We start from the raw sequence: 144179 nt of genomic DNA on the forward strand, positions 1-144179 counted from the left end.
CCTTAGATCACTGCCTGCATGGTTGCTAGATAACAATACCTGACATCACTGCCTGCACTGTTGCTAGGTAACAATACCTTACACACTGCCTGCACGGCTGCTAGGTAATAGTACCTCACACACTGCCTGCACGGTTGCTAGGTAATAGTACCTTACGCACTTCCTGCACTGTTGCTGAGTAACAATACCTTACACACTGCCTGCACTGTTGCTGGGTAACAATACCTTACACACTGCCTGCACTGTTGCTGGGTAACAATACATTTCATACTGCATGCACGGTTGCTAGGTAAAAATACCTGACATCTCTGCCTCCACTGTTGCTAGGTAACAGTACCTTACACACTGCCTGCACTGTTGCTGGGTAACAATACCTGACATTACTGCCTGCACAGTTGCTAGGTAACAATACTTACACACTGCCTGCATGGTTGCTAGGTAACAATACCTGACATTACTGCCTGCACAGTTGCTAGGTAACAATACCTTACACACTGCCTGCACTCTTGCTGGGTAACAATATATTTCATCACTGCATGCACGGTTGCTAGGTAAAAATACTTGGCATCACTGCCTGCACAGTTGCTAGGTAACATTACCTGACATCTCTGCCTGCACAGTTGCTAGGTAACAATACCTTACATACTGCCTGCACTGTTGCTGGGTAACAATACATTTCATACTGCATGCATGGTTGCTAGGTAAAAATACCTGACATCTCTGCCTGCACTGTTGCTAGGTAACAATATTAGACATCACTGCATGCACGATTGCTGGGTAAAAATACCTTACATCTCTGCCTTCACAGTTGATAGGTAACAATACCTTACATCACTGCCTGCACGGCTGCTGGGTAACAATACCATACATCCCTGCCTTCACAGTTGTTAGGTAACAATACCTTACCTCACTGCCTTCACAGTTGCTAGGTAACAATACATTACATCACTGCCTGCACGACTGCTGGGTAACAAAACCTTACATCCCTGCCTTTACAGTTGCTAGGTAACAATACCTTACATCCCTGCCTTCACAGTTGCTAGGTAACAATACCTTACATCACTGCCTGCACGGCTGCTAGGTAACAATACATTACATCCCTGCCTTCACAGTTGCTAGGTAACAATACCTTACATCACTGCCTTCACAGTTGCTAGGTAACAATACCTTACATCACTGCATTCACAGTTGCTAGGTAACAATACCTTTTTTCACTGCATTCACAGTTGCTAGGTAACAATACATTACATCCCTGCCTTCACAGTTGCTAGGTAACAATACCTTACATCACTGCATTCACAGTTGCTAGGTAACAATACATTACATCACTGCCTGCACGGTTGCTAGGTAACAATACCTTACATCACTGCATTCACAGTTGCTAGGTAACAATACCTTACATCACTGCCTGCACGGCTGCTGTGGAGCAATACCTTACATCACTGCCTTAACAGTTGCTAGGTAACAATACCTTACATCACTGCATTCACAGTTGCTAGGTAACAATACCTTTCATCACTGCATTCACAGTTGCTAGGTAACAATACCTTACATCCCTGCCTTCACAGTTGCTAGGTAACAATACCTTACATCACTCCATTCACAGTTGCTAGGTAACAATACCTTACATCACTGCATTCACGGTTGCTGGGTAACAATACCTCACATCACTGCATTCACAGTTGCTAGGTAACAATACCTTACATCACTGCATTCACAGTTGCTAGGTAACAATACCTTTCATCACTGCCTGCACGGCTGCTGTGGAGCAATACCTTACATCCCTGCCTTCACAGTTGCTAGGTAACAATACCTTACATCCCTGCCTTCACAGTTGCTAGGTAACAATACCTTACATCACTCCATTCACAGTTGCTAGGTAACAATACCTTACATCACTGCATTCACGGTTGCTGGGTAACAATACCTCACATCACTGCATTCACAGTTGCTAGGTAACAATACCTTACATCACTGCATTCACAGTTGCTAGGTAACAATACATTACATCACTGCCTGCACGGTTGCTAGGTAACAATACATTACATCATGCCTGCACGTTTGCTAGGTAACAATGCCTTACATCACTGCCTGCACGATTGCTTGGTAACAGTACCTTACATCACTGCCTTCGCAATTGCTAGGTAATAATACATTACATCACTCATTTTACCAAGTTATGTTATAGTCCCGATAAGACACATTTGTGTAAAAATTTACTAGATTATCATAAAACAAAATGGATTAACACAGACCTGTTTCTGTACGGACGAATGATTTCCCAAGTAACGTGTGAATAGGATAGATAACTTGAGACTATGGCGAATGTGCTTGTCGAGTCTGTGGTACGGATGGAATGTTTGTTTACATTAGGACGTCTTCTAGTCTTCTCCGAGCTGCTTGTGTTGTACTAGAAATGGGCAGAGCCGATTCCACATTCAATGTCTTGTTTTCAGTTCTGGGTATGTTGAGTATACCTAGAAAATATAAGAAACAGAATTTAGACAACCTGACATACCTATAAAAATGACGAATACATTGCTTGCAGTAACAAGAAACTCCTCCCAAAAGAGAAATCTAGCAACAAAACTAACAAAGTGTGGGAAAAATTTCCTCCAGAGAAGGACTAGGAAAGCACAATCCTCAGACCAGTATGCTATCTAAACAGTGCAGTCTACAATTTATTCTACGAAACTAGGAACCGTCAACAAATCCCACACGAAAAGTTCAGCAAATTCTTAATCTGCACCAGTCTCTCAATAACAGCTTGTGATGAATTATGTAGGTTCTGCACTGTGATGGCCAGCCCACTGCAGTAAGTTTAAATTATCATTATGCGAGCGTTCAGTATAATTATAATGAACATTTCATTTCTCGGCCAATTTTGGTTTTAAAAAATTGGAATGTTGTTTGGAACATCTTTGAGTATTCCCGCTTTATCTTTTAGAGTTTCATTAATTTCTGATAGGTGGCAGCACTATAACTAACCTTCAAATTGACGTCTGTGGCATTGGTGCACACCAAACAGAGAGTGGTTATTGAGTTTCTTTTGGCAGAAAATCAGGTCATCGCAGATATTCATACGCGCTGGCAGAATGTCTGCGGAGACCTGGCAGTGGACTAAAGCACGTTGAGCCTCCTCCACGACAACACAAGACCTCACACAAGTATGCACACCCGACAGCTCACAAAACTTCAGTGGACTGTTCTTCCTCACCCGCCCTTCAGTTCAGATCTCGCGCCTTCTGACTTTCGTCTGTATGGCCCAATGAAGGATGCACTCCGCAAGAAGCACTACGTGGGTCCAAGTTACACAACCACACAGCAATGTTGCAATGAGAACAGAGTGGTACACCAGGAAGTTTCGTCTTCACGGTCAGGTCTTTATTCATGAACACCTGCTGTGAGGGTCGTCCAAGTGTTGCATGGTCCGCACCAATTCTCTTCTCCACATCTTGCTCACAGTTACAGCGCACAGATAAAAAACAACCCTAGTATGAAATGTGGTTTACCTGATCCAGTGGAATATCCGAGGTGGAAATTTTGAAATGTGGAAGGGTTGTGCCAGGACCTGGATCTTTTTAATGTTAATGGTAAAACCAAAACAATCACATGCACCCTTGAAGCAGTTAACCGACTATTGCATTTTCTCTAATGTGAGTGTAGGGGATGCAGCATCATCTGCATACACAATTTTGGTTACCTTTGAAACTTAGGTGAGATTCTAGGAGAGACGATCTCAGTGCTTTTTATTTCAACAGAAATAAGATCACGATCAGTAACATGATAGGCTTTGAAATTTGGTTCATAGATATACTTGCGTGCCCCGTACCGACCATCCCATTGGTAAATTAAATGAATGTCGCGATGTTTGCGTACATTTTCAATGCTTTTTTCCGTAGATAGAATTATTCATCAGTTTGAAATACGTACTCTCAAATGTTGTTGTAGCACGTTGACGATGTTCAGTATTCAAATCCATGTACGGTTTAAGCCATGCTTCCTGCTTATACGCAACGATACGATGAATACACTCTAACAGTAAGCCGTATTCGAGACATTGAACAAGACATTTAATGTGGATAACAGGGCTTTTTCGGAAAAAGGGTGGCTAGCAGTTTAGTATGCTTTGATGTATCATTAGGTGGAATCATTTTTTCAACACAAAAAGGAAGGTCGGAATGTGAATCATGCAGATGAGAAGGGTATGCAAGAGAAGCTTGTAGCACGTAGCCGCGATTAAGACCTTCTGAATTATAATTGTCGAGGTAGGGATTATTCGCGATCGCATGCCTTTTGATAAGCGAAACCAGTCCGCCGCGAATGCCGCTTTCAAAAAGCAAAAGCATGTAGACATTGGTAAGATCAAGTTGAACACCGGTACACTTTGGCATCGCATCCCATGACAGACCGCGCGTTGTTTAGTAATAGCAAGGGTCTAATCCGTAAGTAGTTAAACACATTTTACGGAATTTTCAAACACATCACAGAGTAAAAGTGCATCTACCTTCAAATACAAGTCTGCGTATTCACCTAATGTTTGTAGATGATACCTGGCAGGCATGCAAATAGTCTTCATCAGAAATCGATACCGTATGCCTATCGTATGACGATGAGCTGGTTAACAGTGTGCTACATTAACATAACACACTTGTAAATGCAGACTGAGGAGGTAATTTTGTTTCTCCTAATGTTTGAAAGCTCTTAATATAGTCATAGGGGAAAATACCTTTGTTTATTCAAAGTTTAAATTGTTCAGGACCTGGGAAATACTCTCGAATGTATTTCAAGTCGTCGCTTGAAAGTCCATTTACAAGTGTAACTAGTGAAAAGTTCATAAATTTATACGAATCTAGGAAGCAAATGTTAATATCGCCTACACGATAACTGAATGAAATAAAGCGTTCATGATTTTGCGCAATTACAGTGAACTTTATACAATTTAATTGTGCAAACTCACGAACAATGAAGTGGCTGTCGTAGCATGACAAGTTATGGAAAAGCATGGAATAAATGTAGGTACTCGATATGAAAGGTTGCACGAATCATGTGTAGGTCCGTGACATTTCCCGGTGAAGTGGCAGTGATCTCTAACTTTAATCTGTGGCTGTTTACAGATATGACATTGATCGGTTTCATCATGCAAAATCATCTCACACAACGTCATTTGAATTGGCACTTGTTGCGAAATAAGACAATGAACGTGTTGTGATGACTCTTGTAATTCTTTTACCATCAATGCAGTACAGTTTTCTCCGCGATATATCTTAAAAAGAATAGAGATGCATCGTAGGAACAAACGACTTTGTAAGCTACTGAAAACGGAGTGTGCTTTTGCACGTAATCAGTGTAGGGTTCGCTTAAGTATGGTTGGCAATGATGAAAAGGTAAGTATAACATTCAAAACCTGCATAAACATCAAAGGGAAGAGGTTCTTGACGATAATTCTCGAACTTCGTTTCTACATTTTCTTTGTTAGGTAGAACAAGCTTTACGGTTGGTTGTGTTGCACTAGGCGTACTAGGTAAAGTAGTTTTCCGTACCGAACTAGAAATTGGTACTGCTAAGCCTACTAAAATGCATCCACTAACCAACCCTATAAGCATCACTTTTACACCAGCCACTGCCTGCATATTAATGTATGCATGTTTCATGATCAGCTCAATGGCATAGACATTACTGAAGAGGCGTACAAAGTAAATAAGGAGTAAGGGAGTTTCTTGTTGCTTTCTTCACCGAGCTAGAAGTTGTAGTCTGCTAAAATGCATGCACTAACTAACTCAATAAGCATCAGTTATACACCAGGCACTGTCTGCATATTATTGTACGTCTCTTCAGTAATCAGCTGGAAGGCTAGTTAGATCCTCAACAGCTCTGCTGTTAGCTGTTATAGATAGCGCCGGCATCACTAAAAAGGCGAACAGAGCGAGGTAGTTTTCTTTACCGAGCTAGAAGTTCCTACTGCTAAGCCTACTAAAATGCGATCAGCTCGAAGCTAGGCATTACTAAAGAAGCGTACTAGGTAAATGAGGAGTGAGGTAATTTTCTTCACCGAGCTAGAAATTGTAGCCCACTAAAATGCGATCAGCTCGAAGGCAGGCATCACTGAAGAGGCGTACTAGGTAAGATAGCTTTCCTCACCGAGCTAGAAGTTGTTACTGCTAAGCCTACTAAAATGCGTGTACTAAACAACCCTATAAGCATTAGTTTTGCACGATTTATAGCAGGCATTCAGCTCGAAGGTTAGTCGGATCCTCAACAGCTCTACTATTAGCTGTTACAGATAGCATAGGCATCACTAAAGGGATGTACAAAGTTAATTAGGAGTAAGGTAGTTTCCAGTTGCTTTCCTCACCGAGCTAGAAGTTTTAGTCTACTAAAATGCATGTACCAACCGACCTTATAAGCAACAGTTTTACACCAGACACTAGCTGCATAGCTCAAAGGCTAGTTAAATCCTCAGCAGCTCTGCTATCAGCTGTTATAGATAGCCTACGCATCACTAAAGAGGCGTACTGAGTGAGGTAGTTTTCTATTGCTTTTCGTACCAAGCTAGAAGTTGTAGCCTACTAAAATGCATGCATTGCACGACTTGTAGCAGGCCCTCAGCTCGAAAGTTAGTCGGATCCTTAACAGCTCCGCTATGAGCAGTTATAGATAGCCTAGGCATCACTGAAGAGGCGTACAAAGTAAATGAGGAGTAAGGTAGTTTCTTCATCCAGCTAAGAGTTGTAGTCTGCTAAAATGCATGCACCATCCGACCCTATAAGGAACAGTTTTACACCAGACAATAGCGCGAAAGCTGGTTAAATCCTCAACAGCTCCGCTAACAGCTGTTATAAGTAGATTAGACATGACTAAAGAGGCGTTCTGTGTGAAGTAGCTTCCCTTTGCCTTCCTCACCGAGCTAGAAGTTGTAGCCTGCTAAAATGCATGCACCAAACAACCCGATGAGCAACAGTATTTACACCATGGACTGGATGCATAATATTACTAGCTTCGCTTATAAGTTTGTCACTTAAAGCCAAGTATAAAACAGAGACAGATCAATAAACTTATCTTTTTTAGCAGATAGTACTCGGATGAGGTAGACCACAGATATCAATGACGACGACAGATTTTCTAAGAATAAAGAAAAAATCGTAAATACACAAAAATCAACAATAATAATAATTTTATTAATAATAATAATAAAATAATAATCAAAGAATTAAACTTACTTTTTTAGCACATAGCACTGGAATAATGTTGACGGTAGATGTTAATCACGATGATTTTCTAAAAAGAAAGAAAAAAGAAATCGAAAATACATATATTTATGATTTCTTTTTTATATATATACATATATACGGTTAATTTCTTTGTACAATTTTTTTAAAACAGCACTCATACCTACCTTAGTTCAAAGCAGCTTCGAACAAAATAAGAGAATACGGAAAATTGCGTATTCGTTTATATATACATAAATTAATATAGTCAACACATCACACCCACTAAACTGCGACTAGGTCTGAATTAATGCCGCGCGTCTGAACAGCACACAGAGAACACTTCTCGTGGTCTTGTCTTGTTGCTATGCGGACAGCAAAACGTTAGCATGCATAATGCATAATACGTAACAAAAGTTATCTCACTACATCATCCGACTTCTCTTGGAGGTACGAATCGAACTTACCTCTACTTATTTGGCCTTCTAAAGCTATAACTTGGGTTAGCTACTACGAGGCTTCTGACCTGAGTCTAGAATCAGACGAAAGCCCCATCTAACTGCAAGGAATTGTGCTGTTCTACCGAAGATTACAAACCGCAGCATTTACCCAGTGTAACACTAGAGGATTCGAACACACTATCTTGTAGAACGCTTACCAGTCTACGAAGCAACCGCTGCAGAGACAGCGAAGTGCCGGAATTTTGTCCTGCAAGTGTTTTTGACACAAAACTGACGTATTTAAAATACTATCGAACTGAGCTAGAATCGAACTTGTTAAGTCGAACCTGAAGTCTACGAAGCAACCGCTGCAGAGACGGCGAAGTGCCGGAATTTTGTCCTGCAATTGTCCTGTTTACACAAAGCTGACGTCAGTTGTAATCGAGCTAGCGAAGCGGGAGGTTGTATTGTTCAGTGAGTGCTGAGTGAGAAGAATAAATATTGCTGTAGAGCAATATCGCGCGGCCATAGGGCGATGGCAGGGGCGAGTGAAGTGTGTGTGTGTGTGTGTGTACGGCAAGTGGGAAGGTGCTCCTACGACAATCTGGGCTCGAGATAACTATGATGGTGGCAGCAGTAGTGGCAATTCTTCTGATAATAGGAGGGGTAAAAAGGAACCCTGGCCCAATGGAATCATTCAGCTGGGAGGAGATAGAAAAGATTAGGGAATTAGTCAGAGATGCTTGCCAGATTGAGCAAACGTGGGAGCTAATTCGCGAGTTGAGAAATGATATGACAGAAATGAAAGGCAGTATAAAAGATGAGATAAGAATTATGACAGAAAAGGTGGTGGAAAACTCTATGGAAATAGAATTATTGAAGTCGAAAATGAAGTTGATTGAAGGGGAAATGGAAAAATTAAAGTGGCGACAGAAAATGACTATCGACGACGCAAAGAGGAAAAATATTTTCATATACGGCATTCCGGAGAACGAAAAGGAGGATTTGAATGATTTAACGAGTAGAGTGTTGGATATTATAAATAATCATACAAAGATAAGTTGTAGAGAAGAAGATATTGATTAAATGTATAGGCTGGGGAGAGTCAAAGGGAAAAGACCTATTGAAGTTAAGTTGATTTCGGCTCTGAAGGCGAACAAAATTATCCTCAATGGGAGAAATTAAAAGGAGAAAGGATTTGGGTGAGAAGAGATATGGATAAAGAGACAGTCATGGAACAGAGAGTCTTGCGATTTCATCTAGTAGAAGCTAGGAACTATGGACTAAAAGCATACATAAGAGGCAAACGTCCTATAGTAGGTGACAGTAATTGGTCGCGTATTTGGTCAATTGCCGGGAAATAGATAGACAGTTGAGTTCATCGCACCGGGAAGTGCAGCTGTCTGTAGAGCAAGGAATGTGCCAGTCAGGTGCGTGTATCGGGGCTGATAACGTACAATCTGATGACAACAGCGACCTTCATACTCTACAGAAGAACAGAAGACTTCAGAGTGACGAACACATAGTAGATGAGGATGGACACCCAGCTGACTGTCGAGTCGGCACGAATCCAGGGAGCAGCGGCCCATCTGATAACAGAACCAAGACTTTGGCTGGGAAAGGTAAATCCTTGAGTGTAATAGACTTCTGAGTCATAAAGGGCAAAGGACAGAAAGATAATTTAGATAGAGAAATTATTAGTTCACCAGACGGTAGTATTCTAGAACTGGAGAAAAAGAGAGTATCTGGAAATAAGACAAGTAACTCGTCTGATGGTAAAAGTAAGAAATAGCTAGAATTGAATATTGGTATGGTCAACATTGAAGGTTTTTGAACAAATTAGGAAATGAACAGATGAAATTTGTATTGGTAGAAAAGCCTATCACTACCATTGTTGACAGTTGGATAGCACCGGGTTATGAAGTACATATTGAAGGTTTTAAAACGTATAGCAAGACAAGGGGCAGGATTGCTCGTAAAGGTAGATATCCCGGTGGTATACTAAACTTGATAAGGGAAGAAGTAAAGGAGAAAATTAAAATAATAGAATCAGATATAGAAGAAATACTTTGGGTGAAAACGAGGGTAAAACAGAAGAGGGATGTTAATCTATATCTCGGTTTTGTATACAATCCTCCCGAGGGCTCAACATTGGCAACCAAGGAATTCTTCACAGAGTTAGCATTAGAAGTAAACAGATTAAAGAAGATACATGAGGACATAAGTATTGCAATAATGGGATACTTCAATGCGAGGATTGCAGACTTAAAACCAGTTTATTATAAAGAGGCTGAGGAAATAATAATTGGAAAAAAGAACTAGTCAAGATAAAGTTTGCAATAACTGTGGCGAAAAACTATTAGAATTATGTGGAACTGAAAAACTCTATATTTTAAATAGGTGGTGGCCAGGAGATGAAATTGGTAATTTAACGTTTATAACAGAAACGGGTGGCAGCGCAACTGATCTAGTATTATGTTCTAAGGCGGCATTACTACTCATTAAGAGGATAAAAGTTAAAGGTTGGGGAGAATCGCATCACTTACCCATAATTATAAATATGGTAAGCACGGAGGAGAATAGTAGGGGGAATTATCAAAGTAATATTAAAGGGAGATCAGTGACAAAATTGTTATGGAGAATTAGCGCAGAATTCAAGGAATATTTTAAAGGGAGGTCCTTTGAAATTATTAAGATAGGAATTAAGACCACGATGGAGGACAATGAAATAGACGAGGCGATAAAGCTAGTAGAAAACACAATACTGATGGCAGGACATAAGATGCGGGCTAGGGAGATATGAATATAAAAAATTAGTGGGTGGTACAGTGAATAATGCAGACGAAAAAGAGCAGAAGTAATGAAAGCACTAGTCACATTCAGAAAAATAGGCGGGCATCAACCAAGAACTGCATTCTGTAGCAAAAGAAAAGAGTACAAAGAATTATTGGTAAGAACTAAATATTTGTGTCAGAAGAAACAGACTGACAACTTAAACAGAGATGTTCTGAATAATGATATTAATAAAGTATGGCACAGAATAAATGAAATTTGTAAAGATAGGAAAGATATAACTTAGGTAAATATGAGCCATAGAGAATGGATAGAATACTTTAGTAAACTATTAAGTGGTGAAGATAGTTTGAAACAGGATGTACAGCAGATGAGAGTCTCCAGAGAATTGGAGTGCACCCTGCCCGATTTAGATAAGGAAACTTCAGCAGGCGAAGTAAAGGAAATATTAATGAAAGGGAGGAAGGGGAAATCAGGAGCAATTTCAGGTATAAACAATGAATTCAGGAAGCAAGCAGGCAAAACAGCTTTATCCTAGCAAGTATGGTCAAAATATTTAACAAGATCTTCGAGATAACAAGATTCCCTAAATCACGGCAAGAAGGAATCATCTGTCCTGTATACAAGAAACGTGTAGAGAGATCTAACCCAAATAGTTATAGAGGGATTACGTTGCTGGATTCTTTAAGTAAGATATACACAGGGATATTGGCAAAACGATTAATGAATTGGGCGGAGAAATACTCGATCCTGTCGAGATTACAAGCAAGATTCAGAAAGGGAATGAGGACTAGTGACAATATAATGGTAGTTAAAACAATAAGAGGTAAATATATTAAGAAGAAAAGAGGCATGTTGTACATTACTGTAATCGATTTAGAAAAAGCATTCGATTCGGTGAGTAGAAGAGCTGTCGCCCACAAGGTGGGGCAGCTCGCAGTATCACCTAAAATTATAAGAGAAATTGGTAATATATATTGGGAATTTAAATGTACTGTCAACGTTAAAAATGGTTTAGTAGTGGGAGAGGTAACTTCTGAAGAGAGTCTTAAACAAGGGTGTAAACTGTCCCCCATATTATTTTTATTGTTCATTAACGATATTTTCCACTCGAAAGAATTTTAAAAAAGGAGCTAATCCACGTATCGAGTATCAAGATATTCCAGGCCTAATCTTTGCGGACGATATCATTCTACACGCATTAACACCCAGCAAGATGTAAAATAGTATTAATGAGGTAGAGAACTACTGTAAAGAGTGGAATTTAAAGGTTAACCCACAGAAAACCATAAGTTGTAAAAGGGGAGTAAAGCTTTCTAAGCATGAACAGTGGTGGATGGGTAAGATAAAGTTAGAAGTGGTCAAAAAATCGAATACTTAGGGACGATTATAAGTAGTAATGGTAGATGGTCCGACCAAATAAAACGAGCAAAAATGAGTGGAATAAGTGCCTTGGATAGTATCAAAATATTAGATAAAACGATGCCTGACATACAATACGAAGTTTAGGAAAACATATTTAATGCAGTAGTTAAAGCTAAGGTATTGTGTGGATCAGAAATTTGGGGAATAGGTCAGGGAATTGTAGCATTAGATGTAATCGTTGGCAAATTTGCCAAAATAATTATGGGACTGCCAAACCGTTCTGCAAACAGTGGAGTAAGAATTATGTGTGAAGGGGTGAGTATACGGGCTGATATTGCGGAACGAATAGTCAAGTATTGGTTGAGATTAAGGACGGGAAGAGGTGGTGAAATGATAGGCATAGCCTATCAGCAACAAATGAAACATCTAAACGAAGGCTACTGGGTGGATGGGGGTGAAGAAGCTCCTAGAGTACATAGGATTGGGATCATACTGGGTAAGTAATATGTCAAGGGACGACAGCAGATTGCATAAGACAGTAGTTCAAAGAGTGAAAGGTATAGAAAGACAAACAATAAGGGCAGAATGCAACAGCAAGAGAACAAAAATAGAATTTTGTAAAATACGTGACTATAAAGATTCAAAAGTTAACAAAAAGAGAAATGAGAGGAATACTCTGGTGGTTGATGGGAGTATATAAAAAATAAAGCTTTAAGAGAAAAAATGGCGTAATGAAATGTATTTTATGTAATTCAAATACGGAAGTGGCACATTTGATTAGGGACTGTAAAGAAACAAGAAACATTAGAGAGAAATACATAGAAAGGAAAGAGTTGGATAAAATTCTAAATGAACACGAACTTTACACATTTTTAAGGCTATTAAACAGAGAATGGAAGACACCGGGAAAAAAACACAAAGCTGACGTATTTAAAATACTATCGAACTGAGCTAGGATAGAACTTATCAATTCGAACCCGAAGCCTACGAAGCAACCGCCGCAGAGACGGCGAAGTGCCGGAATTTTGCCCTGCAAGTGTTCCTTTACACGAGGCTGGCGTATTTGAAACACTACCGCCCTGAACCGGGATCAACTTGCCGAGTTAAGTAAAAACGCCAGTGCCTCAACCTACTGAGCTACTCAGTCCAGCAAGTATAGTCTAGCCTCCTACTGTTGGTTCAAATCCCTCGCAGGCTATTCAGCTGAGCAGGCCACAGCCCTTTTAAAGGCGTCGCGTTTAGTACCGGTAGTCATAGATTTTTACGTACACTGTAGAGATAGTACAAAGTCTACTCAAGAGCTATTTAACAGCTCCGGTCTAAATTAAAGGTTTGTCATGTGAAACCTTATCATCTACAGGTTTTTTCAGGAATCACCAAGGAGCTGTCACAGCATCTTGCTATAAGGTGGTGGTATGTCGACAAAGGCAGCTTGCTTTATAAATAAGATAGTAGCAAGTTGAGAAGGGCGGCGTTAAAACATCCTAGCTATATCGCCACGGCGTAGCTAAGTCCCGTCAGGATGCCAGCATTAAAGTTAGCCATGTTTAAAGTCTATGCTCACGTAATTAAATCATGACAGCTGTCAAATAAGAACACGTGGAATTTCTAATTGCCCACCACCATGTCCATAAGGTAGCAGGCATGGAGTTTTAGCCCCGTCAAGATGCCAGCACTGAAGTTAGCGATAGTCTGTTGTTTAAAGATCTTGACAGCTGTCAAATAACACGTGACATTTCAAATTGCCCGCTACTATGTGCATAAGGTAGCAGCCATTAAGTTTAGTGCCGTTACGATGGCAGCACTGAAATTAGCGATGCTGTCTTGTTTAAATATGGCAGCTCTCAGCTTTACAGCTGACAGGAAAGCACGCGGCTTTGTTTACAAACAAAAGCACGCCGAATTCAAATTTCCCGCGCTGCTGAGTCAGCAGTCACGTGACCCGCTCCGCGGCCTGTGGCTGTCGGGGTTTTGGAACTATCACAGCCCTACTGCTCCTGACCTTTGATCAGCGACCATTTTCCAGACGGGAAGATGAACCAATAGCTTCTTTGAGCAGTTCAGAAATGAGTGTAATTCATCACATTGGTGGATGCGTTATTAAACATGCAAGCAAGGTGACGGACTCTGCAGCATGGCACGGTGAGTTTACGAGTCCTAAGTCGGCCAAAGCAGAGAAATTATTATTATTATTATTATTATTATTATTATTATTATTATTATTATTACATCTATTTAGGAAGGCTCGGTTTGTGCCGGTGAAATAATGGAATGACTCGGCCTAAGCAAGTACTCGCCCTCATGATTATGAAACTGTACAGATATCTACAAATATTAACAACAGAAGTAATTACACCATATATATAAATATACAATAAATGTGCACAGATGATGTCCCTAAACAACGTTTAATCTCCACGTTTTGGGAATCTGCCCTTCAGTATGACCGGAAGTGCGGCCTGGATCTTCATGCTGTTTGGTGCTACTCAGAGGAAAAGTCATTCCTAGAAACCTTCTCACAATGTGGCAGCTGCTCTGTACTTCAACGTAGTTCACCTAAACCGCAGTGGTACATATGAGTTAGCAAATTTGTTTAGAAGGGTTATAGGGAGGTACATTTAGGGACACGGGGTGGTCTAGGGAGCGGTGATAAGGGTAGAAGGATCTGGATGTCAAGTAGGGGTGACATAAAATAGTGCTGAACTGTAGAAAAATTGTAATGATAGGAATATAATTAATTTAATAGATGTATACGGTACTTACCAGATATTGTCACAGGAGTTGAATCATGGCTGAGAAATGATGCAGAAATATTCTCACGGAACTGCAGTGTGTGTCGTAGAGATAGGCTATGAATTTTAGGAGGGGGAGTATTCATTCTGATGAAAGAAGAATTTGTAAACTACGAAAAAGTTAAAGATGACAAACATGATCTCTGCACATGGTTATGAGAGTATTTAGATGTTGTAGTAAGGATATAAAGGAGAGGGCATATAAGTCTCTGGTAAGACCCCTAATAGAGTATGGTTCCAGTTTATGGGACCCTCACCAACATTACTTGATTCAAGATCTGGAAAAATCCAAAGAAAAACAGCTCGATTTGTTCTGGGTGATTTCCGACAAAAGTGTAACGTTACAAAAATGTTGCTTAATTTGGGCTGAGAAGATTTGGGAGAAAGGAGACGAGCTGCTCAACTAAGTGGTTTGTTCCTAGTGTCAGTGGAGAGATGGCGTGGAATAACAGCAGTAGACGAATAACTCTGAGTGGTGTCTTTAAAAGTAGGAAAGATCAAAATATGAAGGTGAAGCTGGAATTCAAGAGGACAAATTGGGCCAAATATTCGTTTATAGGAAGGAGAGTTAGGGATTGGAATAACTTACCAAGAGAGATGTTCAATAACTTTCCAATTTCTTCGCAATCATTTTAAAAATCCAGGAAAACAACAGATAGGGAATCTGCCACCTGGGCGACTATCATAAATGCAGATCATTAGTGACAGATTGATTGATTGATTGATTGATTGATTGATTGATTGATTGATTGATTGATTGATTGATTGATTGATTGATTGATTGATTGGGACCTTCTAAGCTGTGAATAAACCAGCCAAACCCATCAAAACAAACAAACCCGTGAGCCAAAACCTGCCATCTTCTCCACCACATCGCGATGAAATCAAACGCCACATAGAGAGACTGAACAATAACAAGGCTCCTGCTGATGATTCTATAATTGCGGAACTGTGGAAACATGCCCCGGAAGAAGCAATTGACATCCTACACCAAACCGTTGTAGATATGTGGGAAAAGGAACAACTACCAGAGGACTGGAAGCTAGCTTTGATCCATTCTTTGCAGAAGAAAGGAAATATAAGAGACGTGAACAATTACCGTGGTACCGATATTTCTCTTCTGTCAGTAGCCTACAAAATCCTGTCACTATCCATCCTTGGAAAATTAGAAGAGCAAGTTGAACACAAACTCGAAGAATACCAAGCAGGTTTTCGGAATGGCTGATCAAGGGTAGAACAAATACTTAATCTAGAAACCATAATAAGATAAAATATATGTAGACTTCAGGAAGTCATACGACTCCATCGACCGTTTATGTTAAGAAAGATCTTAAAGAACTGGGCCTACAAGCAGAAGATGCATAAGACCGAAATCGTTTCAGAGTACCGTAACCATCAAGACTTATGGGAATATCCGCGACGAAAAACGGGCAACTGGTGCTAAATGGACAGAAGAACGTCGTGCTAAACACAGTGAGCTAATGAAGACGATGTGGCTCAAGCGAAAAATGAACAAGTTCCAAAACGTACAGTGAGGCTTATCGTGGTCCCTAGTTGGCCGATTAGCGAAGTAGAATGAATTATTACACCGGGTAACATCATATTCGGGCCTTACATGAAAAAGGGTGTATTTAGATAACTTTTTAGAGCTGTTTACAAATATGGTATCAGATTTCCTGTAACACCTACAGTTTTTATGTAATCACGTAATTTTCCTCTTTTTTTAATTCGCGCGTAACAATGTGCACTGGTCGATAAAATATGTACATTAGAGTAATCGAAAACGATCAATTGCGGTAAAGTCGATAGTATGATGTCTATGTTTACAGAGGAACACTGCAACTGGTTTCGTTTCGTTTGGAAACGTGTTCTAAATAGCTATTTAATACATATCACAAGTGCAAATCAGTCTACAAACGGCGAGTTCTTCAAGACGGCAGTGTGTAAACAATCCCAACTACTTTTGTTTCATTTGCGGCTCATTGACTTTGAAATCGAGGAGAGAGGAGAACATAACCTCATTCCAAATGAAAGCTTACCAGACCTGTAGCTCAGATCCTTTCCAACAGAACAAAGATGGCCTAGGTCACCATAGCTCAATTGGTAGAGCAACCGACGCGAAATCGGGAGGTTGTGGGTTCGGATCCCACTGGTGTCTGGTTGGCCATTTTTGTTCTGTACTTAACATCTCTTCAACACGTACTAAATGTACGTAACACGACCTAATAGATTGAAAGTTGCTTTCGATTACAATGCAGTCGTAAAAATTCAATATCCATTGACTTGGCCCTCAACGGGCAAGTTAAACGCACTCCCCAGTGTGATGGTAGTAGTACCAGACCTGTAGCTCAGATCCTTTCCAACAGAACAAAGATAGCCTAGGCCACCATAGCTCAATTGGTAGAGCAACCGACGCGAAATCGGGAGGTTGTGGGTTCGGATCCCACTGGTGTCTGGTTGGCCATTTTTGTTCTGTACTTAACATCTCTTCAACACGTACTAAATGTACGTAACACGACCTAAGAGGTTGTAACAAGTTGATGACTACTGATAAATAAAATCATGAATAAAAATATATAAATAAAATTACTCAAAAACTTAATAAAATTAATAAGCATAATTAACCGAAATGTCCATAGTATGGGCGCCAGAGTTCACCAGAATGGATCCCTCGAATTTAGATAAGAGCATGATAAACTTTATATCCCAGGGCGTGTACATAATGCTGCGTACTGGTACATCTGCTGCAGGCCTTACCTAACCTCCTGAAAACGACTAATTAGGTAGGAACTGCACCTAGGTTCATCAATAACACTGATTCTAAAATAGCTAACTATATTCTGAACAAATTCCGTGCATGAGCACCTCATCAACATACAACATTATACATATAATACACACATAAAATATTGCTGGAAGACTCCATATTTACAACAACAACAATAATGAAAATCGTGGGAAAACGAAAGCGAGAACTAAGTTACCATTTGTAAATAGTCCGATGAACAATGTACATGTATGAAGATAAATACCCTTCACTGTCTCTATATCAATTCGACTTACCGATTCTCATAATCGGCAGTTATCACATCACACAGATACTGTACCTTGTACTACTGTGTTCACATATTTTAACACTTGTTGTAAAGATATATACACACGTCTGTCGATCCTCAACATAAATTTATGGGAAGTCTGAGGTAGCTTTCACCAACATATAATGCTAGGCCGCCACAAGTGCTACAATACTTAATGCGCAAGCACTCTCCACAATCAGCCACTTTCCGCGAACATAAGACTACGTTCTACGAACGTTTGAAGTCCAGTCCATTGCAGCCGTGTCACTCCAGTACCGTGTAACAGCACCACTTCCTTCCCGTACAGTGCCTCAGTTGTAGTTGTAGTTATCTTCCTTCTCGTTCCTTTACAATCACCTCTACAATCACCCTTACAATGTCTCTTACAATGTCCCTGACAATCTCACTGGTTGCCGCCGTATGATCAACCTTTATAGACATCAACATCCCCCTCCTCTCAGATGATACGTCTGGATTGGTGCTTGCCAGCCAATCATGGGTGGTCCTCTTCTCAAGACATGCCCTGAACTTCTCCTTTCTCCCAAGAGATAAACAAACACTCGGAAGTTTTACATGAATCACCAAACTTTCCTACTACAACAACAAGCTCATCTCATCAGGCTGGGATATATACATGACTCATGAATTTTCCGACACAAGTACATCACAACAAGCACTGGGGCAGCCATATGACTCATTCAAATTACCAGAGTTATTAAAGCAGTGTTTTCCCACTCATGCAAAACAAATTACTCATACCTACGTATGTGGATATCTTCCAGCTTACCAATATAAATGGCAAAGTATACAAATGAAATAATAATAATAATAATAATAATAATAATAATAATAATAATAAATCGAATACTGACAATAATATCTATAACTTCTACATATAATTCGGGGGTGTGATATATGTACTATCACAAGGTTGAAAGTCGCTTTCGATTACCTGGCATATTTCGGTGTCATGTTAGGCGACCAAGATATAAGGTTTGCGCCGCACAGCGTGTGTCATACGTATGTTACGAGATTAAGAAAATGGACTCAGGGGAAGCAGAAGTCGTTAACCTTTTGGAATTCCGATGGTGTTGAGAGAGCAAACAAATAACACCGATGATTGTTATTTTTGTATGGTAAAAGTTGAAGGCCATAACAAGAAAAGTATTAAAAGCATTGCATATCCAAACCTGAAATCAGCAATCAGACCTGCACCACATGGAAATGACATTCCTGTACGTAACCCACCAGCAACCCTGCAATCATCATCGTCTGGTTTTAGTGACAGCGATGAAATCTTGATAACCGCAGGAGAGCTACAACCAGAGTTGTTTACTCAATGTGAACTAGACGACTTGATAAGAGATCTGGGCCTCTCAAGGGAGTTGTCACAAATGCTGGGTTCTCGTTTAAAGGAAAAAAGACTGCTAGCTCCAGGGACAACATTTTCCTGGTACCGAACAAGAGAAGAAGAATTTCGTGAGTACTTCACTGAAGAGGGTCCTTTTGTTTACTGTAAGAACATTGAGGGAGTAGTATCAAAATACGGAATTACATACAACAAGAATGAATGGAGGTTATTTGTCGGTGGAACCGTAAACAATATCAAAGCTGTACTCTTACACATCTTATAATAAATAAAGTTGTTCGTGTCTGCTTGTCTGTTTGTTTGTTCCACCATCACGTCGAAACGGCTGGATTGATCTCAACCAAACTTCATATTTAGAGTATACTCACCCCGGGGAAGGTTTCGATATGCATATCATTTTAAAATCTTTGAAACCGAGCTCGATAGCTGCAGTCGCTTAAGTGCGGTCAGTATCCAGTAATCGGGAGATAGTGGGTTCGAACCCCACTGTCGGCAGCCCTGAAGATGGTTTTCCGTGGTTTCCCATTTTTACACCAGGCAAATGCTGGAGCTGTACCTTAATTAAGGCCACGGCCGCTTCCTTCCCATTCCTAGGCCTTTCCAATCCCACCATCGCCATAAGACATATCTGTGTCGGAGCGACGTAAAACAACTAGCAAAAAAATCTTTGAAAAGACGGGGTTTTATAGGAAAAATATAAAAATATTGGCTAATATAGGCAAAATATCGAATTTGTCGTATAAGGACGAGACAAAGCTCAATTTAATCCTCTTGACGCAAAGAACAAAACTCGGTAAGCCATACGGTCCCGAAAACCATGTTTTAAGGCCCTAAAACCAACCGTTACGGAGATATTGGCACCACACTACCCCTGCTCTAGGAATCGGATAAAGAAATGAACTGTCGTAACCAGGGATGGCGAACCTTTTCCAACTAGTGTGCCATTTTAACTCTGGTTTATTATTCTCATCTGTTGACTGTGCCACTTGTTGTTTTCCATTTCCATTACAGGATGTCTACAACCTACACCCCACCCCCCTCCCTCGCAACTTCCTTTCAATTTCCCGATTATGTTTCATAATACGTTATTTATCTATTCATTTATTGAGTCATTTATTTATTTATTTATTTATTTATTTATTATAAATAATTGCATAGCGGGCGCAATATATCTTGTAAATACTTCATCCATTAGCTTCATTGTCTTCCCAGGTTGTAGTTTGTACGCTCAACAATTAAACTAATTTCTCCCTCATCACATTTCCATAAGGAAATCTAAAAAAAAAAAAAAAAAAAAAAAAAAAAAACAGCTATCCTTGTTTGTAAGGTCACATTCATGCTTTCATCAAAACATACTGCACTATATGTGGGAGTTATCCAAATTAGCTTTCAACTGCTCCGAAACCTCTTCACTCATTTTTATTATTCTATCCTTGACAGCAGTTAGTTGTTTGTTAGGGAAGTTTTCAAATGATGTGTCGGACGTCAATAAGAAACTTTCTTTCAACAACTCACCGTCAGAAATCTGTTTCCCATGCATGCTGTACTATGCAGTGAGACAGATTAAACAGCCGCACTGATATTATTCCTTGGCCGGAAATATGATACAAAGGAACTAGTTTGTTTGTGTAATGTTCGATATTTTGTGAAACGAACTCTCTTCTTTCTTCATTTCATTTGAAATGGAACAAACATTTGAATGACCAGTCTCAAAATTGCGCTTTACATTAAATATGGGGGATACAACTGTTTTCGAGCACAGACAATACATCTTTTTAACAGTCCGAATTCCCTTGGCCAGAGTTCTTGAAAAATACGGTCCCCACCTTTGTTAAGTTTCTGTTTTTTTCGGCACCGAAAACATATTTGCGAAGTCCGTATACAAAACCACCAGAAAACGACACTATCTCACTTGACTTTCGGACCTATCAGTGTAGCAGTGTTGCCATATTACACGTACGAATGGAAATAGTATTTAGATTTTCAATATTTACTTTTTTACACGTGAAACACTGTAAGATATGCACTGTCTGTAGTAGGAGATATATATAAAATATTATGTTCATGAGGCGTGCCACCGAAATCGTGTCCGCGTGTCACCTAGTGACACGCGTGGCATAGGTTCGCCATCCCTGGTCGTAACCATGGCAACGTCAGCTCCAGGATTCTAGAGCAGTGAGATTATGTATGTACGTTTGGGCATAGCTGCCAACCAAAATTGGTACAAATAAGACTTAATATCTGGAAAAAATATACTGTTGTGTAAGGCACTCATAGGACTCCTTTGGGCGGGGATGGAAAGGGGGCGAAGTACGAGTATAAAAATCTTACTATATATAGAAATGGAAGTGTGTGTGTAAATGACACATATCCTCCTAAACCACTGGAGCAATTTCAACCAAACTTGGTACACGTATTACTTACTATCGGGAGACGATCACTGTGGGGGGTAAGCCATCCCTAGCGCCCTTAAGGGAGAGGGTCAAGATGGATAGTTACAATAATAATCGAGAATAGTGTCGAATTCATAGTTTTCGGGGTCACTGAGTTGAAAAGTAATACTCTAGAATTTTTTAAAGTCCAGCCACCCTTTAGGTGGGGAGCAAAGGGGGGTGAGATATAGAAATAATTAAAAACAGTTTCAAATCCATAGATTTCAGGGTCTCTGAGATGAATAGTATTACTCCGGATTTTTTGCAAGTCCAAGTGGGGAGCGAAGGGGGTGAGATATAAAATTAATCGAAATTCTTCTTCTTCTTCTTCTTCTTCTTCTTCTTCCTATATATAAAAATTGATGTATGTGTGTGCGTGGGTGTGTAAATGATACATCTCCTCCTAAATCACTGGAGCAATTTCACCAAACTTGGTACACTTATCAATTAGTATCAGGAGACAAACCGCGTGAGGGTAAGACACCCCTAGCACCCTTATGGGCAGGAGGCGAGGGGGGTGGTATCGAATCCATAGTTTTCGTGGTAGCTGAAATAATTAGTGACACTCCGAATGTTTTAAAATTCATGTTCAGCCCCCTTTGGGGCGTGGGTGAGTGAGATATAAAAATAATCGAAAACAGTGCCGAATCTACAGTTTTCTGAGTCACTGAGATGAATGGTGACAATCCAGATTTTATATCTCTTAGTGGTGGAGGGCGGGAGGGGGGAAGTCTCATTGACAGTTGAAATCCTGTACATCGTATCTATAGTACGACGGCTAAATACATATAGTTATCACTTATTAATTTTTGACAGGATCAAATACTTCCCAGTCGATTCGAACTTCCATAAGGACGAAGTTTTACTCGAAAATTAAATAATCTAAAACTTGAAATCAAACACATCTAAATAATTTTAAAACTACATAATAGATCATAACATATCAATCTGCAAGTCAAAAAGGAATTCTATACAAATTGGAACAAACAACCGGGGTATTACAGGGAGACCCGTTAAGTCCATTATTATTCATCATTGCGACAGCAGACATAATAGATTTGGTAAACCAGGAAGGCGTCAAACTATTAATGTACGCTGATGATATGGTCTTAACATCATCGTCAGAGAAGGAACTCCAGGAATCATTCAACCAAATCGTAGGCTGGATAAATAAAAATGAGCTCAAACTGAATGTAGAAAAAAACAGTTTCCATGACGTTTAGAAGAGGGGGGCCTCATGGAATCTTCTATTATGAAGACCAAGAACTTAAGTCCGTAAAGCATTTTAAATACTTGGGTGTAATTTTTCAAACCCAAGGTAATGTTTTCACCCTCCATCTCATGGACCGTCGAAATGCATCTATGAAAGCAATATCTGACATTAAGATCAGTCAGTGAAACTTGTCTTTAGAAACGGCCATAAAACTCTTTCATCTAAAAATCAGCCCTATAGCAACATATGGCTTGGAAAACATTTGGGAACATTTGAGTACGAAACAGTTAGATAAAATCGAGAAGTTGAAGGCAATCTACTTGAAACGGGCTCTGTGCGCCTCTAAATATTCTCCTTCCCGGCCCGTGTATGAACTATCCAGAGAGGGATTTTATGTGGAAGAGCTAAGGTTACAGTTGTTACTTCCAGCAACAACACCCTATATACATCTGCTTCGAGACCTACGATCGAAGAAGGCTGACATCTGGGAAGATTTCTACTCTACCGATGCCATGCTAAATCGCGAGTGGGTTCAAGGTGGATATGAACTGCGACACCTGCTGACAAGGTTCTCCGTTCATGGGTTCCATTATAAACTGTGTAATATAAAGCGTTATCATGAACCAGGTTTGAACTGTGTATGTGTAAGATGTGGTGCACACTGTACTAGGTACCATGTTTTAAATTGTAAACAGCGATCAGAATCACTGGTGAAATTTTGCAACGAAGATTAATGTTTTATATAGTAATTCTTTGCACATTGTGCGCGTTAAATAAATTATTGTAAAAATTCACATCACACATATCTAACTGGTAATGCAAATCTTAAAAGTAAATATTCAGAAACAATCCGGGCAACGCCGGGTACCACAGCTAGTCACCAATAAGTATGGTTCGATACCTGTAGCGTATTCTTACGTCTTGAAGGAAAACTATGAAGCCCTTGCAATGTTATTAACGGCAATTCAGTATTCGGAGCACGAATGGATTGTATGTGGTGATCTAAAAGTTATAGGAATGCTTCTTGGACAACAGTCAGGTTACACAAAGTATCCATGTTTCCCATGCCTGTGGGACAGGCACACTGGGTTAGAAAGGAATGCCCATCTAGAACAAAAATGGATCCAGGAGACAAGAATATAATAAGATCATGTTTAGTGAAACGAGAAGAAATCATTCTGCCACCTCTCCATTTTAAACTAGGGATCATGAAACAGTTCGTAAAGGGATTGAATATAGATTGTGACTGTTTTAAGTACATCTGTCAGAAATTCTCCTTCCTGTCTGGTGCGAAACTAAAAAAAGGAATCTTTGTGGGACCACAGATACGGAGCCTTACGACAGATGAACAATTTGAGGCGTTGATGACCTTTGAGGAAAGATTGGCTTGGATAGGTTACAAGAATGTGATAAACGGTTTTTTGGGGAACAGGAAGCACCCGGATTACAAAAAAATCGTAGAAGATATGTTGATGGCTATGAAAAATTTAGGTTTTAATATGAGTATCAAGCTACATTTCCTTCATAGTCACCTCGACTTTTTCCCTGAAAACTTATTTTAGTGAAGAGCATGATGAGCGGTTCCACCAGGACATGAAAGAGATAGAAACACGTTATCAGGGCAGGTGGAATGCTGTGATGTTAGCTGACTATTGCTGGTCTATGAAGAGGGACAATCCGGAGTTGCAACACGTCAGAAGATCACGAAGATCACACTTCCGCAGCAAAAGAAAGAGAGTTTAAGTCATAAAAATTGTATCCTGGACTTGCCATTTGTAGAATTTAATTTTATATGTTCACAAGCACGGTAAATAATAAATTGTTTTCTGCATTATTTTTATTTTAAGTTAGTTATAGTTACTTTACTGGTGTTTAATTCCCAAACTTCGCTGTAAGTGATATTATAGATTAAGTAAATACTTAATTTGAAATTCTGTAAAATCCTTACGTGATTCATAAAATTTGATTTCCGATTCATAAACAAGAGGCATAACTACATTACAATCACCCATCAAAACTAAAAGCCTTGAAAAAATTTCATTTTGTAACTCAGTGTTATTATTGTATGTCCGTAATTTTTCGACCAAATGAGAAATAATTCAATACATCTGCAGTGAAATGGCGTTAATGACAGAACAGGACTGCGATTTCAGCGACAAAAGTGGGGTCAGTTTTATCTGTCTCCTGTAAAGCTTTTGTATAATGTAGTAGCTACATTATGACGTGCCGGTTCCGTACTTCCTCCATGAACCTAGGTCTTGGCGAATGCGTCCGCTTTACACCGTGACCGTGTACTTAACCAGTTGTTAATTAGAACTTCAGGTACGGTAACCTAGAATATATTGGTAGTATTTCTTCACACTTGTCATTCGGTAAGCTGAAAATAAATACAGATTCTGTAATTATATTTCAATAAATATTCGAACAGTGTTAGCAGTGCGATATTGTAGAGGCTGCACTTGTGTAAAAGATTTTCAGCGCATGATGCATGCATTGTCATCAGTCTGTTCCTTATTATGTAGAATATTTATTTCTATTTGTTAACTGGTCTTTACACATTGTTTGTCGTGATTTATACTCCAATGATGCTTAATTTTGGTACTCAAATATCTGTTTTCTTTTAGCATTACCCAACTTCATACTGGGTATTATTACAACTTTAGGCGATTAGTACCGAGGGTATATATTGTATGGCCCAAGCGTACCTACCGTAATAGTTTTAAATTTCCAAATAAGACAATAATTTATTACCTATATCCGGTTCGGTTTCGAACTGGTAGCTTTGTTGTTTAATATTGAGTTTTTGGTAAGTATCGCCACATTTCATGCAGTTTTACTCCCATTAGTCTGTTTTTATGTAGGGTTCGTTTCTTTACGGAATTGTGGTGTTTTTTATTTCTTCTGCAACCTTTGACTGCAAACTTCAAACCTACTCCACTACCTTTTGCAGGAATTTTTATTTAGCTCTATTTTGGCTGCCTGAATGCTTCTTGCTTACAGATGCCGATATCATGAGGTAGTACGTTCAATTACTCGTCCACAGTGCAGCTAAAATGGCATGCAACTTCGATTTGAGCATGAAAAGTTGAGTGGCTTCGTGTAATCAGTCATGCAATTCTAAAAGTTACACATGCCACTCGAATTCTGCGCAACTTCCAAGTTGCGTGCAATGTCAAAAGCGGCATCGTGTACTCAGAGGAAGAGAGGATGTTGCGCCATCTGAAAGTGGCGTGAAAAGTTTAGATCATTTTTGTGTTGCAACTCTCTCGCTTGGTCGTCTGCTGTGACATTATACTGATGTTTGAAAGGTTCACACTCGGGAATAAACTAACGTAAGTACGTATGTGTATATTCTTTATTGTAAATTAAATATAACATGCCTCAAAATAGATACACATCTTAGTTAAAATTGCCTAATTTACGTAAGTTCATTTAGAGGTTACAATGTCTCAGAACACAAAATGGACAAGGGAGAAGCACCGAGTTAGTATATTATACACTATAGGTAGCATTGGCGCTGCAGTCGCGTGCGAACTTGAACGAGCGCCCTGTTTGGCAAAAGCTGGATTGTTTGGCACAGTCAGTACTGGAGTTTCCCGATAAATTAAAGTATATACTTCTCTGAAGGAAAATGCCAGTCTCCTGTGCAGCTCATGGCAGCATAGAGAGTTTCATAAGGGGCAGTGGCTTATGATATCACAGGTATGTTTCCTTGAAATTCATTTTCGTGTGTATAAAATAGTACTTTGCGTGACACCTATTGTCATGTGAATTGTCCTACTTGGACTGACTTCGCAACTGATTCCCCTGTCGGCGTGAATGAGAGTCTTTGGATTCTTTCTTTGAAGTCAGATATTATAGGAAATATGAGGGATGACATTTGCCTTTCACTGAATGGCCATGCCTTTGAAAGCGAATATGCAGAAAAATCATGTGCATGATGCCGAGCGAGTGGCTGCGGGCTTTACGTCACGTAGCTGACAGCTTGAACCTCACTGTCGGCAGCCCTGAAGATGGTTTCCAATTTTTACACCTTAACTAAGGCCACAGTCGTTTCCTTCCCACTCCTAGCCCTTGCCTATCCTATAGTCGCCGTAAGACCTATATGTGTCGGTGCGACGTAAAGCAAATTGGTACAAAAAAGAAAACAAGAAGATTTGTGCATGATAGCCTGGAATTGTGCTCCGTTTTTCAGTTTCTGTATGTATTCATAGTATTAAAAGCTAATGAATATATTTTCTCTATATACAGTATGTTGCTTTCCCTTCGTACAATACGTGTAGCAGTCCCCATTCTTACCTTACCAGACTTTAAAATTTAGAGCCTAAATGTGCAACACCGTGTGAACATCTGAGTCCTTTACATTCGTGAATATTATTCCCTTAAATGGCATATAGGACTATATACAATCATAATATGTAAAGTATTGACCGAGCGAGTTGGCAATGCGGTTAGGGCTACGCAGCTGTAAGCTTGTTTTCGGGAAATAGTGGGTTAAAACACCGCTGTCAGCAGCACTGAAGATGGTTTTCCGTGGTTTCCCATTTTCACAAGGCAAACGCTGGGGATGTACCTCATTGAAGCCCATGTGCACTTCCTTCCCACTCCTAGTCCTTTCCTATCCCGTCGTCGCCGAAAGGCCCATCTATGTCGGTGCGATGTAAAGCAAATTGTAGAAATTACTGTATTTTTTCAGTTCTCTTCAATCATATAATTTACCACTTTCCCTTTCCATTAACAGAAATCATTTTACAAGTTAAAATCTTAAAACAAATCATACATTTCAGGAAAAGCTAAATAAAAACTCCATAATAAGCTGAAACCACAAGCAAGTGTCATATTTCCACCTGTAATCGCATTTAGAAAACATCGATGATAATAATAATAATAATAATAATAATAATAATAATAATAATAATAATAATAATAATAATAATAATAATGAATTTCCGTCACACTATCTACTTACGTGGTTTTCAGAGAGGCTGAGGTGTTGGAATTTTTTCCTACGGGAGATTTTTCATGTGCCGGTAAATTTATCTACAAGAGGCTGACATATTTGAGCATTTTCAAGTATAACCGTACTGAGTCAGGCTCGAACCTTCCAACTTGGGCTCAGAAAGCCAGCGTCTAAACCGGCGATGACAATATTTTGCCTACTTTACCCCAAAATCTCGCCAACGCGTTTAGGCCTAAAAACTCTCATCCGCTTCGTACGAGAGAGGACATTTTCGGTCATTGGCCAGAATTGTAGCAAAGTCTTGGCCATTTACACAAAAGAAAGCGAAATATACGTGCCCTTCTTGTACACGCGAGATGTTAGAAGACTTAATATGGACAGCAAATTAATTTTGTATTACTTAACTGCAACTGAACACATGCACTATTTCACGTGTAATACCTGAAGTTTATGATGCTATTTACAGCGTGATGAAAGCTCTCTGTCATTTTTGTTCATTTCTATAGTCCGTTCCCTCAACCTCCCGTAAACATTCTTGTGTTTCAACTAAATACATCAGCTTTCTCGTCTTCCGCCGGCCCCGTGGTGTAGGGGTAGCTAAAGCACTAGGTAATAACACACACACACAGCATAACTTTACGAAGCAGATTTTAACAGCTACACGACATACTCTATGCAGGCAGCATGTAACTACGTGTCAGGCGAACGTGTTCTAGGGCCGCACGGGAGATGAAGCACGAAGAAAAGAAGATCAATCACTCTATTGATGAGTCCACGCCCAACATGCTTCCTCATCTTTTTCCCAGCACGTTTCTTCACCTTTTCCTTGTTTACTCTCTCCACAGCCATGATAAGTGTTTATAAGCGAAGACAACTCGTTAGTTTTAGGTCCGTGATACAGTTTAATTAGTTGACATGTACGGCACTGTCTCACAGAAGGTCTTCTACCTAAACTCACGTGTTCATGATGTAAACTACACGTTTGAAGCTCTGACAAAACAGGATCTTGAGTCCACTCACGAGGCACCTTATCCCAAATCTTCTTTACAGCATTCGCAGCTACATTAACCAAAAATGCCTTTGGTAATGCATTTAACTCTTCTTCAGTAAAAGTGTTTAGTTTCTTTTTGCATGCATAAAACTTTACGATCGCCTTTTCAACTGCGTCACACTTAGTATCTGTTAGAAATGACATGATGTCTTTACTCTACAAATGTTTCTTTTACACTAAGGTTATTTCGACATTGCAGTTTACATATGTTGTTCACTTCCCGGCATGCACTGCAACACAACCAATCAAAGAGCATGCATACATGTTGTAAAGACTGTTTACTTGTTTCTCTACTATGCTCTTTCGGAAGAGTCTTAAATGATGGGCACCCCAATTCATGCATGTCGATAACTTCACACGATGATGGTAGAAAATCACGCAACCATTCTTTCTTTTCACAACCCTTTAAAAGAACAAGATCTGCTCTTGACAAATGTGCATTCATCATTAAAGGTAGAAAACGATAAGGTATTCCTTTTTCTTCCCACTTCAAACCTAAATTGTTTTCAATCCACTGAGTCTGCTTTTTATCTTCATCTGTTTGCAAACAGTAAGGGAACGGTGGACTAAATACTAAACTAACAAGTTTTGGTGCCCACAACACACTGCAATCTAACACAGCCACCTCTTTAAACACAAATTTGTTTCCGTTTACTTTAAAGCCTTGCACATCAACTATTAATGTTTTCGTCATGTTTGCACTCCACTCTCTATCACTGTTTCTCGAAGACTAAAGCTTTTAGTCAACGAACGGGTTTAAACATGCACAATAACGTCATCACTGCAGCACATGCAAACTCATGTTTTTATGATGCATACTTATTGCATTCCTTTACACCGACTTACTCTTAAGAAAACGGACAAGTCTAAACATGCATGATGACGTCATCACTGCAGCACGTGCTTACTCTAGCTTCCCCGATGTATGATTAAACTTGTTCGAATTAACCGCCACCACATTTCAACTAAAGAGTGCAGCGCCGAGGTAAGCGATGTAAGATAGCGGTAACTGTGTTGAATAAAGATGGCTGTTTGTCAAAAAGAATTTTTTCAAATTATCCGCTACTACATACAGTGCGGCACTGCGCTCTCTTGTTTAAAGATGTCGGATGACAAAAAGCACGTGGGTTTGTAAAGCACGTGGAATTTACCACCACCACAAAGAGGGCAGCACGGTGCTCTCTAGATTAAAGATGGCGGATGACAACTGTTAAAAAAAAGCATCTAGATTTTAAATTGCTCGCTACTACGATAAAGATAGCAGCACGGTGCTCAAAGATGGGTGCTTGTCAAAAAAGATTTTATTCAAATTATCCGCTACCACATTTCAACTAAAGAGTGCAGCACTGAGGTTTGCGATGCAAGATGGTGGGTGACGGCTTGTCAAATAGATTTTTTTCTTTCAAATAGTCCGCCTCAAAGGTAAGTAGCTAAAGAGGGCAACACTACGGTTAGCAATGCAAGATGGTGGATGACAGCTGTGACGTAAAAATTACCCGCAAGATAGCAGCACGATGCTCTTTTCATTAAATATGACAGCTTGTCAAATATAATTTTTCAAATTAACCGCCTCAAAGGTAAGTAGCTAAGGAGGGCAGCACTGTTCTCTCTGGATTAAAGATGGCTGCCTGTCAAAAATAATTTTTCAAATTATCCGCCACCACAAAGAGGGCAGCGCGGTGCTCTCTTGATTAAAGATGGTGGATGACAGCTGAAGGGCACATAGAATTTGTTTCCAAACAAGAGTACGTGGAATTTGCCGCCACCACATTTCAACTGAAGAGTGCAGCATGGTGCTTTGTAGATTAAAGATGGCGTATGACAGCTGACGAAATTGCCCGTATGATAGCAGCACGGTGCTCTGTTGATTAAAGATGGCAGATGACACCTGTCAAAAAAGCACATGGCTTTATTTCCAAACAAGAGCACGTGGAATTTGCCGCCACCACATTTCAAAGGTATCTAACTAAAGAGGGCAGCACTATGCTCTGTTGATTAAAGGTGGCGGATGGTAGTTGTCAAAAAAGCACGTGAGTTTGTTTCCAAACAAGAGCACGTGAAATTTTTCAATTTGCCGCCACCACATTTCAAAGGTATCTAGCTAAAGATGGCGGCACGGTGCTCTCTTGATTAAAGATGGCGGATGATAGCTAACAGAACTTTTCAAATTGCCCGCTACTACGTGCTTAAGGTAGTAGCCATAAAGAGGGCAGCACGGTGTTCTGTGGATTAAAGATGGCGGATGACAGCTGACGAAATTGCCCGCATGATAGCAGCACGATGCTCTGTTGATTAAAGATGGCGGATGACAGCTGTCAGAAAAGCACATGGCTTTGTTTCCAAACAAGTGCACGTGGAATTTGCCGCCACCACATTTCAGAGGTATCTAGCTAAAGAGGGCAGCACTGTGCTCTGTTGATTAAAGATGGCGGATGACGGCTGTCAAAAAAGCATGTTGATTTGTTTCCAAACAAGAGCATGTAGAATTTTTCAAATTGCCGCCACCACATAGAGGGCAGCACGGTGCTCTCTTGATTAAAGAGGGCTGCTGTCATGTGGAATTGCCTGCCACCATATTTCAAAGGTATCTAGCTAAAGAGGGCAGCACGGTGCTCAAAGATGGCTGCTGTCAAAAAGCATTTTTCAAATTATCCGCCACCACATTTCAAAGGTAAGTAGCTAAAGAGGGCAGCACATTGCTCTATAGATTAAAGATGGCGGATGACAGCTGTCAAAAAAGCACGTGGATTTGTTTACCGATTCAAATCTTGCGCTAGTGAGGTTAAGTTGGTAGCACTAAGTTTTAGGCCCGCCAAGATGGCAGCACTGCGGATGACAGGTGACGAATTTGCAGCTACTGCGATAAAGAGGGCAGCACAGTGCTCTGTGGTTTAAAGATGGCGGATGACAGCTGTCAAAAAAGCACGTGGATTTGTTTACCTATTCAAATCTCGCGCTAGTTAGGTTAAGTTGGTAGCACTGAGGTTTAGGCCCTTCAAGATGGCAGTACTGAGGTTAGCGATGCGTTGTTGTCTGTCAAAAAGCACGTGGCTGTCAAAAAACACGTGGATTCTTTTACAAATTCAAATCTCGCGCTTGTGAGGTTAAGTTGGTACCACTGAGGTTTAGGCCCGTCAAGATGGCAGCAGTGAGGTTAGCGATGCGTAGTTGTCGATGACAGCTGTCAAAAAGCACGTGGCTTTGTTTACAAATTCAAATCTCGCGCCAAAATTCAAATCTCCCGCCAAAATTCAAATTTCCCGCGGGAGGAGGAAGAGGAGGCGGCCGAACCATCCAATTATACTACTCCTGTGAGAGTCTGGCGGACTAATTCTGTGGTCTTCTTGTCCACACTGAGCTCTCCTAGGATGTCCATAACAGTTTGTCTGTCGACAGAGTCTTACGCCTTCTTGAAGTCCACACAGGTGACAAATGTGGTGGTACTGCGGCGTGTCCTTAATATCGTCTTCAGACTCCAAATTTGCTCGGAACACAATCTACCGTTTCTGAAGCCTGCTCGGTATTCACCAATCAAATGATCTGTTTGTTGTTCTACTCTGTTCAATAGCACTTTATATAGAACTTTGTACATAACTGGTAAAAGGGATATGCCTCTGTAGTTGTTGGGGTCCGCTCGATCGCCTTTCTTATGTAACGGATGGATAATGGCATTCTTTCAGTCCTTCGGAATCATCATGGTCTCCCATATTTCTATTAAGAGTGAATGAATTCTTCTGATGAGGTCATCTGCTCCTGTTTCCAACATCTCTGCAATTATGCCATCGTTCCCAGTGGCTTTATTATTTTTGAGCGATTGGATTATCTCTTTTATTTCTTGAGTTTTTGGGGGCTGTGAGTCTGTGTTTGATGGAGGTTTTTCAAACTGTAGTCTTCCAATTGGTAGATGGAAGTTCAGTAGATTTTGGAAATAGCCAGTATCTAGCTGTTCTCTTTACTGTTTGTCTCTAGTGAACCGTTAGGTCGACGAAACTTAATGTTGGTGGTTTGTACCCTGATAAGTCCTCACGAAATGTCTTGTAGAAACTCCGACTGTTGTTTTTCTGGAAATCCTGTTCTATCTCTGCGAGTCTGTTTTTCTTATATGTAGAAAAGTAAGTGTTGCAACAATGGCATTGTTTTTGTTGTAAAATATTTCCTGGTGAATTGTGTAACTTGTATTCATGTTTTAAATAGAGTAATTTTTCAATATCTGTGTTGTCATTAATATTTTTTTTAAACTTACCTTCATACATTCCTCCTTCAGAAGCTCGTATATGACTTCACACGTTTCCGGTATTATACGCCCCAATGTTTGAGCTGCAATTCCTGTGGTAAATTTCAAATCTTCGAAAGACCGCCCGGTAGCTAAAAATCTTAGTGTCGCAATCAAGCTTTCTTCAGGTGATATGCTTTGTCGCATAACAGTGCCCTCCTTCTTCAGCTTAGAAGGTACAATACTTGCAATGAATACAATAAATACGCTATCAACTAGACTGTTCTCCAGTAATAGCTACGCAAAATAAGTCATTATGCATATAAATTACAAATCAAACATTTAACGTAATAACGAGAAAAATCCATACCTGCTTACCTAACAGCATATCATAATCGCTGTGGTCCATTCGCAAATAATTCTTGTAATTGTCCGGTTCATTTTCTCCCAAGTGTTGTATGAGACGCATGTGACTAAAGCTGTCTCGCTCTCTTATCCATAATTTCATCCACTTCGATCGATTTTTCTTTTTGTAAGATTTAACATATAACGAAATGCACATGCCAGCAGTCGCAACAGCAAATTTTCTTTTCCTCTGGACACTGTCTGCTTCGATGTCCAGCGCACAGTTCTAAGTACAGCAGACCAGACCAGAAAGGTTTTCAAACGAGTTTGAAAGGACAGCGGATGAGCCTACCGAGAACTCACAAATCATTCCATTAACGGGAGGGTCTGGAATGTTGACAGATCATGTTGCAAAACACGACAGGCTTGATGTCACAGTTGGTGGCGAGCAGCAGCCCGGGTCTCTGAAGGTCACGCCTGGCAGGCGGTCTGTCGGATCTGGCCCCAATGGCGAGGCCTGCCAAAAAATCTTCCCGTGTATGGCCAGCTATTGTGTTAATAATTTACTAATGCAACTCACTCAACTACTTGGAGACCGACGAGAAAGTCTACATTTTATGTTTTATAATGATAGTGCGGATACTACAGTGGAACGCTAGAAGTGTTCTCATCAAACAAAATGAACTTAAAAATTTTGTTGTATGAAACATCTCCCAAAATAGTAGCCCTTCAAGAAACTTGGTTCTCTCCAAATACTAAATTCTCTTATTCGGACTTTAAGAGGCGGCCGGAGCTGGAACGGCCGGCCACCAGCTCAGTAGTTGTTGTAACATGGGTCAAAAGTTTGTAAGAGTTTTTATAAGGAAACGGAACAAGGTAAAATTATTTTGCTTTTATAGCGCATGGTAGTCTGTGATACACTTTTCATTAGTGCAAAAACATTTCAAAAAGAAATGCAAGTATAGTTATAAAATGGTAATTAAAATAACGAATCTCCATATAAAATTGAGCTCTGACCCGTGGTTTTCCTAAACTTGTTTTATGTTAAGATGGTGTTCAAATTGGAAGCAAACTATACCTTAGCGAAGTTTATATTTTTCTCTAAGGGGCTACTTTAACATACTTCAAAATGAGGGTTTCTTTATATATTTAATAGTGATTTTAATAAAGCTCTGCTCATTGACTTCCGAGTGTCGGCCGAATTCTAGTGCTGGTAGTTCAGCCAGTTTCCGTCAGATGCCGCAGCGCCTTGTCCTTGAAGAGGGATGATTAGATTAGCTCTTACTCACGCAGGGATGTGGTGAGCGAGATCTTCAGCTGCTATCAGTCGCTTCCTCACCCTTGCTTCATAACAAGCGGCAGTGGACACGCTGACAGAACTTCGTTACTCGCTAGTTGTGGTATGACCTTTCAATAGCACGTTACATTTTGTCGTGTTTTATTATGCCGTATCTTTTTACTGAGTGCAATGGAATGGCAAAATGCTTGATTTGTAATAAGACATTAAACTTTATTAAAAATGTTAACACTGGGCGAGCTGGCCGTGCGGTTAGAGGCGCGCGGCTGTGAGCTTGCATCCCGGAGATAGTGGGTTCGAATCCCACTGTCGTCAGCCCTGAAGATGGTTTTACGTGGTTTCCCATTTTCACACCAGGCAAATGCTGGGGCTGTACCTTAGTTAAGGCCGCGGCCGCTTCCTTCCAACTCATAGGCCTTTCCTATCCCATCGTCGCCATAAGACATATCTGTGTCGGTGCGACGTAAAACCACTAGCAAAAAAAATAACATTCATCGACATTATTCTTTAAAACACGCCGAAGAATATGACAAATATGTTGGTGAAGAACACCATGAAATTGCGAATGAACTTAGAACAGCTGCCTTATCTGAGGTAGGTGTTATCCGACTTTATTGAATTGTCTTTGTTATATTAGTGACGCAATATTGTTTGCTATTCAAACTAAGACAATTAACTTATTTTTATTGGTAATTGTAGGTCGGAGGTGAATAGGTCGGAGGTGAATCGTCAGTTCGATTAAGCTACAACATATCTCACTAAAAGAATGGCTAAATGGCGTAACGTTACAGAAAGAGATGTAGTAATGGTTGAGAATCCGCATACTGAATAGTAGTTGCTACTAATGTTTCTGCATTATCTCTGTGGGTAAACTATTTTAAGGTTTAGTGGAATAAGAATAAATTGCTATAAATATATGTTGGTCCTCTTTCAGTTGTAGCCTATTACAATATGGGCAGTGGCGGTTCTAGATACTTAAAACCCGAGCTCGATTAAGGTACAGCCCCAGCATTTTCTTGGCGTGAAAATGGGAAACCACGGAAAACCATCTTCAGGGCTGCCGACAGTGGGATTCGAACCCGCTTCTGAATTTTCAGACATATCACTTCTTCTTCTTAATCTGTTTACCCTCCAGGGTCGGTTTTTCCTTCGGACTCAGCGAGGGATCCCACCTCTACCACCTCAATGGCAGTGTCCTGGAGTTTCAGACTATGGGTCGTGGATACAACTGGGGAGAATGACCAGTACCTCGCTCAGGCGGCCTCACCTGCTATGCTCAACAGGGGCCTTGTGGAGGGATGGGAAGATTGGATGGGTCAGGCAAGGAAGAGGGAAGGAAGCGGCCATGGCCTTAAGTTAGGTACCATCCCGGCATTTGCCTGGAGGAGAAGTGGAAAACCACGGAAAACCACTTCTAGGATGACTGAGGTGGGAATCGAACCCACCAGTACTCAGTTGACCTCTCGAGGCTGAGTGGACCCCGTTCCAGCCCTCGTACCACTTTTTCAAATTTCGTGGCAGAGCCGGGAATCGAACCCGGACCTCTGGGGGTGGCAGCTAATCACACTAACCACTACACTACAGAGGCGAGACATATTACTAAGAATATAAAAAACACTGCACTGAACAAAAGAAACACTTTTTGAATCAGTTGTTCACAAAACTAGGAACATGCGATTCCAGAAACACAACAATGACAACAAAAGCAGATGAACAGCTGGTTATTCTGGATTCAGAACAGCAGCGCCAACCGGAAAGGTACCAGCCGTTTATCGCAGAAACCAACCAAGCGGTGTCACTTAACTGGTTTCTGAACTAAATACGAAATTCAACGTAATGCCTGACTATTACAGGACGACGTTTCCTGATTGGTTTCAGCACCAAAATGTGCGTATGACTCATTTTTCCATTTTTTGGCACTTGACTGCTTTCTGAAATAATCGATTCAATTAAGGCCACGGCCGCTTCCTTCCCACTCATACCCCTTTCCTGCCCCATCGTCGTCATAAGACTTATCTGTGTCTGTGCGACGTAAAGCAACTAGCAAAAAAAAAGAGATATCACTTGAAGAAGAAGGATATATGAAAGTGAGGAGCCCGGCACAAGTAAGTGGAAATAAAGCTAGGATTCAGCTAAGGGCTCCGTGGTCGCCAACCCAGACTCCCAAGTTCAGAGCCTATGGGGCCCGCTTTAGTCGCCTCTTACGACAGGCAGGGGATACTGTGGGTGTTATTCTACTACCCCCCCCCCCCTACAGAGGGAAGTTGCAGTGCCCCTCAGCTGTTGCGTTCTTTACCACCACCGTTTCTGAGTTTCATTACGGGTAGGTATAAAAAACCGTCGTTTACAGTCCTTGTATTTCTTGGAAATTGGGTTATACAACGAAACTGGAATAACTCACAGGTCAGATAGGTCATTCCGGTGAGCAGCGTTGCTATTTGCTAAAGCGCCTGACGTCACCGAGAGCGAGAATGAAGTGGTATATTTTTGAGCTTAGTAGTTACTCTAATTACACTCCACTCAAGTCATGAAATACAGAACTAATGGATATTTAGATGCTATAACATTTATTATTTAAAACTTATACGAAAACATACGATTTCAAATCCGTCTTTGCAAAGACAAAGAGACTCTCACAACGGCTCGGGAACGCAGGCCTTCTGCCCCTTGGCAGGTTCGATCCTGGCTCAGGGCGGTTGTATTGGAAGGTCGAGACGTTAAAGAACTCTTGCGGGACAACATTCCGGCACCTCTGTATCTCCGAAAACAAGTTATTTGATCGAATTCAAATTTTAACAGAATATGCAATGGGATGTTTTATACATTGTTTATATATTTCAGAACTGTTTGTTTCCAAGAGGAAAAAAACTGTTATCAATTTCTAAGGCTCTTGTTTTTACTCACGGTTGTTGGAAAATTCCGTTCATGGTCGCGTTACAATATTTATCGTATGTCCAAAGTATCACTGTGTGACTAAAAAATTCGTAAACGAATTAACTTCTGTTATATCAGTTTTATTTTCATTGGATAGAATTATATTATGTTTCACTGACTGGCTGGTACAGGGAAAGACGTGAGGCGGGGACGGGATTGATGCTCTACTTCATTTCATCATCGGAAACAGTGTCCGGCGTGCTGGCCTTTGGTCACAGGGGTCCCGGGTTCGATTCCCGGCAGGGTTGGTAATTTTAACCATAATTGGTTAATTTCTCTGGCATGGGGGCTGGGTGTATGTGTCGTCTCCATCATCATTTCAACCTCATCACGACGCGCAGGTCGCCTACGGGTGTCAAATCAAAAGACCTGCATCTGGCGAGCCGAACTTGTCTTCGGACTCTCCCGGCACTAAAAGCCATACGCCATTTCATTTATATTTGTCGGAAACAGTACCTTATTTTGACTGTTTTGTTCAGCACTAACCCGTGCTCAATAATTTCCTGGAATGTTTCGCATTCCGTACAAATGTCAACACCATCAGCTCCGTGCAAGTACTGTATCACAACTTCCTGGTGTCAGACTATGTGACGCTGGAGGGTGAGAGGGGAATGGCTCGTTCGGCCTTGGCCTTTCGTACTGCCATCTATGCACCCGCGATGTAACTATCAGCGGAGTTAGTTGTCGACATAACGAGACTAGTGGCGATATTTTGAAATAAAATGTGAATCTAGAACTGACTCCGGCCGCCTCTTAATATTGAACGGCACGATGGAAATGGGTATGATGGAGTAGCTTTTATGATACATAACTCGATATCTTAACATCTGTTACAACTTTAGTATCACATACTCAACACATATGTCCTAGGAATGTTTTCTCATAACACATATGTTATCAATTTATATTGTCCACCCAGTAGCGTAGCTAGGATTTCAGTTTGGGGGGGGCCCATTCATCCAGAATTTTATTTTGATAGGTGTCCAAACTTCCATAGTTTAGGTGGTGTAGAATACCGAAAAAGGAAATGGGTGTCCTTGGATCCAAGTAAGAGTGGTGGATTCGTGCGGATTCCGGAAGATAATAGTATTTTCTTATTATTATTATTCTTCCCTCGCTTTTCCCACATCTGTGGGGTTGCGGGTGTGAACTGTGTCGCACATGTGGATTTGGTCCTGTTTTACGGCCGGATGTCCTTCCCGACGCCAACCCTATATAGAGGGATGTAATCAGTGTTGTGTGTTTCTTTGGTGATTGGTAGTGTAGTATGTTATCTGAATATGTTGGGACAAACACCTAGTCCCCAGCCGGAAGAATTAATCAGACGCGATTAAAATCTCCGACCCAGCCGGGAATCGAACCCGGGACCGTCTTAACCAAAGGCCTCAACACTGCTCATTCAGCCAATGAGTCGGACTCCGTAAGCTAATATTAATGTACATTATATATAAATGCTCAATAAAAGTACATTCGTTAAAACTCCTGGGGTGTCTGGACTTCTTGGACGACAATCTCCCCCGTCCCCCGGCTACCTCTGTTACTCCCATCCCAACATAACTGCAGCATTTCATATATTCCGAGTACAAGTGAAATGAATGCAAGAATAAACAGTTTGAGTAAGGATGCAATATTCTGGTTTAGAATAAATACGGTAATGTTATTATAATAATGGTCATGTGATAAGCAATAAGGTAAGGTAAGGTAAGGTAAGGGTTATTCTGCCCGAAGGCAGGTCCGAACCTCCACAGATGTGTTCCTGAGCCGGAGTTTACGTGCGGTAGGGTGGCCAGTTCCTTTCCGCTCCTCCATTCCCTTACCCCCACCAACAGCGCGTGGCAACCCATCCAACTCCTGACCACGCCCAATGTTGTTTAACTTCGGAGATCCCACGGGATCCGGTGTTTCAACACGGCTACGGCCGTTGGCTAAGCAATAAAGAAGTGACATTTTATACAAATTCGTCGCCATAAGACCTATCTGTGTCTGTGCGACGTAAAGCCCCTAGCAAAAAATATACAAATAATGCGCCAAAGATATACACACACACGCGTCGAATACAGGTTTCTCGTCCTTCTTGTCCATGTCTAGATGATGAAGGCAAGAGAATGATGGCCCACCGTGACTCGTTATTTCGACATTATAAACAAACCCTAGATGACACAGACTTCGAATCTAACCGCATCTTAAGAAATCGCACAAAGCAGTTAACCATATAGGCCTATATTCGGAATTTAGCTAACAATTTAAATTCTAATCGCGCACGGGACCAGCTTAGAGCTCTGGGAATAGGAAAACATCAATAGAGACAGACAACTCCTGACATTCCACTTGACAAACAGAACGATTACTTCAGTAGAATAAATAATCAACTTACCCAAATTAACTGCATCGACTCACCGCCCTCTCCTCCAGCCAATCCACCATTCACATTTCACAGTGTCACAGAAATTCAGGTTAAAGGGCTTTGTACTCGATTAAATCAAAGACTACAGGTGTAGATGATATTCCTATTACTTTAATGCATTACATTATGAGTGCTATCTCGCCTATACTGACGCACATACTGAACTACTGTTTACTAAATGGAACTTTCCCTACGGTCTGGAAAACAGCCAATATTATATCGGTACCTACGAGTTTAGACCCACAATCACCCTCTGACGATCGTTCTATGTCCGTATTTCCTGCGCCTTCTAAAGAATTTGAACGTTTAGTATACGAAGAAGTTCTGGAATACCTAAATAAAAATGCTCTTTTGTACCCTTTACAATCTGCATTTGAGAAGGGTCACAGTACCGCGACAGCACTTTTGAAGGTAACTGAAGACATTAGAAACGCTATGGACAAACGACTGCTCACTATACGTATCCTTCTTGACTTCAGTAGCGCCTTTGACACTATAATAATTCCGACTATGATAAAGAAAATGGAACTGCTAAATTTCGACCTGGCTGTGCTTAAGGTTTTTAGTTCTTATTTGAGTAACCGTCAACAGCGTGTAACAGTATACGACAAGGCCTCTAAATGGAAAATGAAACTTAGTGTTGCCCCACAGGGCAGTATTCTACGGCCCCTAATTTTCTGTATTTTTATCAATGACATTCCATCTGTGACAGGAAATAACACACATGACCTCTGTGCTGACGATCTTCTAATATATCGACACTGCAAGACAAGATATTAACAGGGACCTCCGACGACTCAGTGTACTGTATATGCACAACGAAGCTCTCTTATACTAAACTGAAAAAAACTCAAACAATTATAATTGGATCACGAAAATTACTGAGCTGCTCAAACAATGTCGCAATCCCGCCTATCCTATTGAATTATTCCCTACAGTAAAACGGTTTAAAAGCTCGGCATAATGATGAATGAAGTAGTTGATTTGTCTGATCACACGAAACAAATACGTAAAAAGATTTGTGGAGTTCTTCACCCTCTTAAACGGCAGAGGGATGTATTTCCATTTGAGCAACAGGCCAAACAAATAGAGACACTCATTCTCCCTATTCTTGATTATCGTGACGTTGTTTTAGTTGACATGACGAGAGAAGAAACACTTAAACTTCAACGAGCACTGAATTCCTGCCTGCGATTTATTTACAATATCAGGTACGATGTTCATATCACCCCATACTAACAGGCTGTCTCATGGCTGATGTCTGATAAACGTCGGCAGCTACACACTTTAACGATGGTGATCAAAGTGGTAGCTGAAAGTCAGCCAATGCATATTTCTTCTAAATTCATCTTTTTATCATCATTTCACAACTTAAATACACGTTCTAGATTCATTCTTTCTATTTCACTTCACCGCACAAATAAAATTAATAGATAATTTGTGGTGACTGTCGCCAGATTATGTAATTCCTTGCCAGTTCAGGTCAGAGAATCTAGCTTTTTTAATCACGATTTAAGGTCACCTGCCGAGACTACCTGCTGAGGACAGCTGACTGAATGGTTGAAGTACGAATGTGTGCGTTCCTGACGATTAGCCATTTTTAAGAATTTTTAATATTAATTAGTTCTAATATTAATTTAGTAAGTAATTTATTTAAATTTATTTTCGATTCTATTAATTTATGTAGATTTAACTATTTTAAGTATCTCAGTATTTTATTTAAGATTCTGATTAGTATGTGGTTAAGTGTACGAGAGGGCCTGGAGCCCCAACTTCCCCACTGTACTGAAGGCACTAATAAATAAATAAATTAATTAATTAATTAATTAATTAATTAATTAATTAATTACATAATGTAAAGCGTATGGGTATAGATATTTTGTTAGTTGGTAAAGAAAAATACACGTTACAACATAGGCTGTGTAGGGTTTACCTTGTCCTATTAGTTTCCAACGCGGTTAGGGCCACGCAGCTGTGAGCTTGCATCCGGGAGATATTGGATTCGAACCCCACTGTCGGCAGCCCTGAAAATGTTTTCCCGTGGTTTCCAATGCTCACACCAAGCAAATGCTGGAGCTGTACCTTAATTAAGGCCACGGACGCTTCCTTCCCACTCCTAAGCCTTCCTATCCCACCGTCGCCATAAGACCTATCCGTGCCGGTGCGTCGTAAAGTAAATTGTTAATTACTTTCCTCGCAAGCCTGGGATACAGAATATAGTAGTATAAAGTTAGAGTTTTGTGACGCTAATATTCGTATGTATAACTTTTATTAACATGTCAGAAACCAACGACACTGAGCTGTTGCCATTTCAACACAGTTTTAAGGGATACCGATCCAAGCCGGGATTTGAACCTGCGAACTCGGACTCAGAAGGACAGAGACACAAACAACTGAGCCACATGAAAAGAAGGCGTTTGTGATTATTATTTTTATAAATAGGTGCAATTAGTATTTTTACAAAGGTTTTATGAGGAGCATTTATTAAGGCGTACGTTTTCTTACTGTCCTAAATGCACGAGGCCGGACAGAAGAACTAGCTTGAAGCTAAGGAGCCTTGCAGGGGTATCGCTTCCTTCTCTGTTCACTTTTCCAAACCAAACTCCATGACGTAACAGCCTACCAAGCGACGGCTGTTCAGCCCGGAGGCCTGCAGGTTACGAGGTGTCGTGCGGTCAGCACGACGAATCCTCTCCACCGTTATTCTTGGCTTTCTAGACCGGGGCCGCCATCTCACCATCAGATAGCTCCTCAATTACAAACACGTGGGCTGAGTGAACCTCGAACCAGCCCTCAGATTCAGGTAAAACTCTTTGACCTGACCGGGAATCGAACCCGGGGCCTCCGGTAAGAGGCAGGCACGCTACCCCTACACCGTGGGGCCGGCTGGTTACTTTTTGGTCTCCTTAATATCGAATTTGACTTAAGGCATCCTGCATTCAATTTCCGGCACTGACAGAGTTAAGAAAGGCATGGGATGGGGAGGATACTATCTTGTTTTTGGGTGCAGTAGAGTTTTCCTTGAGTCTCCCGTAATCGAAATATTTACGGCCTGGAAGATAGTCACCTTCACGGAGTGTAGTACCAAAGTGGTTCCTTTTTTAAGAAGACAAATTAAATAAAGAATCTACTTCCCCACAAACGAAGAACGATATTATACATTTTATGAACAATAATGCAGCCGGTGTATGTTAAGACTACAGAAGCTATGATTGTACATGGTAACAATCAAAACCAACAATATCTACTGAAGATACGTCACCGCACTCGGTAGGACCGGCTTTCTTTTTATATCCACCGGGCGAGTTGGCCATGCGGTTAGGGGCGCACAGCTGTGTGCTTGCATCCGGAAAATAGTGGGTTCAAACACCACTATCGGCAGCCCTAGAGAAGGTATTCTGTGGTTTCCCATTTTCACACCAGGCAAATGCTAGGGCTGTACCTTAATTAAGGCCACGGCCGCTTCTTCCCACTCTCAACCCTATTCTTTCCCATCGTCTCCATAAGACCTACGCTGCGACGTAAAGCAAATTCTAAATAAAAAATAAAAAACTTTTCACAACCCCTTCCAAGGAAAAGTTGTATCCACACTACTGGCCTGAAATTATTTTGTGGGTACGCCATTTAAGGTACAAGGTAAGTCCGAAGAATGGTTGGATACTCAAAATACGCCACCATAAATGATGTGGTTCTGACTCAAAAGTGTAAGGAAACGTAAGGGACGGGATCTAGTGTTTTAAGTGGAATCCGTATTAATAGAAGGTGACTTCCCATTTTAATAATGTTTCATGTATCGACTGCGATTCAAGCCTGGGCCGTCTTGATGAGAGGATAGAACCATTGGAACTGAGTTATCACGCCCGCCAATTACAAAATAGTTACCCGCACTTTTGATGGTGCCATTTGAGGTTCCAATCAGTCCCAGGGCATTTGACAAAATATATATGCCTACCTATCGAACTTAGACACGACTCCGCGATTGTCTTGCTATTTTAAAAGTAAAGAAAACTTTTTCATAACTTACCGAGGATGCATATAGTGTTGGCTTCTCAGTGACAAAACAGTCCCTCTTCAAAAAAGTTACTTACAGTATATGGCACAAAATGAGGAACTAACGTGCAGCTCACAATCCTGTCACAGTCTTCCTAACGCTGCAACTTAAACACAGCACATCTATCAACCACGGTACAACCAGAGGATCCCTAGGACATTGTTTCCTGGAACCGATATGCAAAAGCTGACACGTTGTTGTAAGCTTGCAACTGTTTCTGGACGTGGTCCCCCGTTATGTCGGTGGTCACGTTCCGGCCCTCTACTGAGTAATCCCTTAATTGCCCTTTCTTCATGTCTTGACATTTTTGTCAACACACGGTTACATTCTCAATACTGAGGCCTCTACAGGGAAATATCCCCGCGTATGACAATCCTAAGTGTCTTCCTTTCATTCAAGCAGTACAAATATGGAGAATTATGTATGGCCCTATTGAGCCCTGATAGTAGATTCTTCTCGCTACGTTAACTTTACATTTCGGCGTACGTTTTTAAGTTGTTCATACCGTACGTAAAACAACGGCTGATCCTCGATCTAGTTTCAGGAAATATTTTGGGGGGGGGCCCGGCCCCACTGGGCCCCCCCCCTTGGCTACGCCAGTGTGTCCACCGATACCTACATCTCGTATGATCATTGGATTAAATTTCTTCTTTTATACGTCCCATAATTCTCCATGAACTAACATAAACTCTTCCAAGCTGTAAAGCATCCACTCCAGGTCCCGACTACATCTCTTAAAATATGTTAAAAGAATTACCTCTCAAGGCCCTACGAGCAGTCTTACAATTCTTTAATACTGTATTAAGCACCCCCTCCACCCAAAAAAAATGGAATTTTTAGTCCCTGTGCCCAAACCTCGTCTTTCTCTGACAAATGCGAACGTCTCCTTCCCGCCTGGAGATTGTATCCGTAAAACCTTCATCAAAATGATGATACAACGGTTTGTCTGGTTCTTAGAGTACTATTCAGTCATGCCATAATACCAATACGCATACTGTAAAGGCAGAAGCTCGCAAGATGCAAAAATATGCTTATAAATCTATATATTAAATTACTTTATGAAAACTAAGGTCAATCAGTCCGGCCATTCTATCCGGTCGATTTCCTCCACTTTTTTAACTGAAGGAAGGTATTCATGCACAGATTTGTCATCAGGTACTATAAATCACATAACTTCCGCCTTCCGCAAATTATTTGAGTTTTAATTTTTTTTTCTCTTTGAAGCAATCATATCTTTGGTTCTAATTGAGGTACAGAGTTCGTTTTGACCTAAGAACACTCAGTGGATCAAGCTCTTTCATTTCAGCTCTTAACTATTCAAATTGGTTGATTGTGAGGAAAGTTATGAGTGCACATTCAATTTGACATCTCATTTCTTCAACATTTTTTCTCATTGAAGCAATCATATCTTTCGTTCTAATTGAGGTACGCAGTTCGTTTTGGTCTAAAACACTCAGTGGATCAAGCGCTTTTGATTGCGGTAATAACTACTTAAATTGGTAGATTCTGAGAAAAGTTATGAGTACATTTGTCTCCGTGACGAAGATCTTTGAAGGACTCTTTAACGGTTCGGCGCGTTGTGTTGTTCCAAGGAACGTTTAATTCAATTTCTTTGTATGATGTATTTTCAAGTGTTTTGTTGACTTAATATTACATTGTATTACCACAGCAGATCATGTGCTTTATTTCATTAACTCGGAACTTTGCAAATACATCCGTGAGGATAGTAACGAACAACACCATACTTTGTACATTGCGGGCGGAGCCAGCGGGAAACTGCTAGTATCTTATTAGAAAAACCGTCGCTGTCTTCCTTGACATTCGAGGAGCCTTCATCTGTTATGGGACATGCTATCTAGGAAAGGTATCCCAACTCCGTTCACCACTCTTGTACGTCATCTGCACACACATTCTCAAACCGCCAATAAGTGCACAATATACCCGTCGATCTGCACACAGGGTGATATCTTTAGTGGCCTACTCTTTGCCTTATATTTATCGGACCTAGAACAACTAGTCATACAATCTGCGAGAATACTACTGAATGCAGATGATATAGTCATCTATACCTCCAATAAAGATTTTGACGTTGCTCCGAAATGCATCACACAAACCATGATCAAAGTACAGCGCTGGCTATCTACTCGTGGCTTATCCATATCTCCTTCTCAATGTTCCGTTCTAATATTTACTCGCAAACGCATCTTTAATACAGAGCCCTTAACATTCGATACTTTTGCCATTCGTACTTGAGCCTCAGCATAAATATCTAAGGTATTATCATTGATAGGATATTACATTTTTCTCAACATTTGTAACATCTACGTCATAGTACTGCAGCATATATAAAACAACTAAAAGATATCACACGGCGTTCTGCGGGATCTGATGCCTCCACAGCTAAACTTTGACTATTGTGCACATATCATCGACATCGGACCCCCATCTGCACTTAAATCCCTCAATACAACATCATGCGCTCCGCATTTGTTCTGGCGCCTTACCTACCACGCCCACCAATGCTCTCTTAGTAGAAACGGGAAAACCTCCCCTGCAGATCCGTCGGCAATTCCTTGCCTCTAAGTACATTCTAAAAAACTTATAGTTGTCTCAAATAACATATTACCCAAGCTCCATCTACTTGCTGCTTTGTTAATCTCACCTCCCATGCGAAATAGCAGTGCCCTTGCACTACTGTGGGGTTATGAGTACGTCTCCCATTTTAAATTTCATATCATCCGTAGTTCAGTGCTTGCACATTACTCTATATCTCATGACGTACTTCAATACACTCCTACAATTATCATATCTCTCGAGCTTTCTCATTTGCCATGCACCCTTATCGACTTATCAACTTTCCATCACTATCCAAAAAAAGCCGTATCTCACACTCTAATGCCGGTAATAACTTTTATACAGACGGCTCCAAGAATGTTTGTGGCATTAGTGCTGCCTTCTATCACGAACAATCCCAACACGTGGAGTTGTATCATTTAGCTTCATAAATTTCTCTTTTTTCCGGTTGAATTGCTTGCCATAAGACAAACATTACTGTATATAAAACATTCCCCTATATATTCTGCCAACATGTTTACAGATTCACTATCCATATTACAATCCATAAGATCCAACAAATTTACCATTAACTGGTACGTCTATAACGTCAAAAATATCTTATATGACTATCACCAATTAGGTGTGCATATTACGCTTATTTCGATCCCCGCCCACAAAAATATTGCTGGTAATGAACAAACTGATAGATTAGGCCAAGAGGCTTCCATGCTCTCAACACTCCCCTAACTTTTGCTGTTCCAGCATCTGACACTTTTCTACGTTAAAACGTCAACAAAAGAACTCGTGGCAAACCTTATGGACTGAATCTGCCCGCATGAAGGGGACGTTCTGTCATCACCTACAACCTGCCCCTTTATTACCTGGCTAACCCAGCCAGTGAGCGAGAGATCCCAAGGGGGAGCGTTCGTTCAAGGCTGACAGAATTTTTAGAGGCATTTAAGGGAATAGGATTGACGACCAAGCAAATGAATAAATTTAAAACAACATTTCTGACATTCATTCAATATAAGCATTTGCATAAAAACACAAAAATATTCTTGCTGTGCCAAAATTTTAAATTGTGATTTCATGTTGTCGAGTTTCATCCAGTAGTGAGTGTACAAAATTAAATTAATCTTCGACGGTGCAGACAACGGGTAGGCGCTGAAAAATAATAAACTCAAATTAGGCCTTCTTCGACTTCAAAAATTGAAATGAAAAATAATACGACTGAGCCTCTTCTAATTCACAGTAACATTTGCAAATCAACCAGCATTGAACCTTCTCTTATTGCAATAGCAAAATTTAACTCAAAAATTCCCACTTGTCCTCGTGGTAAATATCTGATTGAAATTTTAATTAATAATTGTTTACATTATTCCAAGGTAGGTAACGCTAGCTTATTCAATTTATGAAAATTCTCGTGCCAACCTTGAGTCTTATTCCAATGTCACAATTAATTAATTGGCACTGCTGCTAATTGCCATCGAATTATTTCATTACGTTTCCCTTTAATAATTACACGATCGTGTTCACAAAGTTAACGTATTCCACCTATTAAATTCTTAATTCAGTCATGACTCATCTGATAATCAAATTAATTAATTAATTAATTATTATTACTTATTACCTCCTTGATTTACATGTTAGATATGCAATCTAATGCAAATTAATTTCTATCTGCACAGTATTTGAAATATTTGCCTGTACCGTTTCTTTTTTAACTACGTGATCTTTCGCCTGAATCAACTTTAAAAGAAAAGACAATTTAAATCTAGTCTTCACGTTGTTATAATCTCAATAATATTTCCTTAAGCACTTCCTTTAAACCAACACTTTGACAAAAACAACGCGGGAATAATCTGAGTCATCGCGGTGAATGCATGACTAGATTAAAACACATTGTGAAAAATGAACATCTGAAAATGTTGCTAACTACACAAGGGTAACACGAATTTTATATACATTATTTTGCACTCAAATCCCTACTTAATTTAATCAAATCATTATTTTTACACATGGTCGGGTCAGTAAAGTCAAGTAGATGAACCTAAGTCTGTTAACACACTCTATTTAGCCTATGATCAGTGATCGAATTAGAGTTATCACTTTTATTGAGCAAATTATTTAAGAACGACGACAATCTATCATAATTTCAGAATATTATTCGAAGATTTGTTATAAGTAAATAATCATCACCATCAGGTGGGTCATCAGGTTACTAACACAGATTACTTGAGCTTCAGTTAATTATTATTAACTCCTGCACATAAGATATGCATTCAACCCGTGCTCACTGTGTTCCAAAGATACCAACTACAAAATTTTTATAATTATATCCCTCGGAATCACCAATATTCCAGGCGCATTCAGTAATAGAGCACGTTAAATATCTTATTCGAGAATAATCTAACACTATTTATGGCTCACGACCGTTAAGTCACTGTTAAACCCGATCTCATACTTAAATTTCAGTATTATTATTATGATTATTAATGATTATTAAATCTATCAGCCCTCACGAAATTATCGTTGAGACGGATGACACGGTCCGAAAGAATTATAGGGTAATGCATGGATGACATTCAATTCACCTCTTCTCATTGAAATCACAAACGGTTCCATCTCACAGTATCTCAAATATCACATGTAATTTAAGTTCAATTTCAACGTGAGGTCAATTATTTTTATATGTAGGCTTGCAATTGAGAATCCATTCAAAGGAACAACTACTGCAAACTACTCTAATAGAGTTCACCAACATCGATCACACGTGAAACTCGTCTACCTCGCCACCTTTAAGAATGGAAGTTTGAAATAAATCAAAATAGAGCAAATACTAACAGAACTACTAACTAGAGAAGAAAGATCATCTAGTTATTACACGTATGAGAAAGATATTATACAATAAATGGGTACTTAAATGTTAGATGCTGTTCGATTCCTGGTTGATGTCTTCACCATTCCGACACCTCCATCTCGTTCACCTTCTCCATACCAGAATCGCCTTACATATTTAGCAATTCATGGTGATACAGCAGTTGACGTCCCTCGGTGAGAACGATGTTTTCCTTGATGACACAGGATTCATCTTGCTTTTGTCGACGATATCCGTTGAGCTGGCTCTCCGCCGCGTGCAAGTTGAGTTTAGCTGTAGCTAACACAACAGGCATTAAAATGTGCACGAACCAGTTGAAATTCCATTAACTCGTTGAGTATTACACTTTACTTGTATCTTTAAACTCGAATTACCACACGGTAATGTTCTATTCTCAATTACTAAAGCCTCAAGTAGCAGAGTAGACTGCTGTCCGTAAAATTAAGACATGTACGACGTAATTCACGATGCATTCAGCTGTCCATACGACGGGAAAGTAAGTCAGTAAAAGAGTGATTTAATGTGCGCACGAAGTTTTATACTTTCTGGCGTGGGGGTGTGTCGTTTTGAATGACGATTATTGGTTCAACAGTATATCCTTTCATTGGCTGCAACTATTCTAGAATTCTGTAGAATGTACTTGCTCGCTGTGCACTCGCGCTGCTGGCGTCGGAAAACCTGTTAGTCACGTGGCCTCCCTCTTTCTCTCGACCGAACATCTCGTGTCAATACTTGCTATGCTCAGAACTGGTAAAATCCAGCTTATGCACACGGAAAACAGCTTGCCGTTGACAGAATCTAACCCTTGACAAACAATATAACTTCTTAAGGATGGCTTGTAACTTTAAGCTTATTATTGACCAAATTTGACGGGGACAGTATCATAATGCAATATACACCCGTCGACATATTATTAATATCATAAGACTCCGTTTTTATCATGCTCTCACACCTCTCTATAAATTCCAATTTCATCTAATAGAGCATCCACTATGAGCTTGTGGTTCATCAGATGCTGACACCAATCATCTCATCTTCCAATGCCCTTTATACAACTCCTCCCGCCGCCGCCTTTATTCGAGCTTACTCAATTTAAAACTCCCTCTACGAACGTGTGTAGCGTGCCTCGTTCACAGCACTTCTCCCGCAATACTCAGCATATTAAATGTGTTTTCAGACGCCTCCAATATAAAATTATAATCTCCTATTTGATACCTTCTGTAGCATATTATCATTGCTTCAAAATATATTTAACTACACGTTATGTATATGCACAATTTATTATATATATATATTGCCTTGATTCTATAATACACCTGCTCTTCCCCTTTAGTGGATATATATTGTCAATTGTCACGTTTTTTACGTGGTTAAGGTCTTTTCTTCGGTCACCCACAAACACTTCAAGTCTCTACGTCTCATATATCGGTCGATATTCCTGTGTCTTCCCTCAGTATTCTCCCTTCCCATAAAGTTTTACCCTCCACTAGTTCTACCTCACTTACTATTCTTAAATGTTAATCTGGTCTTGTTTTTCTCGTAATAAGTCGCCAAGGAAAATCACTCTGGCGTGAAAATTAGTACCTTGTGTCCTCGTGTGTTTCCTATGTATATAGCGAATAACATAAGTAATTGTTCACACTAATGGTTTTTTATATGTTATACTCTACCAGTGACCTATTCCCGTGTGTTTGAAAATGTAGTTGATCACTTCCACTCTCTGCTTCCTTCCTTCAACAAGTGTCGTGGATAAAGCAATGTCGAAAACACAAAATGCGTATCACTGTGCATGTAGGTTGTGCGAGTATTGGAACTGGGTGACATAACAAGCCCATTAACACCTCAAGAAGGAGAAGATGTGACAGGTATTGAGTAGATATGTTGTTGTTCAGTAGATATGTGTACAGTTGGATATGTGAACAGTTAGATGGTACTTGTACGTGAGTTACGACGTAGTAAGCTGTGTACTAGAAGAGTGAACGTGTTCAGAAATGTTGGTATGTTGAATAAACCATTCTTTTAACTAATACGTGGTATCGTGGTTATGTTACTCCTCGCGTAGCCCGATAATTACTTCACCTACAAGGTTTTGGACCCAGTGATCCAGATCGACAGTCTGCTCCGTATTTTCCAGAAGTTTCCAGAAGATCGACAGAGCTACGTAACTACAAGTTTCCAGAAAGATCCAGTGATTTATTTTTTCGGTGTCCTTGCATACATAGTGAAGGCTATCCAGTGACAGTGGCGATTAATGAAATGTATCACATTCAGCAGTTTTCGGGCTCAGATTTTGGGAACTTGTCGTTTAGAATGAAGAGTGTATTACGTCAAGCTCAAGTGTTAGAAGCTATTGAAGTTGCTCATTTTGTTACGAATACAATGATAGTAAGGAATCAAAAGCTAAGGCGTTACCCATTACTGGTGGAAGTGATAGCCAACTTAATTTTCTGAAACAGCATAATTCAGCGTACGCACTGCTCAAGAGTTTAGAAGATAATTTTAGAGTTCAAGTGGCGAGAAGTCGTTTATATTTGAGGAGATTTTTTAATGAAACTACGTATGCTGGTTATAGATCATTGGCAGCACATCGTATGATATTTGAGGACTATTTCCCACAATTGAAGGACGCTGATAGTGAGTTATCTGAGGATGACAAAATGCCTCGTGATTATGCTTCAGTGTTGACAGCTCTAGATACTCAACCAGGCTTAACATTCGATTTTGTGGAAAAATCACCTGTTAGGAGAAGAAATAGTGAAGAAAATTCAAAATTCTGTTACCAGTAGTGATCACGTTTTTCTGTGCTTTTGATGTGGTAAACCAGTTCATAGACAATATCAGTGTAAAGAGCATGTCAATTCTTCATCTAGAAGTTTCTACAGGGGAAGAGGATCTTCAAGATCAAGAGGACATGGTCGAGCACACACTCGTACTCCATTTTCCAAGGTCCGTGGAAATACTTAATGGAAAATGGACTGCAGGGGAAGTAATTTCAACACTGAAGATGATGGCAAAGTGTCATTTTATGCAGAAGATGAAAATGAAGTTCTAAGTGGAAATGAGTTAGGGCAAAATTTAAATTCGTGTAACTATTATATCATTGTGTGCAATGTAGAGAAAAATAAGCAAGTTGGGAGTAATATTGTCTGTGTATGGACTCAGGTTGTTCTGATCATTTTGTATCTGAAATAGATCTTTTTGATACCTGTGTGAAATTAAGACTTCCAAAGTAGATATGTGTAGCCGAAAAGGGCATAGACATTGAGGCCATTGGCATAGGGAGTAGATAGATAGATAGATAGATTTATTTTCTCCAGATCTTACAGCTTTTCAAACTAATTAATATTTACGGAGAAAATAGGAAAAAACAATATAAAAACGAGTACAAATCAAGTCTAGACCGAACTGGAAAAATACAAAACACTATAAGGATATAAATAATAATCAACACTATTAAACAAAACCAGACGGCATAAACGGCATACGAAACAAACCAAAAACAAGAGCCGACCTATAAAAATTCTACTTACAATGGGCGTGCATCAGCGTGTGTGTGTCCACAGCCAGCTGTCTATCCCATTGTCAGCAGAGTCAGGCAGCTGAGTCCCGACCTAGGATGCCACTCTGACACATCCACTTCCTCATCCCACTCTGCTAACCAACAGCGTGGGGAAAGCTTGATTCTCTGCTGTTCACCTACATATCTCTCTATGCTATTCCTATTCAAACAACAATAACTACGACAGGAAAAACGATATATGTACCGCTCTACTCTCTACTAAATTCTGCTTCCTTTAACCTCTTTATGCAGCGTTCTCTAACTGCCTCTAAGAACTTTCTTACATTCCCGCGTTCATTCCACTCTTTCGCTATCCAGTTAACGATCTTCTGTTGGTTACCCGGCTGTTTCATGGCTTCCAATTGTCCCTCACTCATGAATTTCTCTCTCTCCACACGAGTTCCCTTACATGCCATTAGTAAATTAAACCCTTCTCTTGTATCACTGCACAGTAAGCTTATCGCATTGTCCTTCATTCCTGACAAACCCTTATTCAAATAAACACCAATCATCAACCAAATTAGTCCTCTTCTCCCTAATCTGTTCACATTTTCTATTCTTATATTTACTACTTTTTTAATTCTATTCAATATGTTTAGGGTCGTCCTCCTACATTCAGCCTCCAGCTCCTCTTTTTGAATATCTTTGATCCTTTTTAATGTATTCCTCCAACACACTTCATTCCTCCTTTCGCATTCCTTCCCCGATTAGTTTCATAAACCCAAACTCAATAATACTTTTCACCTTATCAATCCATTAATCTCCAAACGTAATCTCCATTTGGTGTTGGTAAGCCGTGTGTAGGAGTAAGCCGCCCCCACCCATTTTCAATCTTCTCCAATAACCCAACATTACAATTTTGCTAAATCTGCTAACTATCTGATTTAATATGATACGATCCTTCTCAACCCCCATACTTCTACTCCGTATAACATCTATTTAATACCACTGTTTTAAATACCATTCTCTGTATATTAAAATCAATCCCCCGGAATTTATTTCCTAGTATTCGTATACCTGAGAACGCTGCCAACCCCCTCCACTTACTTGTTTAATTTCGTCAGACCATTTACCATTCCTGCTTATACAAACACCCAAATACTCTAGCTTATCTGTCTCCTCTATTACCTCACCTTTTATTACCCAATGCTTCTTTGTCTTCCGTTTCCTACTTTTCCTACATACCATCACCTTTGTCTTCCTACTATTTACTCTCAGCGACCATTTACTAGCGTACTCCGAAACCTCGTTTAAACTTTTCTGTAAGACCCTCCCGTCAGCTTCATCAATAATACATCATCTGCAAATATCAAACCTGGGATCTCTAGTTCTCCTAATATAGGGCACTCCCACTCCTTCCTATGCATCTCTAATGTGTCATTGATAAAAATAAAAAAACAGAATTGGAGATAATTCGCAACCCTGTTTTGAACGTATATTTGATCCGATTAAAACATTTACAACCCCTTCCTCTATTCTAATGCTACAATAGACTTCCTCATATATAACCTCAATCGGGCGTTTCATCCTTTTGGAAATTCCTACCCTACCCAATCTCTCAAAAAACGCCCTCCTACTCACCGTGTCAAAGCCTTTTCAAAATCGACCGCTGCTATATACACCTTCCTTCCTCCCTCACATATTTATCAATTATTGTCTTCGCTGTCATCACATTATCCATCGTTCTGCGTCCTTTTCTGAACCCACTCTTATAGATCGATAGTATGGAAAATTCTTCCGCCCAATTTCTCAACCTTTTCGCTAATATGCCCGTGTACACCCTACTCAATGTGTCTAATAAAGTTATGCCCCTGTAGTTACCAGAGTTGCTCCTTACACCTTTATATTTGTAAATAGTGCACATAATACATTTTTGTCACTCTTTTGGGAAGTTGGTACTTTCGAACACCTTACTAAATAACTTCACTATACTCCCTGATCATACTATTTTTTGTCGCTTCTTTCAAAAATATATTTGTTATTCTGTTCCCACCCCCTGCTGTCCTATTTTTTGCTTTGCCTAACATTTCCAATACCTCTTCCCCTGATATTTCTTTATCCAGCTCATAACTCCCTACTGTTATCTCCCTCCTAATCAACTCCACCCCTGTCTCTTCCTTCCACCTATCCTTCTCTCCTAACAGCTTACGAAAATATTCCATCCATGTTTCATATTCAATTTTAGGCTTACTGTAACTCTTCTATTAGTTTTATCGATTCTCTCCCTTGCCTTTTCTCCTTCCTTGTTTTTGTACTCCCTGTTGAAAGCCTCAACTTGTTCCTTCTTCCATAACGTTTCCTTGTATCCCCTCCTCAGTCTACAAAACCTTTCCCTCTCTTCTCTCCCTCCATGCCTCCTAAAGTCTTTTAGCGCCCTCATAACTACTCTCCTCAATTCCTTGTACTCACTATTGTACCAGCCCTCTGCCTCATCTACCCTTTTCCCTCTATATCTTGTAACCTCTCCTACCCTCTTAATGGGGTATTCTACTAGCTCTATGGTCCTATCCACATTATTATATCTCAGTGCTACTTCACACCCTACTTTAATAATTGGAAAATCATTCTGTAAATACTTATCCAGTCTCACTTTAGTCTCCTCTGTACTTTTATATTGAGTCTCTTACCCTTTTCTCTATCCCTCGTTCCTTTTCCCAACCTATCTCCGTGATTCCTTCTCCTGAAGTTTATAAATATCGGGGCATGATGAGACTGAGTCCAGTCAACAACCTCAGTAATATTTATTCTCGCCTGCATATCCAACGAGCTGATTACCAAGTCGATAACACTCCCTCCTTGCTTCGTAATGTACGACAACTTTGCTCGCTATCCCCAATCCACCATCCATTCAGAATGTATAGATTACCTGCCGAGCATAATTCCAGCAGTTTCTGCCCATAAACATTTATTCCTATATCTTTACTCCTTTCACCCCTCCTTATTTCTTTCACCTCTTTATTTATATTGGACTTAAGTTCGCTATTCTAGCATTCCAGTCACCCATCAATATCATCCCTGCTTCTTCTACTTCTCACTGATCCCACGAATTTCCTCTATCAGCTCTTCGAAGAAACTATCACTTGCATATACTGAGCCACTAGGGTGGTTATATAAAACGGCCAGGCTCTCCCCCACCTAGCTTGAATCTAACCCAAATCACCTCTTCCGTCTGATTTTCTAATACTTCAACCATATCGCATATTTCTTCCTTTTTTAGCAATGCTATTCCGCCTGGATTTCTTCCCCTCCTTCCCATTTTTCTCTTTGTTATGTTCCTTATCTCAAACCCCTTCCACGCTAGACTCTTCCCTTCTAACCATGTCCCCAAAAGGGCCATAATATCAAAACTCTGCACTACTTTTCTCAGACCCCCCTGTTACCCAATTTACCTAGCACCCCTTCAATATTTACTAGTCCTATTTTCCAACATAGCTATTTATTCCCCTCTCCATCCTCTTCCCTCCCTCATTTATATTTATTTACTCCTGTTATGTAGGTCGCTCTACTTCTCGTTACCCTCGCTCCTTCTCTATCTACTCCCACTTCCTCCTTTCTAATCATTTTGGCACTCTCTTTACTAGCCTTATCGTCCTGCCCTATATTCTTCTTACCCCACATGTCTTTTAAACTTAGGCTTCATCTCTTACCCAGTCCTTCTCGGCGCCTTCTTTCTTCTCCTTCCACTGCTCCGCTTGCGCATGTCAGCACCAACCCCTCCTCCCTCGTTCTTCCCCTTGTCCCTTCCTCTTCTGGACAATGGACTTCGGTCACTTCGTCACGGTTATTCACTACTACGTGTACACACTCAGCACTTGCTTCGACATTCCTATCGCCTTCACCCGCCGACTGTTCGCCAACCTGCTGATGTTTGTTATCCATTTCCTGAAGCTTGTTCACTGCCCACACACGTGACCACTTGTCGTTTCCAATTACCAACTGCTGGCCTCCAATATGTGCTCTCAGGCCTTGTTTTCTGGCTGCCCATAAATGTTTCTTTAAAATTCTCAGTTCTTTACTTGCTTCACTACCAATATCGCTCTTCAATCACACTTTCTCCCCTTTTAAATTTCCTGCATTCCTTAACACAATATCTGCCATTAGGATGGACAATAGCGACACATTAATGGGCCCATTGCCCTCCTTCTCCCCACTTTGTACAGATCATAAATGTCCACCTCGCTTGATCTTCATTTTATTTTGCACTCATCCACCACCTTATACACTAAGTCCATTTTATTTTCTGTAGCACTTTGTTGTATTCCTTAAATAAAGATATTTTTCCTTCTTTTCTGTTCACCATTCGCTCTTTCCATCTTCACCTTTACCAGCTCCTCTTCCACGTTTTTAATCTTCCTCCGCAGCATTTCAAACTTCTTCTCTGTTGCTGCCCACATTGACCCTTTAGTTGTTTCACCTCCTCCTTGATACACTGCTTAATATCCTCAGCCTGGTTCGTTATCAGCTCCCTTACTTGCCCAGCCTGACAAGCCTCCTTCACCAGCTCCTTTATTACCTCAATTTATTCCCATCCAAGAGCGCCCTCAGGGCCTGGACCTGGTCGTGGATTCATCTCCACTCCCCCTACCATTAGCAATAGTGCCACCATCACCGCGACAAGCAGCACTGCCATTATCCCGTCTTTCGTATCTTTCATCTTCATATCGCATAGAGAATATTGATGCTAAAAGATATGCAAATGGAACAATTGTTCCTTGTACTATTAAAATGTATATTATTTACCAAAATTCAAAAAAAAAAAAATCTGTTGTCAGTATCCAAGTTGGAGCAGGTTGGCTGCAAAGTGATATTTCATAGGAGTAGTGTCAAAGCTTTCTTGAATAATAGACTAATACTTTCAGGACAGAAAGATGGTTCACTGTACACTGTTGAGATGAAAGTTGTAAAATCTGATGCTAGCTATGTTAATTCTTTGAAGAATTGTAATCCCAACGAAGAATTAGAGTTATGGCATAGAATGTTAGGTCACTTGAGTTACAAAGGTATCAGTACTCTAGCATTTGTAGTTAATATCCATTACCGGAACCATGTGAATTGTCCATTTATTAATCTTGTGTGATACATATATCAAAATTGCTTGATTTTTTCCTTTAGTCAAGTAAAGTTCTCTGTATGTGGTAGATATACTAAGTATTGTGCTCTGTTTTGCCAGACTGAAGGAAATCTTTCCCTCAATTCACTGAGCAAATGCAGACGATGCATCTCATGAGACATATCTCAAAGGAGGATTAAGACTGAAGTCACTGGCAAGATAGATCTCGCTATGTAGATGAATAAAGTTTGTTGTTCGCTAACAAGATATCTCCTACCACTCGATATTTATCTCTCACACTGTCAGCTGACACCACAGTCATGTAAACATCTTGTGATCGTGCTTGATCTTTTACAACTCTTCTATTTCAGAACAGAGGCAATAAAGTAGAAATTGCGGAGGTTCCGTTTCGTTTCATTATGATAATACAAATGTACGGTCTGAAATTCCCAATTTGTGCTTCAGAGAAAACGCCGCGCTGGGTCATATGTGCCACAAATTTGGCAAACTTTTAAATACTGAGTTGGCGGTGGGATGAATCTAGGAAAAGGTAACAACTATCAAAGTCATGTAAATAGAACGGTAATTTTGTGGTTTGAAAAATGTCCTTACATCCCATAACAAAGTGTGACTATTGGAACAGACTGTATGGTGCTATGGCCCTTTTGGGTCTTGGCCTATCAAGTGACTGCTGCCCAGCCCTAACCCTCAGGCTACGAGGAGATGCGTGTTCAGCTTGACAAATTCCTCAGTCATTATTCTTTAGACCGGGGCAGTATCACACCTTTAGTTAGCTCTTCAGTTGTTCTCGTGTAGGCTGAGTGGACCTCAAGCCAGCTCATACATTCAGATAAAAATTCCTGACCTGACCGGTAATTGAACCCGAGTCTCCAGTTAAGTGGCAGGCTCGCTACCGCTAGACCGCAGTGCCGCCGTGACTTGAAACCATGAAAAAACGTTGTTGCATTTTGTAAGCAGCAAACTGGTGGAGCAAAACGGAGTTTCGAAATTGACGCACGAGCAGCCTATATGGCGTCAATTTAAATATCTTCAGACGGTAGGTAAATTATTATCGTCATTAATTATCTTCTGCTTGACATATGAGGTATGTAAAGGGGAATCCAGGCGCTTTCAAGGTGTGGTTGCTACCACGAGATCCTTAGCCGAGTCCGGGATTACTTCTACATAGTTGTGCCATGCTTTTCATTTTGAACTCTACTAGCTGACCTTCTTTGGTTAACTCTTGTTCTTTTCTGACCCCAACAGTATTGGTTTTCCTAGTCCTTCATTTCCACGTTCTTACTGCCCTGTCTCTTTAGTCTTCTAGGGGTTGGACCTCTTTCTATCATTCTTTCTTTTCTCTTTCTTGTCAATAGGGGTAAGAGAAGATGGTTGCCTAGTTGCCTTTCTTTTTCAAACAATAATTGCTACCACCACCAGGATAAAGGAATCAGCAAAAGAAAGAAGTAAGGTCCAAGAAAGACGTGAGAATACACCCCAGGTATGAAACGGAACAATAGTTGACCGTAGGGGATCAGATAGATAGATGAAAATGTGGAGTCTGAAAACAGTTCGAAATGGATTGTAGACTCTGAAGTATATCTGGAAAATTATAGCTAAAATTAGAAAAAGAACAAAAAGAAAATAAGTCAGGGAGAGACCCCCTTTCCGTTCTTCTGCCTTTCTCCATAACCCAATCCCCTCCTTGACTTCCCATGGTCCAGCTCTACTCTGGCTTAGCAGTGTGAGTTTTACAGCAGCGCTTTTCAACTAGAGGTGAGCTTCGTAATCATTGTTTTCATTCTGTTTAGACTGCAATCTTTATCGAAGACACATCCGGCATATAGGGATGGCCTGATTTAAGCTTCATGTGTATGAAATTCATGCTCCAGCCATCAAGATATATTATGTGAGTGCTGCTTCTGTTTTACTTTGCCACATGAAGCACCATTTGTAGCAGAGGAAACTTACAAGGACTATACTTACAATCTAATATATCTTATTTCCAAGACATTTGGTTGATCCATTTGAGCACAGTTTAACCTCATACATGGAAGATATAAGATATGATAGTGTTATGCAGAAAATACTTGTGGACAATTTCTTGAACTCACACAAGGAACTTTGTAAATTTTAATGGTCTTCGAAATTAATACCACTACATGAATTATCACCATCAATCACCATCACTTTAAAATGTCAACTTGTGCCTATACACTTAATTTAATAGTTTTTATATGTCTTGTCTAATTATTCACCATTTCAACATTTCCTAAATAGCACAGATGCCCAGCAAAGGCTTCCCATTCTTATTAACGTAAATATCTTCCCCACATTGAAGAATTCTGCTATAACAATAAGAGAAAACCAATGCTCAACTCTTATATTATGAAGACATTTTTAACACACAAGCATTCATAGTATCAAAGTGAAAAATGGGTAACAGCTGACCAAAAAAAAAAAAATAATAATAATAGAAACATCTGGATTGTGATCTTACCCAAATATATTAAAATTCAGTCCTTCATCAATCCTTGTTTGTAACCATTTCTGATAAGCCTTCTTTTTAAGTTTACAAGCTGTTCTCACTTCATCACTTTGCCATGTTCACTTTTTCCCATCTTTACATTCACTTGTTCCTAGGCACTCCCTTCCTATTTCTACTACAGCACCCCTGTATGCCACCCTTCTCTCTTTCTATACCCTTAACCTGCTTACTATCTATTGCTTGTAACCTTTTGCTAAACTTATCCATACACTTCTGTCTAATTTCCTCATCATGGAGATTTCCTACCCTTATTCATCTGCAGGCAGATTTCCCTTTCATTATCCCAGGCCTAGAGATACTAAGTTTACTGGGAATATTATAGTGGTCCATATCATCAAAAATTCCCTGGTAATCCTGCACATTCCAAATGGACTTCCTGAATTTTAAGTTGGTTATGATAATTCTGTTGTGGAGCAGGTGCCTATACCCTCCTATGTGCACCAGTGAATAACATTATCATTGCAGAATGTATTTGTGACTACTAATCCCAACTAGCACAGATGTCTAGCAGATGCTTCCCATTCCTATTAGCTTAAATATCTTCCCCACATTGAAGAGTTTTGCTATAATAATAATAATAGAAAAGCAGTGCTCAACTCTTATATTCTAACACACAAGCATTTATAGTATCAAAGTGAAAAATGGATAACAGCTGACACAAAAAAGAAAGAATAGAAACCTCTGGATTGTGATGTTACCCAAATATGTTGAAAGTCAGATGTCTAGTTCAGGTCACAAATAAGTAGATTTTTAATGAGATTGATAAGAGAAGAAAGGTTTGGCAAAAGTTTATCTTAGGTTTATATTCACGAGATGCATGTTGAGAAACCGAGAATTCGTTTGGCTAATTTCAAAGGTAAGGATATATGGTAGGAATTTGGTATCTGTCAGGAAATGGTACAGATGTGAATAGATGGAAGATGTAATAGTTCTGTAGGAATGGGTAGGTAAGCACAGGATAGTGCATATTGGAGATGTGTATTAGACTAGTCTACAGACCTGTAGTGTAGTGCAGGATGTAGTGACATGGAGAATCTGTGTCAAAGTCATTTACAAATCTAGGTGGCCACTAATAGTTTAGTGGCATTGTCAGTGCCTTCTCACCAAGGTGCCCGTGGTTAAGTCCCAGCCAGTGCATGTGGGCTGTTAGTCCCTGTGATTTGATTTCTGTAGAAGACTGAGCTGTGTGCCTGTGATGAAAACATTGACAATAATGGAGTACTACAGACCTACTTGGTTACTTGGTTGGTCTATAAATGATGGCCCTAATGTAATAATTCCTGTAACTTTTCTTCAGCAGATGCGAGTGAAAGTAATTTTGGGCTCATTTTCATAGAAGGACATCTGTTGCTGTATGAAATGGACCTGAAAATAGAGATCAAGGAGGAACCTGTCTGCCTTGAAGACACAGCAAGTACATCATTCGTAAGTATCATTCCTGATTACTTTATAATGATTGGAATTTACTTGTTATTTCAAAAGATTTTCTGATCTATAATTTATGAAATATTTTGTATGGAATTATATTTAGTGCATAACAAGAGGCATAAACTCTCCAAATTTTAAAAGCTACTTTGTCATATGTTTCATTGCACGACACATCTAGTTTTGTTTTGTTTAGCTTAGTTTAGTTTAGTTTAGTTTATTGCCTTTCTTATATGCCGGGGCTCAGGCTATGAAGCCTGCTATTATGCCAAACTATATTATACAACAGCTTTATACAATTTACAGAATAATGTACATAAAATCATTTTTTACAAATATTGCTAAAAATCACTAAAATTAATTTACTTAACCTCTATAATTGTGTATCCTTATTGATAATTAAGAGCTAATTATTACATATTTATGTTAGTGAAATACTTTTTACATATTTGAGTACCATATTAAACATTTCCTTTTAAATAGCCTTGGATTGCCTGTGCATCTAATTTCAGCTGGGATTGAGTTCCAGGAATGTATGGTAGCAAGTATGAATGAGTTGTTGTACGAGTCACTGTGGTGAATGGGAATGGACAAGAGGGAACGTGTGGATGACCTTGAGGGAGCTCTATCAGAAGGGGAGAGGTATTTTAAAGTCTGTTCTAAGATAGTCTGGTTTGCTTGTTTGCAGAATGCTGTGGAGAAGGAAAACAGCGTGGTATTTATGTCGTTCAGTCAATCTTAGCCATCACAGCTGAGAGTGGAAAGGGCTAATAGGAGTTTGGATTAGGATATTTAATACGAATCAAGCACAAGCATTGTAGGCTTGCTGTAGTCGACATGAAAGTGTTTTGCTCATACTATTATAAACTACATCTCCGTAGTCAAATATTGGAAATATTATACTCTGTACTAATAATTTTCTTGTGTTTCTTGGAAGGAAGTCCCTCATCCTTTTTGCAGAATGTAATGAATAGAATACTCTTTGACAAATTTTTAATATTTATCGAATACTATTCCAAGGTTCTTTACATGATCGCTAAATGTTACTGGTATTCCACTGAGCATAACACTGGGTATAGATGTGTTTTGTATTTTAGCATGAGATTTATACGTGCCAATTATGATGGCCTGTGATTTTGATGGGTTCACTTTCAGGCCACGTCTGCTAGTCCAGTCATTGACATTTGCTAGGTCTACGTTTAACTTAGTGATTGAATTGTTTAAGTCGTTAGGCTTTGTGTGAATATATAATTTAATATCATCTGCATCCAGGTGATATTTACAATTGGTCAGCGTCTCAGATAAGTAGTTCAAGTACAATCAGAACAGAAGTGGTGACAATACTCCTTCCTGTGCCACGCCCCTCTTAGTGGTTTGCCACGAAGATGTATTGTTTCCCACTGATACACACTGCTGACGATCACTAAGATAGGACTGTACCCAGGTTAAAGGGCTGTAAGAAAATTTCATCACCTTAAGTTTAGCGAGTAATATGTCTCTGTCTACACAGTCGAAGGCATTGCTTAAGTCCAAGAGAACAAGTATAGTCATTTGTCCTTTATCTATCACTAGTTGCATGTTATTTGTCACTTTAACTAATGCAGTGGCAGTGCTGTGGTTTTGTCTGCATCCCGATTGATATTTTTCAAGTAAGTTGTACTGTGTAAGATATTCAGTCATTTGTTTATGTACTATTTTCTCCAGTAATTGTCCTAATATAGGAAGGATACTTACAGGACAATAATCTTCAGGACTGTTTGGGTTGTTGTTTTTAGGGAAAGGTCGGATGATTGCATGTTTCCAATTCGAAGGAAATACTCCAGTCATGAGTGAGTTATTAATGATATGTGTGACCGTTGGAAGTATGATGTCTATGATTCTTTTTAAAGGAGACAGGTTGATTCCATCATGGCCAGTGGACCCTGACTTTATTTCACTGAAGACTTCCCTAACGTCACTGGGGGTCACATGAGAAAAGTAGAACTACTCGCCATTATGTCTTGTTTTTGAGGATATTCTGTTAATTACTGCTGCTTTGGTCTGTTCGTCAATCTGAGAGGATCGTGAGCTAAAGTATGCTAGGGGCTTTACGTCGCACCGACACAGATAGGTCTTATGGCGACGATGGGATAGGAAAGACCTAGGAGTTGGAAGGAAGCGGCCGTGGCCTTAATTAAGGTACAGCCCCAGCATTTGCCTGGTGTGAAAATGGGAAACCACGGAAAACCATCTTCAGGGCTGCCGATAGTGGGATTCGAACCTACTATCTCCCGGATGCAAGCTCACAGCCGCGCGCCTCTAAACGCACGGCCAACTCGCCCGGTAGCTAAAGTATGAGTTTAGGTCAGCTAGTGGTACGTTACAGTTGTCATTTGTCTTGTTTTTTGCATAATCCCATTTCACAAAGTTATGCTATATGTTGTAGATGTAAATGGTAATAAGATGTGTGGTGATGGCATGCTGGATGTCAGTCATTGTTATTGGAGAGGGTGGGTAGTTTTTGATATTTGATCCTTGGATTTATGATTTTTCCACATGGATAGTTTAAAGATTAATTACTTCCTAATTATTTTCAGTGTAAATTAACTGAGCACTCAATGTTCTTTAGAGAATGAGTGTCTTCAAATTACTTACAGGGACTTGGTATGATTCCCATTGACCTTGAGATATTGTTACCTGATCAGTAACTTTGAGATATCATCACCTGAAACTAAGTGCTGATTCAGGGTCCATTCAATGCCATGGACATCATGTTCTTCATTTGGTAAAACTACTGACAGTGACATTACCAAATTTGTATACCGAGCTCGATAGCTGCAGTCGCTTAAGTGCGGCCAGTATCCAGTAATCGGGAGATCGTGGGTTCGAGCCCCACTGTCGCCAGCCCTGAAGATGGTTTTCCGTGGTTTCCCATTTTCACACCAGGCAAATGCCGGGGCTGTACCTTAATTAAGGCCACGGCCGCTTCCTTCCACTTCCTAGGCCTTTCCCGTCCCATCGTCGCCATAAGACATATCTGTGTCGGTGCGACGTAAAGTAAATAGCAAAATAACCAAATTTGTATGGTAACTGGTCACACCCTTTATGGCTAAAATCGTGAGACGAGAGGTATGAATCCATGATCTTCCTACATTATCTTCTTTGGCACCAACAGATGTACTGCTACTTTTCTCACTGGCTGCAGGTTATATTGGTGTGTATATATGGAGGTTTCTAATTTTTGTTTTTGCTAACATTTAAGTCTTGATTGACTGAATTTTATGACGGTGGTGGTCAATTTGTCTAATTGGTTTATTCAGGTCGTTACATAATGGGCCTGTGTCATCATAGAGGTAAATTTTTTTTGGATGATTTTTTCAAGATTTAGTTGCTTTCATACAATGTCTCATGTTCTATTCCCTCTACTACCACTCAGTTTATTTTCTCCTGCTTTTTGATATCAATAATGTATTTATAAATTTTTTTACTTCATTATTTGAAAGTTTGTATTGGCAGGTCAAAGATATATAGCCATCTCCAATGTCAAACTACCAATTCTGTTCAGATTTTGTGATTTATTCTCATGAAAAACAACCAGGAGGTCCAACAGTTGTGGAAGCCACTGAAAAACAAAGCTGAGAGTGAGCTATGGGAGTGGGATGATGATGATTTATACTCTTCTTGTTAATCAACCTATGGCTTGCTTAGGAAGATCATAGCTTTTTGGCAGTGCTGATGGCACTCCTGGATGGAGCAGTTCGGGCAATTTTTGAAAGCAGTGTCCTTACAATTGTAATTACCCAGTATTGTTTTTTAAAGAATTCCCTAAATATGTCCCAACAGTACAAAAAGTTATGCAACCTAGAAGGATATTGTTGTTGCTTGCTTGTTGTTTTAAGGGGCCTAACATCGAAGGTGATCGGCCCTAGAAGGATATTGAAGCACCACCTGGTCATCTTCAGTACTCAGTCCTACGCAGCGTCCTGAAAGTTACTGATCCAGGTAGCATTATACCTTCTATTCATCAGTAAAATGGAGTCCAAACCTGAAATGATGAGCACGCTCCTTGGAAAGAACTTGGCAAATGAAATGGGATTTGATAGGGATATGGAGGGTTATGTCAGACCCAGTTGTACTCGATGTGGTAGCCACGGCACAGACTATTATCCTATATCTCAATTTCCACTGTAGAAGAATTGTGGAGTGCAGGCAGAGGAATGTTGTCCCATAACTCCTTGCACACTATCCAAAAACTTAATGCTTCTGGATTGGCCCTGAACAAGTTTGTCACTTGTATTTTGTGTCTCAGTCTTATCCCTGACTCTGACAATATGAAAGTGACATGACTTATGAGCAGTCCTAGTAACACCATACCTAATACAGCCACATCCTGGAGGAAAGGATGTCAAATTGACGTTCATATGGTTGGTCCATGTGTACAATTCAGTAAACCTGATACACTGGTGTGAAACAACACTGTCTGGCTGGGAGAGGAAAGCAATGGAAAACTACCAAACTCTTTATTTCCTTAATTTGCATCCTCAGTGACACCTAGCTCTCTATGGCAACTGATGGTAGAGCTCTTGAGGATCCTCCCTACCTTCAGGCTGAGCACTTCACAGACATCAGCAGATGTGGATGATGCATATTTTGTGCTGAGCTGCATTTGCTGGTACAGCAGGTGAAAGATGGCAGTGATAAATTTTGAATTTATGATTATTTCAGAATTGGTTTCCTTATGATGAGCAGAATATTTTTCAGAATGTCTGCATATGTTTCAGATTTTTTCAGTATTATTTTAGAATTTGTTATATTATATACTGTAATTGCTCCAAACTTCAAAAATATTTCTGAGTGTTCAAACAGGACATTTTCCATTCCTGAAGGTCTTTTTCTTGTCATGTTTTTAAGGATCCTCAACATGGAAATTTTCTGAGAAATGATAATGAAGGAATGAAACTGAAACTGACTTATTTACTAGGAAATTATGAATTGTTAAGCCCACTCATATGTAAGTAAATTTCCCAATATGTATGAAGAATATGCCTAATATATAACTCTTCAACAGGACAACTATGTATTCACATCGGATGAGATGCATTTGAAAGAAGAAACCAAATCAGAGTTGCCAGAGCCAGGACAAACACAGGTGAACACATTTGAAGTAATCTAATATTCTGATGACTTTTTTCTGATTATGCAAATTGTAAGTAATCTGCTGAATAGGTTTCTATAAATGACCCATCACTTTAAAGGGGAAATATGGTATTTATAGTGAGATTGCCAATCCTTTGAAATAATATTTATATATCTTTAGGTAGTTCAAAATTTTATGCTACTTATTGTGGGTGTGGAATGCAGATGAGGAATACAACCATGGTATCTCCTGACTGTCATAAGAGGTAACTAAATGGGGTCACAGGAGTTCTCAACTTGAGAGCATGGGTTGGCAACCATGGGGCCCTTAGCTGAGTCCTTGTGTTGCTTCCACTTACTTGTGTCAGGTACTCACTTTCACCTATCCCGTCTGACTTCCCTTGGTCAACCCTTGTTCTTTTCCAACCCAGGTGGTATTAGAGAATTCGATGCCTAGGGAGTCTTTTATGTTTAGACCCTTTATGGCCCTTGTCTTTCTTTGTCCGGTACTTCTTTTTCTTAACTGTCGGTTCCCTTTTTTTCTCTTTCTTCTCTCTCTTCTGCCCTCTGTGGTTGGGGGACATGTAAGAAGACAACACCCACATTACCTGCCTGTCATAAGAGTGATTAAAGCTTTTGGCAAAGGGATGAGAATTTAGAACCTTGAGACTACTTGTGATCAGTACCATTACCTGTAGAATACCATGGGTCATCGTTCCTTGTGACTAGTACAACGTTGATAGGAAATCCATGGGTCTGCATTACATGGGAATGTTACATTTGTATGAGGAATACAACAATTCTGGGCATTGTGATATGTGTAATCATGTACATTCAACCAGTTGGTTCGATGGTGTTACCTGTGGGTAGTACCACTTTGTGACCAGCACCATGGGTCTACATTGGGTATCGTTAATAGCACTAGTTGAGAAACACCATAGGTTTGCTTGCTGCCTGTGATTAGTACCACTATATGGGGAAAACCATAGGTCTGCATTACATGAGGATAATACCATTAAGTGAGGAACACCATGAATTTCTGTAGTATGTGGGCATTACCATAATGTGTAATACACCGAGAGTCTATCTTGCTTGTGATTAGTACCACAATGTGAGAATCACCACACATTTGGCTGGCACCCGTGTTTAATCTCACTATGTGAGGAACACCACGTGTGAAACACCATGGGTTTTTGTTGCCCATGAATGGTGCCTTTGTGTGTGACACACCATGCGTTTTCCTTTTTTCATGTGTCGAAGAGTTTCAAACCATTTCTTCGAATGTCAAGCCTTGATGTTTATCTTCTGCCAGATCTTCTTTTGCCTAAACCTTTTTCCTTGAAATATTACTTGTAGCAAACCGTTCTTTTCATTAGTCCTTGTAATGTGACCCACATATTCCAGCCACCTCATTTTAATTGTCTTGATGAGCTCAGGTCGATGGTTCTTTGTGTCGAGTACTTTCCTATCTTTAATATGCTCCATCCAGAAAATCTGTGGGATTTTACCCTACTGTCAACTGCCCTGAAGAAAGTTTTTCATGGTTTTCCCACACCTGACAAGTGCTGGAGTTGTATCTCAATTAAGTCCAAGGCTACTTCCTTTCTGCTCCCTGCCCTTTCCTATACTATCATTATTACAACTCATACAAAAGAGATACATGTTATACCAAATTTACTGTTATTCATACTATAACCAGCATTGTGTACTTCCTGTTGCCAGTGATGTGGGAGTCATAGGGTACCTATAGCAGCGCCTTTTGTGTTTGTAGTGATCTACTGCTGACAAATCTCTGGAACAGTCCTGAAGTAGAGGCCCCAAAGTGGTTCCTTCATCTTAGTAATTATGTGAATATTACAAGGGCTTAAGTCTGTGGATTATGGTGGAGTGTACAGCTGCTCCCAGCACCATTCACCAAACAAATTGGCTACAGTTTGCACTGTTCTTACTGTGAACTTTGTCATGCAAAATGATGCATGTATCCTGCAGATAGTGTTGCCGCTTCTTTCTCAAGCAGGTTGCAGGTTGTGTTCCTAGAATGAATAGTTATACTGCACATTGATAGTCTGCTGTGGAGGAGCATAATGCTTTAGTAGAACACCCCCACAGTCATACCTGAGAATAACCATAACTTTCACATGGCTAGGGTTCTGGCAAAATTTCAACCTTTGGGGTTTCCCATAATGATACCATTCATTTGATTGGCATGTCAGTTGTGGGTCATACAATTTACTCCATGATTCATGCAGTGTAAGGATATGGCAAAAGGAAGCCCCCCTTCAACTTATAGCGCTCCAAGTAGTTATGAGTGTGTTTTACTGTAACAATTTTTGCATTTCTATCAAATCACATTGAACCCAGTGTGATGCAATATTTGTCATGCCCAGGTATTCCTTCAAATATGAAGCACAGTCACGTTCCCTAATTTGGTGTCTTGGGCTAGCTCACAAATTGTATAGCTTCTTCTTCACTAGCACTTATATGACCTGGCTGACGCATCTCTGCCATATTTAAGCATTACACGTTGAAGGCTTTTACCACCATACTAGTGTGATGTAGGGCAATGCAGAATCCCGGCAAGCATGTTGAAGAACATCATGACACTGTCATGCTGCATGACCTCGTTCACATTCAGTCTTTATCCAACTCCAATGTTCCTGTTTCAAAAACATCACAACAGCACTACCTCAGATCATGAACTGACATGAAGCTTTGTTCCCTTTGCCAGTTCACATGTGAATGTTGTTAGAAGGGAGAGACTATAGTAGATTCCATTTGTCTATTTCATCCTCAAAACACATTAGTCATTATATATTTGTTCTTTGAAGGAAATGAGAAACATAATCAAATAATTACCATGTCTCCCAGTACTTTTTCTGTGTAAATATTAAAATGGATTTAATTACAAACTGAAATTACAAAAGCAAACCTCCATTGCAATTCAGTAACACTTATATAAAAAGAATGTACCCTTGCTTTAGTTGAATTGATATGTGTGGCTATATGCTGAACAAAGCACTGGCATTTTTGAAGGACACAATCTAAATTTCCACTTCCAAAAATATCTAAAGTCCAGTCAGCATGCACGATCTCCCCTCTCAGCTGATTGTATGTTCTCTTACCAATTCAAAACATGACTGCCTTCACAAGAAGCGATGATGTCAGGCGTAGAGCCCCTCTATGTTATTCTAGCCCTTTGTGGTCCAGATAACCTACATGAATAGTAATTTGTATGGTTCATGAGATTTAGGGCTTATGACCTTGATGAAATTCTTTCCAAATTTCATATGAGGTGGCCTGCCCTAATCCAAGTCTGGTGAGATACTGTGTATTCAATGCCTGATGTCTTCTGGATTGACCAAGAACCTGGTTGTCACTTGAATTTTTGTTCTCTGTCCCATCTTTAACTCTGAAGATATAAAAGCAGTGCTAGTATCTCCATTCCTAATAAAGCCAGATTCCATAAGATAGGGTGTGGAATTGACACTGATACGGTTGGTGTGTATTCACATTTCATTGAACTTAAGAGACTGTATAATACAGCACTCTTTGGCTAGGAGAATGAAAAAATGGAAAACTATCTCACTCTTCATTTCCTTATTTTGCCTCCTCAGTGACATGTAGCTCTCTATGGCAGCTGATGGTAGAGGTGTTGAGAATCCTCCCTGCCTTCTGGCTGAGCATTTCACAGACTACAGGAGATAGTGAGGATACATATTTTGTGCTGAGCTTTATTTTCCAGTATAGGATATGGAGGATAATAGTGATAAATATTAAGTTCTGCATATTTATGAATGGGATTATTTATGATAAGCAGAATATTTTTCAGGATGTATACATTTTCCTGATTATTCAGTGTTATTTTGGATGGTTTTATGTTGTATAATTGGTCCTCACATCAAGAATATCCCCGAGCATTCAAACATGACACTTTTCACTTCTGAAGGTCTCTTTGTTTTCATGACTTGAATGATCCTGGGCATGGATATTTTCTGAAAAAGAATAATGAACATTCAAAGCTGACTCATTTACTAGGAAATTGCCAGATGAGTCTGAAGAATGTGTCTAAAATATTAACTTTTCCACAGGAAAATTTTGAACTTACTTCAGACGAGATGCATTTGAAAGGAGAAACCAAATCAGAGTTGGTAGAGCCAGGACAAATAGAGGTGAACAAATTTTAAGTAATCTAATATTTTGATGTCCATTTTCTTCATGTAGTTCAAAATTGAACGCTAGGTAACGTAGAGCAGATAGTATTGTTCAAAGGCAAGGGGGGCACTGCATGGCATCTGGCAGGTGGTTAATCACTGCAACTGGTTCCTAATCCTGACTGGATTTAGGCTACAAGCATGGTTATCTTCTTTTTGCAGGCCGATGACCTTTGATATTAGGCCCCTTAAAACAACAAGTATCATCATCAACTTCTTTTCGCCATGTGTCTAAGAGCTCCAACATATTTCTTTAAAATGTTGATCCATGATGTACATCATGTGCCAGGTCCGCTTTTGCCTAATCATTTTTCTTGAAATATATTACTTGAACCAAACTGATCTTTTCATCTGTCATCATAATATGACCCATACTGTACATTCTAGCCTTCTAATTTTAATTATCTTAATGACCTCAGGTCAATAGTTCTTTGTGTGGAGTACTTCTCTTTTTCTTTAATTATGCTGCAACCACGAGATAAGTGGGTTTGAATCCCACTGTCGGGAGCACTGAAGATGGTTTTCCATTATTTCACCCATCAAACCTTGGGGCTGTACCTTAATTAAGGCCACACCTTTTTCCTTCCACTGCTTGTCCTTTCCTCTCCCATCCTCTCCCTAAGACCAATCTCTATTGGTGTAGCATAAAGCAACTTATAAAAAAAATAAGATTTATAACATTTACTGTTGTACCCACAACTTGAAAGTTTTGATTCTCTTTTCTCTGGGTAATGAAATATATAGGGCTCTACAGTATTTAGTCCAACAACTGACAATTTGTTAACCTAACTTGGACGTGGTAGGCAAGAGATTGAGATCCAATGTATGTCTCTTTGACAATCAGTCATCTGTAGGAACACAAGGCACAAACAAGTGACAAGTTATTTAAGAAGACTAAATAGGATGAACATTATGACAGGATGTTTTGGGAAGGGAGAAAAAGAGATGTGGGGATTATACTTGTCCTTCTAGTTTGTCTTTTTCTATTGCTCCCTCTTCCAGAGCTGTCCTGTTTATCCTATTGTGAGTTCCTTATCCTATTCCTGTTCTTCATATACACAGGACATGACACATGTTCATTTCATTTTTTCATCAGGAGAATATATTGACATTTTTATTCTGCAACTATTAAATTTATATTGTCAGGTAGCGCATGTTGATTTATAAACTTTTACTCTCCATTTCTTACTTCTCTTTGCATGCATATTTGTTCCTTACAGACTGTTACTGATATTAAGGATGAAATAAGCATAGATGAACCCACTGTTCATCAGCTGGTTGCCTTTCTCAAAGAAGAAGACACGTAAGTACAGTTTAGCATAATTGGATTTTGCACCCCTAATTCTTGACTATACAAATTTGCTACTGTAGTGTTCAGTAGCTCTGTCTTTGGACATGTGGTTGAGTGAAGACCTCGAGAACCAAATATCAAGGGTTCAAACCCAGCACAGGTCTATCCTCATCATTCTTGAATTCTGTCACATGTACTTCACTCATGGTCCTAAATTGTTTCCTTCGATTGTGGCATGATAGAAAATCCCACAAAATTAAAGTAACTCTACCCATAGTATCTAGTGATTAGGAGGCTGCCTAGATGTCATCACTTGGTAGCTGCATCACAGTCCTGTTTTCCACATTGTAATACGCATTCCTGGGGGGGGGGGGCATATCAGGTTGACCATGACCTTGCTTCTGCCCACTCTTGCAGCATGACCAGTCCAGGGAATCAACCTACCATGATTTAGGGATGTGATTGTGTCTCCTTTCATATCTCTGTACAACTCTGCATTTCTCTGTCGAACCACTTCTTTTATTAGGGACACTTAGCAAATATATTCTTTCAATGATATCAATTGAGTTTTTTAATGATTTTTGAAAAGACAAGTGGATTTTCTCCCATTTATTATTCCTGATTATGAATCATGTTTTACACATTGTGAAATTTGTAATTTTCCTAACACTGATGTCTAGAGTGATGAAAATGATATCTGTAGTGATGAAAATCCTTATCATGTTGTTCAGTCTTGTTCAGCATGGGTTCTCATTGAATGTATAGGAAGAAAGCAGGAACAAAATCATTGGACATTCATATTCCCACTGCATTTGATAAGCCAACATTACATGTAGTTCGTAATTGAAACGATGCCAGATTTTCCCAATGACATTCCTCTGCACATACAAAGAGCTATCTTGTTCTGTCATGGTTGTGCAACTCTCACATTTCTCTGTCTTACAGGAGTAATTTGACACAACTTTTTTGGGGGATTGAATTGTTTGAAATCATCTAATTTATTTCAGTGGGTGGCACGAAGCCTTGAAGTAAATTCCTTTTTTTTTTTTTTTGCTGGGGCCTGCTGGGTGTCTCAGACAGTTCAGGTGTTGTCCTTCTAACCCCCTCTGTTGCTCAATCCTGGCTGAGTTTGGTAATATTTGAACGTGCTCGAATACATCAGCCTCATATTGGTAAAAGGAGTCCTCCAGGACTAAATTCTGGTACCTCCACATCTCTGAAAACTGTCAAAGTAATTTGTGGGAAGTAACACAAATAACATTATAATTGCAACAGGGGTTCAGCCTATTCGGTAATTCAGACTGCTGCTTTTCTCGACTATGCTGTCGTCTAATTAAATATCATCAAACTATATGTTGTCCTAAATGTTGTATCATTTGGGATGAGATGTTCCTAGAATCAACTTTTTAGTGATTCCTGGTGTTCGGAAACTCTGACTATCATCAAGAATGTTTCTCTTTTGAAGTTGGGTTACTCAATCAACATTAAGTTCTTTATTAATAATTCTGGAGTTTTCTACACTGTGTTTGAATTGTTCTGCCAATGATATAGTTTGATATCAAAACTTTATCAACCTATCAAGTTTTGTTCAAATTGTTGTTTACATTCCTTTTTGTTGATCGCCCACCTTTGCAATCATTGGAGGAAAGGGTAAGAAAACAACAGATAGGGAATCTGCCACATGTGTGAAATTACCCCATAGGCATGATCTTCCAGAATGGTCTGGTGTGAACAAACAAATCAGCAACACTCACAATTTTTTTATTAGTATCTCTAAACACATTAAGAATAGTAGGGCATTGTGAGACAATAATTTACGATACCCTCATTTGTTGGACATATATATTTGTGTGTGTCGGGACTTTAACTGCCATTCTTGGCCATTGTTTGCATTGCCGTTAATTTACGTGCCTGAACTGTGCCTATTTAAAATACATTTTAAATCCATTGTTACGTCGATATCTTCGAAATTTCTTATTCGCCCAATAAACCAGTTGAAGCGCGTGCGCATCCAGTCTACTGCTTGAAACTGAGCGCTGTGTTTCTCACTGGCCGGCACGCCAGTCTGTTCCCGGCAGCTCGCCATTATGGATGCATTTGGAGGAGTTGTGTACAAGACCGAAGTGAAAGTTAGCAGAATGGAGTCTGATTCTCCAGGCTAACAGCCATTGAAATAGGCCGCTGGCCTTAGTTACAGTGTAATTAAATTTCTACTGTAGTTCTATTCATCGTTCTTTCGTATTTGTGTTGCGGAATTAATATCTGAGTGAGTGAACCTTTGGCAATATGGCCTAGAACGTAAGCTATTGGATTACTGTATATTAAATTGGACACCCAAAAATGTAAGTACAAGTATCATCTTAATTGTTTCGAAACTGTTCTACTGTCGGAGTATTTGGAGAAGAACAATCTGTGACATCTATTATATAAAAAAATGGTTTTCGGCAATGCTGCTAATATTATTTCGTGTACTCCGCAACTGTAATTGAAATTAGGCCTATAGGTTATGGACATGTCGGCCACCATTTATTCATTAAATTAAGCTGGAATTTCTTCTTCATCGGACATTTTAATGATAGAAATTGTATCTGCTAAATATTAAAATGTAACTTAACGTGTTTTTGGTAAAGTTCTGTATCCAAATTATTATCATGGAGTAATTCTGGAACGTGGTATATGCGCGGGTGAAAGGCCAATTATTCCATCCCTTTATTTAACTGAGATTATTGTTATGATACTGTTTTCTGTTTCCTAAAGTTATTATCATTAATTTTGTTGGTGAATTTCTTTCTACTTTTCTTGTTTCATATTTGTGGTATCCGTTGGACTGTTGTCTATGTTTTAAAAGACGTTATGTGCTAGTATTGTTTTCGAAATGGATCCTTGTTTAATTACTTATGGGATGGTTTATTTCCGGTCTTACTTGGCCATTTCCGTTTTCCAGAGCCTCCTAAAATTAAAATTTAATAAGCGGCATTTAAATCCTCCATTAATATTTTGGTTGGAGGAAATGTTAAATTTAAGATACTATACATAATTATTGTAATATCCTGGTTATTGGAAACTGGAATTTGTTTCCCCCATTTCTTGATGATACTTTTGCCCTCCTCAGATTATTTGCGTCCGTGTTTTTCTTTCCTCCTTTCTTTCAATATTGCGTGTCATATTTTTATCTTATCTGTGGTATGCTAATTTTGTGTGGGCCTTGCCTATTGTCTTTGTAATTGGGATGCTGCCTTCGGGTTTTGGGAAGCTGCATGCTTCGTATGTACCATTGTTCGTTTTCTGTGGTATTTTAAGTGTTTCCCTTCATAATTTGTAAATTATTTGTGATCTTTTTTTCCCTGGGGTTCATGCTATATTATCTTGTGGTCTTTTAATTATTTACGTGTGGAATTTTTGGTCGGCTGTCGTGCCTTAAATATTGAGTGTGTTTCCATATTTCTCGATGATTGAAACCCTTGTGTACAAGTTCTTCTGGAAACAAATTCCAGTTTAGTGAGATTAATTGTAGTATACCTGCTTACAAAGTAAAGCTGGCCAGTTGTGTAATTAATATTTAATGCACAGATCCATTTTAAAATTTGTCATTCATTGATTCTAAGGCAAGCCATATATGTAATCTGAGTGTATTTTTACGATCTTAATTGTCTTAAAAATAGACATCTGTCTCTTATTTTAATGAATTGAATTATTAAATTTTTTTCTTTCTTCTATTTACTTATTTATTACTACATAAAAATTATTTTACATTGTTATCCGAGTGTGCACTCATAATATATTTTGCTTTTAAAAATTGTTTTTTTAAATCCATAATTCAAAGAGGTTAATTACAAATTTATTATTTGTTCTTCAGTTTTCATTCATGAATTCTGTTTAAAGTTTCCCTAATTTTAAGTATAGTTCAAGTTATTTAAACATTAATCTTGCTTTCATTTAGTAGTTAGTAATATTGACCTGGCAACACCTCAAGTAGGTAGTTCAATCCAGCCCTTTTCCCCTTACGTTCTGTGCCCTCCATGCTGGTTTTTTAAATGCTGCTGCTGCTCGATGGTAAGTATTTTGCTTCTTGTGCTCATTTGGTGATAGTAATGAGTTTTTATTACCTTTCCTGTTTTTGTCTTTGTCGGGTTGCACATTGTATGCATATCTATAACTGGGGTAGAAGTTTCTTTGTGAGGGAACTATGTGCATGTGTTAAAGAGTTTTGTAGTACCATAGAATATAATTTCACTTGCGAACTCTTAAACACTAATTGAAGGCACTGAATGGAATACAAAAAAACAGAGCCATGAAATTCAGGAAACAAACCAGGAAAGTGAGGAATATTGAATTACCCAACTGCAATACTCAGTTTTTAGGGAGGAAGTTGTTTTGAGATCGCTCTTGGTAAACTGGCAAAGAGTAACTGACAAGTAAATAACCAAATTAAAATTCAGCATATTGATGGATTCTGATGACATTAATGTGTTAGGAGTGCAATTGTAGATCATGGTTGAGAGAAGGGGTAGTAATGGGAAGTATTTCCAGAATGTTATATTGCCTATCACAGAAATGAAATGGCGTATGGCTTTTAGTGCCAGGATTGTCGAGGACAGGTTTGGCTCGCCAGATGCAGGTCTTTTGATTTGATGCCCATAGACGTCCTGGGCGTCGTGATGAGGATGAAATGGTAATGATGACGACACATACACTCAGTCCCCTTGCTAGCGAAATGAACCAAATATGGTTAAAATTCCCGATCCTGCCGGGAATCGGTCCCGGGACCTTTGTGACCAAAGTCTGGCAGACTAAATTATTTAGCTACGGATCTGTACCCTATCACAGAGTGAGGATAACAGATACTGGGGGGTTTGTTGATTTTGGCGAAGGAAACGTATTGGTGACATGAGTGGTTTATGGATGAAAGGGATGAAATATTAAGGATAATATTAATTTGTGATAATATGAAGGAGGTGGCAATTATAGGAACATATAGGCCTGGAATAGAGGAAAGGGACGTGGAAAAATTTGAGAAGCTAACTGATTATAATCATAATAACAATAATAGTGATATGGTAATAATTCAGGTAGATCTAAACTTGATTCAAATTGAATGGAATTGAGCTGCAGGCAAAGTTACATTAGTTCGGTTTTTCCATAATTGGAATATGCAAACAGTGCTTGGGATTCTCAGCAAGAATACCTAATAAAGGAAATAGCTTTTGTGCAGAAGAAAGCAGCAAGATTTGTGACAAGCAATTTCAGGTACAACATGTGTTTTCAGCTCATGTATTGTGGAAAATTGTCATTGATTGGGAAGAGTGTGCATTTGTGGAACAGTTGAGCAGGGCAAGTCTTCAATTGTTTTCCAAAATCTATGCAGATATTAAAGAAAAGAATAAAATGCATTAGCCTACAGAAATGAATAAAATATTTGAGGGCATCCAACCTGTGCATATTATTTTATATAAAGATTTTTTGTTAATATATTAATGCCATCCCTTGTCTATGGAGGATTAACTGCTGCAATGGGGCACTGCCCATAGGAGTGAAGTACAGTGATGTATTTGAGGGCTCTGGGACCTGACCCATACCTGTAAAAGGCTTTCAGGTACACTGAAACAGGTTGGAAAAAGTTGCTCTGTTTAAGACAGAACAGGTTGTTATGCATGATAGGTACCAAAATGGGGAAAAATTAATGTAATTTAGACCTTATAGCCGTTGTATACTATTACTTGCTGTGATTCCATACACTGTATACGAGTTGATTATGAATAAGTGAACTAGGTATTTTGAGTAGAATTTTGTAAGTAATATAAAATTGTTAAGAATAAGCTGTGTGTTTAATGGAAAAATTATTACTGTAAGTTGTATACTACTTTGTATTAAGAAATAATGTTCTTTTTTATTTTAAAAATTAATGCTTGATAATAATGTACTTTTTGTACGATTTGAAACGGAGATAGACACATCATTTGCAAATGAAGTACACTGACTGACAGAGCAAATGCAACACCAGGAAGGAGTGGTTCGAAAGGGATGAAAGTTGGGGAAAAACAGAGACGGCACGGACGAATAATTGATGTTTATTTCAAACCGATATGCAGGTTACACAATGCGCACGGCATCGACTCAGTAGGATGTAGGACCACCGCGAGCGGCGATGCACGCAGAAACACGTCGAGGTACAGAGTCAATAAGAGTGCGGATGGTGTCCTGAGGGATGGTTCTCCATTCTCTGTCAACCATTTGCCACAGTTGGTCGTCCGTACGAGGCTGGGGCAGAGTTTGCAAACGGCGTCCAATGAGATCCCACACGTGTTCGATTGGTGAGAGATCCGGAGAGTACGCTGGCCACGGAAGCATCTGTACACCTCGTAGAGCCTGTTGGGAGATGCGAGCATTGTGTGGACGGGCATTATCCTGCTGAAACAAGCATTGGGCAGCCCCTGAAGGTACGGGAGTGCCACCGGCCGCAGCACATGCTGCACGTAGCGGTGGGCATTTAACGTGCCTTGAATACGCACTAGAGGTGACGTGGAATCATACGCAATAGCGCCCCAAACCATGATGCCGCGTTGTCTAGCGGTAGGGCGCTCCACAGTTACTGCCGGATTTGACCTTTCTCCACGCCGACGCCACACTCGTCTGCGGTGACTATCACTGACAGAACAGAAGCGTGACTCAACGGAGAACACGACGTTCCGCCATTCCCTCATCCAAGTCGCTCTAGCCCGGCACCATGCCAGGCGTGCACGTCTATGCTGTGGAGTCAATGGTAGTCTTCTGAGAGGACGCCGGGAGTGCAGGCCTCCTTCAACCAATCGACGGGAAATTGTTCTGGTCGATATTGGAACAGCCAGGGTGTCTTGCACATGCTGAAGAATGGCGGTTGACGTGGCGTGCGGGGCTGCCACCGCTTGGCGGCAGATGCGCCGATCCTCGCGTGCTGACGTCACTCGGGCTGCGCCTGGACCCCTCGCACGTGCCACATGTCCCTGCGCCAACCATCTTCGCCACAGGCGCTGCACCGTGGACACATCCCTATGGGTATCGGCTTCGATTTGACGAAGCGACCAACCTGCCCTTCTCAGCCCGATCACCATACCCCTCGTAAAGTCGTCTGTCTGCTGGAAATGCCTCCGTTGACGGTGGCCTGGCATTCTTAGCTATACACGTGTCCTGTGGCACACGACAACACGTTCTACAATGACTGTCGGCTGAGAAATCACGGTACGAAGTGGGCCATTCGCCAACGCCGTGTCCCATTTATCGTTCGCTACGTGCGCAGCACAGCGGCGCATTTCACATCATGAGCATACCTCAGTGACGTCAGTCTACCCTGCAATTGGCATAAAGTTCTGACCACTCTTTCTTGGTGTTGCATTTGCTCTGTCAGTCAGTGTATTTTTGATTTGATCTGATTTGACCACCTTGCATGTGCATGTAAGTCTATGTTTTAACCTGTGATAACTGTAAAGTGTGTGGCCACTATTTGAATAGATTGCAGGGTGGACAGAGAGAAGGAGAGAGTCCTAGCAAGTGTAGCTCTGTAAATGAGCATCCAGTTCTATGGGTGTGTGTTCTTGGCAAGCCTGTTCTTTTTTGATAATAAATCTTACATAAGAGCTACCAGTTGAATATTTATTTACCTATCACCCTGCCAACTCGTTACTGTATGAAGTATCAGTTTTTCCATTGGGCTTTGCCTTCCGTACCATTTCTTACTGTGTAGCTTTTAACAATGTCTAAAAATATGCTTTCAAGACAACCTCAATTTTATGTGCATCTGTCTGCTCATATTGGTTTAAGGCTGTTTAGATGCCATGTGACAGAGTTGCCTTGTAATTTGAAAAGAATAATTTTGGTATCTGTATTGATTTGCTTTTGGCATCTGTAATTGATCTTGTTTTTTTACTCACAAAATGTACCATCTTTTAGTTTGTTTTATTCTAGGGTTTCAGTGGACACAGGTGATAGTAGCTACAGGACATTGGGAGAAGGAAGTGATCTGAAGTGCGATTTGCCACCTCGTTATTTGCGTGATATACTATTCTTGTCTCAGTCAGGGAAGAAGCCAATCCATCCTATTGGAGAGTTAGTACACTGTTGTAAGGAATGTGGTAAAACGTTTTCACAGATGTCTAGTCTTCAAAGACACCTGAAGACTCATATCGAAGATCACCCACACGCCTGTCAGGTATGTGGCAAGAGATTTCGTCTAAGAATCTACTTGACCGACCACCGTGCAACTCATACAGACGCGCGTCCGTACAATTGTATGGAATGTGGAAAAAGGTTTAGACTAAAGAGCATTTTAAAAAATCACGTTGTAACACATAGGGATGAGCGTCCGTACATTTGTGAAGAGTGTGGAAAGGCGTTCCGCTTAAGGGGAACGCTTAATGATCACAGGCTTATTCATAGTGTAAAACGCCCGTTCCTATGTAACCAGTGTGGTAAGAGTTTTGGTGGAAAAAAAACGCTTGACAAACACAAGAAAGTTCATAGCGATGAGCGCCCGTATGAATGTAAGGAATGTGATCAAAAGTTCCGTGCGAAGGCTACATTTACAAATCATTTATTAATTCATAGCGGAGTACGTCCGTACGGGTGTAAGGTCTGTAATGCCAATTTCCGTGTTAAAGGCATGCTTAAGGAACACATGCTCACTCATAGCGCAGAATATCCTTACGAATGTGAGGAATGTACTAAAAAATTCCGTGTACAGGCCGCACTTAAAATGCACATGCTCGCTCACAGTGGAGAATATCCGTACGGGTGTAATGAGTGCTCTAAGAGATATCGTAGGAGGAGCACACTTATTAATCACATGTTTACTCATAGCTCAGAACGTCGATACGATTGTAACGAATGTGATAAAAAATTCTCTGCAAAGACCCCACTTAAAAGACACATGCTCTCTCATAGTGGAGAATATCCACATGGGTGTCGTCATTGTTGTAAGAGATTCCGTAGAAGGAACTCTCTTATTAGACACATGGTCACTCATAGTGCAGAAGAACCTGTCTAATTAAATCAATGATGTAGAAGGCCTCGCTTGAGTGCACGCTTATTAGACGCTTGCATGCACATACCGAAAATAGTTGAACTGATGTGATGAATATGGTAATACGTTTTCCCTTATGTGTAATCTTCAAGGACACACATATCTGGAGTATGAAGGCATTATTGTTATGATTGTTGTAAAATCTTTCGTAATTAGTGTGTTTTAATCCGATTGTCGGCAGCGCTGAAGATGGTTTTACCGTGGTTAGCCATTTCTACACCAGGAAAATGCTGGAGCTGTACCTTATTTAAGGTCACGGCTGCTTCCTTCCAATTCCTGGGCATTTCCTATCGCATCGTCGCCATAAGAACTCTCTGTGTGGGTGCGGCGTAAAGCCACTTGTAAAAACACATAGTGGACGGTACTCACAAACCTGACATGGAAGTTCACGTGCACTTTTCCTTAACTATAATATTCGAAAAATCGTGTTTACGCATACATGATAATGCCCATGGGTGTAAAAGAATGTGATAGTAAATTTGATTTATGAATCTAAACTCACTTATACCGAAAGTGAAGAAAAGGGCACAAGATCGAGAGATATGGAGGTCACAGCCATGACTGGACCTGCCGGATGACAGAACAACCTATGTTGATATAAAGGAAAACGCTGACGGTTGTACAAGTGAGGTACGAGCTTTAGTGTAAATGCTGGTCTTAGATATATCTGGTCTGTCATTTCACGCTACGGCTAAGCTGTTTATATCCGTGTAGAAGATAAATTTGCTCAAGCAAGTATTGACATAGCATATGCTGACTCGTATTGTACAATGGGGACATTCCCTTAAAGGATTTGGTATCCTTTTTTGACACTGTCGTTCGGAATTTGGTAATGGGTTCTCACATTCTACTGTAACAAAATTAGTTAAGTTTGCTCACACACCTGCCTTCTCCACTATTGTAACAAATGTGGTAGAAGGTTTATTGTAAAGGCTAATTTTATGTAATATCTGCTCTGTCACTCTAGTGAATAGCTACACTGTTGTACTGTATCATTGGTCGTTACTTGTTTTTGAAACTACGGTCCCGAGGAACACAAGTTTAGACACTCAGTGTTATTTTCAGGGATTCCTTATCTGAAAAAGGATTCTGTTAGAATGGCTACAACCTTCTAAGTAGAGTATCTAGAAGAATTCTGGACCAGCTTTTCGAGAGAAGAATTCTGGACCAGCGGCAGCCACTGCGCATGCCCCGTGCGCTTCACTCCCTGAAGGGGCCTCTCACTTGGCAAGGCACGTGCGGGGAGGCGCCTCTCGCTGTCAAGGCTACACACAAGTGTGGAATGTCGCTCCTTGCGGTAGCTTACTACTGCTATGCATTGGGGGGGTGATAGGTGACATCACTTGTTTTGGTGCGTAATTGAGTATCTTTTTACTGAAAGGTATTGTAAGAGCAAAACAAGTTCACTATTAACCTTACTCTTCTAGTAGAGATTAAAAAAAAAACCTCTATTGAGTGTAATTAATTATTGTAATTATCAAATATATATATATATATTTTCTACCCTACTTACCTATGTGATTACCTCTTGAATTGTTTATGTTGGTGACAGGAAAGACATTTAGACAAAAATCATCATGTTAGATATGGTAATAAATTTATATATTTTTTTTTTGCTGATGTCTTTTTACTTGTTAGGGTGCATGTAGGAAATGTTAACTACACTTCCCCAGAGGTCTTTATGTAATAGGTAAATATTTCTTGAAAGGCAAGGTGCTGTGAGTAGATTTGCTCCTAAAAGTTACGTGCTGGAGTTCCTCTCACTGCTCAAGGTGAGACAGCTACATGTTAAATAATTGCAGCAACTGGATTTGCTTCACAAGGTTACTTGTGGGCGAAAGGTGAACAGGATATGAGATTTTTTTTTTGTAAAAAAGAATCGCTCCCCTCCTCCTACTCAGCGGAGTGAAGGTTAGGTACTAACAACTCTAACCAACTGGTGATGAGTGAAAGCGCAACACAAAAGTGCTTAGTTTAATTAAATAATAAAAATATTTTTCTTGACTACTTACCTTGAATTATTTTTTCGACAGGATGCACATCTAGCTGTATTTCTTGACGATAGATACACGCATTGTTTACTAACCTTACATCAATAAATGTCATCAATGAAATATCATTGTACTAGGTAAAAAACAAATTTAAAAAAAACTCGGATAAAGTCTGAAATCAGAGGTTGATTAAGACATTCCGTTGTTACGAACGCGATAGTATGAATTTTTACATACGGAATAAAACACATCTCGCCATTTTTGTTGGATACGTCGGCAACTGTTTATACTCATCGAGGTCAAACAGCCCATACATGAGAGTGTCATGTATGTGATTTCTTATTATCTTTGTCCAAGATGGCTAACACAAAAAAATGCATTATGATCTCCGAACGAATAAATTAGTTATGGCTAACACATGATGTGTCATCTCATCAAAAATTATATCGAATATATATGTTTAGCAGGGAAGATGAAATAATAAATCGTCTAATGAATCAGTTAGGGGCGCGTGAATTCACCGCAAAGAACAGCAGCAAAGAACTTCAGTGACCAAATACATCAAACACAACAGTGTTTTAACAAAAGAACGTGCTGCCACGTAGCCGAAATATTGGTTGAAAAACTGTAAAGCATGGTTTCTTTTAAAATAAAATATTACGGAATATTTCTTAATCAACCTCTGAATTGAGACAGTGTGTGAGTGAAAGCTATAATTTGTCACACCTACACAGGTTGTTGATTTGAGGATAGAAAAAATAAAATCTGGTAAAGGATTCAAGGTTATAGCATTTGGTTGGTGTAAAAAAAAATACGTGTATGCATATATAGGTTAGGATGAATTATTCAAGCAACTCGAATAATAAGTGGAACATCACAGTGTTTTATTTACCTGTTAGTTCAAAATACATGATTAAATTCTTTCTTACATGCTTCACAGTCTTTAATCATTGGATTCGCTCCGTCAAAACCATCAACCTCGTCTTGTCCTCTGTAGCAATAATGTCTCACACATGGGCTGCAGACTGCTATTTCCAGTTTTGCTTTTACATAGTAGGGTAGTTTCTCCCATGCTTCATCTAAATCTTTAGCGGCATATGTTGAGAGAAACCCAGATGGTAAATAGCGAATTAGATGTTGTGGCATTCGAAGTAAACTGCCATGTGTATAGTATGATGTAATAGCCTCACTTACTAGTGAGAAATATATTGTACGTAAAGGATCAGGTTTAATACTTGGTGTACAAAGTTCACATTTACACTGGATGTTACGGTTTCTCTTCTCACCAAACTCATTCTTTACTTGTCGCTCCATGACTGATGACACGCACACACTGTTGTCAACAAAGACATTACCTTAATATTTATTCACACACTTTTTTAAATAGTGTGCTACAGTTTACGTTACGTCACACTGACATGGCGTATACTCCAGTTAGCTTTAAAGTACACTTCTCTTAGCAGTTGCCTAGTGTGAAAATAGCGAACTAGAGAGAATAATTTTATGATTGCCAACGAGGAGGATCGAACTTGTACTCTTCTAGATGTGAGCGAATTCACTTGCTTTATATATAAATTTTAATGCTAGGTGTAAGATAATCTCACATTATATTTACCAGACGCGACTTTATTGTGTGTAAAATTATTATTTTGTAGACATATGTTTGAAGCAGAACATTCCTTTGTAGTGTATATCTATCCCGGATGTTTTCTGCAAGCAGCTTTCGCATAAACCGGTTAACGCCTTACTTCTTTCGCGGTCATTGCTGGTCATGGTCGTGCTTTGACCACGGTTTCATCAAGGCTACAAAAAAAAGGATGCTTGAACTTAAATCCGGGTCGCGGCTTACTAGCAGATGTTGTATCCAGGCAGGTTTTTTTGAAACTAGTTGTTGTTTCAAATTACATATCGCCGTTAGAACAGGTATATATACTGCGAATCGGTTGCTGTAGGTACGTTAAAGTTTAGAAAAATGACTGCTGTACAACGTAGCCTTGTAGAAAAGCTAGTGGCGCTCAGGGATGTAATCAGACTACAAGAAGAATGTGAATTAAATAATATTGTGGAAGTAGAGGGTGGCTTTGAACGCGCCATTGTGAATAGAATGAGGGAGTTCACTGACGAAGAGTTTCAGCTCTTTATTAGTGTGTACTCCGACATTATATCACGGCGCAATAGCCCTTATTTCCACCTATTTTTAATTCATAAATTTAATTACTTTCTCTGCTGCGCGATATTAGCTGAGCTACGAGCTATGATAGAAGAAAGTAATGAAGATGTTATTGGTGAGTTTCAACTTTTGTTTAATTTTAAGAAATTCGTTTACTGTAGGATTGCGAAAGATTTTAATTTTACATTATCTTTTTCTTTAATATAGTATATGAACAACAACAAGTAGAAGAGCCTGTAAGACCAGAAGAATTAAATTTCTTTGAACCGATATAGGTGAGTGTAAAAAATATTTTTTTTTTTGCTTTCATTTTTTTTCTGCTCTTAGGAAGATAAACTAATTAAAGAGATTTATTTTATGTCACACTAACACAGATACGTAAAGGAGTAGGAAAAAGGATGGAGTTTAATTTTTTATTTAAAAAATTATAAGAGTTAAATTTTGTTTATTATAATTTATTACGACACATGTTACACAAATGTTTCGAATTAATTATGCAGAGTTGAGGTGGAAATATCTTCTTGCTTGAGGTAATGTCCAACGTTGTCATCAACAAAACAAACAGCACAGTTTCTTGAGCAAGGGAAGTCTGCAACAATAGAGAGAGGACACTATAAGATGGTAAATCTATCAGACATTAGAGTAAAAAATTAAAAATATATTATACTAGCGTACTTACTATTGATTTTTTTTAGAATACATATTCCTTCGGAATCCATGAATTATGCGTGGCGTCGAATCCTAGCCACGATACGAAAACTTTGTCGTTCTTTCTTTTTAAAATTTTATCAATGAGGTATATTTTAGGATGTTTTGTCTTCTGCAGTTCTTGTTCATAGAACGCACCAAATATTGGTTTATTTTGATAGTCGTGAAGCAAGTAAGTTCTCGGTGATGTTTCTTTTACTTTTCTTACAGTAAATATTTCATTACTCCAATTAGGAGTATAGCCCTTTGTAAAATATCGCTTAATTTTACTTATTCGTACTGTGTCACCTACTTTAAATTTTGGTGGATAAGGTGACTTCTTTTTCTTCATTTCCCGTAATTTGTACACAGTAGCAAGTTGTTGTAGATTGTTTGTGACGTCTATAGGTTTCATACCAATCGTACGATGTTTTCGATTATTATATTCATCTAATAATTTTGGTAGCATGCGAAGCCAGTGGTATGATCCGCACGCCGAGAATTTCCTCCACATCCACTGCTTCAGTGTTCGATTGAAGCGTTCAACTACGCTTGCCTTCAAGCTGCTCCCTGTCGAATAGTGCTTAATTTTTCTTATTGTAATCCACTGTTGAAAAATCTTATTATAAAATTCTTTTCCCCTGTCAGTTTGCAGATGTTTTGGATAGCGTTTACATTTTGAATAGATGCGTTCCATATTCTCCACTACTTCGTTTCCTGTTTTTGTTTTAAGTGGAACTGCCCAGGCATACTTTGAATAAACATCAATAACAGTTAACATGTATTTATATCCACTATTAACTTTCGAAAACAGAGACATATCAACAAGATCCGCTTGATGTAAATCATCTCTCCCCCGGCTAATAACGCTCCGTCTTTCAAAATTCTTTCGCACTGGAGCGTGGAGTTCTTTCGCTATTTCTTCTCTGATATTGTTCATAAAGTATAGGTAAAAGAATTCGTTCTGTGTCGTCTATTCGTTTCTTGAATCGCAGTCGATCTATAGCCAGTTGTTGCCAGTTGCTTCTTCTGTCTTCACATCCAATTTCATAGATTACTGAAATATCCTTTGAGAATCTAACCGCTTTAAATATATTTGCGAACGGAAGTTCGTCCCACCGCGCAGTGTTCATTTATTCGATGTACCTCGACTTTCGAAGTTCTTCTTCGATTGACAAGATTTCGTTTTCGTGTGACGAATGACCAGCACTTCTAGATGCTATTAACTTTTTCAGTCTCTCTACTAGACTGTTTGGATCATTCCAGTGAACTAATTCGATCTTCTTTCTTTGTTCATTTTTCCACTTGGCTACTTTTGATCCTCTTCCTGTACGTTTGTATTTGTGTACACTTACAAATTTTGGTGTGCTCCTTCCTTTTTTCACTTTTGCATCTTCTACTAATGGCTTGATAATTTTTTGAAATTTGAGCGATTTCGTGCCTCTCATTGGCTTGCCTGCGTCATACTGTTTCCTGTGCACGTTAGTGTAATTTAATATATGACTGTAAGCTGACAGATCCTTATCATCATACAACTGTGCGTCCGGATCTTTCTGAAATATTAATTCAAGGAGACCTTCAGTTAAAGGATAGTTAAAATTGTCAATTATAAGATTGTTATCGCGAAACAGTACTTTTTTACTCCCTAAATAGTGTTCTCCATGAACTACTCGAACCCCGAATATTCTATCAACTTTGTGTCTCAATTGTGGGTTAAGATAATTTTGCAGGAGAGTTGTAACCTTTCTGTCCAGAGTTTCTTCTTCTTCTTCTGATTCTTGTTCTTCCTCATCACTTATATAACTATTCAATTTTCGATTTTTCTTTGCAATTAATCCATTCGAGTTAACTGTAAGCTGCTGTAGTTTATTTAATGGTGCAGTTATTGGTTTAAATGTTTCTTCTAACTTTAGTTGGTTTAAAGCCATATCTGCTTTAAGAGAGTTATATTTTTTTTTACATCTTTTCTTAATTTTGCTAGTTTGTCCTTTACACGACTTTTTTCCACTATGTTCGCCTGCATTTTTTTAAACTGAAGCGTAACGTCTATTGTTTTACTCATATATAGTATATTCAAAGAGTATATGGAGCGGAAGATCGTTAGTATTCCATTGTTCTGGGTCTTTTAGGCGGAATTGAATTTCATCACCTTCCTTTACAGCAATTGGTGTACCTACTTCTAATTCGATTGGATTGTTCACGTGATTAATCATCGCATATACCAGAGAACCACGTGTACTTGTTAACGGTGTAAGTGTACCCGTATAGGGAAGCTTATACATAAGACGACAGTTTTGTAGCATATATATTGGTGACTGATTTGACGGTAGACTGTTAATTTGAAAAGGAGCTTTTCTTGGTTTTTTGTGCAGTTCCTTTTTCATCACTTCAAACTCTTCTTTTGCAGTAGCAAACGTTTCTAAATACTGTTTGTTAACAACATCTTGCTCGTGGATAGGTGAATCAACATTTGTAATTCGTTTGTTCTTCATATTTAATTCTCCGTTAGATTCTACTGGTAGAGAATTTTTCTGAAGTTTAGATATGACAAGTTTTAACTCGTCAACTTCTCTCCGCGCAGCTGCATACTGTTCTACAAAGACTTTATTTGCAACATCTTTCTCATTTAACGGATTATGTACGTTAGTAATTCGCTTATTTTCCATACTCAAAGTACCACCTACATCAACGTTTAGTTTCTGTTGATTGCTTATTTCATTCTTCAGTTTTTCGAGTTCTTCACGCGCTGCTGAATGTTTTTCTAGGTATGCTTTATTAATCGCATCCGTCGAATGAATAGGTTTACCGATGTTTGTTACTCGTTTATTTTGCATATCTATCGATCCATCGTCATTCACTTGTAGTAGTCTACCTTTTGTATGCTTTTCTAAAAATAAAAGCGAAATTGCATCTTGTTCCTCTTCAGGATCTGCCACACCCGATATTCTCTTGTTGTTCATGTTGAGGTTATTGTCAGTTACAGGAAGGTGATCATCCACAATATCACGTAAAAGAGAATCAACATATTCTATGCGTGCAGAAACGTCGTTAACTCGTTTCTCTAAATTTCTCTGCACATGGTTAGTGTGCGTACGCATTGTGTCAAGCGAAACTGCTTCGTTTCCATTCATCGCTGGAGCTATTCCTTTCAGCCTTTTGTTCTTAAAATCAACTGCATCCTCTTCTAGTTCACATATGTCATGTATTTCATTTTTAAGATCTAAAATGTCACGTTGTATTTCTTCTTTATTAATACTGTCCTTAACGGTTTTTAACACATAATTTTTATTACAAGCATCCTCCATGTTTATAGGATTGCCGACGTTCTTTAAACGTTTACCATGAATACTTAAGTTTCCGTCAGATGTTGATGTTACGTAATTTGTATTAACCATCATTTTTTCATCTACATATGATTTAGTAGCAATATCATGACGTGATGATGGTCGCGTTACATACACGTTACTGGTTCTGTTGTTTGATGCCATCGTGATGTTCTTTCTCTACTCAACAATTCGAAAATGAGTTCGTTAATGTATACACTCTCGTATTTATATCACATAAAATATATCGAATCCATTTCGATATCGACCTTTGCTTATTTCGCTATCCTTATCGATAACGAGAAAGCTGAATTTCGACTGTGACCAACAACGATAACATAAATCAGTGAACTGGTTGTAACTCATATCGGTGTTCACGTGATCGTCGTAGACATGCCGAAGATTTCTTGCATCTTGTTTAAACAGAATAATGAAATTAGCGTTGTCTCTAATAAGTTGTTTGGGAATGCAGGAATAGGTCTGACATAAGTAAAAAACATCCACGATATGGTGTCGACCTCTACTAAAGTAGTCTTTCATGTGCTGCTGTTTGTCGCTTGCTACATCGTCAAAAATAAACACGGAATTTCTTTGAGCTTTTTCTGGCGGTATTACTTGCTCACGATCAGAGTAAAACTCGCATTTTATTTCTTTAATAGATTTTAAAAGCTTCTCTAGCTCAATATATTTCTTCTGCGACAATGATTTTGAGTAAACATACACATTCTCAAAACGTAACCCGTTCGGTTGCAATAACAAATTAATCATTACATTAGTCTTCCCTGCATTCGATGGTCCGCATATGAGACAGCGTATTGTGTCCGGCAACAGTTTACTATGTTTATTTTTCTTTCCTACTGAACGTTTTGTGTCGTTCAGATTTGCAACAGGTAAAGATATCGATTGTTTTATTGTCTTCACCATCACTTTCTTTTGATGTTGATAATTTTCAACGATCGAGTGCACAGTGGATTTCTTTTTTCTCAAAGTTATTGTTGATTACTAAATAAACACGAACTTTTTTTTACCTTCTGTTTTTACTTATCTAGTTCCAAAATGGTTCGTGCATCACACTACACGTAGTATTAAGAAGTGCTGGAAGAGCTGTCCTGTTATAGTGATCTAATACTATGTTGCCAACTTCACAACCTCTCATATACCGACAAGAAGGCGACCATTTTCTATGTTCTGTTAACGGATCATCATCTTTATCCCACGAAAATAATTCGATTCCGCAAAAAATACATTTAACTGCGTCTAGGTATCCCGTGAAGTAAAATCCAGCTTTAGCTAAACTTAAGGGGTCTATCCACGGTACACGCCATCTAGCGAAAGTCCTTATCCGATCTACCTCAGATTTTAAATTTAACGGACGAGGAATGTACGCCATGTCGCGGTAAAATGAGGAGAGCAGAAAAATATCTCTCTTATTTATATATATCTTTCTACCTTTCAGAAAAAAAAATAAAAAAAATAAACTTACATACATTTTTAGTACTCAACAGTTGCACATCGTGTACAAATGTAATTCGTATATAATAACACACTTGATAGCAGGAGCTCTTATTTGAGTATGCTGCGTCGAAGACGCAACGTTGTAGCAGCTCCATGTAAACGAGTAGGGAAAGGAGGAATAATAGGCAAAGTTCTTAATAAAGCTATAGATAATTTACCAGTAGAATTGCACATACCAGGTTATGAATTCTGTGGACCTGGGACAAAGTTAGAAAAACGACTTAAGCGTGGTGATCAAGGAATAAATCTATTAGATAAGGCATGTAAAGAACACGATATCGCTTACGCTACATACAAAGACCAGAACAGAAGGAAAGAAGCAGATGAAATCTTAGCCTCTAAGGCTTGGTCTCGTGTAAACTCTCAGGACGCATCATTAGGAGAAAGAGCAGCTGCACTAGCAGTTACGGGTATTATGAAAGCGAAAACTAAAGTTGGTGGCGGTAGACGAAGAAGAAAATCAAAACATCGAAGAGAACGAGTAAAACAAAAAAAAGACAACATGCTGTAAAAAAAAGAAAGGTGGTTTTCTTCCACTCCTTCCGATATTTGCAGCCTTGTCGGGCTTGGGCGGTCTAGCAAGTGGAGCTGCGGGCATAGCATCGGCTGTAAACAAGGCGAAAGCCGCACAGGAAGAATTAAAAGAAATGAAGCGCCACAATCGAATGCTAGAAGCGATGCGTGGGAAAGGGCTTTCTACTCGAAACAAAGGAAAGGGCATTTACTTAAATCCTCCAGCATACAAAAGATAATGGAAGGTCTGCCGAATAGAGCATTAACTAACATAGATCTGTATCGTTATGCATATCGTTTAAAAATTCCCTACTTCAGAGGTGTGTTTATGCGAGATACGTTACCGAAAATTTCTCGTAAAAATGAGAGTTGTATTTTGAATTTAGATCCGATAAGTAAATCTGGTTCGCACTGGGTTGCGTTCAGTAAACGAGGTGCGTATGTCTACTACTTCGATAGTTTTGGTAATTTACGTCCCCCTAAAGAGGTATTAGAATATTTAAGAAACTGTTACATTCGATATAATTTTCATTCTTATCAAACTTTTAAGTCATCAATTTGTGGTCATCTGTGTTTACTATTTTTATACTGTATAAATAAAGCAAGACCTTAGTATTTGTGTTCAGTGTGCACGATGCCGTATGAAAGACGGATTACACTCGAGGGTAGAGGCTCGAAGATTGATGTAGTATTAGAAACTCCGATTTATTTGAATAGAGCTTCTTTCTATGAAATAGGTCTTGCCGCACTATTTACATCTAATAGTATTCGAAATGTCACTAGTAAAAATAATAAGTTTGCTATATATTTGAATGGTAAAAAAATTCTTTTGAGTGTAGCAGAAGGCATTTATGAATTCGAAGATCTTGTTGCAAAAATAGAAAGTTTGCTAACTATTAAAAATGTGAAACTATTTCTGCGGGAGTACACTCCAGAACTTAGTTTTTTTATCTCGACTATTAACAACAAACCTACTATGCATTCTCCGTTTGACATTGATTTCAATGTACCGAACAGTGTTGGCACTAGCTTAGGTTATCTGTTAAATGTATATGAGAAATATGCTAACCATGAATCACAGCTGAATGAAATAGGTAACGTAATCGTTAATAGCACAAATAACCAGATTGGTATTAAAATGAAGGGAGACAAAACAACTGTACTCACATTACCGGAAGGTAGTTACACTTTTTCGGAAATAGGAGCTCTAGTTCAAGAAGCAATAATTAACAACTTTCCTATTCTCGAAGAGGAGAATGACCCTCTAGATGGAGATAGTAAACTTATTACTATTACTTACGAAAAGACCTATCTTCGCTGTAAAATGTCCTCCAACCTAGACGTAGACTTTGATGTTTCCGATTCAATTGCTGATTTGTTAGGATTTTCACGCCGAAAATATGATGCTAATAAATTACATATTTCAGGAGAGATTATTAAAATTAATAACGTGAACTCGATTCGTGTATGTTGTAATCTCGTGTTAGGTTCCGGTTCCTACCTCAACGGTAAACAAACACATTCGTTATACAATTTTAAACCGCTTGTTCCAGCAGGCTATCCTATCGTAGTTCAACCGTCAACTATAAGCTTCTTACCGGTAAACACTAGTGTTATTCAACATATATCTGTCGTACTCGAAGATCAGTTCGAAAACCCAATCGACTTACAAAATGAGGATGTAACAGTAGAGTTAATTATTCGTCCAGTAAAAATACAGTAATCATATATAACATAAAGCGTACACTTATGTACTATCATTCGAGTAAGGAACAGTTGATCAACAACATCATGGTAGTAATTTACAACAACCAGTCAAAAAACCGAGGATTAAAAGAGGTAGCAGCTAGAGTAGTAAAATATAGAGTAAAGCTAAAAAAACAATCTCATCGTGTACGCGACAAGAAAAAATTAACCACAAACAATAAAGACTTTTTACAATCGCTAGGCTACCGACTACTATAAGTTCTATTTCTCCTACAGAAACTACTTTACTCTCTTTTCGTGTGCGTAATCAAGGTAACATCACTCTCTTTTTGTGCGAAATCACTTTACAATGCTACCGACTGCCCCCCCAGGATAAAGCATATAAATTCTAATTCTCTACGAAAAACTACTTTAGTCTCTTTTTGTGTACAATCACGCTAACATCAAGGAGAAATATGTTCAACGTAACGGACAAAGTTATATTTGACAACAGAGTTGCTAGGCGGGAAGTAAGGAGCTATCATCCATATGCTGGCACGAAATATGAAAACAACGATGAAATTCGAGTTCCTGTACACAACCAAGAACATATATTTTTACCCTCTGAAGCTGATGTTCACATCGAAGGTGAAATAGTTAGATCAAGCGCAGATAATACACCTTCAGCTACAGCCGTTCCCGATCAAAACTTTGCAGCAAATCTCTTCGATGAAATGCGTATTGAATTGAATGGGAAAGAGATTGAAAGAACACGACGTGTAGGCACAACTAGTGCTATAAAAACTTTCGCCTCTTATTCTAAAAATGAAATGTTAGCGCTGCAAAATGCTGGCTATTTTCCATCAATTTCTACACCACCAAACGAAGCTAATATTGTCCACGCGACTACAAAGCTGTTCCATGCAATTATCCCACTGAGTCTTCTTTGCGGATTATTTGAAGACTACAGGAAACCGTTCATAAACTGTAAACTTGAATTTATCTTTATTCGTTCTAGAGATGACAAATGTGCACTGTTTTCAGCCAACGCGGAAGATACAGCTAAAGTCAAAGTACGAAAAATGTATATAAAGCTACCAACTCTAATACTGTCCGACGAGGAAGAAGTTAAACGCATAAAGTTAATCCAAAAAAATCCTTCTATTCCTGTAGCATTTCGATCGTGGAGTTATCACGAGTTACCTACTATTCCAAATTCAACGAAAATTAATTGGACTGTTATGACTACGTCACAAATAGAAAAACCGAGAGTTTTTATGCTTGCTTTCCAAACCGATCGTAAGAAAATTAATGTTTCTTCTTCTCTGTTCGATCACTGTAATATTCGATCCGTTGGCGTATTCTTAAATTCAAACTTTTATCCCTATGAAAAGGCTGTAGCTAATTTTAACAATGGCGACTACAGTGAATTGTATGATATGTTCATCAAGTTTCGTAATGCGTACTATCAGCTTGATGATAATCGTTCCGAACCGAACATATCACGAAGTGAATTTCACTCGCATTGTCCTATTGTTGTTGTTAATTGCATGGAACAGGTTGAATCGATAAAATCTTCCTCTGTAGATGTTCGCGTTGAAATTGAAACAAACGAACCTATTCCAGCCAACACTACTCTGCATTGCATTATTATTCACGATCGCATAATAAATTATAAACCACTAACGAATGAAGTATTTTTCTTCCAATAATATTGCGCGAGTTTTTCTTCCTTTTTTTCTTTCTAATAGTGTATATAAACGAGAGAGTGAAGATTCTCTGCTTCAGTTCTTCGATATCAAGCACACCATGAGTGCAAAACCCAGAGGAGTGATAGTTGACATTCAGAGGTTACCTACTGGAGGTTACGAGATAGCCTGTTGTAATATAGATTCGTCTACAAATGTGTTATCTACTGCTCTATTAGGTATGAGTGTACCTAATTTAGATTTCACGCTTACGTCGTTTTTCAATCTTCTCAGTGAACAACAATACCAATATCTGGTTGTGTGCAACTGTGTTAATGAGTTACGTCTATTAGCACTGCAAGAGTATCCTCGTACATGCATAATTGACTTGAACACTATAGAAGGTGTACCTGATTTAAGAATAATGCGTAACGAGTGTTTCCCTGTTGACTGTCCGCGCCATTTACCACATGTTGCAAGACATTCAGGCAGCTGTGCTATGTTCAACGTTCACGCAGTTCATAGTTGGCTAAAATCGACAGATGGTGTGATGAGAATAGTGTGTTCAGTGATAAACAAATTTAAGAAAGAAGGTGTGAGCAGATTCAATAAATTTGAGTGGGCATTCTTCCCTGAAAACATATTATCTATTTACGAACAACATCAGTTAAGTGCGCTCTGGCAGTATCTACCAGATCATCTGAAGGCGAACTTACACCAGGCTTGTCAGGATTCAGGAGCTAACAACAACGACATCGTCCGAGCTTGATATCAGCTACTAATACATCAATTATTAAGGTGAAAAAAAAATATAGATATAATACCATCCTTTTTTCCTTGGTTGTTTTTTCGGTTTTATTCTGCTTCTAACTAATTTATTTATTTTTTCTCCTCTGCAGGTGTCTCCTCATAGTGCGATCAACAACAACAACAACAACAACAACAACAACAACGACGTCTGAGCTTGATATTAGTTACTATTTCATCAATTATTAAGGTAAAGAAAAAAAATAGTTTCCTTTTTTAAATTTTTTTTTCTTGCTTGCTTTTTCTGTTTTATGCTGCTATCAACTAATTTTTCTTTCTTTTTTCCCCTCTGCAGGACTCTCCTCTGGTGGCGGTAGAAGATTCAGTCTCTGCAGATCTCTCCTCGTGGTTGCAGTTACAAATTCAATCAGAAGTTTATATTTTGAAAAACCTCTGTAGTTTCCTATTCAATAAACTTGATTGTAAAAAAGAAATATGTTCTCTTTTTTTCATTCTCCTACTCCTACTTTAGTTAAGAGTACAAGGAATAAAAGGAGATGCTGCGCAGGATAGTTTGAAAGAAAATCAACTTTTTGATCATCTAGTGTAGAGTTTTTATTTTTTTCGAAAAAGAAAAAAGATTAAATAAAGGTTTACAATGCACTTTAATATATAAATGATAGAAAATTAACTTACAGTACAATAGTATACAATGTACTTAAACAGCGAGTGTAATTCTATAAGATTAGTGTAATTCTATAAGATTCCTTTTTTTTCATAATTAAATAAATATAATAGTATGCAATGTACTTTAAAAGTATAAATACAGTACAATACATTGAATAAAAGAAACAGCGAGTGAAATGTTTATCTAGTTTGAAATTCTATAAGCTTACATTTTTTTTTCATTAATTAATTACAGAATGAAACAAAAGTTTCTCTAAAATAAAAAATGATTAAAGTAATCATAGGAGCTTCTCCTCTTATTACTTAATATTCACCTTCAGAGAAAATTACATTATTTTACATACAGAGGGGTAAACTGATGACAAAGTGGAGGAGGTGTTCACAAAAAAAGCAAACCTACTTTGCAAGATAGCTATACATTAGTTATACTTCTTTTCTCTGCAAGACTGTAATGTCCAAATGGTAATGTATTAATTTTGTTATCTGTGATGTACCTTTTGTCATCATTAGCTGTGAGTGCTAGTTTGTATTGACGAACCGTGAACACAGAATGAGAACTGGAAGTAATGCACACTTGTAGTTTGGTCACTTGTTCACCTTCATACAGACAACGTCTATACTGATCAATTGTAAGGTGATCGACAACATTTTTTTTGACACCCTTAGCTTTACATGTAGGTTTCTCTTTTTCACACAACTTAATAGCATACATCTTTGGTCGCAAACCTACAAATTCTTCAACAATACTTCCACCGTTTTCATCCTTCATCAAACCTACTTCACCTGAATTTTTTCTTTCAATTTGGAAAGGATTATTTTCATCATAATTTCCTGTATCAAACAAAACTGAATTTTCCTTCATAAACTCATAGATATCAAATGAAAAATTGTATATTAAACTGTCGGTGTCAGTGTAGAGTAGTTGTGAGTTTGATTCTGTGTTTCTCAAAATAACGTTGTAGTGAAAATCGTTCATTTTCATTTTTGACAAATCTAAAATTGTAGCACCGAGGTAAACCGGTTGATTGTGATGAATTTGAAGTTTCTTCATTTCAATAACCATACACTGTTCGTCTACTATAATACGACGTTTGAAGTTTGCTCTTGAGATCAACGTACCAGCACCATAACGTCCCTTCCACTGTGTGACCCATCTGACGTCGCGCAGCTTCCTTACGTTCATTAATGAACGACCGAAAATTGCGTTATTCATTAATTTATAGAAACTTTTCTCGAACTCATTTTTTGCTAATTTTCGTTTCTCTGTGTTCAAATCAATGTAGCATTTTAACCATGCGCTCTGATTAAACTGAATCGCTCTGTAAATGTGAGCTACTTTCATACCTAATTCTACACACTGTTTTAATAGCCTATAATGAAGAACATACCGTTCCTTATTGTAAAGAGTGCTCATTAGTTTCGTAGATTTTTCAGGACACAATGGATAATCAGCATGTTTATCATGAAGTTCTAGTGGGTAGATTAAATCAACTTCTACCATAAACCCAACATCTGCTTCATCTCCTACATTCATAATGTCTAAATTCTCAACGTTTTCGACCCATTGAAAGCCGCCCGTTGGAAGAAACTGTTGCATAGCGAATCCATACAAATTGTTCACGTCAAAGTACATTATGTATGATTCCGGTTTGGACTCATCGTATGTTAACATGTACTTGTTATTTGCTACTGCATGCCGCGTAACGCATTGCACATTACCACCGCGTATGGAGCGTTCGAAAAACTGCAGCATGTCGATATCCTGAAGTAATTCTAGCTGGACAGCTGTTATTTTCTTCATAGCACTCCATGCCATAGACGGTACCGTGTAGAAATGAGCGGCATCAATACCATATGTCTCTTTTCCACTCAATCTAAAGTTTTCAAATACATCGGCCAAGAGTAAAGTATCGATTTTCAAGTAAAGATCAGAATATTCACCCAACGATTTACAGTTAAACTTATTCCAAATAAGCTGAGCAAACGCGTAGTTTTCTTCCGAAACAGTTTCACCCTTTAAAGAGCTAAAGAATGAACTCCTTGACGGTAAACTAGTGTCGTCTAACACCTCCATACTAGTAACATATTCGTATGGAAATATCCCTTTCCGAGAAGCGAGTTTAAACTGTAAATCATCGGTGAAATACCGTCTCGTTACAAGCTTTGACTCGTCACTAAGTAATAGCGACATTTTGTCCAGCGAAAAAGGAATAAAGTTGTAGGTGTCTATAAATCTTAGTTCAACACACTGTCTTTGGTTATAACGTATAAAGTTTGAAAATCCTTTGTATCGTTCCATGTTCACTGCTAATAGTTTAATGTTCGTTCTGAGATTTGTCACAACATCCCCTCCCTTCCTATGCAGTTCTCTAATTATGAAATGACCATCATAGGCTGTCAAATTATGGAATGCTACCGGCAAGATAGAAATTTTACGATACTGTAAGTTACACAATTGATGTGCTGATCCCCTGTAAACACCCGTTAAATGACAATGATCGCGAACTTTAATTTCATTATCTGCAATTTCCTTCTCACATATGTGACATAATGTAGACGAAAGAAATTCATTTTCTTGCTCAACAGTTAATGCTAACATTGGTTTCGTATCAAAATAATAGGGCGCAAGCGTGTCCACCAAGTTATACATCTCATCTACGAACCATTTTACACAATCACTACCTCGATAGAGTTTGAAAGAGCACAAATCTCTGTCAAAACTACAGTGTAAATAATATGCTACGCTGTATGGCACATGTTCGTGAATTGGAGTTGAATGTGAGGTGACATCACTTGGAAAACAAGTAGACACAGGTTTCAGTATGCATTCTGTGTCAGCATACACAATAAAAGGCACTGGCTCTTTAACCTTATACTCGGTAAAGTACACTAGCCGTTCGCTATCCGAAGGCATTATACTTTTGCCCACCGGAAATTGTATACAGTTATTAGTATGCAAAGCTAATTTTTCCTTATTAGAAAAGTAAGACAAACACCGTCTGCAAATATAAATTCTATTATGGTTCTTCGTAAGAGATGAGCGCACAAGACGTGGAAGATTCTTAATCAAACAAAAGTGATACTTCTCACTGTCGCCAATCTGAAGCATTAGAAGATCTACGATCTTTTCACACGTTTTATGTGAAATGTACAAAGGTACAAGAGTAAACTCTTTTTTGTCATCATTCCGTCCTATGCACACCCAGTTGTTCTCGTCATACTGCGCTCCGAATACATTCACGGAGATTTCGTTTTGATCTTCAAATTTTCTCATGTATCTCATTTCCATCGGGATTGGTATGTCTTTTAAATTTAAAATTGCATTATAATGTGGATAAGAAGAAATGCGATCTACATGATGTTTAGCTGGAACTAAGCCAGCAACTACACTCCACGCAAAGCAAGCATCTCGTGTGTTCCGCAGATTAATAACTGCTTTCTTGTTTCGAATTGCTGTAGGCAACGTTAGACTAGTTGGCGACTTGCCCACGTGAAAACCTACATTTTTATTAATGTTTATCCGCAATTCGCGAATTCGTAGCAGAGACCATCCCGAATCACGAGCCTCGAACTCTGATAATTTTTTCAGAATCGGTCTCGTTACATGTTCGTTGTACCATTCTCTTAAATTAGTACCTTCAGTAATTTCAGCGTTCCTTGAATGAAAATAATTGTTATCGATTTTATCGTGAAGGACATGTTGTGTGCAGAGAACGGTATTTACTTTTAATGCTTGTGTCTTGAGTGCTTCCTTCACGTATTTATTAAACCACACGTAAGATTTATCTAGGAACTCTTCGGGGAGTAAGAAATCATTGTTAACATTTACCACCGCTAGTGTGTACACTCTGCGCCCAAAAGCTTCCTCGATTTGTTTACACTGGAAAGCAGACAAATCTTCTATCTGAAAAGTTAGTCCATTAACAGCGCGAGCGTGAAAATAAATTTCTAACATCTGATTACGCATTTCCTCTAGCTCGTTAAGATTTTCAATCAGCTTGAACTGAGCTTCTTCTCGCTCGTCGCTAGGTTCGAACCGATATGAAATTAGTATTGATCCATTTACCTCCCTCATAAACGCGCGAATGCGTTCAAACGCTCTATCAAAATGAGTTTGCATTCTACCCGCATCTTCATCTGTCTGTAAATTAATGTCTAGTTTCCTACGTTTGCTGCTCGAAGGATACTCCATGACTACAAAAAAAAATTACGATTTGGTGCTAAATTTTTCAGCAATCTCAAGACAAGTCCAGCAGTTGCTGTAGCAACGACTTATCAAGAATGTACAATCCGTCATTACACAGTATAACCATCGAGCTAGGTCACTACCTTCTGCATCGCGTGAACAGTGTACAGCTTCGCTAGGAAACTCCTCCTGAAGCTTCCCTAGCAATGTATTACGGTAATAGGAAATGTTATTTGAATTTTGTGACGAAAAGGAAAATTCAATTTTATAAATTTCTTCGAATGTATTATAGCCAAGAAATAGTAGAAAATGTTCATTACTTGAAAGTTCACTCAAAAGAAATCGCACTACAGCAGCTGTCACTTCCTGCTGGCTTTCGTAAGCTTTACTCAGGTTCGTCACATATACTGTATAACTGAAAAGAGAACCCCCTCTGTTCCATAGTTCAATACAATTAGCACTCACTTCTTGTTCTTGTTGTGCGCTCAGTTGTCCCGCTTCATCTTCAACAGGCTGTGAAGTAGCGACCACATCCTCCTCTCGATGTACTTGAAGACGACGACTCTGTATGCTTGGATATGCTTGATGTTCAGTTCCTGGTTTAATCTCAACTTTCTTCCACTTCATCATATTACCACCTCGGACCTGAAAAGACAACACCACATACTATTTTCAATTAACAATACAATTATGCGAATACGGCGGAAAAAAAAAATTTACATTAAGAACGAAAATACTCTCTGCATACTTACTTAGTTAAAATAGATGTCGTAACTGATGACATTCTACTGTAGGAAGCACACTTGATGGTAGCCCCTCTCCATGCCTCTGTACATCATTTTCAAGTTGTTTTTTAAAGAATTTATTTCTTCTATTTCTTCTGCTGTAAGTTTTGAGAATTGCGCCGGCAGGAAAACACTCACAGTCTCCTCATCTTCCCCTTCTATATCAACGATTATTTTCCTCCCAAATCTTGTTTCTACCGCTCTCAGCGCTTTAACCTTAAATGGATGGTTAAGTTGCAACTCACTTAACTTTCTATTATGAAATTGTGGTACCTTGGCAATTTTGTTTAATTTCATTAACATATCCATTCTGTTGAAACTGTTATATCTTTTTAAAATTAACAAACTAAATAAACTTACACTTATTGAAGAGGAAAGAAAAGTAGTAGTAGTAGTAGAGAACTCTTCCCACTAGATGATAGTTTTCATGTTGCGCTCTGCTCCTTAAATACTCCCTGCCACCACCTTCACTCCTCACCAGTAGGCTGGACTTGTCACTAGTTCACCTTCACTCAAAATTACAACCTACAATAAACATCCTGTTCGTGACAGAGATAACCTTCAACAAGTTAGAAAGCGGATCTTGCCTAGTAACAGCTGCACTGTAGCACTCCTTAGTGTTTCCCCCTCACCCCTCTAGTAAGAGAGGAGTGAGGGATCATTTTTTTTTTTACATAAACTAACATCCTGTTCAGCTTTCACCAGCAAGTGACCTATTAAAGCAAATCCAGTTGCCACATAGTTACTGTACCTTGGCCACAAGAGTAACCTTTCAAGAAAATTAATTACCTCTTACATAAAGACCTCTGAGTGTGTTGTCCTCATTCTACATGTGGTTGACCCCCTTAGCCAGTGAAAGCTACTCCAGCAAAATCCAGTCACAGCACCTTGCCCCCCCACACCTTTCAAGAATTAATTACCTCTCACATTAAGACCTTGCAATATGTGTAGTTAACATTCCACACACGCCTTGCCAAGTGAGAGGCCCCTTCAGGGAGTGAAGCGCACGGGGCATGCGCAGTGGCTGCCGCTGGTCCAGAATTCTTCTCTCGAAAAGCTGGTCCAGAATTCTTCTAGATACTCTACTCTTCTATTCAAAGTGCTAATATGTTAAATTCCGAAGTCTCTGCTTATTTGATTACTGTTAACTCACTCTGTTTTAAAACCAATCCATAGCGATGTACTCAGTAGTAAATTTTCTCAGTAGAATAGTCGTCGGTGTTACTAGTCATACTACTCGCATGAAAAGCTGCACATTTCTCATTTATACAGCGCTATGATTTTCTAGAAGGTCCTTTGTATAAAACCAGCTGGGCTGAGTGGCTCAGACGACTGATGTGCAGGATTTCTGCCCCCAAATTATCAGGATCGAACCTTATCAGTCAAATGTTTTTGTAGGTGCACATATACGTTTGCATTGTGTCGGTATATTTAGTGGCACATGAAGGAAATCCTCCGGGATTAAATTCCGGCACCTTGCCTTGGCATCTCACAATACCGTAAAAGTAGTTAGTGGGACGTAAAGCCAATAAAATTATTAGTATTATTGTCAACCATACGATTATTACGCCTTTGTCCCCTCAAAAAGACCTTGGAGGGTCCTCGCTTCCTGTTGGACGGGGTTGTGCAGGATGGAGTTATGACTTCTTCACGCAGCAGCACACGGTGTTTTACCACACGGGGATGTTCAAAGTGCTGCTTCGGAGGAGGGATTTGTACCTTAAAGCTCACAGCGATTTTGCTCGATTGGCATCAGAATTCAAGACTACGGCCGTCGAACGGAAAATTATTGATCGCTCCTTATTTTAAATTTCTATAGATATGACGTTACTTTCCTCTGGTTTAATGAAGAAAGTTTATTCTTGCTCCTCCATACAATTTTGATGCCCCATATTATTACTACACTACGGGCATCCGCATTGAATTTTCCGCGTGGCTTTGGGCGCTGATAGGATGCAAGTTAACACCTCAGCCTGTAGTAACAAGATGAGGCACTTGGCTTAAAACTGTCTTGTAATACACAGAAATTTACAGTGAAATCTCACAATTTATTCATTAAATACTGGTGATGCCATTGCTATCCTGTAATCCCTGAGTTCATTCCAGGCGTATCAATTATACAAGTTTCTTGTGGAAATATGATGCTAAAAATTAGAGATGACATGAAAAAGCAAACAAAAGTATTTATTAGTAAAGAAATTGCACATCATATTCCTCACCCAGCTCAGCCTGCACATACTAGATGAGTCGCATGAGTTAACGCTGGCTTGTATTACGCAGAACATTACAGTGAAATCATGGTAGGCATTTGTTCATTCAATTTTGTTTTGGCTGCTTTCACAATGGTACAACTGCTGAGTTCAGGCAGTTTTATGAATAAGATGGATTAGGGAGATTTTTCCACAAGCTATAATGCGAAAGGAAACGTCTCATCTTCCAATTAACATCATTGGGAAAGTAGTGAAAAGGTAACCTGACACCGCAGGTGGCTAATTTTCGAAGTTTTGTGCCATGTGGTTAAAGAAGTGACAAACGGTATTTTATGTTCTGACATTCGTCGCTTTTCTTAATTTGAAAGGCTTGCATTATGAGTTGTAACTCTTCCGTATTTCAACAACCATGTAACAGTGTTGGACCTTTCGCGTACCTAAAGCGAATCATGGTATGAATCTAGTTTTGCAGGTAACACAGGAGTTTTTCTCCGATAATGTACCTATGTACGTAGTTATATATCATAATTCCACACTATGACGGTGAAGATTGCAGTGACACAGATATGAGTTCGAGGATCGTACGATTAAGATCCGTAAGAATGAAATGTAAGTGTACTTTATTGAGCCATTTCTTGTACATGCAATTCTTCTGTAGGGCGGTCCATAGTTCACTACACATCTCGTGGAACACACATGTCTCACTTAACCTGGAATGTTATGGTATGCGGTCATGTGATTATTAACAGATGATGGGTTATTGCGCCTTCGATATAAGGTATTTATTTCCACTGTCCAATCTTTATAAACTTATGTGTCGCCACGCGAGTTATACTCAAATTCTACGACATACTGTTTTGGCTCGTTCTTCACCGATGCTGATGAGACTGCATGGTTTATTCTGATGCACTTAATCTAGAAATGAATGTCGGATATGATATGCTAGTAGTATAATGGGAGAGTTCGGCCGCCGCCACCGCCACCGGGCTCCCAAAGGCCACCTCCACCACCACCACAGCCAGAGGCCTCCCAGATGCCTCCTCCACCACCACCACAGCCAGAGGCCTCCTCCACCACCCGCGGGATATTTGAATTTGTAAACAAAGCCCGTGCTTTTTGACAGCTGTCATCGACAACAACGCATCGCTAACCTCAGTACTGCCATCTTGACGGGCCTAAACCTCAGTAGTGCCAACTAAACCTGACTAGCTCGAGATAAACAAAGCCACGTGTTTTTTGACAGCCACGTGCTTTTTGACAGACAACAACGCATCGCTAACCTCAGTACTGCCATCTTGACGGGCCTAAACCTCAGTAGTACCAACTTAACCTAACTAGCGCGTGGTAAACAAAGCCACGTGCTTTTTTGACAGCTGTAATCCGCCATCTTTAAACTACAGAGCACTGTGCTGCCCTCTTTATCGTAGTAGATGTAAAATTCGTCACCTGTCATCGGCAGTGCTGCCATCTTGGCGGGCCTAAACCTTAGTGCTACCAAATTAACCTCACTAGCGTGAGATAAACAAGTCCACGTGCAGCTGACATCCGCCATCTTTAATCTATAGAGCACAGTGCTGCCCTCTTTAGCTACTTACCTTCCACGTGCAGCTGTCATCCGCCATCTTTAACCTATAGATCACAGTGCTGTCCTCTTTAGCTACTTACCTTTGAAATGTGGTGGCGGATAATTTGAAAAATGCTTTTTTGACAGCAGCCATCTTTGAGCACCGTGCTGCCCTCTTTAGCTAGATACCTGTGGTGGTAGACAATTCCACTTGACAGCAGTGATCTTTGAGCACCGTGCTGCCCTCTATGTGGTGGCGGCAAATTCTACATGCTCTTGTTTGGAAACAAACTCACGCGCTTTTTTGACAGCTGTCAACCGCCATCTTTAATCACCGTGCTGCCCCTCTTTAGCTACTCACCTTTGAAATGTGGTGGCGGTAAATTCCACGTGCTCTTGTTTGGAAACAAAGCCATGTGCTTTTTTGACAGCTGTCATCCGCCATCTTTAATCAACAGAGCACCGTGCTGCTATCATGCGGGCAATTTCATCAGCTGTCATCCGCCATCTTTAATCTACAGAACACCGTGCTGCCCTCTTTATGGCTACTGCCTTAAGCACGTAGTAGCGGGCAATTTGAACAGTTCTGTTAGCTATCATCCGTCATCTCTAATCAAGAGAGCACAGTGCTGCCCTCTTTAGCTAGATACCTTTGAAATGTGGTGGCGGTAAATTCCACGTGCTCTTGTTTAGAAACAAAGCCATGTGCTTTTTTGACAGCTGTCATCCGCCATCTTTAATCAACAGAGCACCGTGCTGCTATCATGCGGGCAATTTCATCAGCTGTCATCCGCCATCTTTTAATCTACAGAACACCATGCTGCCCTCTTTATGGCTACTACCTTAAGCACGTAGTAGCGGGCAATTTGAAATGTTCTGTTAGCTATCATCCGCCATCTTTAATCAAGAGAGCACAGTGCTGCCCTCTTTAGCTAGATATCTTTGAAATGTGGCGGCAGCAAATTCTACATTCTCTTGTTTGGAAACAAACCTATGCGCTGTCATCCACCATCTTTAAACTACAGAACACCGTGCTGCCCTCTTGCGTCAGCTGTCATCCGCCATCTTTAAACTATAGAGCACCGTGCCGCTCGCGTCAGCTGTCATCCGCCCAGCAATTCTCTTTCTATATAATAATTTCGTGTGGCTATTTCTAGCTAAGTGCAGTCTAAAAAAATAAATCCTAGTCTTGTTGTATCAGGAAGGGTAACTGGATAAATCCCGGTCTTTCAGCGTCAGGAAGGGCAACCGCCCATACCGTGAAACAATAGTGTATGATGTAAAAGGCTAGATACTGCTATTTAAAATCTAAGAAGAACATCTAGCTGTAAAACCCCTATTCTCGTGTTAAAAAGAGCATCTAGTTGTAAAACAGATTCTTAATCCCAGTTCTTTGTCGTCAGGAAGAGCAACCAGTCGAAAACAATAGTGTATGATGTAAGAGGCTAGATACTGCCAGTTTTGCGTCAGGAAGGGCAACTAGTCTTAAAAAAATTCTTCTGATTTAAAATCTTAGTTTTGCGTCAGGAAGGGCATCCGCCTGTAAAACAATAGTTCGTAATACAGCGATTTAAAATCTAAGAAGTGCATCTAGCTGTAAAACCCCGATTCTCGTGTTAAAAAGAGCATCTAGTTGTAAAACAGATTCTTAATCCCAGTTCTTTAACGTCAGGAAGGGCAACCGTTCGAAAACAATAGTGTATGACGTAAGAGGCTAGATACTTCCAGTTTTTCGTCAGGAAGGGCAACTAGTCTTAAAACAAATTCTTGCGATTTAAAATCTCAGTTTTGCGTCAGGAAGGGCATCCGGCAGTAAAACAATAGTTCGTGATACAGCTATTTAAAATCTACGAAGAGCATCTAGCTGTAAATCCTGGCTGTAAAACATATTTTTAATCCCGGCCCTGCTAAGTTAGGAACCACATCTAGCTGTAAAAACAGGAGCTTCAAACATTTACAGTGTTAAGCTTTATTAGCATGCTATGGGTTACATTTTTTGTTCTAACGCATAGAACACTATCTTTGAAGTTGTATCGGCGCAGTCATTCAGAGCGACGTACGGAATGCATGTGTTGGCTGAAATTGTACACTCGGCTTCCGGCTGCACTAACCTTGAACGAAGACACTGCATGCTGATAAGCGACTTGTAACTCACAGAACGTCTTCTTAGCTGTGTACCATTTAGCACGTGTAAGTTCCTAACATAAAATATCATGATTGTACGGAGAGGTTAAAACACAGTGCCAGCATATAGCCCACTCCTATCGAAAGAGCCAGCACGGCGCCGGCATGTAGGCTTCTCCTGTTGAAGGAGCCTGTACAAGGTTTAACACCCGCCATCAACAGCCCGTACTTAATACTGGCTTTTTTTGCACACCCTCGAAACTGCCTAAGAATGTAATATACTACCGTAGGGAGAGGGTAAAACTCGGTACCAGCACATAGCCTACTCCTACCGAAGAAGCCTGCACACAGCTTAACGCCTCCATCCGACAAATGAATCACCCTCAACACTCTTGTACTCACAATCAGTTTCGGGGAAGCCTGCACAAGGTTTAACACCCCCCATCAACAGCCCTTACTTAATGCTGGCTTTTTGCACACCCCGCCTCTTAGATCATACACCATAGTTTTACGACCGGTTACCCTTCCTGACTAGGATTTTAAATCGCAGTATACGCGATAAATTTGTTATAGCGGGTTTTATAACTAGATATCCCATTGCCGGCACATAGCCTACTCCTAGCCAAGAAGCCTGCACACAGCTTAACGCCTCCATCCGACAGATGAATCACCCTCAACATCTTGTACTCACAATCATTTTCGAAGGAGTCTGCACGAGGTTTAACGTCCCCATCAACAGCCCTTACTTAATGCTGGCTTTTTTTTGCACACCCCGCCTCTTAGATCATACACCATAGTTTTACGACCGGTTACCCTTCCTGACTAGGATTTTAAATCGCAGTATACGCGATAAATTTGTTATAGCGGGTTTTATAACTAGATATCCCAGTGCCGGCACATAGCCTACTCCTACCGAAGAAGCCTGCACACAGCTTAACGCCTCCATCCGACAAACGAATCACCCTCAAACACTTCAGTACTCGCAATCATTCTCGCTACTTCGGAAGATAGCGGGTTCGAACTCCTACTGTTGGAAGCCGTAAAAAATAGCAAATGCTAGGCGAGGGGCCTGCGCGATCGTCATAACGTGTAATTACATGATCTAGCTAAATGTAGTTTTAGCTCAATACCTTTAAGTGCCTACAGGTAAGGAATACCGCGGATGTAGCTTAGTACCCTCCCGTTTAAGTCCAGAAGTCGAGGATCGCGTGCTAACTTTCCAAGGCTCGATCCGCGGCAGAACTCTTAAATTCTGACACCTCGGCATCAACAGGAGGTTCGATCCCGGCTTAAATATGTCAGCTTGCGGGACTCAGTGTAAGACCATCAGGAGAGCTCTTGTTGCATAAACATTTAGTTCCGACTGTACTGCAGTTGTCAGCGATTTTCACATCCGCTTGGTAACAAGCAGCATATTGACTCGCTGCAGTCTGCGTGAAGCGTTCACAGTTCTCTGTATGCGTTTATTACGTACACATCTCCCGTCTAAGTACTGTCTGCTGTGAATATTATTCTTCAGCCTTTATCTTAAGGTAAGCTAGAACTTTTAGTTACTGTTTGCAAAGCAACTTTTACGCTAGGTAATAGACATCTACATTCATATATGTTTGTTCTTTTCTTTTTGTTTTTAGGTACCGTTCGAGTTACAGGCTTGAAAGTGCGCATTTTATTCATCCGAGTAACAGTCTGCAGCACGTGCATTTTTAAGGTATGTTTTCGAACTTTGAGTTGTAAAGATAGCTAGGCTAGCTGATGCACCCTACACTACATTCATATATGTTTGTTTTTTTCTTTTTACATTCGGCCAGAATATTATCATTCGAGTTTCAGGCTTGAATGTACGCATTTTATTTATCCGAGTAACAGTCTGCAGCACATGCATTTTTAAGGTATGTTTTCGAACTTTGAGTTGTAAAGATAGCTAGGCTAACTGATGTACCCTACACTACATTCATATATGTTTGTTCTTTTCTTTTAGGTACGACCAGAATATTATCATTCGAGTTTCAGGCTTGAACGCACGCATTTTATTCATCCGAGTAACAGTTTGCAGCGCGAAGATTTTAAGGTATGTCTGACCTCTATTCGTTGAAACTTGGTTTCTTCCGAACATCGTAACTTTAAGCTAATCATAAATAGTTGTTCTCTTCAATCCTCATGCTATAGACGAGGTTAAATTTATAATTTCAAACACGCACATAGCTGTGTCTGTCCTCAACAGGCTAAAACTTGGTTTCTTCTAAAACATCGTAACTTTAGTCTATTGATAAATAGTCGTTCTCTTCAATCCTCATGCTATAGACGAGGTTAATTTTATAATTTCAAACACACACAGCTATGTCTGACCTCAACAGGCTGAAACTTGGTTTCTTCTAAAACATCGTAACTTTAGTCTATTGATAAATAGTTATTTTCTTTAATCTGCATGTCAAAGAAGAGGATAATCTTATAATTTCAAACTCACAGCAATGTCCGACCTCTATACGTTGAAACTTGGTTTCTTCCGAACATCGTAACATTAGTCTATTGATAAATAGTCGTTCTCTTCAATCCTCATGCTATAGACGAGCTTAATTTTATAATTTCAAACACACACATAGCTATGTCTGACCTCAACAGGCTGAAACTTGGTTTCTTCTAAAACATCGTAACTTTAGTCTATTGATAAATAGTTAATTTCTTTAATCTGCATGTCATAGAAGAGGTTAATCTTATAATTTCAAACTCACAGCAATGTCCGACCTCTATACGTTGAAACTTGTTTTCTTCTAAAACATCGTAACTTTAGTCTATAAATAGTTATTTTCTTTAATCTGCATGTCATAGACGAGGTTAATCTTATAATTTTAAACTCACAGCAATGTCCGACCTCTATACGTTGAAACTTGGTTTCTTCCGAACATCGTAACTTTAGTCTATTGATAAATAGTTGTTCTCTTCAATCCTCATGCTATAGACGAGGTTAATCTTATAATTTCAAACTCACAGCTATGTCCGACCTCTATACGTTGAAACTTGGTTTCTTCCGAACATCGTAACTTTCACCTAATCTCTATTGGTTGTTCTCTTTTCAGATGTTCCCCTGCTCGCAGTGCGATGTAACTTTTACAAGACGAGATACCCTCACGCGTCATGTAAAATCGAAACATCGTGAGGCGTCAGATACGTTCACCTGCGAGCAGTGTGAGGCATCGTTTACGAGGGTAGATGCCCTTACGCGACATAAAAAAGTAAAACACCCTAGCATAACATCCGCTTTATGTGAACTTTGTGGGGTGTATTTCGCTAATGTAGAGCAATACCAGGCTCACTTAGTAGAGGTACATCAAATATCTACTTGCCCTCAGGTAGTAGTAAGGAAAAAGCGTGCAGCTACCGATGTAGCTATAGAAAGTACTAGTAGTAAAAAACCTAGGAAAAATGAACTTCAAACTATTCACTGCGAGCACTGTAACACCGATGTACCATCTTCGCATTTTCAGGGACACTTACGGAGTAATGCGCATAAAAATAATGCGTGTAGAAGTGGTAGTAACGCAAACATCGAGGAAATTAATACAGCATTTAAAAGTAGGATTGCTAGTTACCGAATTCGCACCAGTCAAAAGTTTCAGAGCACTTCAAATTTTTAAATTGTGTTCAACCGGATGTACAACAGCTTCTTGCTAAATCTTTGTCCAATCATAGTTTATTTAAAGTTAATTTTGAACTTTTCGCCTTGTACATTAAAAGCACGGATGAATCCGAAATAACGGACATTAAATCATTTAATACGAAGAATTTTGTCATAAGTGAGTCGACTAATTTTGGTGATGTACTTAGGGATGTCTCTAACATTATTTCAACTAAGAGCGAGGAATTTCAGGAAAAGGAATCAGGGTGGGCTTTAGTTGAAATAATGTATCTAGAAGTTAACATCAATAAGTACAATCCTATGTGAGGATCTTCACACATCGAGCTGCCGACATGGATTCAGCGTAAAGAAGCTGTTGTAAACATCCAAAACAATGACGAAGCATGTTTTGCATGGGCGGTGATGTCGGCTTTAAATCCTGCTAAATCGAATGTAGCGAATAGAACATCATCGTATCCACACTATTTAACGCAGCTAAATTTCGATAGAATAGAATTTCCTGTGCAGATAAAGGATATTAAGCGCTTTGAGGAACTAAATAACATTAGCATTAATGTGTATGGTGTAGAGAAAAATTCTGTAGTAGGTCCTCTGTATTATACATGTCATAAGAAGAGTACTCATGTTAACTTACTCTATATTGAAAACAGTGAGAATAGCCACTTTTGCTGGATTAAAAATCTGAGTAGACTTGTCGGTAGTCAGTTGTCAAAACGTAATGGTAAAAAGTGGCTATGTGATGGATGCTTGCAGTATTTTAGAACTGAAGATCAGTTAACGAAGCATTCCAAGAATGACTGCAATCATGTACGTACAGAGATACCTACTACAGGCAATAATGTTTTAAAATTTACAAATTTTCACAAGCAGATGTGGGTATCGTTCGTGATTTATGCAGACTTTGAAGCTATCCTCACGCCATGCAACACATGCTTACCTAATCCTGACAACTCTTTCACTAATACTACGCACATGCATGTCCCGTATAGCTTCGCGTATTACATCAAGTGTAGTTACGATAGTACTTTTAACAAGTTAGAGCTGTATCGAGGACATGATGCTGCTAAAGTATTTTTAGAAAGACTTGAAAGTGATGCAGTTCGTCTTGGTCGTATTCTAAATAGTAATATTCCTATGAAGCCACTCACCGAAATTCAGTTAAATGATCATGAACGTGCTACAAAGTGTAGCATTTGTGATGGGGAATTTTCCGAAAATGACCCTAAAGTTTTTGATCATGATCATTTAACTGGTTTCTACAGATGTGCCGCTCATTATAGCTGTAATCTTAAGTATAGAGTTCCTAAATTTATCCCTGAAATTTTTCATAACTTACCTGGTTACGACTCTCATTTCATCATTTCACAATTTGGAGCTTCAGATGAAAAAGTAGATATAATCCCTCAGAATAAAGAGCGGTACATTGCGTTTGCAAAGTCTGTAAAAGTAGATGCTGAGCATTCTATAAAACTGAGATTCCTTGACTCGTTTCGCTTTATGGCGAGTAGCCTCGATAAACTTTCTAGTCATTTACAGCCTGAACAATTTACGGAAATTCGACGCGTTTTTCCCGAAGAAGCGCAGTTTAATTTACTTCGGCGTAAGGGTGTTTTTTTGTTATGAATATCTCGACTGCTTAGAACGCCTCGAAGAACGTGCCTTACCATCGAAACAATCCTTTTACAGCTCGCTGAATTCAGCAGATATTAGTGATGATGACTATTTACATGCACAACATACCTGGGAGCAGTTCCACATTCAAACGCTGGGTGAATACTCCGATTTATATTTAAAGACAGATGTACTTTTGTTAGTTGATGTTTTTGAAAATTTTCGCTGTGTTTGCAAGAAAACCTACAGCCTTGACCCATGTCAGTATTTTACTGCGCCTGGGTTAAGTTGGGACGCGATGTTAAAATACACGCAGGTGAATTTGGAACTGCTAACTGATATTGATATGGTGCACTTTATAAAATCATCTATTCGAGGCGGTCTAAGTCAGTGCAGCGGGCGGTATTCCAAGGCAAATAATAAGTACATGCCGAGTTTCGATTCTAGTCAGGAATCTCAGTATATCGTTTATCTCGATGCTAATAATCAGTATGGGTGGGCGATGAGTCAGCATCTACCGGTGTGTGGTTTCCGCTGGCTAACGCAGTGCGAAATTGATGCTTTACAGCTGCACGCCCTAGGCGATGAAGCTGATAAAGGCTATTTCCTCGAAGTTGACTTACAGTATCCTAAAGAGTTACACACTTCTCATAATGACCTACCGTTCTGCCCTGAAAATATGAAGCCCCCGTACATCGCACCAACGACGAAAATGCTAATTGCTAATTTGTGCGATAAATCTAAGTATATCATTCATTACCGAAATTTAAAACAGTGTTTGCAGCATGGTTTGAAGTTATCCAAAATTCATCGCGTACTAGAATTTAATCAGTCACCGTGGCTAAAGCCATATATCGATCTGAACAATAATTTAAGAACGAATGCGGTTAACGAGTGTGAAAAAGATTTCTACAAGCTCATGAATAACAGTGTGTTTGGTAAGACTATGGAAAATGTTGACAAACGCGTTGATGTAAAATTGATTACAAACTGGGAAAATATTAAGAAAAGGTATGGTGCTAACTATTTAATAAGTAAACCATATTTCCACAGCTGCACCATCATACATGAGAATTTAGTTATTATACAGATGAATCGTGTTAAGGTTAAGTATGACAAACCTACCTACGTCGGCTTTGCAGTACTTGAATTGGCGTAAACACTCATGTATGAATTCCATTACGATTATATGATGAAGAAGTACGCGCATAATGCGCAATGGCTCTACACAGATACCGATTCGTTTATTTATCAAATCAAAACTGATGACTATTACAATGATATAAAGGCAGACCTGGGTAGGTTTGATACAAGTAACTATCCTGTAAATAATCAATATCATCTACCGCTAGTGAACAAAAAGGTTCTAGGTAAAATGAAAGATGAATGTGCTGGGAATATTATCGATTCATTTGTAGGTACTAAATCCAAGTCATATTGCATAAAACTCTTGAATGAATTACAAATAAAGAGATTGAAGGGGATTAAAAAGAATGTCGTTCAGAATCAGCTAAGTTTTGAAAACTATAACAATTGCATTAAAAGTAATCCACCTGTTTTGCATAAGCAAATGTCTGTCATTAGAAGCAAGAAGCACCAGCTGTGCTTTAATTAGTAAGGTAGCCCTTAATAATGTTGATTGCAAACGGTTTGTCATTCCAAATTCTACCAACACTCTAGCCTGGGGGCATAGTAGTATTGATCGGTACTACTTTATATAAAGCAGATGTGTGTGTAAACATTATGTTAGAGGTGTGTACTTACGTTACGCTGTCTTACATCACAATTCACTGTACATATTGTAGGGAGAGGTACGCTGAGAGCGTAGTACGGAAAGTTTAAACTTGTTCATTCAAGAATTGCATCGAGAAGTACGCAAACATCACTACGGTAAAACGATTCGAGATAAAACTTGTACATACAAGATGTAAATAAATAATGTAGAATTGGCATATTCTTTTATTTTAGATTAGGTATTACCTTCTCCTCCTACTCCTTCCTCTCGAAGAAGAATAAGAGCAAGAAAGAAGATGTTGATTAAATTCGTAAGTATGTTATCGTCTAGTTCGGTAAGTATGTCGAGAACAGAATTTTTTTTCCTCAAAAGTGTTTGATTCTAGTCTTGCAATGCAGTGTTCTACAATATCGAACTATGAACAGCAGTATGTGTTCAAGTATAAACATGCAGGTACGCGATATGTGCAAGATTGCGTTCGATAAAGCTATGCCTTTTATAAGAGTAGCTATTTTACGTAAGCTGTTCAAAATTTTTGTCTTACTTTTTCTCTTAGAACAAAGGTATACGCTAGATATGTTGTAAACACATCAACCGATGTTCTAATCATATGTTGTATCGAGTACCGTGTTCGATTATATTCGTAATCACTTCTCTTGTAATATCTTCTTAGAACAAAGGTATTCCTTGAATGACAGCTGACGCGAGAGTGCGGCACGATGCTCTATAGTTTAAAGATGGCGGATGACAGCTGACGCAAGAGGGCAGCACGGTGTTCTGTAGTTTAAAGATGGTGGATGACAGCGCATAGGTTTGTTTCCAAACAAGAGAATGTAGAATTTGCCGCCGCCACATTTCAAAGATATCTAGCTAAAGAGGGCAGCACTGTGCTCTCTTGATTAAAGATGGCGGATGATAACTAACAGAACTTTTCAAATTGCCCGCTACTACGTGCTTAAGGTAGTAGCCATAAAGAGGGCAGCATGGTGTTCTGTAGATTAAAAGATGGCGGATGACAGCTGATGAAATTGCCCGCATGATAGCAGCACGGTGCTCTGTTGATTAAAGATGGCGGATGACAGCTGTCAAAAAAGCACATGGCTTTGTTTCTAAACAAGAGCACGTGGAATTTACCGCCACCACATTTCAAAGGTATCTAGCTAAAGAGGGCAGCACTGTGCTCTCTTGATTAAAGATGGCGGATGATAGCTAACAGAACTGTTCAAATTGCCCGCTAATACGTGCTTAAGGTAGTAGCCATAAAGAGGGCAGCACGGTGTTCTGTAGATTAAAGATGGCGGATGACAGCTGATGAAATTGCCCGCATGATAGCAGCACGGTGCTCTGTTGATTAAAGATGGCGGATGACAGCTGTCAAAAAAGCACATGGCTTTGTTTCCAAACAAGAGCACGTGGAATTTACCGCCACCACATTTCAAAGGTGAGTAGCTAAAGAGGGGCAGCACGGTGATTAAAGATGGCGGTTGACAGCTGTCAAAAAAGCGCGTGAGTTTGTTTCCTAACAAGAGCATGTAGAATTTGCCGCCACCACATAGAGGGCAGCACGATGCTCAAAGATGACTGCTGTAACGTGGAATTGTCTACCACCACAGGTATCTAGCTAAAGAGGGCAGCATGGTCCTCAAAGATGGCTGCTGTCAAAAAAGCATTTTTCAAATTATCCGCCACCACATTTCAAAGGTATGTAGCTAAAGAGGGCAGCACTGTACTCTACAGATTAAAGATGGCGGATGACAGCTGCACGTGGAAGGTAAGTAGCTAAAGAGGGCAGCACTGTGCTCTATAGATTAAAGATGGCGGATGTCAGCTGGACGTGGATTTGTTTATCTCACGCTAGTGAGGTTAAGTTGGTAGCACTAAGGTTTAGGCCCGCCAAGATGGCAGCACTGCCGATGACAGGTGACGAATTTTACATCTACGATAAAGAGGGCAGCACAGTGCTCTGTAGTTTAAAGATGGCGGATTACAGCTGTCAAAAAAGCACGTGGCTTTGTTTACCACGCGCTAGTTAGGTTAAGTTGGTACTACTGAGGTTTAGGCCCGTCAAGATGGCAGTACTGAGGTTAGCGATGCGTTGTTGTCTGTCAAAAAGCACGTGGCTGTCAAAAAACACGTGGCTTTGTTTATCTCGAGCTAGTTAGGTTAAGTTGGCACTACTGAGGTTTAGGCCCGTCAAGATGGCAGTACTGAGGTTAGCGATGCGTTGTTGTCGATGACAGCTGTCAAAAAGCACGTGGCTTTGTTTACAAATTCAAATTTCCCGCGGGTGGTGGAGGAGGCCTCTGGCTGTGGTGGTGGTGGAGGAGGCATCTGGGAGGCCTCTGGCTGTGGTGGTGGTGGAGGTGGCCTCTGGGAGCCCGGTGGCGGTGGCGGCGGCCGAACTCTCCCATTATACTACTTATGCTCCATCGGCTGATTTGTATTAAATAGGATATTTGGGTGATTTGCTCAAATAAGTGACATGATATCTACCTTTTATGCACTAATCTTCAGTACTTAGAATGGCGTAGCATTAGGTCGTTGATTCTACGTCTATCATTTATGCACGTCAGCCTCTTATCGGTAGGCACTGGCACGTAAAAATAACTTCTGTGGAGCTAAATTCTGGCACATCGGCGTCTCCGAAAACCATAAAACTAGTAGTGGTAGTTAGTTCAACTTTGTTTCGTTTCTATACGGGGTCGGGTAGAGGTGAGATGAATATGTCGTGGCGTGTTTTTATGCTGGATGCCTTTCCTGAAACCAGGAGAGTTAATGAGGTGAAATGTATGACGTGATATATGATAGTAGGAAGGAAGAGGGTTAAACTCAGTACTGGCACGTAGACTACTTCTCTCGAATAACACCAAGGTGTCTGCTCATGGCTTATCGTCTTCATCCGATGGATCAATCACCATCAAGAGCGTGCTATGTCCTCACTCCATATGAGCTCTGCGGATACTTCTGGAATGTAATCCAGTTTTTTAGCCCGCAAACTAATGATTAGAAATTCTATACATTTTTCGACCAACGAGATTGGTATCGGTAACTATGGTGATAGACCATTTGAACTTCAACGTCTTAAGTATCATGGATACGTAAAGTCAATAACATTGTAATGAAATATTTTAGTCGGATAAATTGTAGTTAATCCAGGGTTAAATCCTCACAGCTGGCGACTCTAATCCAAAATATAAAGTTCACCTTTGCAAACTTGTGCGAGAGGATTTGATTACCCGGCAGAACGTTGGCTTCATAATATTTCTAGTCCTGTTTTGAATCTGTTGGTAGTAGGTGTTTAAGTTTTCTTTTCTGACAGTAATTGTTGCAATTTCAGTTATTTATATATTTGAGTAAATGGCTTCTTGTACTAGGAGACCTGATATTGTCTCCGTTCACAAGAGCTATCCTCTAGTCGTGATGTCTGAATACAACATATCTGTTGTTAAAGTAGGCTAATTACCCACTTCTTCAGATATTTGTGGTTTGCAAATAGTAATATCAGCCCTGTTCCAGCACGCACCTCTACAGTGAGTAATAATTCTTCCTATAGTTCTTATTAAAGAGAGATTTACTTCTTTACAGAGACTACAATTTCCTAAGAAGCTAATCCAATAATTTGCATGATGCAGGTTACAGTGGTTGTGTTTCAAACTACATAAATTCTGTAAACAGCAAGAGATTTTATTGTGTAAACAAGTTCGGTTATTCAGTTTCCTTGTCTGCTTGTTTATCAAGACAGGGAGAACTTGTCTCCCTTGATCGTGTTTCTATGCCAGTCTGCAGATTTATTGAACCAACTTGTGCAACCGCGTTCTACTAGTTACACAGTTTTCGATAATTGTACACTTTGAGAAATGACCTTTATATTTATTCCAAGGTTAATGGAGTAAAATGGCTCAAGATTTAAATGTGAATAATTTGAGTTCATTATAGACAACTAGCCAGTCAAGAGGCAACGTGTCGTATAATTGTAATACTATGATTTCCTTATTACACTAATGTGTAGTGTTGTTACATTTTGTGTCGAAATAATTTTCATTGTAATTTAAAATCTTTCAGTTAATTGAATTAATTTCGATTATTTCAGTTTTTGATCTTTTGATTTCATTCAGTTACATTATATTTAGTCTTTATTAATAAATTAGTTATATAAACCAGTCTGGTTGGTATTTTTTCTAGTAGCGTAACCTGTGGATTAGGTTCCCTTCTGTACCCTGAGAAGACAAACTCAATTCTGACGTAAGGGAAGAGAGCGGTAAGTATTCATCGCAACGAGGCCGAAACAAGAATCCCAAGTACCGCTAGCTCATGCAGACAAGAAAAGGATCAAAGACTACATTACCTTTCCATAAATCAATGTTAAGGTACCATCGGTAATATTAGCTGAATGCTTGAACTGCTTGGCAATACAGCAAGTCAGAAGCAACGGAGACAAACATGAGAACGAATCGAAAAATAAGTTACAGCAGTTCGCCGCGAGAGCACACTTGTGTGTCGTGACCCTGGCCCATGCGGAACAAGCTGCAGTAAGTGATGACACGTCCGGTAGGAATGTTGGTGTGGTATCCCGTCGTGTTGTGTGTGCAGAGCGGGCTAGGCTAAATGGCGCGTCAACTGTATGTTAATTCCTAATTGGAGATGTGTGCAACGATCAAATTTCTATGGGCTATACGGCTCAGTTGCACGCCCATTCATCGTGAAATCACTGCTGTTTGTGGTGAGGGTATAATTTCTCGCCCAGGTATTGTAAAGTGGGGTAAGCAATTCGACGCCGGGTGCATAGATCTCACGGACGAATATCGCGAAGGTAGGCTCCCAACGTCCAGTACCGCTGGAAACGTTTACCGTGTGGATGGTATCATTAGATAGAATCGGCGCATAACACTGTATAAATTATCCAGCATGCTGAGTGTTTCGTATGGCAGTGCGTTCTCCATTGTTCACCAGCACCTTTTATTTCGTAAACTGTATCGAATATGGGTTTCACGTCTGCTCACCGATTTTCACAAGCGACAACGCTTCCAATCGTCACAGGCATTTCTGCAACGGTATTCTGTGGAGGGCAATGAATTTATGTGGTCAATTATCACAAGGGATGAAACCACCGAATGAAAGAGAACCTCGATGGAATGGGTGTAGGGCCAAGGTCCAACATTCAGCAGGCAAGGTAATGGAGAGTGTGTTTTTTGACAAGGAGGGTGTAGTGCATGCGGAATTATTGCCGAAGAGCAAGGCAATCAACTCGGCTTCGAATTGTCAAACGTTGAGCCAGTTGCCTAAGGCAACTAAATAAATGCGGAGGGGAAATTGATCGCCGGTGTGATTTTGTTGCACGATAACACAAAACCCCACAGAGCCCAACAAACGTCCGATCTTCTGCTGCGATTTGATTGGGAGGTATGGCAACGTCCTCCATACAGTCCAGACTTTGCGCCATGCCATTATCATGTGTTTGGTAAACTGAAAAAGGATCTCGGTTGACGAAGATTCTGTAACGATGAAACGGTGAAAGCAGCTGTCTCCAGGTGGATATGTAGCGTTTGAGGTGATTGTAACGCATCCAGAATCAGAATGTTGGTGGAACGTTCCGAGAAATATTTACAGTACTTGCGGACTATGTGAAAGTGAACTTAGATTGTATGTTGTCATAACATTATTGCCCATATGTAGGTGGTTTTATAAAGAGCCAAAACTTGGAAGTGTAACTTACTTTTGGATTCGCCCTCGTACAATTCAAGACTAAGTAGTGAGTAAAGTGAGGCGTGAAAACCAGGAGGTTGTGGAATTTTACGTAATTAATACTTATTGATCTACCAATGCGTCTTGAAATTATACTCGCCATCTGAAACAATAATGATTGCAATACACATATATGGTACCTTCATAAAATGCATGAGGTAATAGTTACCTAATTTTACCGTTTTTAAATAAAACCATCAATGAAGTAATGCTATAGAACGGACAAATAATATGTTTCTTATTTTTTCTGTTGTAATATCAATTAAAATAACCTATGCAATATTTGTTAGAATTTCTTGCATTCCTCTAGTAATTTAATAATAAAATTATAGATGCTCCAAACATGGATGCTCCTTAGATATAAGACCGAAAATTAAATACTGGCATGCGTACCAAGATAACTTTTTAAATAACAAGGACTATACTATTACCAGCAAAAGGCAGCACAAGTAGCAGTAGAATTGAAAGGGTGTCCCATATTACTTAGAACGGGCTTGAGATTTAGCACCGTTAATGTGTAAGGAAAGCATGTTACGACAGACCGATAGACAATGGCCTATGGAGAAGAGTGTTACATATTATATATGTGTTTTATTTTTCGTGTTTAACTCGAAGATCACCGGAGGGGCTAACGAAAATAGCTGAAGCGATTCTGTTCTAATCGCCAAACGAGAGTGAATGTAAGACATATTCCTCTTCCATATATTAGCTAGTGACATTGAAGACGTCTGTCTCCCTTACCTTTCTCACATAAGTCAGGTTTTGTTGTATTACGTAAATGTGTGATAGAGAGGAGAAGTGCTGTCGATTTTGTTTAAGAGTTGGGAATTTTGTCATAGTACGATAAATGGTTATTGAGGAATGAGTATTTTTATTTTTGGGTCTTAAACCCAATTTGACACCTTTAGGGATTTTTGTTTTTCTTCTTGCCCATTTTTGCATAATCTGGGGTCTTGCGTGTGAACTGTGTAATAAATGGGACTTTGGCTCTCTTTTACGGCCTGATGCCATTCCTGACGCCAATCCTCTCTGGAGGGATGTAATCACCATATTGTGTGCTCCTGTGGTGGCTGGTAGTGTAGTGTGTTGTCTGAATATGAAGAGCATAGTTTTCGGACAAACACAAACCCCCAGTTCCCCGGCCGGAAGACTTAATCGAAAGTGATTAAAATCCCCAACCCAGCCAAGAACCGAACCCTGTACCCTCTGAACCGAAGGTCTCAACGCTGACCATTCAGTCAAGGAGCCGGACACCCTTGGAGATTAATGTTTTCAAAATAATAATACTGTTATTGCCTTTACGTCCCTCTAACTACTTCAACCGTTTATTGAGTCGCCGATGTGCCAAAATTTAGGCCCGCGGGAGTTCTTTACGTGCTGGTAAATCTACTAACACCAGCCTGACGATTCGAGCTACGCAAGGCTTTTGATAGGGTAGCACTTGAGACACTATTGACGAAGAGGGTATGGATCAAGACAAAGAGTGGTTGAATGGGTGGCTGTATTTCTAGAAAATACAACTCAGAGAATTAGAGTGAGTGAAGCGTCATGTGATCCAGCAATCATTAACAGGGGTTCCCACAGGGACGTATTATCGGATAATGTTTTTTATATAATATATAAATGACATGAGTAAATATGTGGATTATGTTATACCGTATGGTGTTGTAAATGAGTTGAAGGATTGTGAGCGATTGCAGGGGTCTTTAACAATGTTTTGAGAAGGACAGCAGACAGTGGTATGAATATAAATGGGATGAAAAGTCACCAAGAGGAAATGTCCTCTCAGTTTTAATTTTTGTGTTGATGGGGTGATAGTAATTCATGTGGAAAAATGAAAGTACCTACGTGTCAATATAAGGAATGGTCTTCGTTGGGGATTTCATATTATTGAGGTTGTTAAGAAAGGTTACAAATATCTCCACACCGTTACGGGCGTGGTTGGGGGTTGTAGTAAGGATGAAAAAGGAGAGGGCGTAGAAGTTCCTAGTAAGACCGCAGGTAGAGTATGGCTCCAGTGTAAGGGACCATCATCAGGACTACTTGATACAAGAACCTGAAGATATTCGAAGGAAAGCAGCAAGATTTGTTCCGGGTGATTTCCGACGAAAGAGTAGTGTTACGAAAACATTGCAATCCTTGATCTGGGAAGACTTGGGAGTAAGGACACGAGATGCTCGACTATGTGGTATGTTCCGAGCTGTCAGTGTAGAGTTGGCATGGAATGACATAACTAGAAATATAGGCCAGAATGAAGCTTTTAAAAAGGTTTACGAAGATAAAGTTGGAATTCAAGAGGAAAAATTGGGGCAAATATTCTTTCGCAGGACGAGGAGTAAGGGACTGGAATAAATTATCAAGGGAAATGATGATAAATTTCCAAGTTCATTGGAAATGTTTAAGAAAAGACTACATGCCTCCTGGGTGACAGCCCTTAGTGCAGATCATTGATTGATTGATTGAATGATTGATTGATTGATTGATTGATTGATTGATTGATTGATTGATTGATTGATTGATTGATTGATTGATTGATTGATTGATTGATTGATTGATTGATTGATTGATTGATTGATTGATTGATTGATTGATTGATTGATTGATTGATTGATTGATTGATTGATTGATTGATTGATTGATTGATTGGGGTTATTTTTTATTGTAATCTTGCGTTGAAGACCTCCCCGGAATTAGGATGTAACCAACAGATAAGTAATTTTTCAGGAGATAGGAAAATTATTTTTGCTGTTTATTTCTTGGTATACACTACTAGAACCAAGTGCATGTGCAAATGTACAAATGAGTTCATCTGTTATTGTTATAACGTATGGTTTTAAAAGTCATGTTTGATTTGTAGGTGATGCAGTGGGATATAGAGAAGGTATATGGTATGTAACAGAAGAGAAATCCTGTTCTTGCTCTAGGAACATAAATTATAGCATAAATTTAGTGTAATAATAAAAGTAACAACAATAACAGAAAAGGTCAAGAAAATATTTCAAAATATAGATGTAATTTCGTCCATGGCCTCTATTACGTCTGGTGGTGAACCAACACAAGCACTTGCACCACGGAGGACAAATTTCTGGCCTTGTTGGTTACATCCTTACACCGGGGAGGTGTATGGCATAGTTGGAAACATTCAGTGGGAAGACAAATGGAGGATGAAAGGTCAGGAAAACAATTTTAGGGTAATAACCAAAATGTAACACTTATAAGCAAATATAAATTGAACAGAGATAGAATGGCACTATTGTAGAGAAACCAAACATCTCGTATATGCTATAGATGTCTATCGGGTACCCCGAAAACGAACGTGAAGTTAAAAAGTGGTTTTTCACCGCAGTGGTCAAATCCGTACCACGTCGGACAGGTCAACTGAATTTTAGTACGAACTGCCAAGGGACATGCAAACTAATTAAAATATTGTCGCACTGTCCCGTTCAAATTTGGGTCAAAATAAGCATTTTTTATGTGTCTTCAATGGCTAGAAATATTTATTTCATTGGGAGTGCAGTGTTAAATTTTATTCAAGAATAGTTTGTATTCAGTCAGAAAGTGGTCTGACCGGTTTTGGGCAAATGCAGACTATTGATTATTTTAGTCTGTCGATCGATACCATATGCTAGTCACGTGACCAACGAGGATATTATCGAAGTTGCTTCCGACTGCACGATGCGCATGTCGAAGCTCGCTCTGAGCCCAGTAATTTATAGAATTACAGCGTATCACAGAACATCAAGACGGCCAATTATGTGTTAGGAAGGTGCCCCCCCCCCCACGGATAAGGACAATATAAGCTCGGGACCACTATTTTTTTCTTACGTTATCGTATCGCTGCTGATTTTTGTGAGCTTCAAGTTAATTTTCTTCGTCAAGATATTTATTCAACTTGTTCGTAGTTGAACAATTTCTAAAGCTGTTTGTGCTAGTTTCAGCCATCATCGTAACTCAAGAAGGAAGTGGACCTCTACAAATTGGGATAATAATCCACACCAGAATGCCTCGCCTACCTTCAAGAGGAGCTAATAATTCATCGATGGAAATGGGCTTAACTATCATCATGCTCTGATAAATGTAGGCATCTTCTAACATGAGGGTGGAAGCTATCAGGACGATCTGCATCATGTGAGCAGATTCAACCATCCAGAAGGAGATCGAGTTTCATCGCGAACTTAAGTATATTGTTGTGATATTATTACTGTCCATCTGTGTAGAAATAGTACGCATATCTGCATTTGCATTAATATTTCAATTAGATTAGTGCAATTTTGCAATATTTTCATACTTTTCTCGTCTGGTGTGACGGTAGTGTTGGTACATTGGGTGTGAATATAAATTGAATTATATTAGTGTAGTTTGCTCTAGAATGTCTTCCGAGATTATCTCTAATTTCCATGCAAATTCTTATACTTAATATTGAAATGTAATGGACCTCTCGGACAAAATGTAATTTAATCGAAATAATACACGATTCGTGAAGTCTTCTGGGATAGAAATTACGTTGTGTGTTATATGATCAATTTCAGTGTGCATTTCATCGCATGTATTTCTATGGATAAATGCAGGACAGTGTCATTGAATTCAGAGTTAAATTCAGATTTATGGTAAACTAGATATCACCATTAATAATAATAATTAATTTCAAGATCATGTTAAACCAAAGATTAACGGTCGTGAGTGATATATAATATTTGCTACTCTTGTGAGATATTTAATGTGTGCTCGGTTATTGAATTGGATGATTAACAGTAAAAAGGTGCAAAGTGCCAAATTTATGAGCAGAAGTAATAATAAAAAACTGTTCATAGTGCAGTGTTTTAATTATTTATTCCTCAAACATTTCTAAGTTAAAAAAGGAGAGTTTCGTCTCGTACGTTATTGGCCGTTTCAAGACGCAATTGGAATTTTTTGCTGCTGAAGGCAATTCAAACATCGACGTTTATGAAAGGTGCAAAGTACCGTCAAACTCTTCTGGGTTTTATATCCTCATTCATCGCAGATCTCCACTTAATATTGCTTATGCTCATTCCTTTCCAATGTGGCATACTGACAATCGCAGAAGTTGGCAATCAAACAAATAAAGCCACAACACCGCAGCCAAAGTCTTCGGCTGTCAGCGCAGCCACCAAAGAGATAAGAGGCGCTTCACAGCGCGAATCACGCCAACTACGGAGAGAAGGGCCTCGATAAAACACAAACACTGAATGGGGAAGCGATGAAATCTGGGCGAATCCAATAGGTCAACGACCATAACAGAGGGTGGAAGGAGTATGGGGTAGAGCAATTCCCTATAATGACACTCTCCGTCACACCTAAAAGACCAAAGTTTAATATAATAAAAAAGAAAATAAGTTGGGTGGGTGGTGCAATTCAAATATACAAAACAAATTGAAAGTAATTAAGTTACAAAAAAGGAAAAACTAATGACAAGGCTCATTTTCAAAATTACTACCAAGCGTGGTCACCAAGCTAGAATACCCACAATTCCAAGCAAATTTAAAAATTCAATAATATTTTCCAGACGGAATTAACTTCATTTTGACTTAGAGGGTCATTACAATTTGCTTGTCCGATCTCGAACCCATCTTTCCTTTAAAGAAGTTATAATAATGACAATTATCCAAATCATTAATAACTTAGGTGCACCTATTTGGGGTACGCGCGCGTCCCAATAAAATTACCCAAACAATTTACCAAATTGTTTTTGAGCAATTAAAATCCAACAGGCATTAAAACAATAAATTATTACATGTTTGAAATTCCTCAGTGAACACGGAAGCTTTCAAATGAAAACATTTAACCGCGTCCCCTAACAGACCGACAATGTTATCAAGAAACATTGGGAAAGGCAAAAATAAAATTAAGAAAGAGGCCACATCAAAAGGAAAACAATGAATGATTGAAGGAAATCAATAATAATTATAAGGTAGCACAATAATATGGAAGCAATTAAAACTCATCACGTGACCCAATTCATCACACCAACAGCCTTAGTATGCCACACAAAATCAAAAGTCAGCACATCTCGAGTATTGTTACAACACTGACCATGCCGCGATAATGCAAACTAATGAAACCGTTATCAGAAAAACAGAGACGGAACATACTCCCACAGTGCAATTAAAATGGAGTATAGTATTAGAACAGTAAATATTTATCCAAATTTAGAGAAAAAAAGATTTAAAAATAATAATAATAATAATTGTACCGGGCGGTACACCTTCACGCCGCGAATTCAAATATTGCGCCAGTTGAAACCTCTCTACAGGAGAAAGCCTGAACTTTAACAAACTGTATTAACTCAATTGTTTCTCGGAAGATGTCTCTACTGTAAATTTTGAAGTGTTCTGAACTATGTCTATTTCGATTTGTATTTTTTTTCTCTGTAGCAAGAAGTGTGGACATTCTCTTCTAGATGGCACTACTTAAGAACTATAATTATACACCCTAGTGCGAAGTGACGGAACTGTTTTTTGAAGAAATTTGGTATTCATAAGTTTATTCTTTGTTAAATTCCTTTCATTCATTTTTGGGTTGGCAATATAACCCTTCTCTTTCCGCCAGTTTTGAATTTAACCAATCAGTAATTTCTGTAATTAATTTTCCTCCAATCATAGCTTTATTCCTCAGGTTTCCATGTGTAATTCCTAGTCTACCAATAAAGTTGAAGGAGTGTGCCTATTCATTCTTGAAAGGTCTCGAATTTTCCACGAGGGTATAAAAACTGCTGATTTTCTTGTCTCCGGTCCACTTCAGTAACATCTTTCGCAGTGTGTGAATATATATAGCAGGGGGCGGGAAGCGCCTCTTTCTCCAAGCAGCAGTTCATCTACAAGGTAATGGCCTGTTAACATCTTCATTTCTTGCTAGCTCAGCAGTTTAACTCTCGGGGAGGGCTCGAAACTTTTAGTATGTAAACTACCCTTTTAAAATGTAAATTCTTTTCTGTCTATCTATAAATTACAAATCTGTAAAGCGGGGATAGAGAGTGCTTCACCCTCTCGAACTCCCCTTCATTTCGAATTTGAGGTGACTATGTTTTCGTAACCGTTTTTCTCTTCCTTCTTAAAGTCTTAAACTTGTTTGCCAACTAGTCACCTCCCTAGTATGGGATTAGCCCCTGTATAATTGGCCGAGTGCCACCTAGGGATTAAGAAGTTTCATGTAGGAGTGCAAACTACGCCTCCAGTCAATTTGCTTATTTTGGGCCATTTAATTAACCCAGAGTTTGTTTTCTTCATGTGAAGGCCCTGTAGGTTGGGTACAAGATACCCCTGTGTCACAGTATGTGTGGCTTAAGGGCAGTTAGGGATGAAGTTTGTTGTAGCCCTTTATAGGCTAGTAAAATTGAGAGCGGGTCTGCTCTTTTCCTCTTAACATTGTAACTAGGAGCAAGTGCTCCTCGTACTTAGGGGTTTTCTGCCCTTTAGCTATTGTGGTGGTGAGCTGAGGGCTCAGAAATTTATCTTGGGGCTCGAAGCCCAAATCTTGTAACAATTGTAATTTCTTAACTTGTTTTCCTGCTACTGGGTACCTGTTACTCTGATGTTGTTATCTGTTGATTTTGAAAAGTAAATATAACTTTAATTTTGTAAGTTGAGACCTATTCCCGCCCGCACCTTCTTTCACCTCTAACTACCACGGATAACTCCGTAATAATAATAATAATAATAATAATAATAATAATAATAATAATAAAGAAAATGAATTTAAAAAGAAAATGGAATTATATTCAATTCGAACCAAAGCACGCTTCAGTATTCACTTGGGTTTAAAAATCAACATAACGTTACATTAATCTTAAATTTTCAGTCGCCCTTAGTAGGGTAAATATACAACCAGACTACATAGATTGTAAATACTTTTCCATTTGGTTTCTTTCCTTAACACGGGGAAGAATTTTAAATTAATAACAACAAATACAGTGATTTAACTTGTCGCAGCTCCTGTAAAGAGAACAGGCCTTTTTAAAACACACGGTTCTCGTGACGTAGAATTATGTCCTTTCAATTAAAATTATACTTCGCCCGAAAATAACATAACAGCTTGGTCATGGTTAAATCTTGCAGAATTAACAAAATTTCAACCGCAAAATGTTCACTCAAAAACTTAATATGATCGGAAGGCGAATGGTATCTTCAGTCCAAAAAAACGTAATATTATACGTCGAGCCGACATTTTGAATTTTGTTCGCCAGAAACTTGACGAAGTCACTCTTCTCAAACTCGCCGAGACTGTTTATATAACATAAAATTGGATATACCGAGGTGATGAGGCCTTTTTACATTGTCGAGAGTTTAAAACTTATGTCCGTGGTGACGTCATCCATGTATTACGGCATGCTTCGATGTTAAAGGAACGGTCACTTTAAACTTTTAAGATGAGAACTCCACACAAATACTAGTAATTTTCTATCATCCACCCACCACTAAAAGTAATTTAATTCACCACGAAAGCTCACATTAGGGTGGTTTGAACGCACACACAGACCGTCTGCTAGCCATTGTAACAGAAGGCTGTCGCCGAGACATCCTTACTCAAGCGGAGATGTCCACCAACAACATGGTACTTGCCGCTTACGCTAGGGGGCGCTGTGGAAAACAGTCAAGTCGCGCGCTAACCAATACCAACTTCGTAACAACAAAGCTCCACGGAATATCCAATGGTGATGGATCAGCCCACCGTTATAGTACAATTCACACCAATAAGAACCTTAAATGTACAACAATTAGTTATCGCAGAGTTCCGTTCTATTGGGCAAGATTAGGCAATAGTTTCCATTCAGCTTTTCTTATAAATTCCATACGAGCAGATTTCCGGTGTAGCGGTAATTCAACATAGTTCACATAATTATACCGCTACACCAGGTAAGGGATCATAGCCTTTAAATCCTTCCATTTTTCATCTTTGGGAAGTGAGTTCATTGAGGAACTGGATACATAAACAGCCGATCAAATGTCCTTTGCATGCTTTCCCGTTTTGAGGACGTATGCCCTAACGACCATTTCTATCTCCATGAAACACTCTTTTACTAATACATCTTCTACATCTGATGCATCGTGTGTGATGCTGAAAGCTTTGGAAATGTTCAGATTTTTGTGGAGATTATCTCGTCTGCAACAGCTTGAATGTTAAAAAATATGAAATATCCACGGAAATTGCTTCGAAAGCTTTAACAACTTTTGATTCCTCGACCATTTTGCATATATCACCAGGTACAAATGCCTTCGTCACTGATTTCCTTCTCTCTATTAAGGCAAACTCAGAGTCACAGGGAAGGAAGCTGTGCCCACTAACAAGGAAGTGTTGTTCTATTCTTGTGAACAACCCATTTTCCACTAGAAAAAGGAAAAGAAACACCGTCATGCGATTCTTGTTTTGTGCAGCAGTCTATGCATACACGTATCAGGTAGCACACCAAAGACAAACAAAAACAGCTGATTGGCACATTGTACCTATTTTATGAAATCATCGGGGAACTTAGCACTACTGTCATCTATTTGTGGTATTTCTATCCACTTGGAATTCCCAGCGGACTTAGCCCTTTTCACAGGTAATACTCCTCGGTGTCCTGCACCTTTCAAACAACTTATCACATTTTCACGAATTTGGCACTTTGCACCTTTCTACTGTTAAATATCCAATTATGAGCGTGAAATACTGCGATCCCGAGGGATTAATTTGTAGATTATTTTGGAGAAGTATATATCTTGGGTTAGCATGCGTTCTGTGACTTTTGAGCATGTGTTGAGTGATATTTATGCGATTAAGAGATAATAACAATTTATCGTAACCATTGAGCACGTGTCTGGTGATATTTATGATCAACCCTACTGATGTGTGTGATAATTGTTGTCCAGGTCTTCTGATTATAAAACTGTTGAATTTCTAATGATCGACGTTGTAGTACTCTTGATATTTTGTTTAAGAGTGATTGCCAATATTCGATCATATGTCACTGATTGTCGATCGTAACAACTTACCAGATAAAGTCACCTGACCATTCCATTGATAGGGTGTTATGATAAAAATCTGAATATATAATTAAATTCTACAATTCTTTTGTAAATAGTACAAATAAAATACGTGTATAATATGTGTGAATGTGGGGTGAATGATGTAGTTAGAAATATTTTCCCCATGTGATTTATTGGAATGTGGTTTTGAACTGACGGCATGTTCGTCACGTTGGGCTTAGGTTATTTCGGCGTAGTTTGTGCTAATTTATCTTGTGGAAATAACTATGTTTATTAAATTTTAGAGCATATTTAAGTAAAATGACACATTGTCATGATCTTGAAAATAAATAGGCTCGTACTATTTCTACCTCGCAAAAACAAGGTTACTTTAAATGAAACTAAGCAACGTAAAATTTACAAGGTGTTTTGCAACGTTAACTTGCAAAGGTCATAAATTATTTTCAAACATATTTTGAATGATTTTCATGGAAAAATTGCTCCTTTAAGATCGTAATAATACTCGTAAAATCTTAAATCGGCAAAATTATTTGAGATGATATTAATTTAGATATTCTCATAAATGAAAATTATACACGTTTCCTCAGAAATCGCTTCATGAGTATCAGGGAAATTTATCATTGATTAGGACGAGATGATAACGCTTTCTATATTATTTGTGAGAATTTTCCAGGCGCTAATTATATTAAAAATTAAATAGGATAAATTTTTCATTCTTTCTTCAGTTGCAAACGTGCTACAGAGATATACAGTTTTTGTTAAATTTATGCTTCAAAGAAGATTAGACGAGGTTCATCCTCTATATTTTAATTTTCCTCAAGCCAGATGAAGGATAAATTTTTGTTTTTATTTTTATTTCAGTGTTATTCAGGCTTCGATGTGGAAGAACCAGAATGTCAGAATTTTATAAAATAATCTAATGAGAAGAACTGAGAAACGACATCAAGATTTTGTTTGTTATTTGTTCAATTTTTGTTTAAAATGTGCTAGTGTGTGCCATTGTTTTAGAATTGTTTGTTTTCCCATTGTCGTCAGTCCATGTCTCTGGAACTCTCGTTCACTGGCTGAGCCTGCCCGGGAAATTGGAGGCACTGGTGATTTGCCGAGCTGAGTGGCTCAGACGGCTGAGGCGATGGCCTTCCGACCCCAACCTGGCAGGTTTGATCTTGGCTCAGTCCGGCGATATTTGAAGATGATCAAATACGTCAGCCAAGTGTCGGTAGATATACTAGCACGTAAATGATGTACTGCGGGACAAAATTCTGGCACCCCGCCCTCTCCGATAACCGTAAAAGTAGTTAGTGGTACTTAAAGCAAATAACATTATTATATTAAATATGTACTATTATTATCAAATGTTGTTATGAAATTTACAATGAGTCTCCGAGGATTTTCTGACTTCCAACACAACTCATTCAAAAACTCCGAAAGAAGTTCACACAGAATATTTACATATATCTTCTCGAACACCAAACTGTAGCCCAACCCAATTTTGAAAGGGGATGTTGTACACTAGGTGGCCAAAAGTAACGAGAAGGGGTGTTCCATTAGAAAATGTGCCGTGTATGACACTTGAGCGTTGCGCCTAGCTGAACACTATGGCACAGACACCGGTATCGTGAAGATGGCAACATGTCACGCGTTAACCGACTACGTGGGATGATCATCGATGCACGGCGCATGGGGAATATCATAGCTGAGATTACACACGAATTCGTGTTTACGAGGTCAACAGTGTCGATGGTAAATTTTCAAAACCGCGAAAAGAATGATATCACCCGCGGAAATCGCCGCACGGGAAGACCACAGGTGTTTAAAACGCGGACATCACGTCGCCCCCACAGAACCATACTGAGCGCTCAGCGGGCTACTGTGAGTCAGATCACCACCCAGTTGAATTTTGGAAGTCAGGAACCCATTTCTGCCAGGACTGTAAGAATGCAACGCCACCGCATAAGCTTCACCAGCCGAAGACCAACTCGTTTCCTTTTGCTGACACCTTGACACAGAGATCAATGACCTGCATGGGCCCGGAAACTTTGAACGTTCCATGAACCATGGAACAGTGGCAGCGTATGGTATTGTCCGATGAATCCTAGTTCCAATTGTATCGAGCTGATGGGCGCGTGAGAGTGAGGCGTATGCCCCATGAAGCTATGGATCTTGCGTGTCAAGAAGGTTGTGTCCGGGTGGGCGGTGGCACTTTTCTGGTCTTAGCCGCGTTCTCATGGTTTCAAGTAGGCTCCATTGTCCGCCTGCAGGCAGCGCTGACAGGTGGACGTTATGCGAACATTCCTTCAGTCCATCTACATATCTTTCTGGTCCTAGAGTACCCTAACGGAGTAGCCATGTTTTAACAGAAAAATGCACCATGGCACCGCTCTGTGGTGGCATGCAGGTAATCCAACCGAGCATGAATCGTATTCTGTCGATGCTGGTGTACGCTCCATGAAACACGCAGTGAGAAGCAGTAAAAGAAGTGTGAGTCCAGATCCCTTCAGAACGATTCCAACACCTTGTAGAGTCGATGCCTCACCGTATTGCTGCCGTTTGGAGCAGCAACTCTTTATTAACATCACATTCATTGTGTTCCTGTGATTTTTCGCCACTCAGTGTATTTCTTCTCCACGGTTCGTGAAGCCTTTCCTTCTCAGCATAAACCTCTTCTGCTTGTATTTCCTCCTTCAGACTTCATAGTTGCGCCGATAAAGAAGCTGATTTTCTTGTTTCTGTCGATACCTATATTTTAAAAAGCTCACTACTGAATAATATGAATAGGCTTCTATTTAATCTCAATACATTTTTGAAAACCGTTTATACTGAGAGTCAACTCAAGACCTTAGCGGTCCCTTTGATGTTAGCCAGACTTCTGGTCGGTGAAAAGGCTTCCGCAGCGCCAAATAGTTCCCTAGGTTTGTTACTTGTTCCTGAAGTCAGGAGCATTCTTCAGTTTGGATAGATATTCTGGTGAACTGACTTGATGAATTAAAATTTTTGCCCTGTATAAATATGGAAAATATATCACAGGTTGTATGTTATTCGGGTTCGTTACCAACTCTTATATTTCATACGAAGATGGCTATGAATAGTTATTGTTCTCAGTGGTGTATGTAGCAAAATAATAATTATTTTATATGATATTGATATCTTATTGCACTGTGTACTTAGTAAGTTTGTTCGAGTTCATCCCACTGTTGATAAGTCCGCATAATATGTGCGACGTTGAAGATGGATCCAAGAAAACTGTTGGCAATACTGGCTGCAACAGTGTGTTCAGTTTCAGTATTCATAATGGCTGCCAGCTGTGAGCAAGGCGTGTGTGATGCTGTAACGCTTGAGTCCCCTGTGAAATACTTTAAAGCTAACAAAAGTGGAGAAAAATAAAGTAGAAAATCTAAACCAAATTGTTTTAAAAGTTTACAGGAGCTACGAGGTTAGAATCCACTATGGACTGTGGAAGACGTGAAAAAAACCGCACAGGTGATCGGCGTTTCTGTGTACCGTGTTTACGCCGCTCGCTTGGAATTTAAACTCCACGGAAAATCCAAGTCTCCAGCGAAAGATCGATGTGTCAGCTCAGCACTCGCCGTAAATAAAACAGGAAGGGCCTTAACACGGTATGGGAATAGGATCCTTGGCGTATTCGATGATAATAATAATAATAATAATAATAATAATAATAATAATGTGTACTTTACTTTATATTCGTAACCGCCCTCTACCTGCAGAAATGTTGTCATGAGAGGATCATGAGTTCGTTTTTACCTTCCGAATGACGAGACTACAATATTTACAACATTCCTGGAAGCATTTTATTTTGCAATCCCACTCACGGGAGGGTTTTTCAGCTTTTCTAACTGTGAGAAACTGCCACTGACAGTCGTTGCACGAGAGCGGAATCGTATACTTATGTTGTAAGTCTCAATGTGCGTCACACAAATTGCATTATGGAATAAAAATAAACCTTGCTTCTCTTGCCTCGGTATTCGTCAGTTATCTGTAGGTTTTATATGGTCAATAAAGTAATAAATAGGTATGGTACGTAATCAAAGTACAGCTATGTGAAAGGAAGTGATTTCGTTTGATGCTTCACTATTTCAGAATGAAGTACTGTACTTGTCAGATGGACGCACGGCGTTAATGATAAGCTGGTTGTGGCGGAGATGGAGAACAGAGACGAGACGGGAAGGGGGATCAGGGGACGTGCTCACATGCGGAAGGATACTTTTCCTAAGCTCTTGACTTGAATTTCAGTCTAGCTAAGCGTGAGACCAAAGAGTTTCTATCACTTAAAAAAACGAATGAGAAACATATAGAAGTATCATATCGTCATTTTTATTGGCCTACAAAACAAGAAATAACAGCTTCGCTTTTTTAACAGGGATGTACTGAAACACTATCGGCAGATGTCTCATGAGCAGTAGATAGTACGCGCTTGTCGATCGGTGTTTGTTCCTCTAAGTTTTCAATGGAAGTTGCTGAGTTAATTGATGGAGTTAAAATTGTGTTATGTCGTAAACAAAGCAAAGAAAAGAAGAATGCTCTGATGCCTGACTGTCGCAGTAATCAATTTTCCAAAATCGAGACCAATCCTATTTATACCATCAATTTCCTAAGCAGTAGCTTCGTCGGTAGGACCTAAGAAATAATAGCATGGCTCGTAATATCAAGGTCTGCTCGAAGCATTTTTCAGTTGAAGATATTGTCATCACCGAAAGTTAATTAGCTGCGATGTCACACATCTCGAGACCAGTTCTCCTGTGCTGCGATCTGTGCGACGTTCCAGTAAGTACGAGTGTAAGACGAAGTTGCTACATTTAGTCAGTATCCTTCAATCAACTCTTACTTCTTTCCGCATGCTATTCCGCCCCTTTCCTTCAATTCTACTTTCAGTTATTTCCAATTCCTTTAAAGATATCAGCAGTATATGGTAATTCCATTTTCATGCTTTTAAAGTAACATTTCCGATTCGATTACCATGAATTTAGAAATACTCCGTATAAGTCTCATGTAAAATAATCGAGAGGTGAAAAGCGCAAACCGCCTGTGACGATCACGATTGCGTGAAATGTCCCTATTTGGGTTACTGAATACAACTCAACTACGGTACTCAACATATATAAAACTTTCCGGTAACATTAATTACATTGCCTGGTCTTCAATAATTTGCATGCGCTGAACACGAAAATGACAGTGAAAAGTTCGTAACACGTCACGTTTTTGTGTTATAGAATTTAATTTATACATTGATTAAATCAGGTTTTTTGATGTATTAAAAACTAGCAAATGTACCCGTGCTTCGCTACGGTATTCTGCATTGTATACGAATATTGAAGTAAATAGCATGTCTCTTAGCGTTATCCGAGAAACAGCATGGAGAGGTCCCTTATACGTTGTTTCCAATGTAATGTGCTTGTTACGGATATGTGATGATAACGGCAGGCTCACTTGGCTACTGCCATTCACAATCGAGTTGGGAAGTTTACTTTATAATTGCAGGCCCCATTGCCTACTGCGCGGTCACAATCGATTTGGGGAATTTCCGTTACAATGGCAGCCCCCTTTCCTACTTCCAGACATATTACAAATTGAGGAGTTTTTATTATAACGGCAGGAAACTTCCCTACAACCAGTCAAAGTTCAGTTGTGCAGTTATCATTATAATGACAGGCCCCTTTTCCAACTGCCAGCCAGCTTACTGCCAGTCACACCAAGTTGGTGAGTTTCCATCAAAATAGCAGGCCAGTATGCCTAATGCCAGTCACATTTTAGATGGGTACATCTGTTTATATAACTGCGGGAACGCTTGCCTACAGCCAAACACAATCGGGTAAGGGGAGTTTTGAACAAAACTCCATGCTCCCTTGCCTTCTGCAAGTCAACTCGAGAAGTGAATTATTCATTACAATGGTAGGCCTGCCTTATTAATGCCAGTTACACAGGAATTGGAGGACACCATTCCTACTGCCAGTCAAAGTCGGTATGGGGAGTACTGATTACAATAGCAGACACACCCTTTCTCGATCGCTACAAAATCGACATCAGTGAATATATATATTTCGAAATACTAAAGTATGTGCTTGTTTACAATATTGTAGACCTTCATATACAGATTAACTGCTGCTAAACGGTGCATCATATCGAGAAAGGATTGTACCGTAAGACACCGCATTTAGCGGCCTAAATTGCTGGTCTTATGATATCTCATCTATTCATAGGTAAGATTGAGTTATAAACGTGGAATAGGGTAAAATTTGTGTAAGATTATTTCACATTGCATTGCTTTTCGGATAATTAAGTGACAGCTACATACATAGCATTTGGCTCACATATGGCTGCTGGGTGGAGCGATTTTCGTGTAGAGTTTAATGATTCTATCTTTACTATAAGTGATGGAAGGTATGAATTATGTATGTGAAAAGTCCAAATTTACTTAACATCGAGAAATAGAGAAAAATCAAACGTAAAATGGATAGAAATACGAAAAAATTCGTAAGAACAAGGTTGTAGATCACTCGAAATTGAACGGGGATTTTGCCATCCGTTATGTGATAATACTTCCCGAAGGTCTGCACCATCATTAAAATTGCCTCCATATTTCGATAATCTTCGGGATAAAAAGGGAAAAATTTAAAGATCTTGGAAGTTTTCCGTCCGTTACAGCCTAAAACGTATAATTTTGCCAAATTTCAATATCCTTCTTCGACTGGCAGGTTATGCCGCAATGTGGGTTTTCGGTGAGGAGTGTAAAAATTAGGACTTTCAAGAAACTAAACCAAAAATTATGCAGATGGTCGTTATTACCCCTTAAACATGTAGCTGTACGAAAATTTCGCCAAAATAGTCAATGTACAGGCACACAGTCGTTACGATTTTATTTACATAGATAGATAAGGAATCTGCTCCACGTACAACACCTTTTGAGCTATATCTGCTGGACTTAACCTGAAAAACGGACCGTTTATGATATCTCCCTTATTAATCCTCCTGTCGAAAAAATGCACATGAGAAAAAGTTTTAGAAATGGATTTCCATCAAGTTTGGTCGATTTCCAGTCAGGTTGGTCTTGTACTGTATATATATTGTGTAAGAGTAAAATCACCATTTCGGCTCCCCATAAACCGCCAGTCCATTCCGGGAACATGAACTGTTATTGACGATTAACACCTACCGTTGGACAGGTGGATGTTAATGTAAAGTTTGACTCAAATATCATCAGTAGTTTTCAAGTTGTAAAAAATACGCTTTACACGCCCCCGCTCTTGAGTTAAGTCCGGTGGGACTTGTACCGGAAAACGGTCCGTTAATGATATCTCCCTTATTAATCCTCGTATTGAAATGATGCACATGAGGAAAAAGGCTTAGAAATTAATTTCCATTAAGGCAGGTAAATTTACATTAAGTTTGGTTGTGTATATTTTGTGGGAATGCAAAATCACGGTTTCGGGTTCGTATAATCCCCCAGTCAATTCAGGGATTTAGAAACAGTATTTGCCCTAAAATCTACCAAAGGACAGGTGGATTTTAAATATCAAGTTTGGTGGAAATATATCCAGTAGTTTCCAAGTTATAGACAAACAGACAAACAAACAAACAGACAGACACCAAAACTGAATATATGCAGATGGTCATTTTTACACCTGAAACGAATAACTGTACGGAAATTTCGCAAAAATTGTCAATGTACAGACACACTCTAGAAGTGCAGACCTTTATTTCGATAGTTACTGCTTTGAAACTGTACGACGTATCTACAAACGGACTTCACCATCAGTGCTCTACATGCTTAGTCCTATGACATCTTCTCGTATCTACTATATTTATGGCTTAGATTGAGTTAGAGTCATTGAATGGGGTGAAAATTTGTACAGTTTTCACATACTACTTTATATTTTTGATACTCATGTGACAGCTAGAATCATAAAATTTGGCTATAACATGGCCAATGGTCATGTCAATGTGCGTGCCGAATGTCATGATTCTACCTTTCCTATAAGTGTGCCAAATGATAACATATACGTGTAAAAGTACAAAATCAACTTGAAATCGAGAAATTCAGCTGTATTTAACGTATTAGGGATAGAAATACGACGAAAAGTCATAGGACAAAAGTTGTAGATCTCTCCAAAATGAAACGCCATTTGCTTTCTGACTTGTGATACGACTTACTGATTAGCCACCAATTACCCCGAAACGAAGGTCTGCACCGTCGTTAAAATTGCATCCATATTTCCGAATTTTCCTGGGCCAAAAGTTATACATTTGCATAGCTTAGAATATATCCTGAAAGAAAAGAGTGTCCAGCATTCGGAATTAGCACTCGCATACATACGTGGTAATTAAGGAAGAAAATAATACAGTTTAGTAAGTTGAAATTAATAGAAAATGGATTATAATTGAGGACATCCGGATGACGACAAATATGTAAATACCAAGTGAATGTATTGGAAAATCAAATGCTCCTCAATAAATTATGCCGGTGTGAGTTATAGATATAAGAAAGTAGTAATCGGAGAAAAATTTAGGCGCAGGGATTCTTAGGTAATCAGATAAGAAAATGAATATTTGTGTTATTACTTAAACTATTCGAGGACGGTTATAACCTCCAATGATATTCCTCCAATATCCCGCAGAATTTAAAGGAATGATGAGGAAAATGGCAATACGTTATTACCCTGCTGGCAAGCAGTCAGAGACGTTGCCATGGTAACCCATATATTCGTTGTCGGTCTGTCGGTCACTCAATGCAGAGCATGGTATCGGCAGAAAATAGTAAATTTCTCCGTCATTTGAAGAGTAAGGTAAATAATCAACATAACGAAAGTTGTTTATAATGAAGAGACCTTTCACATACGGTCCACAGAGTTTACAGAAAATCAATAGTATAAGAGAAAGTGGAGGAAAACCGTTGTGGTTTTCCTATACAAACCCCGTCTTTTCAAAGTTTTTAAAATTATATGCATATCGAAACCTTCCCCGGGATGAGTATACTCTAAATATGAAGTTTGGTTGAGGTCTATCCAGCCGTTTCGACGTGATGGTGGAACAGAAAAACAGACAAACAGACACGAAAAGTAAAAACCACCGATTTGGTCTTGAGTTGACCTAAAACGGATAAATATTTGAAAATTTGGCAAAACAAAAGGAATTACAGACAGCGGACTTTATTTATAAGATTAGTTTTTCTCGTTTTTGTATGAAAATATTCAAGGGTAGTTTTATAATGAAGAACTGGTATATTAATAAGTGAACACCTATGGAGACTTATAGATGCAACTCTTCATGCATTAAAATAGAGAATAATTCCGTACTTTTACTCTTACGTGAACTGGAATCTTCCCTTAAAAACAGCAATAATCGCCCATAATCTGAGGATCCCATTTTTCCTGATATCGTTGCTCCATTGTAGCAATGTCCTGGTGAAATCGTTCTCCCTGGTCATCACTTACAACCCCCAAGTTCTCAGGAAAGGAGTCCAAGCGTGAACGTAAGAAATTGATCTTCAGCGACATACGACAGCCCACTTGTTTTCAGTTTCTTAGTAATGTGTTTTTTACTTGGAGATCCTTTGACAACAGATGCAAAAGATTTCCATGCTCGTAATTCCTTAGGGTTAAGTTTTTTCTCGAAAATGCTGTCCTTCAAAATTTTTCTAATTTATGGACCGTCAAATATGCCTCCTTTTAATTTAACATCACTGATTTGAAGGAACAGAGATTTTAAGTATTGAAAAGTTTCTCCACTCTTATCTAGAGCTTTCACACCAATTTTAATTAGCCCTAGTTTCATATGCAGAGGCGGAAGAAGTACTTTTCACGATGCATTACTGGAGGATATTTAATGTTATGTTTAACAAGGATATAACCCTTTCTGATAGGCCAGTCATTCACCACATAATGTTGCGTTGTTGATCGACTGTCCCACAAACATAAAAAACACAAAATTTAGTAAAGCCTCTTTGTAATTATTACAAGATATTAGAATCATTCCGTATTGACGGTTTTTACTTTACAATGGCGAAAAATGAAAGTATCCTCCTATTCAATACATCATATATTCCGTCATTAGACGGAGTAAACAAGTTCAGACATGTTTCGGCTCGTTTGAGCCATCTTCAGTGAAAAAATTAGGGGGGTTGGAATAATTATTTACATAATATGAGTTGAAAAAATGCTAAAAAACATAATGAAAGCGTAAATGAAAAAACAAACAAAAGAGAGCCTAGACGGAAACAAAATAGCACAAATATACAATATTTACATCAATATGCAGAGCAAAACAACTTATTGCGACAAAATTCAGTGAAACAGGTGTTAATTTGAAATAATAATTGATACTAAAAACTGCGTTAACCTAAGAAACAAGGGAATGAGAAAACAAATGATGCAGATGGAAATGAATAATAGTAGCACATGGTGGGGTTGTGGACCTCATAGTTTACAAATTATTAGTTTATAAAAACGACAAAACAGTTTGAAATCGCTGTCAAAATCCTAGTGGAAACCCATCACATCAAAATGGTCAGGAGGAGAGCGGGAGCAAACATTTTGAGAGAAACCAAGCCTGAATTAACCTGCAGGCGAAAAGCCTGTGATAAGGAGAAAAAACACCTTAAATTTAAGGCTTCAGAAACAGCAGCATTCTTAATATCTTCTCAATCTAGCGGTCCCTTTCTTCATTATTGTTTCATAATGTTGGCTGGTGTTTTGCCTTATTATAGAGGGGTCGGAAGGGCCGCATATAAAAATATGAGAAGCTGTGTTAGGTAGAAGACAGATGCATAGTAAATTGCAGTAATCTAGTGGAAACCGTCAATGAAGTTCTAATCTGTAATGGAAAAAATGAGGTTGTATGAGAAACATGGGTTGATAAGTAAAAAGTGTGGAATGGTTGTGAAGAAAGCTTAAACTTACGGTGTGCAGTAGGTGGTTGTCCTCTCTAGTGGCCTGGCTTTCTCAAAGTAACGGTCTCGTTCGCGTGATCGAGTCTATTGTTGGTTGGCTGTGTTTGTTAGGTTGGAAGGAGCGGAGGGGGAAGGGGGGTGCAGGGCTGGTTTGAGGAAGGGAGGGGATGTTGAGTTGGAGAGATGGAGGTGGGTTTGTTTGGCAAATATAAGGAATGAATGTTTCAAGAGGATGTTAGTTTACTCGCTGACTTCTAAAACTCGAATGGTGTGGCCTTCTTAAAGTGACGGTCTCGGTCGCGTGATCGAGTCTATTGTTGGTTGGCTGTGTTTGCTACAATAGACCAACAATAGACTCGATCACGCGACCGAGACCGTCACATTAAGAAGGCCACACCATTCGAGCTTTAGAAGTCAGCGAGTAAACTAACATCCTCTTGAAACATTCATTCTTTATATTTGCCAAACAAACCCACCTCCATCTCTCCAACTCAACACCCCTCCCTTCCTCAAACCAGCCCTGTACCTCCCCTTCCCCCTCCGCTCCTTCCATCCTAGCAGACACAGCCGAACCAACAATAGACTCGATCACGCGAACGAGACCGTTACTTTCAGAAAGCCAGGCCACTATAGAGGACAACCACCTACTGCACACCGTAAGTTTAAGCTTTCTTCACAACCATTCCACACTTTTTACTTATCAACCCATGTTTCTCATACAACCTCATTTTTTCCATTACAGATTAGAACTTCATTGACGGTTTCCACTAGATTACTGCAATTTACTATGCATCTGTCTTCTACCTAACACAGCTTCTCATATTTTTATATGCGGCCCTTCCGACCCCTCTATAATAAGGCAAAACACCAGCCAACATTATGAAACAATAATGAAGAAAGGGACCGCTAGATTGAGAAGATATTAAGAATGCTGCTATTTCTGAAGCCTTAAATTTAAGGTGTTTTTTCTCCTTATCACAGGCTTTTCGCCTGCAGGTTAATTCAGGCTTGGTTTCTCTCAAAATGTTTGCTCCCGCTCTCCTCCTGACCATTTTGATGTGATGGGTTTCCACTAGGATTTTGACAGCGATTTCAAACTGTTTTGTCGTTTTTATAAACTAATAATTTGTAAACTATGAGGTCCACAACCCCACCATGTGCTACTATTATTCATTTCCATCTGCATCATTTGTTTTCTCATTCCCTTGTTTCTTAGGTTAACGCAGTTTTTAGTATCAATTATTATTTCAAATTAACACCTGTTTCACTGAATTTTGTCGCAATAAGTTGTTTTGCTCTGCATATTGATGTAAATATTGTATATTTGTGCTATTTTGTTTCCGTCTAGGCTCTCTTTTGTTTGTTTTTTCATTTACGCTTTCATTATGTTTTTTAGCATTTTTTCAACTCATATTATGTAAATAATTATTCCAACCCCCCTAATTTTTTCACTGAAGATGGCTCAAACGAGCCGAAACATGTCTGAACTTGTTTACTCCGTCTAATGACGGAATATATGATGTATTGAATAGGAGGATACTTTCATTTTTCGCCATTGTAAAGCCTCTTTGTAATCCAAATAACAAAGATATTACCTTCAAATCGCCACAAATTGTCCAGCAATGTTCATTATAATTTACTGCATTTAAAATTAGTGACATATTTTCATAAGTTTTATCATAGCAACAGGATGAGCCACTGGAAGGAAGAGTTTTGTATTGCCTTTATGCAATAAAACCTCCTTTAAGCTTAGTTTTGAAGAATCCATGAACAGTATCCATTCTTTTGGATTGTATTCAATATATAAAGCATCCAAAAGCCCGATCACATTTTTGCACGCACAAACAGAATTTTCCGTTTCAGAATAAGTAGTCAGCTTATCATTTCCTTTTCTGAACACTGAAGTCTTGATCTATCTTGCTAACAATTTCCATTCTTGTAATCTAGAACCTAATAGTTCAACATGTTGCTTGGAAAGACCTAAATCCCTAACTAGATCATTAAGCTCCGCCTCTCGTACCTGATGAGGTGTTTTATGATATTCGGGAATGTAGGTAGGATCAGTGGAAGTTGAAGAGTTGTCTGAGAATTCTGTTTGTTCGTCTTCCTCTGGAATGACATAATGTTTCCCACTGAGGGGAAGGATATGGAGGGGAAGCTCTGGAGAGTGTGGCACGGGTCTTGTGGCTGATGGCGTATCAGGACGCACAATGTTACCTTTAGTTTTCATTGAAAATCCCACTGTTTTGGTAATGCAGAAGTAACCATTTTCCGGAATCATACCTGCCAACTTTTAGAAACCAAAAATAGGAAGATTTTTAATTCTTGGATTTCATCACATATATTCCACCACGGTCTAGGTGAAAAACGGTCAGTATAAAAGGCATACATATCTACAGTTACAATGTGAAGTGACAATTAATTTTAAAATCTTCAACTAAGAAAACATAAAAATGGTTACAAGAAAATGTACCTAAGCATTCTCATTTATGACACTTACATGCGAAAAATAATATTTATGTCACACCAACACACTCAACAAAATGCATAATACCTTATTTTCTCGAGTAATTGACGCCATTTTTTGACGAAAAATACAGGCGAAAACTTCGGATGCGTAAATTATTCAAAGAATTCAGATATTTACAAATTATTTACAATTCATTTTCATTTTAAAGACACACCAAATATAATATAAACTCAATTGGTTCAACTCATTTGCGGTTATCGTCATTTGGCGTAAAATTCCGGCGTGAGATTTTTTCTGAAAAGTCAAATAAGGCAAGTTGGACAAGTGGGTTTGACGTACCGAAACCGGAAAACATTCTTCCCGGTACGAGCTGACAATACGACCTGAAGTAAAATAAACATGAACTACCGGTAATAAAAGTACAATTAATGCAATGTAATAATAATGACATACTGGCAAAAAAGGAAAACTGTCCAACACGAGAAGGGCCGGGCATAGAAGGAGGGACCCTGCTACATTACCCAAACCGTTCGTATCCAATCTTGTACGAGTGGCGTGTGCATCCACCCTTTTTCTTGAATACGAACGTGCATCACTCG

This window comes from Anabrus simplex, chromosome 13, assembly GCF_040414725.1.
Source record: "Anabrus simplex isolate iqAnaSimp1 chromosome 13, ASM4041472v1, whole genome shotgun sequence".
NCBI classification, from domain to species: Eukaryota; Metazoa; Arthropoda; class Insecta; order Orthoptera; family Tettigoniidae; genus Anabrus; species Anabrus simplex.